The sequence below is a fragment of the Lactuca serriola genome, chromosome 8 (genome assembly GCF_051521515.1).
Source record: "Lactuca serriola cultivar US96UC23 chromosome 8, Lser_US96UC23_V15, whole genome shotgun sequence".
NCBI lineage: Eukaryota > Viridiplantae > Streptophyta > Magnoliopsida > Asterales > Asteraceae > Lactuca > Lactuca serriola.
This window is the reverse complement of record NC_136415.1, coordinates 51,703,586-51,847,764: the sequence shown is the minus strand read 5'-3', so window position 1 is coordinate 51,847,764 and position 144,179 is coordinate 51,703,586.

The following is a 144,179-nucleotide window of genomic DNA, read 5'->3' as shown; positions in this document are numbered from 1 at the left end:
ATAATATACAATATTATTATTATTTTTATATATTAAAATAAAAATAAATACTTGAGGAATTAGTGATGTAGGGTATTAGTAAACGAGCTTTTTAACAAGCTTGAACCGAGCCTAAACTCATTTCGGCTCATGATCATACTAAAAACAAGCCGATCTCGAGCCCGAGCTGAGTCTGTACAACTCTTCACGAGCTCGAGCCGAGAACTTGGTGTAATAAAGCTCAAATCGAGCCGAACTCGAGCTCGAGTCTGTCATAACTTAAATGAGCCCGAACCTAGCGTGGCCAGGCTTGGCTCGTTCACACCTCTATCATTTATTCCTACAGTACTCAAGTACTCGAGAAAAATGTCACAAAATATTCCGTGTGATTAAAATCATCTAGTTCACTTAAATTACCATTATCCAATTTATTTGAGAAATTCCCAGAATTGACAAAATTAGGTCAGTAAACACAATGTCTTGATTTAGATTACATCCCATCATCTAGTAATCTTGACTTGCAACCACTAATTTAACATATCTTAAGACTTAAGCAAACTTTACAAATATAACGAACATACCTTGACTAAGTCGGCTCCGTCTTCACTGATTTCTCTTGAATATTACTAAGCATAAATTGACGTGCCATTCAAAAAAAAAAGATGAATACTAATGATCTTCACGAATTCTCCTTCTTCTGTCGTTTAGCTTTAGAGGATGTTGGTTACCACAAAATGACTGTTGGGCAAAATGATTTATTTGAAAAAAATATTTTTTTAATAAGTGTTTATATTAGAATTTATGTTGGTAAAATTAACAAGGCAATAGGTTTTTTAAAAAAGGATGTGAGGGGTCAAAATGCATGATTAGTCATTTAGTTCATAATTTTAAAAATTAACTCGGATCATACTTTATTTGTTAAAAACTTATATATTTCATCCCTCCGGACATAAAAACCCTAATTTGCCCTTCATAATTTCTTTTTAAATTTTTTATTTGTTTATTTGTTTTACATTTAAAAATAATATAAATAAACAAACATCCCCCGTTCATCCCTTGGAGGCCGGAGCCACCCAACACCCCCCACCCAAGTGACCACAAACTTGCATTTATAAACAAATCAATGAAGAATATAACTTGTTGCAATATCGGAAGACTTGGAAGTCAATTAAAAACTTTTAACCTCAAACTTATATTTTTGTGTCCCCATGGCACACACAGTTAAATAACAGCAGAGTATTTGACAAACAAGCATTTCCATTTTCGTAAAATCATAGATAGATTATAATTTTTTGTAAATGATAGTTACAATTATAAACTTGGAATTAGGCTACATACATTTCATTTCCAATAGGTCTAATGGGTAAAATTTAAAACCGTGGGAAAATATAAAACAATTACATGGGTTGAGCAGGTCAAATGAGTGTAAACCTACGTATAGTATGATTTAATGCTTAAGCTTCTAAGTCACAATATTAGAAATCAGATTATCAATTTGATATTCTAAGTCTAAATAAAATCAACGTTCAAGGTAAATATGTTCACACTTTCTGATACATACGAGGTCCATTCGATTTTCTATTATTAGTATTTGACAGTACATTGGCCTGCCTAGATCACATGCAATATTCGTTTTGTTTATTTGTGTTAATTTATTATATGAAACTAATAATTTTAATTTATCACAACAAAATTACAAGTTGCAAACTAAGTAGTAGATCATTCACTAAAGGTGTAAGTGACCCGAGCTACTCGGGATCGACTCGTTAAAAGCTAGACTCGAGATCGAATTAAACGAGCCCGAGCGGAGCTCGAGCCTAAATATGAGGCTCGTTTATTAAACTAGCTCGAGCCGAGCTTCAATCAGTGAACTCGCAGCCTAAATGAGCCTATATATAATATACAATATTATTATTATTTTTATATATTAAAATAAAAAAAATACTTGAGGAATTAGGGATGTAGGGTATTAGTAAACAAGCTTTTTAACAAGCTTGAACCGAGCCTAAACTCATTTAGGCTCATGATCATACTAAAAACAAGCCGATCTCGAGCCCGAGCTGAGTCTGTACAACTCTTCATGAGCTCGAGCCGAGAACTTGGTGTAATAAAGCTCAAATCGAGCCGAACTCGAGCTCGAGTCTCTTATAACTTAAATGAGCCCGAACCGAGTGTGGCCACGCTCAGGCTTGGCTCGTTCACACCTCTATCATTAACTACTACAGTACTCAAGTTCTCGAGAAAAATGTCACAAAATATTCCGTGTGATTAACATCATCTAGTTCACTTAAATTACCATTATCCAATTTATTTGAGAAATTCCCAGAATTGACAAAATTAGGTCAGTAAACACAATGTCTTGATTTAGATTACATCCCATCATCTAGTAATCCTGACTTGCAACCACTAATTTAACACATCTTAAGACTTAAGCAAACTTTACAAATATAACGAACATACCTTGACTAACTCGGCTCCGTCTTCACTGATTTCTCCTCAATATTACTAAGCATAAATTGACGTGCCATTCAAAAAAAAAAGATGCATACTAATGATCTTCACGTATTCACCTTCTTCCGTCATTTAGCTTTAGAGGATGTTGGTTACCACAAAATGACTGTTGGGCAAAATGATTTATTTGAAAAAAATATTTTTTTAATAAGTGTTTATATTAGAATTTATGTTTGTAAAATTAACAAGGCAATAGGTTTTTTAAAAAAGGATGTGAGGCGTCAAAATGCATGATTAGTCATTTAGTTCTTAATTTTAAAAATTAACTCGGATCATACTTTATTTGTTAAAAACTTATATATTTCATCCCTCCGGACATAAAAACCCTAATTTGCCCTTCATAATTTCTTTTTAAATTTTTTATTTGTTTATTTGTTTTACATTTAAAAATAATATAAATAAACAAACATCCCCCGTTCATCCCTTGGAGGCCGGAGCCACCCAACACCCCCCACCCAAGTGACCACAAACTTGCATTTATAAACAAATCAATGAAGAATATAACTTGTTGCAATATTGGAAGACTTGGAAGTCAATTAAAAACTTTTAACCACAAACTTATATTTTTTTGTCCCCATGGCACACACAACTTTATAACAGCAGAGTATTTGACAAACAAGCATTTCCATTTTAATAAATCATAGATAGATTATAAATTTTTGTAAATGATAGTTACAATTATAAACTTGGAATTACGCTACATACATTTCATTTCCAATAGGTCTAATGGGTAAAATTTAAAACCGTGGGAAAATATAAAACAATTACATGGGTTGAGCAGGTCAAATGAGTGGAAACCTACGTATAGTATGATTTAATGCTTAAGCTTCTAAATCACAATATTAGAAAACAGATTATTAATTTGATATTCTAAGTCTAAATAAAATCAACGTTCAAGGTAAATATGTTCACACTTTCTGATACATACGAGGTCCATTCGATTTTCTATTATTAGTATTTGACAGTACATTGGCCTGCCTAGATCACATGCAATATTCGTTTCGTTTATTTGTGTTAATTTTCTATATGAAACTAATAATTTTAATTTATCACAATAAAATTACAAGTTGCAAACTAAGTAGTAGATCATTCACTAGAGGTGTAAGTGACCCGAGCTACTCGGGATCGACTCGTTAAAAGCTAGACTCGAGATCGAATTAAACGAGCCTAAGCGGAGCTCGAGCCTAAATATGAGGCTCGTTTATTAAACTAGCTCGAGCCGAGCTTCAATCAGTGAACTCGCAGCCTAAATGAGCCTATATATAATATACAATATTATTATTATTTTTATATATTAAAATAAAAAAAATACTTGAGGAATTAGGGATGTAGGGTATTAGTAAATGAGCTTTTTAACAAGCTTGACCCGAGCCTAAACTCATTTAGGCTCATGATCATACTATAAACAAGCCGATCTCGAGCCCGAGCTGAGTCTGTACAACTCTTCACGAGCTCGAGTCGAGAGCTTGGTGTAATAAAGCTCAAATCGAGCTGAGCTCGAGCTCGAGTCTCTCATAACTTAAATGAGCCCGAACCGAGCGTGGCCACGCTCAGGCTTGGCTCGTTCACACCACTATCATTAACTACTACAGTACTCAAGTACTCGAGAAAAATGTCACAAAATATTCCGTGTGATTAACATCATCTAGTTCACTTAAATTACCATTATCCAATTTATTTGAGAAATTCCCAGAATTGACAAAATTAAGTCAGTAAACACAATGTCTTGATTTAGATTACATCCCATCATCTAGTAATCCTGACTTGCAACCACTAATTTAACACATCTTAAGACTTAAGCAAACTTTACAAATATAACGAACATACCTTGACTAAGTCGGCTCCGTCTTCACTGATTTCTCCTCAATATTACTAAGCATAAATTGACGTGCCATTCAAAAAAAAAAGATGCATACTAATGATCTTCACGAATTCTCCTTCTTCCGTCGTTTAGCTTTAGAGGATGTTGGTTACCACAAAATGACTGTTGGGCAAAATGATTTATATGAAAAAAATATTTTTTTAATAAGTGTTTATATTAGAATTTATGTTGGTAAAATTAACAAGGCAATAGGTTTTTTAAAAAAGGATGTGAGGCGTCAAAATGCATGATTAGTCATTTAGTTCATAATTTTAAAAATTAACTCGGATCATACTTTATTTGTTAAAGACTTATATATTTCATCCCTCCGGACATAAAAACCCTAATTTGCCCTTCATAATTTCTTTTTAAATTTTTTATTTTTTTATTTGTTTTACATTTAAAAATAATATAAATAAACAAACATCCCCCGTTCATCCCTTGGAGGCCGGAGCCACCCAACACCACCCACCCAAGTGACCACAAACTTACATTTATAAAGAAATCAATGAAGAATATAACTTGTTGCAATATTGGAAGACTTGGAAGTCAATTAAAAATTTGTAACCACAAACTGACATTTTTGTGTCCCCATGGCACACACAGTTAAATAACAGCAGAGTATTTGACAAACAAGCATTTCCATTTTCGTAAAATCATAGATAGATTATAATTTTTTGTAAATGATAGTTACAATTATAAACTTGGAATTAGGCTACATACATTTCATTTCCAATAGGTCTAATGGGTAAAATTTAAAACCGTGGTAAAATATAAAACAATTACATGGGTTGAGCAGGTCCAATGAGTGTAAACCTACGTATAGTATGATTTAATGCTTAAGCTTCTAAGTCACAATATTAGAAATCATATTATCAATTTGATATTCTAAGTCTAAATAAAATCAACGTTCAAGGTAAATATGTTCACACTTTCTGATACATACGAGGTCCATTCGATTTTCTATTATTAGTATTTGACAGTACATTGGCCTGCCTAGATCACATGCAATATTCGTTTTGTTTATTTGTGTTAATTTATTATATGAAACTAATAATATTAATTTATCACAACAAAATTACAAGTTGCAAACTAAGTAGTAGATCATTCACTAGGGGTGTAAGTGAGCCGAGCTATTCGGGATCGACTCGTTAAAAGCTAGACTCGAGATTGAATTAAACGAGCCCGAGCGGAGCTCGAGCCTAAATATGAGGCTCGTTTATTAAACTAGCTCGAGCCGAGCTTCAATAAGTGAACTCGCAGCCTAAATGAGCCTATATATAATATACAATATTATTATTATTTTTATATATTAAAATAAAAAAAATACTTGAGGAATTAGGGATGTAGGGTATTAGTAAACGAGCTTTTTAACAAGCTTGAACCGAGCCTAAACTCATTTAGGCTCATGATCATACTAAAAACAAGCCGATCTCGAGCCCGAGCTGAGTCTGTACAACTCTTCATGAGCTCGAGCCGAGAACTTGGTGTAATAAAGCTCAAATCGAGCCGAACTCGAGCTCGAGTCTCTCATAACTTAAATGAGCCCGAACCGAGCGTGGCCACGCTCAGGCTTGGCTCGTTCACACCTCTATCATTAACTACTACAGTACTCAAGTACTCGAGAAAAATGTCACAAAATATTCCGTGTGATTAACATCATCTAGTTCACTTAAATTACCATTATCCAATTTATTTGAGAAATTCCCAGAATTGACAAAATTAGGTCAGTAAACACAATGTCTTGATTTAGATTACATCCCATCATCTAGTAATCCTGACTTGCAACCACTAATTTAACACATCTTAAGACTTAAGCAAACTTTACAAATATAACGAACATACCTTGACTAAGTCGGCTCCGTCTTCACTGATTTCTCCTCAATATTACTAAGCATAAATTGACGTGCCATTCAAAAAAAAAATATGCATACTAATGATCTTCACGAATTCACCTTCTTCCGTCATTTAGCTTTAGAGGATGTTGGTTACCACAAAATGACTGTTGGGCAAAATGATTTATTTGAAAAAAATATTTTTTTAATAAGTGTTTATATTAGAATTTATGTTGGTAAAATTTACAAGGCAATAGGTTTTTTAAAAAAGGATGTGAGGCGTCAAAATGCATGATTAGTCATTAAGTTCATAATTTTAAAAATTAACTCGGATCATACTTTTTTGTTAAAAACTTATATATTTCATCCCTCCGGACATAAAAACCCTAATTTGCCCTTCATAATTTCTTTTTAAATTTTTTATTTTTTTATTTGTTTTACATTTAAAAATAATATAAATAAACAAACATCCCCCGTTCATCCCTTGGAGACCGGAGCCACCCAACACCACCCACCCAAGTGACCACAAACTTACATTTATAAAGAAATCAATGAAGAATATAACTTGTTGCAATATTGGAAGACTTGGAAGTCAATTAAAAATTTGTAACCACAAACTGACATTTTTGTGTCCCCATGGCACACACAGTTATATAACAGCAAAGTATTTGACAAACAAGCATTTCCATTTTCGTAAAATCATAGATAGATTATAATTTTTTGTAAATGATAGTTACAATTATAAACTTGGAATTAGGCTACATACATTTCATTTCCAATAGGTCTAATGGGTAAAATTTAAAACCGTGGGAAAATATAAAACAATTACATGGGTTGAGCAGGTCAAATGAGTGTAAACCTACGTATAGTATGATTTAATGCTTAAGCTTCTAAGTCACAATATTAGAAATCATATTATCAATTTCATATTCTAAGTCTAAATAAAATCAACGTTCAAGGTAAATATGTTCACACTTTCTGAAACATACGAGGTCCATTCGATTTTCTATTATTAGTATTTGACAGTACATTGGCCTGCCTAGATCACATGCAATATTCGTTTTGTTTATTTGTGTTAATTTATTATATGAAACTAATAATATTAATTTATCACAACAAAATTACAAGTTGCAAACTAAGTAGTAGATCATTCACTAGGGGTGTAAGTGAGCCGAGCTATTCGGGATCGACTCGTTAAAAGCTCGACTCGGGATCAAATTAAACGAGCCCGAGCGGAGCTCGAGCCTAAATATGAGGCTCATTTATTAAACGAGCTCGAGCCGAGCTTCAATCAGTGAACTCGCAGCCTAAATGAGCCTATATATAATATACAATATTATTATTATTTTTATATATTAAAATAAAAATAAATACTTGAGGAATTAGGGATGTAGGGTATTAGTAAACGAGCTTTTTAACAAGCTTGAACCGAGCCTAAACTCATTTACGCTCATGATCATACTAAAAACAAGCCGATCTCGAGCCCGAGCTGATTCTGTACGACTCTTCACGAGCTCGAGCCGAGAACTTGGTGTAATAAAGCTCAAATCGAGCCGAACTCGAGCTCGAGTCTCTCATAACTTAAATGAGCCCGAACCTAGCGTGGCCAGGCTTGGCTCGTTCACACCTCTATCATTTATTCCTACAGTACTCAAGTACTCGAGAAAAATGTCACAAAATATTCCGTGTGATTAAAATCATCTAGTTCACTTAAATTACCATTATCCAATTTATTTGAGAAATTCCCAGAATTGACAAAATTAGGTCGGTAAACACAATGTCTTGATTTAGATTACATCCCATCATCTAGTAATCCTGACTTCCAACCACTAATTTAACACATCTTAAGACTTAAGCAAACTTTACAAATATAACGAACATACCTTGACTAAGTCGGCTCCGTCTTCACTGATTTCTCCTCAATATTACTAAGCATAAATTGACGTGCCATTCAAAAAACAAAGATGCATACTAATGATCTTCACGAATTCTCCTTCTTCCGTCGTTTAGCTTTAGAGGATGTTGGTTACCACAAAATGACTGTTGGGCAAAATGATTTATATGAAAAAAATATTTTTTTAATAAGTGTTTATATTAGAATTTATGTTGGTAAAATTAACAAGGCAATAGGTTTTTTAAAAAAGGATGTGAGGCGTCAAAAGGCATAATTAGTCATTTAGTTCTTAATTATACAAATTAATTCGGATCATCCTTTATTTGTTAAGAACTTATATATTTCATCCCTCCGGACATCAAAAACCTAATTTGCCCTTAATAATTTCTTTTTAAATTTTTTATTTGTTTATTTGTTTTACATTTAAAAATAAAATAAATAAACAAAAATCCCCATTTATCCCTGGGAGGCCAGAGCCGCCCAACACCCCCCCCCCCCACCCACCCAAGTGACCACAAACTTACATTTATAAAGAAATCAATGAAGAATATAACTTGTTGCAATATTGGATGACTTGGATGTCAATTAAAAATTTCTAACGACAAACTGACATTTTTGTGTCCCCATGGCACACACAGTTAAATAACAGCAGAGTATTTGACAAACAAGCATTTCCATTTTCGTAAAATCATAGATATATTATAATTTTTTGTAAATGATAGTGAAAATTATAAACTTGGAATTAGGCTCCATACATTTCATTTCCAATAGGTCTAATGGGTAAAATTTAAACCGTGGGAAAATATAAAACAATTACATGGGTTGAGCAGGTCGATTGAGTGGAAACCTACGTATAGTGTGATTTAATGCTTAAGCTTCTAAGTCACAATATTAGAAATCATATTATTAATTTGATATTCTAAGTCTAAATAAAATCAACGTTCAAGGTAAATATGTTCACACTTTCTGATACATACGAGGTCCATTCGATTTTCTATTATTAGTATTTGACAGTACATTGGCCTGCCTAGATCACATGCAATATTCGTTTCGTTTATTTGTGTTAATCTTCTATATGAAACTAATAATTTTAATTTATCACAACAAAATTACAAGTTGCAAACTAAGTAGTAGATCATTCACTAGAGGTGTAAGTGACCCGAGCTACTCGGGATCGACTCGTTAAAAGCTAGACTCGAGATTGAATTAAACGAGCCCGAGCGGAGCTCGAGCCTAAATATGAGGCACGTTTATTAAACTAGCTCGAGCCGAGCTTCAATCAGTGAACTCGCAGCCTAAATGAGCCTATATATAATATACAATATTATTATTATTTTTATATATTAAAATAAAAAAAATACTTGAGGAATTAGGGATGTAGGGTATTAGTAAACAAGCTTTTTAACAAGCTTGAACCGAGCCTAAACTCATTTAGGCTCATGATCATACTAAAAACAAGCCGATCTCGAGCCCGAGCTGAGTCTGTACAACTCTTCATGAGCTCGAGCCGAGAACTTGGTGTAATAAAGCTCAAATCGAGCCGAACTCGAGCTCGAGTCTCTCATAACTTAAATGAGCCCGAACCGAGCGTGGCCACGCTCAGGCTTGGCTAGTTCACACCTCTATCATTAACTACTACAGTACTCAAGTACTCGAGAAAAATGTCACAAAATATTCCGTGTGATTAACATCATCTAGTTCACTTAAATTACCATTATCCAATTTATTTGAGAAATTCCCAGAATTGACAAAATTAGGTCAGTAAACACAATGTCTTGATTTAGATTACATCCCATCATCTAGTAATCCTGACTTGCAACCACTAATTTAACACATCTTAAGACTTAAGCAAACTTTACAAATATAACGAACATACCTTGACTAACTCGGCTCCGTCTTCACTGATTTCTCCTCAATATTACTATGCATAAATTGACGTGCCATTCAAAAAAAAAAAGATGCATACTAATGATCTTCACGAATTCACCTTCTTCCGTCATTTAGCTTTAGAGGATGTTGGTTACCACAAAATGACTGTTGGGCAAAATGATTTATTTGAAAAAAATATTTTTTTAATAAGTGTTTATATTAGAATTTATGTTGGTAAAATTAACAAGGCAATAGGTTTTTTAAAAAAGGATGTGAGGCGTCAAAATGCATGATTAGTCATTTAGTTCATAATTTTAAAAATTAACTCGGATCATACTTTATTTGTTAAAAACTTATATATTTCATCCCACCGGACATAAAAACCCTAATTTGCCCTTCATAATTTCTTTTTAAATTTTTTATTTGTTTATTTGTTTTACATTTAAAAATAATATAAATAAACAAACATCCCCCGTTCATCCCTTGGAGGCCGGAGCCACCCAACACCCCCCACCCAAGTGACCATAAACTTGCATTTATAAACAAATCAATGAAGAATATAACTTGTTGCAATATTGGAAGACTTGGAAGTCAATTAAAAACTTTTAACCTAAAACTTATATTTTTGTGTCCCCATGGCACACACAATTAAATAACAGCAGAGTATTTGACAAACAAGCATTTCCATTTTCGTAAAATCATAGATAGATTATAATTTTTTGTAAATGATAGTTACAATTATAAACTTGGAATTAGGCTACATACATTTCATTTCCAATAGGTCTAATGGGTAAAATTTAAAACCGTGGGAAAATATAAAACAATTACATGGGTTGAGCAGGTCAAATGAGTGGAAACCTACGTATAGTATGATTTAATGCTTAAGCTTCTAAATCACAATATTAGAAAACATATTATTAATTTGATATTCTAAGTCTAAATAAAATCAACGTTCAAGGTAAATACGTTCACACTTTCTGATACATACGAGGTCCATTCGATTTTCTATTATTAGTATTTGACAGTACATTGGCCTGCCTAGATCACATGCAATATTCGTTTCGTTTATTTGTGTTAATTTTCTATATGAAACTAATAATTTTAATTTATCACAACAAAATTACAAGTTGCAAACTAAGTAGTAGATCATTCACTAGAGGTGTAAGTGACCCGAGCTACTCGGGATCGACTCGTTAAAAGCTAGACTCGAGATTGAATTAAACGAGCCCGAGCGGAGCTCGAGCCTAAATATGAGGCTCGTTTATTAAACTAGCTCGAGCCGAGCTTCAATCAGTGAACTCGCAGCCTAAATGAGCCTATATATAATATACAATATTATTATTATTTTTATATATTAAAATAAAAAAAATACTTGAGGAATTAGGGATGCAGGGTATTAGTAAACAAGCTTTTTAACAAGCTTGAACCGAGCCTAAACTCATTTAGGCTCATGATCATACTAAAAACAAGCCGATCTCGAGCCCGAGCTGAGTCTGTACAACTCTTCATGAGCTCGAGCCGAGAACTTGGTGTAATAAAGCTCAAATCGAGCCGAACTCGAGCTCGAGTCTCTCATAACTTAAATGAGCCCGAACCGAGCCTGGCCACGCTCGGGCTCGGGTCGTTCACACCTCTATCATTCACTACTACAGTACTCAAGTACTCGAGAAAATGTCACTAAATATTCTGTGTGATTCACATCTTCTAGTTCATTTAAATCACCATTACCCAATTTATTCGAGAAATTCCCAGAATTAACAAAATTAATTCAATAAACACAATGTCTTGATTTAGATTACATCCCGTCATCTAGTAATCTTGACTTGCAACCACTAATTTAACACATCTTAAGACTTAAGCAAACTTTACAAATATAACGAACATACCTTGACTAAGTCGGCTCCGACTTCACTGATTTCTCCTCAATATTACTAAGCATAAATTGACGTGCCATTCAAAAAAAAATATGCATACTAATGATCTTCACGAATTCACCTTCTTCCGTCATTTAGCTTTAGAGGATGTTGGTTACCACAAAATGACGGTTGGGCAAAATGATTTATTTGAAAAAAATATTTTTTTAATAAGTGTTTATATTAGAATTTATGCTGGTAAAATTAACAAGGCAATAGGTTTTTTAAAAAAGGATGTGAGGCGTCAAAATGCATGATTAGTCATTTAGTTCATAATTTTAAAAATTAACTCGGATCATACTTTATTTGTTAAAAACTTATATATTTCATCCCTCCGGACATAAAAACCCTAATTTGCCCTTCATAATTTCTTTTTAAATTTTTTATTTGTTTATTTGTTTTACATTTAAAAATAATATAAATAAACAAACATCCCCTGTTCATCCCTTGGAGGCCGGAGCCACCCAACACCCCCCACCCAAGTGACCACAAACTTGCATTTATAAACAAATCAATGAAGAATATAACTTGTTGCAATATTGGAAGACTTGGAAGTCAATTAAAAACTTTTAACCTCAAACTTATATTTTTGTGTCCCCATGGCACACACAACTTTGTAACAACAGAGTATTTGACAAACAAGCATTTCCATTTTAATAAATCATAGATAGATTATAAATTTTTGTAAATGATAGTTACAATTATAAACATGGAATTACGCTACATACATTTCATTTCCAATAGGTCTAATGGGTAAAATTTAAAACCGTGGGAACATATAAAACAATTACATGGGTTGAGCAGGTCAAATGAGTGGAAACCTACCTATGGTATGATTTAATGCTTAAGCTTCTAAATCACAATATTAGAAAACATATTATTAATTTGATATTCTAAGTCGAAATAAAATCAACATTCAAGGTAAATATGTTCACACTTTCTGATACATACGAGGTCCATTCGATTTTCTATTATTAGTATTTGACAGTACATTGGCCTGCCTAGATCACATGCAATATTCGTTTTGTATATTTGTGTTAATTTTCTATATGAATCTAATAATTTTAATTTATCACAACAAAATTACAAGTTGCAAACTAATTAGTAGATCATTCACTAGAGGTGTAAGTGACCCGAGCTACTCGGGATCGACTCGTTAAAAGCTAGACTCGAGATCGAATTAAACGAGCCCGAGCGGAGCTCGAGCCTAAATATGAGGCTCGTTTATTAAACTAGCTCGAGCCGAGCTTCAATCAGTGAACTCGCAGCCTAAATGAGCCTATATATAATATACAATATTATTATTATTTTTATATATTAAAATAAAAAAAATACTTGAGGAATTAGGGATGTAGGGTATTAGTAAACGAGCTTTTTAACAAGCTTGACCCGAGCCTAAACTCATTTAGGCTCATGATCATACTAAAAACAAGCCGATCTCGAGCCAGAGCTAAGTCTGTACAACTCTTCACGAGCTCGAGTCGAGAGCTTGGTGTAATAAAGCTCAAATCGAGCCGAGCTCGAGCTTGAGTCTCTCATAACTTAAATGAGCCCGAACCGAGCCTGGCCACGCTCGGGCTCGGGTCGTTCACACCTCTATCATTCACTACTACAGTACTCAAGTACTCGAGAAAATGTCACTAAATATTCTGTGTGATTAACATCTTCTAGTTCATTTAAATCACCATTACCCAATTTATTCGAGAAATTCCCAGCATTAACAAAATTAATTCAATAAACACAATGTCTTGATTTAGATTACATCCCATCATCTAGTAATCTTGACTTGCAACCACTAATTTAACACATCTTAAGACTTAAGCAAACTTTACAAATATAACGAACATACCTTGACTAAATCGGCTCCGACTTCACTGATTTCCCCTCAATATTACTAAGCATAAATTGACGTGCCATTCAAAAAAAAAAGATGCATACTAATGATCTTCACGAATTCTCCTTCTTCTGTCTTTTAGCTTTAGAGGGTGTTGGTTACCTCAAAATGACTGTCTGACAAAATGATTTATTTGAAAAAAATATTTTTTTAGTAAGTGTTTATATTAGAATTTATGTTAGTAAAATTAACAAGGCAATAGGTTTTTTAAAAAGGGTGTGAGGCGTCAAAAGGCATGATTAGTCATTTAGTTCTTAATTATACAAAATAATTCGGATCATCCTTTATTTGTTAAGAACTTATATATTTCATCCCTCCGAACATCAAAAACCTAATTTGCCCTTAATAATTTCTTTTTAAATTTTTTATTTGTTTATTTGTTTTACATTTAAAAATAAAATAAATAAACAAAAATCCCCATTTATCCCTTGGAGGCCGGAGCCCCCCAACACCCCCCACCCAACCAAGTGACCACAAACTTACATTTAAAAAGAAATCAATGAAGAATATAACTTGTTGCAATATTGGATGACTTGGAAGTCAATTAAAAATTTGTAACCACAAACTGACATTTTTGTGTCCCCATGGCACACACAGTTAAAGCAGAGTATTTGACAAACAAGCATTTCCATTTTCATAAAATCATAGATAGATTATAATTTTTTGTAAATGATAGTTACAATTATAAACATGGAATTAGGCTACATACATTTCATTTCCAATAGGTCTAATGGGTAAAATTAAAAACCGTGGGAAAATATAAAACAATTACATGGGTTGAGCAGGTCAAATGAGTGGAAACCTACGTATAGTGTGATTTAATGCTTAAGCTTTTAAGTCACAATATTAGAAATCATATTATTAATTTGAGATTCTAAGTCTAAATAAAATCAACGTTCAAGGTAAATATGTTCACACTTTCTGATACATACGAGGTCCATTCGATTTTCTATTATTAGTATTTGACAGTACATTGGCCTGCCTAGATCACATGCAATATTCGTTTCGTTTATTTGTGTTAATTTTCTATATGAAACTAATAATTTTAATTTATCACAACAAAATTACAAGTTGCAAACTAAGTAGTAGATCATTCACTAGAGGTGTAAGTGACCCGAGCTACTCGGGATCGACTCGTTAAAAGCTAGACTTGAGATCGAATTAAACGAGCCCGAGCGGAGCTCGAGCCTAAATATGAGGCTCGTTTATTAAACTAGCTCGAGCCGAGCTTCAATCAGTGAACTCGCAGCCTAAATGAGCCTATATATAATATACAATATTATTATTATTTTTATATATTAAAATAAAAAAATACTTGAGGAATCAGGGATGTAGGGTATTAGTAAACGAGCTTTTTAACAAGCTTGAACTGAGCCTAAACTCATTTAGGCTCATGATCATACTAAAAACAAGCCGATCTCGAGCCCGAGCTGAGTCTGTACAACTCTTCACGAGCTCGAGCTGAGAGCTTAGTGTAATAAAGCTCAAATCGAGCCGAGCTCGAGCTCGAGTCTCTCATTTCTTAAATGAGCCCGAACGAAGCGTGGCCACGATCAGGCTCGGGTCGTTCACACCTCTATCATTCACAACTACAGTACTCAAGTACTCGAGAAAAATGTCACAAAATATTCCGTGTGATTAACATCATCTAGTTCACTTGAATTACCATTATCCAATTTATTTGAGAAATTCCCAGAATTAACAAAATTAGGTCAGTAAACACAATGTCTTGATTTAGATTACATCCCATCATCTAGTAATCCTGACTTGCAACCACTAATTTAACACATCTTAAGACTTAAGCAAACTTTACAAATATAACGAACATACCTTGACTAACTCGGCTCCGTCTTCACGGATTTCTCCTCAATATTACTAAGCATAAATTGACGTGTCATTCAAAAAAAAAAAAGATGCATACTAATGATCTTCACGAATTCACCTTCTTCCGTCATTTAGCTTTAGAGGATGTTGGTTACCACAAAATGACTGTTGGGCAAAATGATTTATTTGAAAAAAATATTTTTTTAATAAGTGTTTATATTAGAATTTATGTTGGTAAAATTAACAAGGCAATAGGTTTTTTAAAAAAGGATGTGAGGCGTCAAAATGCATGATTAGTCATTTAGTTCATAATTTTAAAAATTAACTCGGATCATACTTTATTTGTTAAAAACTTATATATTTCATCCCTCCGGACATAAAAACCCTAATTTGCCCTTCATAATTTCTTTTTAAATTTTTTATTTGTTTATTAGTTTTACATTTAAAAATAATATAAATAAACAAATATCCCCCGTTCATCCCTTGGAGGCCGGAGCCACCCAACACCCCCCACCCAAGTGACCACAAACTTGCATTTACAAACAAATCAATGAAGAATATAACTTGTTGCAATATTAGAAGACTTGGAAGTCAATTAAAAACTTTTAACCACAAACTTATATTTTTGTGTCCCCATGGCACACAGAACTTTATAACAGCAGAGTATTTGACAAACAAGCATTTCCATTTTAATAAATCATAGATAGATTATAAATTTTTGTAAATGATAGTTACAATTATAAACATGGAATTACGCTACATACATTTCATTTCCAATAGGTCTAATGGGTAAAATTTAAAATCGTGGGAAAATATAAAACAATTACATGGGTTGAGCAGGTCAAATGAGTGGAAACATATTATTAATTTGATATTCTAAGTCTAAATAAAATCAACGTTCAAGGTAAATATGTTCACACTTTCTGATACATACGAGGTCCATTCGATTTTCTATTATTAGTATTTGACAGTACATTGGCCTGCCTAGATCACATGCAATATTCGTTTCGTTTATTTGTGTTAATTTTCTATATGAAACTAACAATTTTAATTTATCACAACAAAATTACAAGTTGGAAACTAAGTAGTAGATCATTCACTAGAGGTGTAAGTGACCCGAGCTATTCGGGATCGACTCGTTAAAAGCTCGACTCGAGATCGAATTAAACGAGCCCGAGCGGAGTTCGAGCCTAAATATGAGGCTCGTTTATTAAACTAGCTCGACCCGAGCTTCAATCAGTGAACTCGCAGCCTAAATGAGCCTATATATAATATACAATATTATTATTATTTTTATATATTAAAATAAAAAAATACTTGAGGAATCAGGGATGTAGGGTATTAGTAAACGAGCTTTTTAACAAGCTTGAACTGAGCCTAAACTCATTTAGGCTCATGATCATACTAAAAACAAGCCGATCTCGAGCCCGAGCTGAGTCTGTACAACTCTTCACGAGCTCGAGCTGAGAGCTTAGTGTAATAAAGCTCAAATCGAGCCGAGCTCGAGCTCGAGTCTCTCATTTCTTAAATGAGCCCGAACGAAGCGTGGCCACGATCAGGCTCGGGTCGTTCACACCTCTATCATTCACAACTACAGTACTCAAGTACTCGAGAAAAATGTCACAAAATATTCCGTGTGATTAACATCATCTAGTTCACTTGAATTACCATTATCCAATTTATTTGAGAAATTCCCAGAATTAACAAAATTAGGTCAGTAAACACAATGTCTTGATTTAGATTACATCCCATCATCTAGTAATCCTGACTTGCAACCACTAATTTAACACATCTTAAGACTTAAGCAAACTTTACAAATATAACGAACATACCTTGACTAACTCGGCTCCGTCTTCACGGATTTCTCCTCAATATTACTAAGCATAAATTGACGTGCCATTCAAAAAAAAAAAAGATGCATACTAATGATCTTCACGAATTCACCTTCTTCCGTCATTTAGCTTTAGAGGATGTTGGTTACCACAAAATGACTGTTGGGCAAAATGATTTATTTGAAAAAAATATTTTTTTAATAAGTGTTTATATTAGAATTTATGTTGGTAAAATTAACAAGGCAATAGGTTTTTTAAAAAAGGATGTGAGGCGTCAAAATGCATGATTAGTCATTTAGTTCATAATTTTAAAAATTAACTCGGATCATACTTTATTTGTTAAAAACTTATATATTTCATCCCTCCGGACATAAAAACCCTAATTTGCCCTTCATAATTTCTTTTTAAATTTTTTATTTGTTTATTAGTTTTACATTTAAAAATAATATAAATAAACAAATATCCCCCGTTCATCCCTTGGAGGCCGGAGCCACCCAACACCCCCCACCCAAGTGACCACAAACTTGCATTTACAAACAAATCAATGAAGAATATAACTTGTTGCAATATTAGAAGACTTGGAAGTCAATTAAAAACTTTTAACCACAAACTTATATTTTTGTGTCCCCATGGCACACAGAACTTTATAACAGCAGAGTATTTGACAAACAAGCATTTCCATTTTAATAAATCATAGATAGATTATAAATTTTTGTAAATGATAGTTACAATTATAAACATGGAATTACGCTACATACATTTCATTTCCAATAGGTCTAATGGGTAAAATTTAAAATCGTGGGAAAATATAAAACAATTACATGGGTTGAGCAGGTCAAATGAGTGGAAACATATTATTAATTTGATATTCTAAGTCTAAATAAAATCAACGTTCAAGGTAAATATGTTCACACTTTCTGATACATACGAGGTCCATTCGATTTTCTATTATTAGTATTTGACAGTACATTGGCCTGCCTAGATCACATGCAATATTCGTTTCGTTTATTTGTGTTAATTTTCTATATGAAACTAACAATTTTAATTTATCACAACAAAATTACAAGTTGGAAACTAAGTAGTAGATCATTCACTAGAGGTGTAAGTGACCCGAGCTATTCGGGATCGACTCGTTAAAAGCTCGACTCGAGATCGAATTAAACGAGCCCGAGCGGAGTTCGAGCCTAAATATGAGGCTCGTTTATTAAACTAGCTCGACCCGAGCTTCAATCAGTGAACTCGCAGCCTAAATGAGCCTATATATAATATACAATATTATTATTATTTTTATATATTAAAATAAAAAAATACTTGAGGAATCAGGGATGTAGGGTATTAGTAAACGAGCTTTTTAACAAGCTTGAACTGAGCCTAAACTCATTTAGGCTCATGATCATACTAAAAACAAGCCGATCTCGAGCCCGAGCTGAGTCTGTACAACTCTTCACGAGCTCGAGCTGAGAGCTTAGTGTAATAAAGCTCAAATCGAGCCGAGCTCGAGCTCGAGTCTCTCATTTCTTAAATGAGCCCGAACGAAGCGTGGCCACGATCAGGCTCGGGTCGTTCACACCTCTATCATTCACAACTACAGTACTCAAGTACTCGAGAAAAATGTCACAAAATATTCCGTGTGATTAACATCATCTAGTTCACTTGAATTACCATTATCCAATTTATTTGAGAAATTCCCAGAATTAACAAAATTAGGTCAGTAAACACAATGTCTTGATTTAGATTACATCCCATCATCTAGTAATCCTGACTTGCAACCACTAATTTAACACATCTTAAGACTTAAGCAAACTTTACAAATATAACGAACATACCTTGACTAACTCGGCTCCGTCTTCACGGATTTCTCCTCAATATTACTAAGCATAAATTGACGTGCCATTCAAAAAAAAAAAAGATGCATACTAATGATCTTCACGAATTCACCTTCTTCCGTCATTTAGCTTTAGAGGATGTTGGTTACCACAAAATGACTGTTGGGCAAAATGATTTATTTGAAAAAAATATTTTTTTAATAAGTGTTTATATTAGAATTTATGTTGGTAAAATTAACAAGGCAATAGGTTTTTTAAAAAAGGATGTGAGGCGTCAAAATGCATGATTAGTCATTTAGTTCATAATTTTAAAAATTAACTCGGATCATACTTTATTTGTTAAAAACTTATATATTTCATCCCTCCGGACATAAAAACCCTAATTTGCCCTTCATAATTTCTTTTTAAATTTTTTATTTGTTTATTAGTTTTACATTTAAAAATAATATAAATAAACAAATATCCCCCGTTCATCCCTTGGAGGCCGGAGCCACCCAACACCCCCCACCCAAGTGACCACAAACTTGCATTTACAAACAAATCAATGAAGAATATAACTTGTTGCAATATTAGAAGACTTGGAAGTCAATTAAAAACTTTTAACCACAAACTTATATTTTTGTGTCCCCATGGCACACAGAACTTTATAACAGCAGAGTATTTGACAAACAAGCATTTCCATTTTAATAAATCATAGATAGATTATAAATTTTTGTAAATGATAGTTACAATTATAAACATGGAATTACGCTACATACATTTCATTTCCAATAGGTCTAATGGGTAAAATTTAAAATCGTGGGAAAATATAAAACAATTACATGGGTTGAGCAGGTCAAATGAGTGGAAACATATTATTAATTTGATATTCTAAGTCTAAATAAAATCAACGTTCAAGGTAAATATGTTCACACTTTCTGATACATACGAGGTCCATTCGATTTTCTATTATTAGTATTTGACAGTACATTGGCCTGCCTAGATCACATGCAATATTCGTTTCGTTTATTTGTGTTAATTTTCTATATGAAACTAACAATTTTAATTTATCACAACAAAATTACAAGTTGGAAACTAAGTAGTAGATCATTCACTAGAGGTGTAAGTGACCCGAGCTATTCGGGATCGACTCGTTAAAAGCTCGACTCGAGATCGAATTAAACGAGCCCGAGCGGAGTTCGAGCCTAAATATGAGGCTCGTTTATTAAACTAGCTCGACCTGAGCTTCAATCAGTGAACTCGCAGCCTAAATGAGCCTATATATAATATACAATATTATTATTATTTTTATATATTAATATAAAAAAAATACTTGAGGAATTAGGGATGTAGGGTATTAGTAAACGAGCTTTTTAACAAGCTTGACCCGAGCCTAAACTCATTTAGGCTCATGATCATACTAAAAACAAGCCGATCTCGAGCCCGAGCTGAGTCTGTACAACTCTTCACGAGCTCGAGCTGACAGCTTGGTGTAATAAAGCTCAAATCGAGCCGAGCTTGAGCTCGAGTCTCTCATTTCTTAAATGAGCCCGAACCAAGCGTGGCCACGCTCAGGCTTGGCTCGTTCACTCCTCTATCATTAACTACTATAGTACTAAAGTACTCGAGAAAAATGTCACAAAATATTCCGTGTGATTAAAATCATCTAGTTCACTTAAATTACCATTATCCAATTAATTTGAGAAATTCCCAGAATTGACAAAATTAGGTCAGTAAACACAATGTCTTGATTTAGATTACATCCCATCATCTAGTAATCTTGACTTGCAACCACTAATTTAACACATCTTAAGACTTAAGCAAACTTTACAAATATAACGAACATACCTTGACTAAGTCGGCTCCGTCTTCACTGATTTCTCCTGAATATTACTAAGCATAAATTGACGTGCCATTCAAAAAAAAAGATGAATACTAATGATCTTCACGAATTCTCCTTCTTCCGTCGTTTAGCTTTAGAGGATGTTGGTTACCACAAAATGACTGTTGGGCAAAATGATTTATTTGAAAAAAATATTTTTTTAATAAGTGTTTATATTAGAATTTATGTTGGTAAAATTAACAAGGCAATAGGTTTTTTAAAAAAGGTGTGAGGCGTCAAAAGGCATGATTAGTCATTTAGTTCTTAATTATACAAATTAATTCGAATCATCCTTTATTTGTTAAGAACTTATATATTTCATCCGTCCGGACATCAAAAACCTAATTTGCCCTTAATAATTTCTTTTTAATTTTTTTATTTGTTTATTTGTTTTACATTTAAAAATAAAATAAATAAACAAAAATCCCCATTTATCCTTTGGAGGCCGGAGCCCCCCAACACCCCCCACCCACCCAAGTGACCACAAACTTAAATTTATAAAGAAATCAATGAACAATATAACTTGTTGCAATATTGGAAGACTTGGAAGTCAATTAAAAATTTGTAACCACAAACTGACATTTTTGTGTCCCCATGGCACACACAGTTAAATAACAGCAGATTATTGGACAAACAAGCATTTCAATTTTCGTAAAATCATAGATAGATTATAATTTTTTGTAAATGATAGTTGCAATTATAAACATGGAATTACGCTACATACATTTCATTTCCAATAGGTCTAATGGGTAAAATTTAAAACCGTGGGAAAATATAAAACAATTACATGGGTTGAGCAGGTCAAATGAGTGGAAACCTACGTATAGTATGATTTAATGCTTAAGCTTCTAAGTCACAATATTAGCAATCATATTATCAATTTGATATTCTAAGTCTAAATAAAATCAACGTTCAAGGTAAATATGTTCACACTTTCTGATACATACGAGGTCCATTCGATTTTCTATTATTAGTATTTGACAGTACATTGGCCTGCCTAGATCACATGTAATATTCGTTTCGTTTATTTGTGTTAATTTTCTATATGAAACTAATAATTTTAATTTATCACAACAAAATTACAAGTTGCAAACTAAGTAGTAGATCATTCACTAGAGGTGTAAGTGACCCGAGCTACTCGGGATCCACTTGTTAAAAGCTAGACTCAAGATCGAATTAAACGAGCCCGAGCAGAGTTCGAGCCTAAATATGAGGCTCGTTTATTAAACTAGCTCGACCCGAGCTTCGATCAGTGAACTCGCAGCCTAAATGAGCCTATATATAATATACAATATTATTATTATTTTTATATATTAATATAAAAAAATACTTGAGGAATTAAGGATGTAGGGTATTAGTAAACGAGCTTTTTAACAAGTTTGACCCGAGCCTAAACTCATTTAGGCTCATGATCATACTAAAAACAAGCCGATCTCGAGCCCGAGCTGAGTCTGTACAACTCTTCACGAGCTCGAGCTGACAGCTTGGTGTAATAAAGCTCAAATCGAGCCGAGCTCGAGCTCGAGTCTCTCATTTCTTAAATGAGCCCGAACCGAGCCTGGCCACGCTCGGGTTCGGGTCGTTCACACCTCTATCATTCACTACTACAGTACTCAAGTACTCGAGAAAATGTCACTAAATATTCTGTGTGATTAACATCTTCTAGTTCACTTAAATTACCATTATCCAATTTATTTGAGAAATTCCCAGAATTGACAAAATTAGGTCAGTAAACACAATGTCTTGATTTAGATTACATCCCATCATCTAGTAATCTTGACTTGCAACCACTAATTTAACACATCTTAAGACTTAAGCAAACTTTACAAATATAACGAACATACCTTGACTAAGTCGGCTCCGTCTTCACTGATTTCTCCTGAATATTACTAAGCATAAATTGACGTGCCATTCAAAAAAAAAGATGAATACTAATGATCTTCACGAATTCTCCTTCTTCCGTCGTTTAGCTTTAGAGGATGTTGGTTACCACAAAATGACTATTGGGCAAAATGATTTATTTGAAAAAAATATTTTTTTAATAAGTGTTTATATTAGAATTTATGTTGGTAAAATTAACAAGGCAATAGGTTTTTTAAAAAAGGATGTGAGGCGTCAAAATGCATGATTGGTCATTTAGTTCATAATTTTAAAAATTAACTCGGATCATACTTTATTTGTTAAAAACTTATATATTTCATCCCTCCGGACATAAAAACCCTAATTTGCCCTTCATAATTTCTTTTTAAAATTTTTATTTGTTTATTAGTTTTACATTTAAAAATAATATAAATAAACAAACATCCCCCGTTCATCCCTTGGAGGCCGGAGCCACCCAACACCCCCCACCCAAGTGACCACAAACTTGCATTTACAAACAAATCAATGAAGAATATAACTTGTTGCAATATTGGAAGACTTGGAAGTCAATTAAAAACTTTTAACCACAAACTTATATTTTTGTGTCCCCATGGCACACAGAACTTTATAACAGCAGAGTATTTGACAAACAAGCATTTCCATTTTAATAAATCATAGATAGATTATAAATTTTTGTAAATGATAGTTACAATTATAAACATGGAATTATGCTACATACATTTCATTTCCAATAGGTCTAATGGGTAAAATTTAAAATCGTGGGAAAATATAAAACAATTACATGGGTTGAGCAGGTCAAATGAGTGGAAACATATTATTAATTTGATATTCTAAGTCTAAATAAAATCAACGTTCAAGGTAAATATGTTCACACTTTCTGATACATACGAGGTCCATTCGATTTTCTATTATTAGTATTTGACAGTACATTGGCCTGCCTAGATCACATGCAATATTCGTTTCGTTTATTTGTGTTAATTTTCTATATGAAACTAACAATTTTAATTTATCACAACAAAATTACAAGTTGGAAACTAAGTAGTAGATCATTCACTAGAGGTGTAAGTGACCCGAGCTATTCGGGATCGACTCGTTAAAAGCTCGACTCGAGATCGAATTAAACGAGCCCGAGCGGAGTTCGAGCCTAAATATGAGGCTCGTTTATTAAACTAGCTCGACCCGAGCTTCAATCAGTGAACTCGCAGCCTAAATGAGCCTATATATAATATACAATATTATTATTATTTTTATATATTAATATAAAAAAAATACTTGAGGAATTAGGGATGTAGGGTATTAGTAAACGAGCTTTTTAACAAGCTTGACCCGAGCCTAAACTCATTTAGGCTCATGATCATACTAAAAACAAGCCGATCTCGAGCCCGAGCTGAGTCTGTACAACTCTTCACGAGCTCGAGCTGACAGCTTGGTGTAATAAAGCTCAAATCGAGCCGAGCTTGAGCTCGAGTCTCTCATTTCTTAAATGAGCCCGAACCAAGCGTGGCCACGCTCAGGCTTGGCTCGTTCACTCCTCTATCATTAACTACTATAGTACTAAAGTACTCGAGAAAAATGTCACAAAATATTCCGTGTGATTAAAATCATCTAGTTCACTTAAATTACCATTATCCAATTAATTTGAGAAATTCCCAGAATTGACAAAATTAGGTCAGTAAACACAATGTCTTGATTTAGATTACATCCCATCATCTAGTAATCTTGACTTGCAACCACTAATTTAACACATCTTAAGACTTAAGCAAACTTTACAAATATAACGAACATACCTTGACTAAGTCGGCTCCGACTTCACTGATTTCTCCTCGGTATTACTAAGCATAAATTGACGTGCCATTCAAAAAAAAAGATGCATACTAATGATCTTCACGAATTCCCCTTCTTTTGTTCTTTAGCTTTAGAGGGTGTTGGTTACCTCAAAATGACTGTCTGACAAAATGATTTATTTGAAAAAAATATTTTTTTAATAAGTGTTTATATTAGAATTTATGTTGGTAAAATTAACAAGGCAATAGGTTTTTTAAAAAGGGTGTGAGGCGTCAAAAGGCATGATTAGTCATTTAGTTCATAATTATACAAATTAATTCGGATCATCCTTTATTTGTTAAGAACTTATATATTTCATCCGTCCGGACATCAAAAACCTAATTTGCCCTTAATAATTTCTTTTTAATTTTTTTATTTGTTTATTTGTTTTACATTTAAAAATAAAATAAATAAACAAAAATCCCCATTTATCCTTTGGAGGCCGGAGCCCCCCAACACCCCCCACCCACCCAAGTGACCACAAACTTAAATTTATAAAGAAATCAATGAACAATATAACTTGTTGCAATATTGGAAGACTTGGAAGTCAATTAAAAATTTGTAACCACAAACTGACATTTTTGTGTCCCCATGGCACACACAGTTAAATAACAGCAGATTATTGGACAAACAAGCATTTCAATTTTCGTAAAATCATAGATAGATTATAATTTTTTGTAAATGATAGTTACAATTATAAACTTGGAATTAGGCTACATACATTTCATTTCCAATAGGTCTAATGGGTAAAATTTAAAACCGTGGGAAAATATAAAACAATTACATGGGTTGAGCAGGTCAAATGAGTGGAAACCTACGTATAGTATGATTTAATGCTTAAGCTTCTAAGTCACAATATTAGCAATCATATTATCAATTTGATATTCTAAGTCTAAATAAAATCAACGTTCAAGGTAAATATGTTCACACTTTCTGATACATACGAGGTCCATTCGATTTTCTATTATTAGTATTTGACAGTACATTGGCCTGCCTAGATCACATGTAATATTCGTTTCGTTTATTTGTGTTAATTTTCTATATGAAACTAATAATTTTAATTTATCACAACAAAATTACAAGTTGCAAACTAAGTAGTAGATCATTCACTAGAGGTGTAAGTGACCCGAGCTACTCGGGATCCACTTGTTAAAAGCTAGACTCAAGATCGAATTAAACGAGCCCGAGCAGAGTTCGAGCCTAAATATGAGGCTCGTTTATTAAACTAGCTCGACCCGAGCTTCGATCAGTGAACTCGCAGCCTAAATGAGCCTATATATAATATACAATATTATTATTATTTTTATATATTAATATAAAAAAATACTTGAGGAATTAAGGATGTAGGGTATTAGTAAACGAGCTTTTTAACAAGCTTGACCCGAGCCTAAACTCATTTAGGCTCATGATCATACTAAAAACAAGCCGATCTCGAGCCCGAGCTGAGTCTGTACAACTCTTCACGAGCTCGAGCTGACAGCTTGGTGTAATAAAGCTCAAATCGAGCCGAGCTCGAGCTCGAGTCTCTCATTTCTTAAATGAGCCCGAACCGAGCCTGGCCACGCTCGGGTTCGGGTCGTTCACACCTCTATCATTCACTACTACAGTACTCAAGTACTCGAGAAAATGTCACTAAATATTCTGTGTGATTAACATCTTCTAGTTCACTTAAATTACCATTATCCAATTTATTTGAGAAATTCCCAGAATTGACAAAATTAGGTCAGTAAACACAATGTCTTGATTTAGATTACATCCCATCATCTAGTAATCTTGACTTGCAACCACTAATTTAACACATCTTAAGACTTAAGCAAACTTTACAAATATAACGAACATACCTTGACTAAGTCGGCTCCGTCTTCACTGATTTCTCCTGAATATTACTAAGCATAAATTGACGTGCCATTCAAAAAAAAAGATGAATACTAATGATCTTCACGAATTCTCCTTCTTCCGTCGTTTAGCTTTAGAGGATGTTGGTTACCACAAAATGACTGTTGGGCAAAATGATTTATTTGAAAAAAATATTTTTTTAATAAGTGTTTATATTAGAATTTATGTTGGTAAAATTAACAAGGCAATAGGTTTTTTAAAAAAGGATGTGAGGCGTCAAAATGCATGATTAGTCATTTAGTTCATAATTTTAAAAATTAACTCGGATCATACTTTATTTGTTAAAAACTTATATATTTCATCCCTCCGGACATAAAAACCCTAATTTGCCCTTCATAATTTCTTTTTAAATTTTTTATTTGTTTATTAGTTTTACATTTAAAAATAATATAAATAAACAAACATCCCCCGTTCATCCCTTGGAGGCCGGAGCCACCCAACACCCCCCACCCAAGTGACCACAAACTTGCATTTACAAACAAATCAATGAAGAATATAACTTGTTGCAATATTGGAAGACTTGGAAGTCAATTAAAAACTTTTAACCACAAACTTATATTTTTGTGTCCCCATGGCACACAGAACTTTATAACAGCAGAGTATTTGACAAACAAGCATTTCCATTTTAATAAATCATAGATAGATTATAAATTTTTGTAAATGATAGTTACAATTATAAACATGGAATTATGCTACATACATTTCATTTCCAATAGGTCTAATGGGTAAAATTTAAAATCGTGGGAAAATATAAAACAATTACATGGGTTGAGCAGGTCAAATAAAAGTGGAAACATATTATTAATTTGATATTCTAAGTCTAAATAAAATCAACGTTCAAGGTAAATATGTTCACACTTTCTGATACATACGAGGTCCATTCGATTTTCTATTATTAGTATTTGACAGTACATTGGCCTGCCTAGATCACATGCAATATTCGTTTCGTTTATTTGTGTTAATTTTCTATATGAAACTAACAATTTTAATTTATCACAACAAAATTACAAGTTGGAAACTAAGTAGTAGATCATTCACTAGAGGTGTAAGTGACCCGAGCTATTCGGGATCGACTCGTTAAAAGCTCGACTCGAGATCGAATTAAACGAGCCCGAGCGGAGTTCGAGCCTAAATATGAGGCTCGTTTATTAAACTAGCTCGACCCGAGCTTCAATCAGTGAACTCGCAGCCTAAATGAGCCTATATATAATATACAATATTATTATTATTTTTATATATTAAAATAAAAATAAATACATGAGGAATTAGGGATGTAGGGTATTAGTAAACGAGCTTTTTAACAAGCTTGAACCGAGCCTAAACTCATTTAGGCTCATGATCATACTAAAAACAAGTCGATCTCGAGCCCGAGCTGATTCTGTACAACTCTTCACGAGCTCGAGCCGAGAACTTGGTGTAATAAAGCTCAAATCGAGCCGAACTCGAGCTCGAGTCTCTCATAACTTAAATGAGCCCGAACCTAGCGTGGCCAGGCTTGGCTCGTTCACACCTCTATCATTTATTCCTACAGTACTCAAGTACTCGAGAAAAATGTCACAAAATATTCCGTGTGATTAAAATCATCTAGTTCACTTAATTTACCATTATCCAATTTATTTGAGAAATTCCCAGAATTGACAAAATTAGGTCAGTAAACACAATGTCTTGATTTAGATTACATCCCATCATCTAGTAATCATGACTTGCAACCACTAATTTAACATATCTTAAGACTTAAGCAAACTTTACAAATATAACGAACATACCTTGACTAAGTCGGCTCCGTCTTCACTGATTTCTCCTGAATATTACTAAGCATAAATTGACGTGCCATTCAAAAAAAAAAGATGAATACTAATGATCTTCACGAATTCTCCTTCTTCCGTCGTTTAGCTTTAGAGGATGTTGGTTACCACAAAATGACTGTTGGGCAAAATGATTTATTTGAAAAAAATATTTTTTTAATAAGTGTTTATATTAGAATTTATGTTGGTAAAATTAACAAGGCAATAGGTTTTTTAAAAAAGGTGTGAGGCGTCAAAAGGCATAATTAGTCATTTAGTTCTTAATTATACAAATTAATTCGAATCATCCTTTATTTGTTAAGAACTTATATATTTCATCCGTCCGGACATCAAAAACCTAATTTGCCCTTAATAATTTCTTTTTAATTTTTTTATTTGTTTATTTGTTTTACATTTAAAAATAAAATAAATAAACAAAAATCCCCATTTATCCTTTGGAGGCCGGAGCCCCCCAACACCCCCCACCCACCCAAGTGACCATAAACTTACATTTATAAAGAAATCAATGAACAATATAACTTGTTGCAATATTGGAAGACTTGGAAGTCAATTAAAAATTTGTAACCACAAACTGACATTTTTGTGTCCCCATGGCACACACAGTTAAATAACAGCAGATTATTGGACAAACAAGCATTTCAATTTTCGTAAAATCATAGATAGATTATAATTTTTTGTAAATGATAGTTGCAATTATAAACATGGAATTACGCTACATACATTTCATTTCCAATAGGTCTAATGGGTAAAATTTAAAACCGTGGGAAAATATAAAACAATTACATGGGTTGAGCAGGTCAAATGAGTGGAAACCTACGTATAGTATGATTTAATGCTTAAGCTTCTAAGTCACAATATTAGCAATCATATTATCAATTTGATATTCTAAGTCTAAATAAAATCAACGTTCAAGGTAAATATGTTCACACTTTCTGATACATACGAGGTCCATTCGATTTTCTATTATTAGTATTTGACAGTACATTGGCCTGCCTAGATCACATGTAATATTCGTTTCGTTTATTTGTGTTAATTTTCTATATGAAACTAATAATTTTAATTTATCACAACAAAATTACAAGTTGCAAACTAAGTAGTAGATCATTCACTAGAGGTGTAAGTGACCCGAGCTACTCGGGATCCACTCGTTAAAAGCTAGACTCAAGATCGAATTAAACGAGCCCGAGCAGAGTTCGAGCCTAAATATGAGGCTCGTTTATTAAACTAGCTCGACCCGAGCTTCGATCAGTGAACTCGCAGCCTAAATGAGCCTATATATAATATACAATATTATTATTATTTTTATATATTAATATAAAAAAAATACTTGAGGAATTAAGGATGTAGGGTATTAGTAAACGAGCTTTTTAACAAGCTTGACCCGAGCCTAAACTCATTTAGGCTCATGATCATACTAAAAACAAGCCGATCTCGAGCCCGAGCTGAGTCTGTACAACTCTTCACGAGCTCGAGCTGACAGCTTGGTGTAATAAAGCTCAAATCGAGCCGAGCTCGAGCTCGAGTCTCTCATTTCTTAAATGAGCCCGAACCGAGCCTGGCCACGCTCGGGTTCGGGTCGTTCACACCTCTATCATTCACTACTACAGTACTCAAGTACTCGAGAAAATGTCACTAAATATTCTGTGTGATTAACATCTTCTAGTTCACTTAAATTACCATTATCCAATTTATTTGAGAAATTCCCAGAATTGACAAAATTAGGTCAGTAAACACAATGTCTTGATTTAGATTACATCCCATCATCTAGTAATCTTGACTTGCAACCACTAATTTAACACATCTTAAGACTTAAGCAAACCTTACAAATATAACGAACATACCTTGACTAAGTCGGCTCCGTCTTCACTGATTTCTCCTCAATATTACTAAGCATAAATTGACGTGCCATTCAAAAAAAAAAGATGCATACTAATGATCTTCACGAATTCTCCTTCTTCCGTCGTTTAGCTTTAGAGGATGTTGGTTACCACAAAATGACTGTTGGGCAAAATGATTTATTTGAAAAAAATATTTTTTTAATAAGAGTTTATATTAGAATTTATGTTGGTAAAATTAACAAGGCAATAGGTTTTTTAAAAAGGGTGTGAGGCGTCAAAAGGCATGATTAGTCATTTAGTTCTTAATTATACAAATTAATTCGGATCATCCTTTATTTGTTTAGAACTTATATATTTCATCCCTCCAGACATCAAAAACCTAATTTGCCCTTAATAATTTCTTTTTAAAATTTTTATTTGTTTATTTGTTTTACATTTAAAAATAAAATAAATAAACAAAAATCCCCATTTATCCCTTGGAGGCCGGAGCCCCCCAACACCCCCCACCCACCCAAGTGACCACAAACTTACATTTATAAAGAAATCAATGAAGAATAGAACTTGTTGCAATATTGGATGACTTGGAAGTCAATTAAAAATTTGTAACCACAAACTGACATTTTTGTGTCCCCAAGGCACACACAGTTAAATAACAGCAGAGTATTTGACAAACAAGCATTTCCATTTTCGTAAAATCATAGATAGATTATAATTTTTTGTAAATGATAGTTACAATTATAAACTTGGAATTAGGCTACATACATTTCATTTCTAATAGGTCTAATGGGTAAAATTTAAAACCGTGGGAAAATATAAAACAATTACATTGGTTGAGCAGGTCAAATGAGTGGAAACCTACGTATAGTGTGATTTAATGCTTAAGCTTCTAAGTCACAATATTAGAAATCATATTATTAATTTGATATTCTAAGTCTAAATAAAATCAACGTTCAAGGTAAATATGTTCACACTTTCTGATACATACGAGGTCCATTCGATTTTCTATTATTAGTATTTGACAGTACATTGGCCTGCCTAGATCACATGTAATATTCGTTACGTTTATTTGTGTTAATTTTCTATATGAAACTAATAATTTTAATTTATCACAACAAAATTACAAGTTGCAAACTAAGTAGTAGATCATTCACTAGAGGTGTAAGTGACCCGAGCTACTCGGGATCCACTCGTTAAAAGCTAGACTCAAGATCGAATTAAACGAGCCCGAGCGGAGTTCGAGCCTAAATATGAGGCTCGTTTATTAAACTAGCTCGACCCGAGCTTCGATCAGTGAACTCGCAGCCTAAATGAGCCTATATATAATATACAATATTATTATTATTTTTATATATTAATATAAAAAAAATACTTGAGGAATTAGGGATGTAGGGTATTAGTAAACGAGCTTTTTAACAAGCTTGACCCGAGCCTAAACTCATTTAGGCTCATGATCATACTAAAAACAAGCCGATCTCGAGCCCGAGCTGAGTCTGTACAACTCTTCACGAGCTCGAGCTGACAGCTTGGTGTAATAAAGCTCAAATCGAGCCGAGCTCGAGCTCGAGTCTCTCATTTCTTAAATGAGCCCGAACCGAGCCTGGCCACGCTCGGGCTCGGGTCGTTCACACCTCTATCATTCACTACTACAATACTCAAGTACTCGAGAAAATGTCACTAAATATTCTGTGTGATTAACATCTTCTAGTTCATTTAAATCACCATCACCCAATTTATTCGAGAAATTCCCAGAATTGACAAAATTAAGTCAATAAACACAATGTCTTGATTTAGATTACATCCCATCATCTAGTAATCTTGACATGCAACCACTAATTTAACACATCTTAAGACTTAAGCAAACTTTACAAATATAACGAACATACCTTGACTAAGTCGGCTCCGACTTCACTGATTTCTCTCAATATTACTAAGCATAAATTGACGTGTCATTCAAAAAAAAAGATGCATACTAATGATCTTCACGAATTCTCCTTCTTCTGCCTTTTAGCTTTAGAGGGTGTTGGTTACCTCAAAATGACTGTCTGACAAAATGATTTATTTGAAAAAAATATTTTTTTAATAAGTGTTTATATTAGAATTTATATTAGTAAAATTAACAAGGCAATAGGTTTTTTAAAAAGGGTGTGAGGCGTCAAAAGGCATGATTAGTCATTTAGTTCATAATTATACAAATTAATTCGGATCATCCTTTATTTGTTAAGAACTTATATATTTCATCCCTCCGGACATCAAAAACCTAATTTGCCCTTAATAATTTCTTTTTAAATTTTTTATTTGTTTATTTGTTTTACATTTAAAGATAAAATAAATAAACAAAAATCCCCATTTATCCCTTGGAGGCCGGAGCCCCCCAACACCCCCCACCCACCCTAGTGACCACAAACTTACATTTATAAAGAAATCAATGAAGAATATAACTTGTTGCAATATTGGAAGACTTGGAAGTCAATTAAAAATTTGTAACCACAAACTGACATTTTTGTGTCCCCATGGCACACACAGTTAAATAACAGCAGAGTATTTGACAAACAAGCATTTCCATTTTCGTAAAATCATAGATAGATTATAATTTTTTGTAAATGATAGTTACAATTATAAACTTGGAATTAGGCTACATACATTTCATTTCCAATAGGTCTAATGGGTAAAATTTAAAACCGTGGGAAAATATAAAACAATTACATGGGTTGAGCAGGTCAAATGAGTGGAAACCTACGTATAGTATGATTTAATGCTTACGCTTCTAAGTCACAATATTAGAAATCATATTATCAATTTGATATTCTAAGTCTAAATAAAATCAACGTTCAAGGTAAATATGTTCATACTTTCTGATGCATACGAGGTCCATTCGATTTTCTATTATTAGTATTTGACAGTACATTGGCCTGCCTAGATCACATGCAATATTCGTTTCGTTTATTTGTGTTAATTTTCTATATGAAACTAATAATTTTAATTTATCACAACAAAATTACAAGTTGCAAACTAAGTAGTAGATCATTCACTAGAGGTGTAAGTGACCTGAGCTACTCGGGATCGACTCGTTAAAAGCTAGACTCGAGATCGAATTAAACGAGCCCGAGCGGAGCTCGAGCCTAAATATGAGGCTCGTTTATTAAACTAGCTCGAGCCGAGCTTCAATTAGTGAACTCGCAGCCTAAATGAGCCTATATATAATATACAATATTATTATTATTTTTATATATTAAAATAAAAAAATACTTGAGGAATTAGGGATGTAGGGTATTAGTAAACGAGCTTTTTAACAAGCTTGACCCGAGCCTAAACTCATTTAGGCTCATGATCATATAAAAACAAGCCGATCTCGAGCCCGAGCTGAGTTTATACAACTCTTCACGAGCTCGAGTCGAGAGCTTGGTGTAATAAAGCTCAAATCGAGCCGAGCTCGAGCTCGAGTCTCTCATAACTTAAATGAGCCCGAACCGAGCCTGGCCACGCTCGGGCTCGGGTCGTTCACACCTCTATCATTCACTACTACAGTACTCAAGTATTCGAGAAAATGTCACTAAATATTCTGTGTGATTAACATCTTCTAGTTCATTTAAATCACCATTACCCAATTTATTCGAGAAATTCCCAGAATTGACAAAATTAATTCAATAAACACAATGTCTTGATTTAGATTACATCCCATCATCTAGTAATCTTGACTTGCAACCACTAATTTAACACATATTAAGACTTAAGCAAACTTTACAAATATAACGAACATACCTTGACTAAGTCGGCTCCGACTTCACTGATTTCTCCTCAATATTACTAAGCATAAATTGACGTGCCATTCAAAAAAAAAGATGCATACTAATGATCTTCACGAATTCTCCTTCTTCTGTCTTTTAGCTTTAGAGGGTGTTGGTTACCTGAAAATGAGTGTCTGACAAAATGATTTATTTGAAAAAAATATTTTTTAATAAGTGTTTATATTACAATTTATGTTAGTAAAATTAACAAGGCAATAGGTTTTTTAAAAAGGGTGTGAGGCGTCAAAAGGCATGATTAGTCATTTAGTTCATAATTATACAAATTTATAACAAACAAGCATTTCCATTTTAATAAATCATAGATAGATTATAAATTTTTGTAAATGATAATTACAATTATAAACTTGGAATTACGCTACATACATTTCATTTCAAATAGGTCTAATGGGTAAAATTTAAAAACGTGGGAAAATATAAAACAATTACATGGGTTGAGCAGGTCAAATGAGTGGAAACCTACGTATAGTATGATTTAATGCTTAAGCTTCTAAGTCACAATATTAGCAATCATATTATCAATTTGATATTCTAAGTCTAAATAAAATCAACGTTCAAGGTAAATATGTTCACACTTTCTGATACATACGAGGTCCATTCCATTTTCTATTATTAGTATTTGACAGTACATTGGCTTGCCTAGATCACATGTAATATTCGTTTCGTTTATTTGTGTTAATTTTCTATATGAAACTAATAATTTTAATTTATCACAACAAAATTACAAGTTGCAAACTAAGTAGTAGATCATTCACTAGAGGTGTAAGTGACCCGAGCTACTCGGGATCCACTCGTTAAAAGCTAGACTCAAGATCGAATTAAACGAGCCCGAGCAGAGTTCGAGCCTAAATATGAGGCTCGTTTATTAAACTAGCTCGACCCGAGCTTCGATCAGTGAACTCGCAGCCTAAATGAGCCTATATATAATATACAATATTATTATTATTTTTATATATTAATATAAAAAAAATACTTGAGGAATTAAGGATGTAGGGTATTAGTAAACGAGCTTTTTAACAAGCTTGACCCGAGCCTAAACTCATTTAGGCTCATGATCATACTAAAAACAAGCCGATCTCGAGCCCGAGCTGAGTCTGTACAACTCTTCACGAGCTCGAGCTGAGAGCTTGGTGTAATAAAGCTCAAATCGAGCCGAGCTCGAGCTCGAGTCTCTCATTTCTTAAATGAGCCCGAACCGAGCCTGGCCACGCTCGGGCTCGGGTCGTTCACACCTCTATCATTCACTACTACAGTACTCAAGTACTCGAGAAAATGTCACTAAATATTCTGTGTGATTAACATCTTCTAGTTCACTTAAATTACCATTATCCAATTTATTTGAGAAATTCCCAGAATTGACAAAATTAGGTCAGTAAACACAATGTCTTGATTTAGATTACATCCCATCATCTAGTAATCTTGACTTGCAACCACTAATTTAACACATCTTAAGACTTAAGCAAACTTTACAAATATAACGAACATACCTTGACTAAGTCGGCTCCGACTTCACTGATTTCTCCCAATATTACTAAGCATAAATTGACGTGCCATTCAAAAAAAAAAAGATGCATACTAATGATCTTCACGAATTCTCCTTCTTCTGTCCTTTAGCTTTAGAGGGTGTTGGTTACCTCAAAATGACTGTCCGACAAAATGATTTATTTTAAAAAAATATTTTTTTAATAAGTGTTTATATTAGAATTTATGTTAGTAAAATTAACAAGGCAATAGGTTTTTTAAAAAGGGTGTGAGGCGTCAAAAGGCATGATTAGTCATTTAGTTCATAATTATACAAATTAATTCGGATCATCCTTTATCTTTTAAGAACTTATATATTTCATCCCTCCGGACATCAAAAACCTAATTTGCCCTTAATAACTTCTTTTTAAATTTTTTATTTGTTTATTTGTCTTACATTTAAAAATCAAATAAATAAACAAAAATCCCCATTTATCCCTTGGCGGCCGGAGCCCCCCCAACACCCCCACCCACCCAAGTGACCACAAACTTACATTTATAAAGAAATCAATGAAGAATATAACTTGTTGCAATATTGGAAGACTTGGAAGTCAATTAAAAATTTGTAACCACAAACTGACATTTTTGTGTCCCCATGGCACACACAGTTAAATAACAGCAGAGTATTTGACAAACAAGCATTTCCATTTTCGTAAAATCATAGATAGATTATAATTTTTTGTAAATGATAGTTACAATTATAAACATGGAATTAGGCTACACACATTTCATTTCCAATAGGTCTAATGGGTAAAATTTAAAACCGTGGGAAAATATAAAACAATTACATGGGTTGAGCAGGTCAAATGAGAGGAAACCTACGTATAGTATGATTTAATGCTGAAGCTTCTAAGTCACAATTTTAGAAATCATATTATCAATTTGATATTCTAAGTCTAAATAAAATCAACGTTCAAGGTAAATATGTTCACACTTTCTGATACATACGAGGTCCATTCGATTTTCTATTATTAGTATTTGACAGTACATTGGCCTGCCTAGATCACATGCAATATTCGTTTTGTTTATTTGTGTTAATTTATTATAAGAAACTAATAATTTTAATTTATCACAACAAAATTACAAGTTGCAAACTATGTAGTAGATCATTCACTAGGGGTGTAAGTGAGCCGAGCTATTCGGGATCGACTCGTTAAAAGCTCGACTCGAGATCGAATTAAACGAGCCCGAGCGGAGCTCGAGCCTAAATATGAGGCTCATTTATTAAACGAGCTCGAGCCGAGCTTCAATCAGTGAACTCGCAGCCTAAATGAGCCTATATATAATAAACAATATTATTATTATTTTTATATATTAAAACAAAAAAAAATACTTGAGGAATTAGGGATGTAGGGTATTAGTAAACGAGCTTTTTAACAAGCGTGAACCGAGCCTAAACTTATTTAGGCTCATGATCATACTAAAAACAAGCCGATCTCGAGCCCGAGCTGAGTCTGTACAACTCTTCACGAGCTCGAGCCGAGAACTTGGTGTAATAAAGCACAAATCGAGTCGAACTCGAGCTCGAGTCTCTCATAACTTAAATGAGCCCGAACCGAGCGTGGCCACGCTCAGGCTTGGCTCGTTCACACCTCTATCATTCACTACTACAGTACTCAAGTACTCGAGAAAAATGTCACAAAATATTCCGTGTGATTAACATCATCTAGTTCACTTAAATTACCATTATCCAATTTATTTGAGAAATTCCCAGAATTGACAAAATTAGGTCAGTAAACACAATGTCTTGATTTAGATTACATCCCATCATCTAGTAATCTTGACTTGCAACCACTAATTTAACACATCTTAAGACTTAAGCAAACTTTACAAATATAACGAACATACCTTGACTAAGTCGGCTCCGACTTCACTGATTTCTCCCAATATTACTAAGCATTAATTGACGTGCCATTCAAAAAAAAAAAGATGCATACTAATGATCTTCACGAATTCTCCTTCTTCTGTCTTTTAGCTTTAGAGGGTGTTGGTTACCTCAAAATGACTGTCCGACAAAATGATTTATTTTAAAAAAATATTTTTTTAATAAGTGTTTATATTAGAATTTATGTTAGTAAAATTAACAAGGCAATAGGTTTTTTAAAAAGGGTGTGAGGCGTCAAAAGGCATGATTAGTCATTTAGTTCATAATTATACAAATTAATTCGGATCATCCTTTATCTTTTAAGAACTTATATATTTCATCCCTCCGGACATCAAAAACCTAATTTGCCCTTAATAACTTCTTTTTAAATTTTTTATTTGTTTATTTGTTTTACATTTAAAAATAAAATAAATAAACAAAAATCCCCATTTATCCCTTGGCGGCCGGAGCCCCCCCAACACCCCCACCCACCCAAGTGACCACAAACTTACATTTATAAAGAAATCAAGGAAGAATATAACTTGTTGCAATATTGGAAGACTTGGAAGTCAATTAAAAATTTGTAACCACAAACTGACATTTTTGTGTCCCCATGGCACACACAGTTAAATAACAGCAGAGTATTTGACAAACAAGCATTTCCATTTTCGTAAAATCATAGATAGATTATAATTTTTTGTAAATGATAGTTACAATTATAAACATGGAATTAGGCTACACACATTTCATTTCCAATAGGTCTAATGGGTAAAATTTAAAACCGTGGGAAAATATAAAACAATTACATGGGTTGAGCAGGTCAAATGAGAGGAAACCTACGTATAGTATGATTTAATGCTGAAGCTTCTAAGTCACAATTTTAGAAATCATATTATCAATTTGATATTCTAAGTCTAAATAAAATCAACGTTCAAGGTAAATATGTTCACACTTTCTGATACATACGAGGTCCATTCGATTTTCTATTATTAGTATTTGACAGTACATTGGCCTGCCTAGATCACATGCAATATTCGTTTTGTTTATTTGTGTTAATTTATTATAAGAAACTAATAATTTTAATTTATCACAACAAAATTACAAGTTGCAAACTATGTAGTAGATCATTCACTAGGGGTGTAAGTGAGCCGAGCTATTCGGGATCGACTCGTTAAAAGCTCGACTCGAGATCGAATTAAACGAGCCCGAGCGGAGCTCGAGCCTAAATATGAGGCTCATTTATTAAACGAGCTCGAGCCGAGCTTCAATCAGTGAACTCGCAGCCTAAATGAGCCTATATATAATAAACAATATTATTATTATTTTTATATATTAAAACAAAAAAAAATACTTGAGGAATTAGGGATGTAGGGTATTAGTAAACGAGCTTTTTAACAAGCGTGAACCGAGCCTAAACTTATTTAGGCTCATGATCATACTAAAAACAAGCCGATCTCGAGCCCGAGCTGAGTCTGTACAACTCTTCACGAGCTCGAGCCGAGAACTTGGTGTAATAAAGCACAAATCGAGTCGAACTCGAGCTCGAGTCTCTCATAACTTAAATGAGCCCGAACCGAGCGTGGCCACGCTCAGGCTTGGCTCGTTCACACCTCTATCATTCACTACTACAGTACTCAAGTACTCGAGAAAAATGTCACAAAATATTCCGTGTGATTAACATCATCTAGTTCACTTAAATTACCATTATCCAATTTATTTGAGAAATTCCCAGAATTGACAAAATTAGGTCAGTAAACACAATGTCTTGATTTAGATTACATCCCATCATCTAGTAATCTTGACTTGCAACCACTAATTTAACACATCTTAAGACTTAAGCAAACTTTACAAATATAACGAACATACCTTGACTAAGTCGGCTCCGACTTCACTGATTTCTCCCAATATTACTAAGCATAAATTGACGTGCCATTCAAAAAAAAAAGATGCATACTAATGATCTTCACGAATTCTCCTTCTTCTGTCTTTTAGCTTTAGAGGGTGTTGGTTACCTCAAAATGACTGTCCGACAAAATGATTTATTTTAAAAAAATATTTTTTTAATAAGTGTTTATATTAGAATTTATGTTAGTAAAATTAACAAGGCAATAGGTTTTTTAAAAAGGGTGTGAGGCGTCAAAAGGCATGATTAGTCATTTAGTTCATAATTATACAAATTAATTCGGATCATCCTTTATCTTTTAAGAACTTATATATTTCATCCCTCCGGACATCAAAAACCTAATTTGCCCTTAATAACTTCTTTTTAAATTTTTTATTTGTTTATTTGTTTTACATTTAAAAATAAAATAAATAAACAAAAATCCCCATTTATCCCTTGGCGGCCGGAGCCCCCCCAACACCCCCACCCACCCAAGTGACCACAAACTTACATTTATAAAGAAATCAATGAAGAATATAACTTGTTGCAATATTGGAAGACTTGGAAGTCAATTAAAAATTTGTAACCACAAACTGACATTTTTGTGTCCCCATGGCACACACAGTTAAATAACAGCAGAGTATTTGACAAACAAGCATTTCCATTTTCGTAAAATCATAGATAGATTATAATTTTTTGTAAATGATAGTTACAATTATAAACATGGAATTAGGCTACACACATTTCATTTCCAATAGGTCTAATGGGTAAAATTTAAAACCGTGGGAAAATATAAAACAATTACATGGGTTGAGCAGGTCAAATGAGAGGAAACCTACGTATAGTATGATTTAATGCTTAAGCTTCTAAGTCACAATTTTAGAAATCATATTATCAATTTGATATTCTAAGTCTAAATAAAATCAACGTTCAAGGTAAATATGTTCACACTTTCTGATACATACGAGGTCCATTCGATTTTCTATTATTAGTATTTGACAGTACATTGGCCTGCCTAGATCACATGCAATATTCGTTTTGTTTATTTGTGTTAATTTATTATAAGAAACTAATAATTTTAATTTATCACAACAAAATTACAAGTTGCAAACTATGTAGTAGATCATTCACTAGGGGTGTAAGTGAGCCGAGCTATTCGGGATCGACTCGTTAAAAGCTCGACTCGAGATCGAATTAAACGAGCCCGAGCGGAGCTCGAGCCTAAATATGAGGCTCATTTATTAAACGAGCTCGAGCCGAGCTTCAATCAGTGAACTCGCAGCCTAAATGAGCCTATATATAATATACAATATTATTATTATTTTTATATATTAAAATAAAAAAAAATACTTGAGGAATTAGGGATGTAGGGTATTAGTAAACGAGCTTTTTAACAAGCGTGAACCGAGCCTAAACTTATTTAGGCTCATGATCATACTAAAAACAAGCCGATCTCGAGCCCGAGCTGAGTCTGTACAACTCTTCACGAGCTCGAGCCGAGAACTTGGTGTAATAAAGCACAAATCGAGTCGAACTCGAGCTCGAGTCTCTCATAACTTAAATGAGCCCGAACCGAGCGTGGCCACGCTCAGGCTTGGCTCGTTCACACCTCTATCATTCACTACTACAGTACTCAAGTACTCGAGAAAAATGTCACAAAATATTCCGTGTGATTAACATCATCTAGTTCACTTAAATTACCATTATCCAATTTATTTGAGAAATTCCCAGAATTGACAAAATTAGGTCAGTAAACACAATGTCTTGATTTAGATTACATCCCATCATCTAGTAATCTTGACTTGCAACCACTAATTTAACACATCTTAAGACTTAAGCAAACTTTACAAATATAACGAACATACCTTGACTAAGTCGGCTCCGACTTCACTGATTTCTCCCAATATTACTAAGCATAAATTGACGTGCCATTCAAAAAAAAAAAAGATGCATACTAATGATCTTCACGAATTCTCCTTCTTCTGACTTTTAGCTTTAGAGGGTGTTGGTTACCTCAAAATGATTGTCCGACAAAATGATTTATTTTAAAATTTTTTTTTTAATAAGTGTTTATATTAGAATTTATGTTAGTAAAATTAACAAGGCAATAGGTTTTTAAAAAAGGGTGTGAGGCGTCAAAAGGCATGATTAGTCATTTAGTTCATAATTATACAAATTAATTCGGATCATCCTTTATCTTTTAAGAACTTATATATTTCATCCCTCCGGACATCAAAAACCTAATTTGCCCTTAATAACTTCTTTTTAAATTTTTTATTTGTTTATTTGTTTTACATTTAAAAATAAAATAAATAAACAAAAATCCCCATTTATCCCTTGGCGGCCGGAGCCCCCCCAACACCCCCACCCACCCAAGTGACCACAAACTTACATTTATAAAGAAATCAATGAAGAATATAACTTGTTGCAATATTGGAAGACTTGGAAGTCAATTAAAAATTTGTAACCACAAACTGACATTTTTGTGTCCCCATGGCACACACAGTTAAATAACAGCAGAGTATTTGACAAACAAGCATTTCCATTTTCGTAAAATCATAGATAGATTATAATTTTTTGTAAATGATAGTTACAATTATAAACATGGAATTAGGCTACACACATTTCATTTCCAATAGGTCTAATGGGTAAAATTTAAAACCGTGGGAAAATATAAAACAATTACATGGGTTGAGCAGGTCAAATGAGAGGAAACCTACGTATAGTATGATTTAATGCTTAAGCTTCTAAGTCACAATTTTAGAAATCATATTATCAATTTGATATTCTAAGTCTAAATAAAATCAACGTTCAAGGTAAATATGTTCACACTTTCTGATACATACGAGGTCCATTCGATTTTCTATTATTAGTATTTGACAGTACATTGGCCTGCCTAGATCACATGCAATATTCGTTTTGTTTATTTGTGTTAATTTATTATAAGAAACTAATAATTTTAATTTATCACAACAAAATTACAAGTTGCAAACTATGTAGTAGATCATTCACTAGGGGTGTAAGTGAGCCGAGCTATTCGGGATCGACTCGTTAAAAGCTCGACTCGAGATCGAATTAAACGAGCCCGAGCGGAGCTCGAGCCTAAATATGAGGCTCATTTATTAAACGAGCTCGAGCCGAGCTTCAATCAGTGAACTCGCAGCCTAAATGAGCCTATATATAATATACAATATTATTATTATTTTTATATATTAAAATAAAAAAAAATACTTGAGGAATTAGGGATGTAGGGTATTAGTAAACGAGCTTTTTAACAAGCGTGAACCGAGCCTAAACTTATTTAGGCTCATGATCATACTAAAAACAAGCCGATCTCGAGCCCGAGCTGAGTCTGTACAACTCTTCACGAGCTCGAGCCGAGAACTTGGTGTAATAAAGCACAAATCGAGTCGAACTCGAGCTCGAGTCTCTCATAACTTAAATGAGCCCGAACCGAGCGTGGCCACGCTCAGGCTTGGCTCGTTCACACCTCTATCATTCACTACTACAGTACTCAAGTACTCGAGAAAAATGTCACAAAATATTCCGTGTGATTAACATCATCTAGTTCACTTAAATTACCATTATCCAATTTATTTGAGAAATTCCCAGAATTGACAAAATTAGGTCAGTAAACACAATGTCTTGATTTAGATTACATCCCATCATCTAGTAATCTTGACTTGCAACCACTAATTTAACACATCTTAAGACTTAAGCAAACTTTACAAATATAACGAACATACCTTGACTAAGTCGGCTCCTGCTTCACTGATTTCTCCCAATATTACTAAGCATAAATTGACGTGCCATTCAAAAAAAAAAAAGATGCATTCTAATGATCTTCACGAATTCTCCTTCTTCTGTCTTTTAGCTTTAGAGGGTGTTGGTTACCTCAAAATGACTGTCTGACAAAATGATTAATTTTAAAAAAATATTTTTTTAATAAGTGTTTATATTAGAATTTATGTTAGTAAAATTAACAAGGCAATAGGTTTTTTAAAAAGGGTGTGAGGCGTCAAAAGGCATGATTAGTCATTTAGTTCATAATTATACAAATTAATTCGGATCATCCTTTATCTTTTAAGAACTTATATATTTCATCCCTCCGGACATCAAAAACCTAATTTGCCCTTAATAACTTCTTTTTAAATTTTTTATTTGTTTATTTGTTTTACATTTAAAAATAAAATAAATAAACAAAAATCCCCATTTATCCCTTGGCGGCCGGAGCCCCCCCAACACCCCCACCCACCCAAGTGACCACAAACTTACATTTATAAAGAAATCAATGAAGAATATAACTTGTTGCAATATTGGAAGACTTGGAAGTCAATTAAAAATTTGTAACCACAAACTGACATTTTTGTGTCCCCATGGCACACACAGTTAAATAACAGCAGAGTATTTGACAAACAAGCATTTCCATTTTCGTAAAATCATAGATAGATTATAATTTTTTGTAAATGATAGTTACAATTATAAACATGGAATTAGGCTACACACATTTCATTTCCAATAGGTCTAATGGGTAAAATTTAAAACCGTGGGAAAATATAAAACAATTACATGGGTTGAGCAGGTCAAATGAGAGGAAACCTACGTATAGTATGATTTAATGCTTAAGCTTCTAAGTCACAATTTTAGAAATCATATTATCAATTTGATATTCTAAGTCTAAATAAAATCAACGTTCAAGGTAAATATGTTCACACTTTCTGATACATACGAGGTCCATTCGATTTTCTATTATTAGTATTTGACAGTACATTGGCCTGCCTAGATCACATGCAATATTCGTTTTGTTTATTTGTGTTAATTTATTATAAGAAACTAATAATTTTAATTTATCACAACAAAATTACAAGTTGCAAACTATGTAGTAGATCATTCACTAGGGGTGTAAGTGAGCCGAGCTATTCGGGATCGACTCGTTAAAAGCTCGACTCGAGATCGAATTAAACGAGCCCGAGCGGAGCTCGAGCCTAAATATGAGGCTCATTTATTAAACGAGCTCGAGCCGAGCTTCAATCAGTGAACTCGCAGCCTAAATGAGCCTATATATAATATACAATATTATTATTATTTTTATATATTAAAATAAAAAAAAATACTTGAGGAATTAGGGATGTAGGGTATTAGTAAACGAGCTTTTTAACAAGCGTGAACCGAGCCTAAACTTATTTAGGCTCATGATCATACTAAAAACAAGCCGATCTCGAGCCCGAGCTGAGTCTGTACAACTCTTCACGAGCTCGAGCCGAGAACTTGGTGTAATAAAGCACAAATCGAGTCGAACTCGAGCTCGAGTCTCTCATAACTTAAATGAGCCCGAACCGAGCGAGGCCACGCTCAGGCTTGGCTCGTTCACACCTCTATCATTCACTACTACAGTACTCAAGTACTCGAGAAAAATGTCACAAAATATTCCGTGTGATTAACATCATCTAGTTCACTTAAATTACCATTATCCAATTTATTTGAGAAATTCCCAGAATTGACAAAATTAGGTCAGTAAACACAATGTCTTGATTTAGATTACATCCCATCATCTAGTAATCTTGACTTGCAACCACTAATTTAACACATCTTAAGACTTAAGCAAACGTTACAAATATAACGAACATACCTTGACTAAGTCGGCTCCTGCTTCACTGATTTCTCCCAATATTACTAAGCATAAATTGACGTGCCATTCAAAAAAAAAAAGATGCATTCTAATGATCTTCACAAATTCTCCTTCTTCTGTCTTTTAGCTTTAGAGGGTGTTGGTTACCTCAAAATGACTGTCTGACAAAATGATTTATTTTAAAAAAATAGTTTTTTAATAAGTGTTTATATTAGAATTTATGTTAGTAAAATTAACAAGGCAATAGGTTTTTTAAAAAGGGTGTGAGGCGTCAAAAGGCATGATTAGTCATTTAGTTCATAATTATACAAATTAATTCGGATCATCCTTTATCTTTTAAGAACTTATATATTTCATCCCTCCGGACATCAAAAACCTAATTTGCCCTTAATAACTTCTTTTTAAATTTTTTATTTGTTTATTTGTTTTACATTTAAAAATAAAATAAATAAACAAAAATCCCCATTTATCCCTTGGCGGCCGGAGCCCCCCCAACACCCCCACCCACCCAAGTGACCACAAACTTACATTTATAAAGAAATCAATGAAGAATATAACTTGTTGCAATATTGGAAGACTTGGAAGTCAATTAAAAATTTGTAACCACAAACTGACATTTTTGTGTCCCCATGGCACACACAGTTAAATAACAGCAGAGTATTTGACAAACAAGCATTTCCATTTTCGTAAAATCATAGATAGATTATAATTTTTTGTAAATGATAGTTACAATTATAAACATGGAATTAGGCTACACACATTTCATTTCCAATAGGTCTAATGGGTAAAATTTAAAACCGTGGGAAAATATAAAACAATTACATGGGTTGAGCAGGTCAAATGAGAGGAAACCTACGTATAGTATGATTTAATGCTTAAGCTTCTAAGTCACAATTTTAGAAATCATATTATCAATTTGATATTCTAAGTCTAAATAAAATCAACGTTCAAGGTAAATATGTTCACACTTTCTGATACATACGAGGTCCATTCGATTTTCTATTATTAGTATTTGACAGTACATTGGCCTGCCTAGATCACATGCAATATTCGTTTTGTTTATTTGTGTTAATTTATTATAAGAAACTAATAATTTTAATTTATCACAACAAAATTACAAGTTGCAAACTATGTAGTAGATCATTCACTAGGGGTGTAAGTGAGCCGAGCTATTCGGGATCGACTCGTTAAAAGCTCGACTCGAGATCGAATTAAACGAGCCCGAGCGGAGCTCGAGCCTAAATATGAGGCTCATTTATTAAACGAGCTCGAGCCGAGCTTCAATCAGTGAACTCGCAGCCTAAATGAGCCTATATATAATATACAATATTATTATTATTTTTATATATTAAAATAAAAAAAAATACTTGAGGAATTAGGGATGTAGGGTATTAGTAAACGAGCTTTTTAACAAGCGTGAACCGAGCCTAAACTTATTTAGGCTCATGATCATACTAAAAACAAGCCGATCTCGAGCCCGAGCTGAGTCTGTACAACTCTTCACGAGCTCGAGCCGAGAACTTGGTGTAATAAAGCACAAATCGAGTCGAACTCGAGCTCGAGTCTCTCATAACTTAAATGAGCCCGAACCGAGCGAGGCCACGCTCAGGCTTGGCTCGTTCACACCTCTATCATTCACTACTACAGTACTCAAGTACTCGAGAAAAATGTCACAAAATATTCCGTGTGATTAACATCATCTAGTTCACTTAAATTACCATTATCCAATTTATTTGAGAAATTCCCAGAATTGACAAAATTAGGTCAGTAAACACAATGTCTTGATTTAGATTACATCCCATCATCTAGTAATCTTGACTTGCAACCACTAATTTAACACATCTTAAGACTTAAGCAAACGTTACAAATATAACGAACATACCTTGACTAAGTCGGCTCCTGCTTCACTGATTTCTCCCAATATTACTAAGCATAAATTGACGTGCCATTCAAAAAAAAAAAGATGCATTCTAATGATCTTCACAAATTCTCCTTCTTCTGTCTTTTAGCTTTAGAGGGTGTTGGTTACCTCAAAATGACTGTCTGACAAAATGATTTATTTTAAAAAAATAGTTTTTTAATAAGTGTTTATATTAGAATTTATGTTAGTAAAATTAACAAGGCAATAGGTTTTTTAAAAAGGGTGTGAGGCGTCAAAAGGCATGATTAGTCATTTAGTTCATAATTATACAAATTAATTCGGATCATCCTTTATCTTTTAAGAACTTATATATTTCATCCCTCCGGACATCAAAAACCTAATTTGCCCTTAATAACTTCTTTTTAAATTTTTTATTTGTTTATTTGTTTTACATTTAAAAATAAAATAAATAAACAAAAATCCCCATTTATCCCTTGGCGGCCGGAGCCCCCCCAACACCCCCACCCACCCAAGTGACCACAAACTTACATTTATAAAGAAATCAATGAAGAATATAACTTGTTGCAATATTGGAAGACTTGGAAGTCAATTAAAAATTTGTAACCACAAACTGACATTTTTGTGTCCCCATGGCACACACAGTTAAATAACAGCAGAGTATTTGACAAACAAGCATTTCCATTTTCGTAAAATCATAGATAGATTATAATTTTTTGTAAATGATAGTTACAATTATAAACATGGAATTAGGCTACACACATTTCATTTCCAATAGGTCTAATGGGTAAAATTTAAAACCGTGGGAAAATATAAAACAATTACATGGGTTGAGCAGGTCAAATGAGAGGAAACCTACGTATAGTATGATTTAATGCTTAAGCTTCTAAGTCACAATTTTAGAAATCATATTATCAATTTGATATTCTAAGTCTAAATAAAATCAACGTTCAAGGTAAATATGTTCACACTTTCTGATACATACGAGGTCCATTCGATTTTCTATTATTAGTATTTGACAGTACATTGGCCTGCCTAGATCACATGCAATATTCGTTTTGTTTATTTGTGTTAATTTATTATAAGAAACTAATAATTTTAATTTATCACAACAAAATTACAAGTTGCAAACTATGTAGTAGATCATTCACTAGGGGTGTAAGTGAGCCGAGCTATTCGGGATCGACTCGTTAAAAGCTCGACTCGAGATCGAATTAAACGAGCCCGAGCGGAGCTCGAGCCTAAATATGAGGCTCATTTATTAAACGAGCTCGAGCCGAGCTTCAATCAGTGAACTCGCAGCCTAAATGAGCCTATATATAATATACAATATTATTATTATTTTTATATATTAAAATAAAAAAAAATACTTGAGGAATTAGGGATGTAGGGTATTAGTAAACGAGCTTTTTAACAAGCGTGAACCGAGCCTAAACTTATTTAGGCTCATGATCATACTAAAAACAAGCCGATCTCGAGCCCGAGCTGAGTCTGTACAACTCTCCACGAGCTCGAGCCGAGAACTTGGTGTAATAAAGCACAAATCGAGTCGAACTCGAGCTCGAGTCTCTCATAACTTAAATGAGCCCGAACCGAGCGAGGCCACGCTCAGGCTTGGCTCGTTCACACCTCTATCATTCACTACTACAGTACTCAAGTACTCGAGAAAAATGTCACAAAATATTCCGTGTGATTAACATCATCTAGTTCACTTAAATTACCATTATCCAATTTATTTGAGAAATTCCCAGAATTGACAAAATTAGGTCAGTAAACACAATGTCTTGATTTAGATTACATCCCATCATCTAGTAATCTTGACTTGCAACCACTAATTTAACACATCTTAAGACTTAAGCAAACGTTACAAATATAACGAACATACCTTGACTAAGTCGGCTCCTGCTTCACTGATTTCTCCCAATATTACTAAGCATAAATTGACGTGCCATTCAAAAAAAAAAAGATGCATTCTAATGATCTTCACAAATTCTCCTTCTTCTGTCTTTTAGCTTTAGAGGGTGTTGGTTACCTCAAAATGACTGTCTGACAAAATGATTTATTTTAAAAAAATATTTTTTTAATAAGTGTTTATATTAGAATTTATGTTAGTAAAATTAACAAGGCAATAGGTTTTTTTAAAAAGGGTGTGAGGCGTCAAAAGGCATGATTAGTCATTTAGTTCATAATTATACAAATTAATTCGGATCATCCTTTATCTTTTAAGAACTTATATATTTCATCCCTCCGGACATCAAAAACCTAATTTGCCCTTAATAACTTCTTTTTAAATTTTTTATTTGTTTATTTGTTTTACATTTAAAAATAAAATAAATAAACAAAAATCCCCATTTATCCCTTGGCGGCCGGAGCCCCCCCAACACCCCCACCCACCCAAGTGACCACAAACTTACATTTATAAAGAAATCAATGAAGAATATAACTTGTTGCAATATTGGAAGACTTGGAAGTCAATTAAAAATTTGTAACCACAAACTGACATTTTTGTGTCCCCATGGCACACACAGTTAAATAACAGCAGAGTATTTGACAAACAAGCATTTCCATTTTCGTAAAATCATAGATAGATTATAATTTTTTGTAAATGATAGTTACAATTATAAACATGGAATTAGGCTACACACATTTCATTTCCAATAGGTCTAATGGGTAAAATTTAAAACCGTGGGAAAATATAAAACAATTACATGGGTTGAGCAGGTCAAATGAGAGGAAACCTACGTATAGTATGATTTAATGCTTAAGCTTCTAAGTCACAATTTTAGAAATCATATTATCAATTTGATATTCTAAGTCTAAATAAAATCAACGTTCAAGGTAAATATGTTCACACTTTCTGATACATACGAGGTCCATTCGATTTTCTATTATTAGTATTTGACAGTACATTGGCCTGCCTAGATCACATGCAATATTCGTTTTGTTTATTTGTGTTAATTTATTATAAGAAACTAATAATTTTAATTTATCACAACAAAATTACAAGTTGCAAACTATGTAGTAGATCATTCACTAGGGGTGTAAGTGAGCCGAGCTATTCGGGATCGACTCGTTAAAAGCTCGACTCGAGATCGAATTAAACGAGCCCGAGCGGAGCTCGAGCCTAAATATGAGGCTCATTTATTAAACGAGCTCGAGCCGAGCTTCAATCAGTGAACTCGCAGCCTAAATGAGCCTATATATAATATACAATATTATTATTATTTTTATATATTAAAATAAAAAAAAATACTTGAGGAATTAGGGATGTAGGGTATTAGTAAACGAGCTTTTTAACAAGCGTGAACCGAGCCTAAACTTATTTAGGCTCATGATCATACTAAAAACAAGCCGATCTCGAGCCCGAGCTGAGTCTGTACAACTCTTCACGAGCTCGAGCCGAGAACTTGGTGTAATAAAGCACAAATCAAGTCGAACTCGAGCTCGAGTCTCTCATAACTTAAATGAGCCCGAACCGAGCGTGGCCACGCTCAGGCTTGGCTCGTTCACACCTCTATCATTCACTACTACAGTACTCAAGTACTCGAGAAAAATGTCACAAAATATTCCGTGTGATTAACATCATCTAGTTCACTTAAATTACCATTATCCAATTTATTTGAGAAATTCCCAGAATTGACAAAATTAGGTCAGTAAACACAATGTCTTGATTTAGATTACATCCCAGCATCTAGTAATCTTGACTTGCAACCACTAATTTAACACATCTTAAGACTTAAGCAAACGTTACAAATATAACGAACATACCTTGACTAAGTCGGCTCCGGCTTCACTGATTTCTCCCAATATTACTAAGCATAAATTGACGTGCCATTCAAAAAAAAAAAAAGATGCATACTAATGATCTTCACGAATTCTCCTTCTTCTGTCTTTTAGCTTTAGAGGGTGTTGGTTACCTCAAAATGACTGTCTGACAAAATGATTTATTTTAAAAAAATATTTTTTTAATAAGTGTTTATATTAGAATTTATGTTAGTAAAATTAACAAGGCAATAGGTTTTTTAAAAAGGGTGTGAGGCGTCAAAAGGCATGATTAGTCATTTAGTTCATAATTATACAAATTAATTCGGATCATCCTTTATCTTTTAAGAACTTATATATTTCATCCCTCCGGACATCAAAAACCTAATTTGCCCTTAATAACTTCTTTTTAAATTTTTTATTTGTTTATTTGTTTTACATTTAAAAATAAAATAAATAAACAAAAATCCCCATTTATCCCTTGGCGGCCGGAGCCCCCCAACACCCCCACCCACCCAAGTGACCACAAACTTACATTTATAAAGAAATCAATGAAGAATATAACTTGTTGCAATATTGGAAGACTTGGAAGTCAATTAAAAATTTGTAACCACAAACTGACATTTTTGTGTCCCCATGGCACACACAGTTAAATAACAGCAGAGTATTTGACAAACAAGCATTTCCATTTTCGTAAAATCATAGATAGATTATAATTTTTTGTAAATGATAGTTACAATTATAAACATGGAATTAGGCTACACACATTTCATTTCCAATAGGTCTAATGGGTAAAATTTAAAACCGTGGGAAAATATAAAACAATTACATGGGTTGAGCAGGTCAAATGAGAGGAAACCTACGTATAGTATGATTTAATGCTTAAGCTTCTAAGTCACAATTTTAGAAATCATATTATCAATTTGATATTCTAAGTCTAAATAAAATCAACGTTCAAGGTAAATATGTTCACACTTTCTGATACATACGAGGTCCATTCGATTTTCTATTATTAGTATTTGACAGTACATTGGCCTGCCTAGATCACATGCAATATTCGTTTTGTTTATTTGTGTTAATTTATTATAAGAAACTAATAATTTTAATTTATCACAACAAAATTACAAGTTGCAAACTATGTAGTAGATCATTCACTAGGGGTGTAAGTGAGCCGAGCTATTCGGGATCGACTCGTTAAAAGCTCGACTCGAGATCGAATTAAACGAGCCCGAGCGGAGCTCGAGCCTAAATATGAGGCTCATTTATTAAACGAGCTCGAGCCGAGCTTCAATCAGTGAACTCGCAGCCTAAATGAGCCTATATATAATATACAATATTATTATTATTTTTATATATTAAAATAAAAAAAAATACTTGAGGAATTAGGGATGTAGGGTATTAGTAAACGAGCTTTTTAACAAGCGTGAACCGAGCCTAAACTTATTTAGGCTCATGATCATACTAAAAACAAGCCGATCTCGAGCCCGAGCTGAGTCTGTACAACTCTTCACGAGCTCGAGCCGAGAACTTGGTGTAATAAAGCACCAATCGAGTCGAACTCGAGCTCGAGTCTCTCATAACTTAAATGAGCCCGAACCGAGCGTGGCCACGCTCAGGCTTGGCTCGTTCACACCTCTATCATTCACTACTACAGTACTCAAGTACTCGAGAAAAATGTCACAAAATATTCCGTGTGATTAACATCATCTAGTTCACTTAAATTACCATTATCCAATTTATTTGAGAAATTCCCAGAATTGACAAAATTAGGTCAGTAAACACAATGTCTTGATTTAGATTACATCCCATCATCTAGTAATCTTGACTTGCAACCACTAATTTAACACATCTTAAGACTTAAGCAAACGTTACAAATATAACGAACATACCTTGACTAAGTCGGCTCCTGCTTCACTGATTTCTCCCAATATTACTAAGCATAAATTGACGTGCCATTCAAAAAAAAAAGATGCATTCTAATGATCTTCACAAATTCTCCTTCTTCTGTCTTTTAGCTTTAGAGGGTGTTGGTTACCTCAAAATGACTGTCTGACAAAATGATTTATTTTAAAAAAATATTTTTTTAATAAGTGTTTATATTAGAATTTATGTTAGTAAAATTAACAAGGCAATAGGTTTTTTAAAAAGGGTGTGAGGCGTCAAAAGGCATGATTAGTCATTTAGTTCATAATTATACAAATTAATTCGGATCATCCTTTATCTTTTAAGAACTTATATATTTCATCCCTCCGGACATCAAAAACCTAATTTGCCCTTAATAACTTCTTTTTAAATTTTTTATTTGTTTATTTGTTTTACATTTAAAAATAAAATAAATAAACAAAAATCCCCATTTATCCCTTGGCGGCCGGAGCCCCCCCAACACCCCCACCCACCCAAGTGACCACAAACTTACATTTATAAAGAAATCAATGAAGAATATAACTTGTTGCAATATTGGAAGACTTGGAAGTCAATTAAAAATTTGTAACCACAAACTGACATTTTTGTGTCCCCATGGCACACACAGTTAAATAACAGCAGAGTATTTGACAAACAAGCATTTCCATTTTCGTAAAATCATAGATAGATTATAATTTTTTGTAAATGATAGTTACAATTATAAACATGGAATTAGGCTACACACATTTCATTTCCAATAGGTCTAATGGGTAAAATTTAAAACCGTGGGAAAATATAAAACAATTACATGGGTTGAGCAGGTCAAATGAGAGGAAACCTACGTATAGTATGATTTAATGCTTAAGCTTCTAAGTCACAATTTTAGAAATCATATTATCAATTTGATATTCTAAGTCTAAATAAAATCAACGTTCAAGGTAAATATGTTCACACTTTCTGATACATACGAGGTCCATTCGATTTTCTATTATTAGTATTTGACAGCACATTGGCCTGCCTAGATCACATGCAATATTCGTTTTGTTTATTTGTGTTAATTTATTATAAGAAACTAATAATTTTAATTTATCACAACAAAATTACAAGTTGCAAACTATGTAGTAGATCATTCACTAGGGGTGTAAGTGAGCCGAGCTATTCGGGATCGACTCGTTAAAAGCTCGACTCGAGATCGAATTAAACGAGCCCGAGCGGAGCTCGAGCCTAAATATGAGGCTCATTTATTAAACGAGCTCGAGCCGAGCTTCAATCAGTGAACTCGCAGCCTAAATGAGCCTATATATAATATACAATATTATTATTATTTTTATATATTAAAATAAAAAAAAATACTTGAGGAATTAGGGATGTAGGGTATTAGTAAACGAGCTTTTTAACAAGCGTGAACCGAGCCTAAACTTATTTAGGCTCATGATCATACTAAAAACAAGCCGATCTCGAGCCCGAGCTGAGTCTGTACAACTCTCCACGAGCTCGAGCCGAGAACTTGGTGTAATAAAGCACCAATCGAGTCGAACTCGAGCTCGAGTCTCTCATAACTTAAATGAGCCCGAACCGAGCGTGGCCACGCTCAGGCTTGGCTCGTTCACACCTCTATCATTCACTACTACAGTACTCAAGTACTCGAGAAAAATGTCACAAAATATTCCGTGTGATTAACATCATCTAGTTCACTTAAATTACCATTATCCAATTTATTTGAGAAATTCCCAGAATTGACAAAATTAGGTCAGTAAACACAATGTCTTGATTTAGATTACATCCCATCATCTAGTAATCTTGACTTGCAACCACTAATTTAACACATCTTAAGACTTAAGCAAACTTTACAAATATAACGAACATACCTTGACTAAGTCGGCTCCGGCTTCACTGATTTCTCCCAATATTACTAAGCATAAATTGACGTTCCATTCAAAAAAAAAAAAAAGATGCATACTAATGATCTTCACGAATTCTCCTTCTTCTGTCTTTTAGCTTTAGAGGGTGTTGGTTACCTCAAAATGACTGTCTGACAAAATGATTTATTTTAAAAAAATATTTTTTTAATAAGTGTTTATATTAGAATTTATGTTAGTAAAATTAACAAGGCAATAGGTTTTTTAAAAAGGGTGTGAGGCGTCAAAAGGCATGATTAGTCATTTAGTTCATAATTATACAAATTAATTCGGATCATCCTTTATCTTTTAAGAACTTATATATTTCATCCCTCCGGACATCAAAAACCTAATTTGCCCTTAATAACTTCTTTTTAAATTTTTTATTTGTTTATTTGTTTTACATTTAAAAATAAAATAAATAAACAAAAATCCCCATTTATCCCTTGGCGGCCGGAGCCCCCCCAACACCCCCACCCACCCAAGTGACCACAAACTTACATTTATAAAGAAATCAATGAAGAATATAACTTGTTGCAATATTGGAAGACTTGGAAGTCAATTAAAAATTTGTAACCACAAACTGACATTTTTGTGTCCCCATGGCACACACAGTTAAATAACAGCAGAGTATTTGACAAACAAGCATTTCCATTTTCGTAAAATCATAGATAGATTATAATTTTTTGTAAATGATAGTTACAATTATAAACATGGAATTAGGCTACACACATTTCATTTCCAATAGGTCTAATGGGTAAAATTTAAAACCGTGGGAAAATATAAAACAATTACATGGGTTGAGCAGGTCAAATGAGAGGAAACCTACGTATAGTATGATTTAATGCTTAAGCTTCTAAGTCACAATTTTAGAAATCATATTATCAATTTGATATTCTAAGTCTAAATAAAATCAACGTTCAAGGTAAATATGTTCACACTTTCTGATACATACGAGGTCCATTCGATTTTCTATTATTAGTATTTGACAGCACATTGGCCTGCCTAGATCACATGCAATATTCGTTTTGTTTATTTGTGTTAATTTATTATAAGAAACTAATAATTTTAATTTATCACAACAAAATTACAAGTTGCAAACTATGTAGTAGATCATTCACTAGGGGTGTAAGTGAGCCGAGCTATTCGGGATCGACTCGTTAAAAGCTCGACTCGAGATCGAATTAAACGAGCCCGAGCGGAGCTCGAGCCTAAATATGAGGCTCATTTATTAAACGAGCTCGAGCCGAGCTTCAATCAGTGAACTCGCAGCCTAAATGAGCCTATATATAATATACAATATTATTATTATTTTTATATATTAAAATAAAAAAAAATACTTGAGGAATTAGGGATGTAGGGTATTAGTAAACGAGCTTTTTAACAAGCGTGAACCGAGCCTAAACTTATTTAGGCTCATGATCATACTAAAAACAAGCCGATCTCGAGCCCGAGCTGAGTCTGTACAACTCTCCACGAGCTCGAGCCGAGAACTTGGTGTAATAAAGCACCAATCGAGTCGAACTCGAGCTCGAGTCTCTCATAACTTAAATGAGCCCGAACCGAGCGTGGCCACGCTCAGGCTTGGCTCGTTCACACCTCTATCATTCACTACTACAGTACTCAAGTACTCGAGAAAAATGTCACAAAATATTCCGTGTGATTAACATCATCTAGTTCACTTAAATTACCATTATCCAATTTATTTGAGAAATTCCCAGAATTGACAAAATTAGGTCAGTAAACACAATGTCTTGATTTAGATTACATCCCATCATCTAGTAATCTTGACTTGCAACCACTAATTTAACACATCTTAAGACTTAAGCAAACTTTACAAATATAACGAACATACCTTGACTAAGTCGGCTCCGGCTTCACTGATTTCTCCCAATATTACTAAGCATAAATTGACGTTCCATTCAAAAAAAAAAAAAAGATGCATACTAATGATCTTCACGAATTCTCCTTCTTCTGTCTTTTAGCTTTAGAGGGTGTTGGTTACCTCAAAATGACTGTCTGACAAAATGATTTATTTTAAAAAAATATTTTTTTAATAAGTGTTTATATTAGAATTTATGTTAGTAAAATTAACAAGGCAATAGGTTTTTTAAAAAGGGTGTGAGGCGTCAAAAGGCATGATTAGTCATTTAGTTCATAATTATACAAATTAATTCGGATCATCCTTTATCTTTTAAGAACTTATATATTTCATCCCTCCGGACATCAAAAACCTAATTTGCCCTTAATAACTTCTTTTTAAATTTTTTATTTGTTTATTTGTTTTACATTTAAAAATAAAATAAATAAACAAAAATCCCCATTTATCCCTTGGCGGCCGGAGCCCCCCCAACACCCCCACCCACCCAAGTGACCACAAACTTACATTTATAAAGAAATCAATGAAGAATATAACTTGTTGCAATATTGGAAGACTTGGAAGTCAATTAAAAATTTGTAACCACAAACTGACATTTTTGTGTCCCCATGGCACACACAGTTAAATAACAGCAGAGTATTTGACAAACAAGCATTTCCATTTTCGTAAAATCATAGATAGATTATAATTTTTTGTAAATGATAGTTACAATTATAAACATGGAATTAGGCTACACACATTTCATTTCCAATAGGTCTAATGGGTAAAATTTAAAACCGTGGGAAAATATAAAACAATTACATGGGTTGAGCAGGTCAAATGAGAGGAAACCTACGTATAGTATGATTTAATGCTTAAGCTTCTAAGTCACAATTTTAGAAATCATATTATCAATTTGATATTCTAAGTCTAAATAAAATCAACGTTCAAGGTAAATATGTTCACACTTTCTGATACATACGAGGTCCATTCGATTTTCTATTATTAGTATTTGACAGCACATTGGCCTGCCTAGATCACATGCAATATTCGTTTTGTTTATTTGTGTTAATTTATTATAAGAAACTAATAATTTTAATTTATCACAACAAAATTACAAGTTGCAAACTATGTAGTAGATCATTCACTAGGGGTGTAAGTGAGCCGAGCTATTCGGGATCGACTCGTTAAAAGCTCGACTCGAGATCGAATTAAACGAGCCCGAGCGGAGCTCGAGCCTAAATATGAGGCTCATTTATTAAACGAGCTCGAGCCGAGCTTCAATCAGTGAACTCGCAGCCTAAATGAGCCTATATATAATATACAATATTATTATTATTTTTATATATTAAAATAAAAAAAAATACTTGAGGAATTAGGGATGTAGGGTATTAGTAAACGAGCTTTTTAACAAGCGTGAACCGAGCCTAAACTTATTTAGGCTCATGATCATACTAAAAACAAGCCGATCTCGAGCCCGAGCTGAGTCTGTACAACTCTCCACGAGCTCGAGCCGAGAACTTGGTGTAATAAAGCACCAATCGAGTCGAACTCGAGCTCGAGTCTCTCATAACTTAAATGAGCCCGAACCGAGCGTGGCCACGCTCAGGCTTGGCTCGTTCACACCTCTATCATTCACTACTACAGTACTCAAGTACTCGAGAAAAATGTCACAAAATATTCCGTGTGATTAACATCATCTAGTTCACTTAAATTACCATTATCCAATTTATTTGAGAAATTCCCAGAATTGACAAAATTAGGTCAGTAAACACAATGTCTTGATTTAGATTACATCCCATCATCTAGTAATCTTGACTTGCAACCACTAATTTAACACATCTTAAGACTTAAGCAAACTTTACAAATATAACGAACATACCTTGACTAAGTCGGCTCCGGCTTCACTGATTTCTCCCAATATTACTAAGCATAAATTGACGTTCCATTCAAAAAAAAAAAAAAGATGCATACTAATGATCTTCACGAATTCTCCTTCTTCTGTCTTTTAGCTTTAGAGGGTGTTGGTTACCTCAAAATGACTGTCTGACAAAATGATTTATTTTAAAAAAATATTTTTTTAATAAGTGTTTATATTAGAATTTATGTTAGTAAAATTAACAAGGCAATAGGTTTTTTAAAAAGGGTGTGAGGCGTCAAAAGGCATGATTAGTCATTTAGTTCATAATTATACAAATTAATTCGGATCATCCTTTATCTTTTAAGAACTTATATATTTCATCCCTCCGGACATCAAAAACCTAATTTGCCCTTAATAACTTCTTTTTAAATTTTTTATTTGTTTATTTGTTTTACATTTAAAAATAAAATAAATAAACAAAAATCCCCATTTATCCCTTGGCGGCCGGAGCCCCCCCAACACCCCCACCCACCCAAGTGACCACAAACTTACATTTATAAAGAAATCAATGAAGAATATAACTTGTTGCAATATTGGAAGACTTGGAAGTCAATTAAAAATTTGTAACCACAAACTGACATTTTTGTGTCCCCATGGCACACACAGTTAAATAACAGCAGAGTATTTGACAAACAAGCATTTCCATTTTCGTAAAATCATAGATAGATTATAATTTTTTGTAAATGATAGTTACAATTATAAACATGGAATTAGGCTACACACATTTCATTTCCAATAGGTCTAATGGGTAAAATTTAAAACCGTGGGAAAATATAAAACAATTACATGGGTTGAGCAGGTCAAATGAGAGGAAACCTACGTATAGTATGATTTAATGCTTAAGCTTCTAAGTCACAATTTTAGAAATCATATTATCAATTTGATATTCTAAGTCTAAATAAAATCAACGTTCAAGGTAAATATGTTCACACTTTCTGATACATACGAGGTCCATTCGATTTTCTATTATTAGTATTTGACAGTACATTGGCCTGCCTAGATCACATGCAATATTCGTTTTGTTTATTTGTGTTAATTTATTATAAGAAACTAATAATTTTAATTTATCACAACAAAATTACAAGTTGCAAACTATGTAGTAGATCATTCACTAGGGGTGTAAGTGAGCCGAGCTATTCGGGATCGACTCGTTAAAAGCTCGACTCGAGATCGAATTAAACGAGCCCGAGCGGAGCTCGAGCCTAAATATGAGGCTCATTTATTAAACGAGCTCGAGCCGAGCTTCAATCAGTGAACTCGCAGCCTAAATGAGCCTATATATAATATACAATATTATTATTATTTTTATATATTAAAATAAAAAAAAATACTTGAGGAATTAGGGATGTAGGGTATTAGTAAACGAGCTTTTTAACAAGCGTGAACCGAGCCTAAACTTATTTAGGCTCATGATCATACTAAAAACAAGCCGATCTCGAGCCCGAGCTGAGTCTGTACAACTCTTCACGAGCTCGAGCCGAGAACTTGGTGTAATAAAGCACAAATCGAGTCGAACTCGAGCTCGAGTCTCTCATAACTTAAATGAGCCCGAACCGAGCGTGGCCACGCTCAGGCTTGGCTCGTTCACACCTCTATCATTCACTACTACAGTACTCAAGTACTCGAGAAAAATGTCACAAAATATTCCGTGTGATTAACATCATCTAGTTCACTTAAATTACCATTATCCAATTTATTTGAGAAATTCCCAGAATTGACAAAATTAGGTCAGTAAACACAATGTCTTGATTTAGATTACATCCCATCATCTAGTAATCTTGACTTGCAACCACTAATTTAACACATCTTAAGACTTAAGCAAACGTTACAAATATAACGAACATACCTTGACTAAGTCGGCTCCTGCTTCACTGATTTCTCCCAATATTACTAAGCATAAATTGACGTGCCATTCAAAAAAAAAAAGATGCATTCTAATGATCTTCACAAATTCTCCTTCTTCTGTCTTTTAGCTTTAGAGGGTGTTGGTTACCTCAAAATGACTGTCTGACAAAATGATTTATTTTAAAAAAATATTTTTTTAATAAGTGTTTATATTAGAATTTATGTTAGTAAAATTAACAAGGCAATAGGTTTTTTAAAAAGGGTGTGAGGCGTCAAAAGGCATGATTAGTCATTTAGTTCATAATTATACAAATTAATTCGGATCATCCTTTATCTTTTAAGAACTTATATATTTCATCCCTCCGGACATCAAAAACCTAATTTGCCCTTAATAACTTCTTTTTAAATTTTTTATTTGTTTATTTGTTTTACATTTAAAAATAAAATAAATAAACAAAAATCCCCATTTATCCCTTGGCGGCCGGAGCCCCCCCAACACCCCCACCCACCCAAGTGACCACAAACTTACATTTATAAAGAAATCAATGAAGAATATAACTTGTTGCAATATTGGAAGACTTGGAAGTCAATTAAAAATTTGTAACCACAAACTGACATTTTTGTGTCCCCATGGCACACACAGTTAAATAACAGCAGAGTATTTGACAAACAAGCATTTCCATTTTCGTAAAATCATAGATAGATTATAATTTTTTGTAAATGATAGTTACAATTATAAACATGGAATTAGGCTACACACATTTCATTTCCAATAGGTCTAATGGGTAAAATTTAAAACCGTGGGAAAATATAAAACAATTACATGGGTTGAGCAGGTCAAATGAGAGGAAACCTACGTATAGTATGATTTAATGCTTAAGCTTCTAAGTCACAATTTTAGAAATCATATTATCAATTTGATATTCTAAGTCTAAATAAAATCAACGTTCAAGGTAAATATGTTCACACTTTCTGATACATACGAGGTCCATTCGATTTTCTATTATTAGTATTTGACAGTACATTGGCCTGCCTAGATCACATGCAATATTCGTTTTGTTTATTTGTGTTAATTTATTATAAGAAACTAATAATTTTAATTTATCACAACAAAATTACAAGTTGCAAACTATGTAGTAGATCATTCACTAGGGGTGTAAGTGAGCCGAGCTATTCGGGATCGACTCGTTAAAAGCTCGACTCGAGATCGAATTAAACGAGCCCGAGCGGAGCTCGAGCCTAAATATGAGGCTCATTTATTAAACGAGCTCGAGCCGAGCTTCAATCAGTGAACTCGCAGCCTAAATGAGCCTATATATAATATACAATATTATTATTATTTTTATATATTAAAATAAAAAAAAATACTTGAGGAATTAGGGATGTAGGGTATTAGTAAACGAGCTTTTTAACAAGCGTGAACCGAGCCTAAACTTATTTAGGCTCATGATCATACTAAAAACAAGCCGATCTCGAGCCCGAGCTGAGTCTGTACAACTCTTCACGAGCTCGAGCCGAGAACTTGGTGTAATAAAGCACAAATCGAGTCGAACTCGAGCTCGAGTCTCTCATAACTTAAATGAGCCCGAACCGAGCGTGGCCACGCTCAGGCTTGGCTCGTTCACACCTCTATCATTCACTACTACAGTACTCAAGTACTCGAGAAAAATGTCACAAAATATTCCGTGTGATTAACATCATCTAGTTCACTTAAATTACCATTATCCAATTTATTTGAGAAATTCCCAGAATTGACAAAATTAGGTCAGTAAACACAATGTCTTGATTTAGATTACATCCCATCATCTAGTAATCTTGACTTGCAACCACTAATTTAACACATCTTAAGACTTAAGCAAACGTTACAAATATAACGAACATACCTTGACTAAGTCGGCTCCTGCTTCACTGATTTCTCCCAATATTACTAAGCATAAATTGACGTGCCATTCAAAAAAAAAAAGATGCATTCTAATGATCTTCACAAATTCTCCTTCTTCTGTCTTTTAGCTTTAGAGGGTGTTGGTTACCTCAAAATGACTGTCTGACAAAATGATTTATTTTAAAAAAATATTTTTTTAATAAGTGTTTATATTAGAATTTATGTTAGTAAAATTAACAAGGCAATAGGTTTTTTAAAAAGGGTGTGAGGCGTCAAAAGGCATGATTAGTCATTTAGTTCATAATTATACAAATTAATTCGGATCATCCTTTATCTTTTAAGAACTTATATATTTCATCCCTCCGGACATCAAAAACCTAATTTGCCCTTAATAACTTCTTTTTAAATTTTTTATTTGTTTATTTGTTTTACATTTAAAAATAAAATAAATAAACAAAAATCCCCATTTATCCCTTGGCGGCCGGAGCCCCCCCAACACCCCCACCCACCCAAGTGACCACAAACTTACATTTATAAAGAAATCAATGAAGAATATAACTTGTTGCAATATTGGAAGACTTGGAAGTCAATTAAAAATTTGTAACCACAAACTGACATTTTTGTGTCCCCATGGCACACACAGTTAAATAACAGCAGAGTATTTGACAAACAAGCATTTCCATTTTCGTAAAATCATAGATAGATTATAATTTTTTGTAAATGATAGTTACAATTATAAACATGGAATTAGGCTACACACATTTCATTTCCAATAGGTCTAATGGGTAAAATTTAAAACCGTGGGAAAATATAAAACAATTACATGGGTTGAGCAGGTCAAATGAGAGGAAACCTACGTATAGTATGATTTAATGCTTAAGCTTCTAAGTCACAATTTTAGAAATCATATTATCAATTTGATATTCTAAGTCTAAATAAAATCAACGTTCAAGGTAAATATGTTCACACTTTCTGATACATACGAGGTCCATTCGATTTTCTATTATTAGTATTTGACAGTACATTGGCCTGCCTAGATCACATGCAATATTCGTTTTGTTTATTTGTGTTAATTTATTATAAGAAACTAATAATTTTAATTTATCACAACAAAATTACAAGTTGCAAACTATGTAGTAGATCATTCACTAGGGGTGTAAGTGAGCCGAGCTATTCGGGATCGACTCGTTAAAAGCTCGACTCGAGATCGAATTAAACGAGCCCGAGCGGAGCTCGAGCCTAAATATGAGGCTCATTTATTAAACGAGCTCGAGCCGAGCTTCAATCAGTGAACTCGCAGCCTAAATGAGCCTATATATAATATACAATATTATTATTATTTTTATATATTAAAATAAAAAAAAATACTTGAGGAATTAGGGATGTAGGGTATTAGTAAACGAGCTTTTTAACAAGCGTGAACCGAGCCTAAACTTATTTAGGCTCATGATCATACTAAAAACAAGCCGATCTCGAGCCCGAGCTGAGTCTGTACAACTCTTCACGAGCTCGAGCCGAGAACTTGGTGTAATAAAGCACAAATCGAGTCGAACTCGAGCTCGAGTCTCTCATAACTTAAATGAGCCCGAACCGAGCGTGGCCACGCTCAGGCTTGGCTCGTTCACACCTCTATCATTCACTACTACAGTACTCAAGTACTCGAGAAAAATGTCACAAAATATTCCGTGTGATTAACATCATCTAGTTCACTTAAATTACCATTATCCAATTTATTTGAGAAATTCCCAGAATTGACAAAATTAGGTCAGTAAACACAATGTCTTGATTTAGATTACATCCCAGCATCTAGTAATCTTGACTTGCAACCACTAATTTAACACATCTTAAGACTTAAGCAAACGTTACAAATATAACGAACATACCTTGACTAAGTCGGCTCCGGCTTCACTGATTTCTCCCAATATTACTAAGCATAAATTGACGTGCCATTCAAAAAAAAAAAAAGATGCATACTAATGATCTTCACGAATTCTCCTTCTTCTGTCTTTTAGCTTTAGAGGGTGTTGGTTACCTCAAAATGACTGTCTGACAAAATGATTTATTTTAAAAAAATATTTTTTTAATAAGTGTTTATATTAGAATTTATGTTAGTAAAATTAACAAGGCAATAGGTTTTTTAAAAAGGGTGTGAGGCGTCAAAAGGCATGATTAGTCATTTAGTTCATAATTATACAAATTAATTCGGATCATCCTTTATCTTTTAAGAACTTATATATTTCATCCCTCCGGACATCAAAAACCTAATTTGCCCTTAATAACTTCTTTTTAAATTTTTTATTTGTTTATTTGTTTTACATTTAAAAATAAAATAAATAAACAAAAATCCCCATTTATCCCTTGGCGGCCGGAGCCCCCCCAACACCCCCACCCACCCAAGTGACCACAAACTTACATTTATAAAGAAATCAATGAAGAATATAACTTGTTGCAATATTGGAAGACTTGGAAGTCAATTAAAAATTTGTAACCACAAACTGACATTTTTGTGTCCCCATGGCACACACAGTTAAATAACAGCAGAGTATTTGACAAACAAGCATTTCCATTTTCGTAAAATCATAGATAGATTATAATTTTTTGTAAATGATAGTTACAATTATAAACATGGAATTAGGCTACACACATTTCATTTCCAATAGGTCTAATGGGTAAAATTTAAAACCGTGGGAAAATATAAAACAATTACATGGGTTGAGCAGGTCAAATGAGAGGAAACCTACGTATAGTATGATTTAATGCTTAAGCTTCTAAGTCACAATTTTAGAAATCATATTATCAATTTGATATTCTAAGTCTAAATAAAATCAACGTTCAAGGTAAATATGTTCACACTTTCTGATACATACGAGGTCCATTCGATTTTCTATTATTAGTATTTGACAGTACATTGGCCTGCCTAGATCACATGCAATATTCGTTTTGTTTATTTGTGTTAATTTATTATAAGAAACTAATAATTTTAATTTATCACAACAAAATTACAAGTTGCAAACTATGTAGTAGATCATTCACTAGGGGTGTAAGTGAGCCGAGCTATTCGGGATCGACTCGTTAAAAGCTCGACTCGAGATCGAATTAAACGAGCCCGAGCGGAGCTCGAGCCTAAATATGAGGCTCATTTATTAAACGAGCTCGAGCCGAGCTTCAATCAGTGAACTCGCAGCCTAAATGAGCCTATATATAATATACAATATTATTATTATTTTTATATATTAAAATAAAAAAAAATACTTGAGGAATTAGGGATGTAGGGTATTAGTAAACGAGCTTTTTAACAAGCGTGAACCGAGCCTAAACTTATTTAGGCTCATGATCATACTAAAAACAAGCCGATCTCGAGCCCGAGCTGAGTCTGTACAACTCTTCACGAGCTCGAGCCGAGAACTTGGTGTAATAAAGCACAAATCGAGTCGAACTCGAGCTCGAGTCTCTCATAACTTAAATGAGCCCGAACCGAGCGTGGCCACGCTCAGGCTTGGCTCGTTCACACCTCTATCATTCACTACTACAGTACTCAAGTACTCGAGAAAAATGTCACAAAATATTCCGTGTGATTAACATCATCTAGTTCACTTAAATTACCATTATCCAATTTATTTGAGAAATTCCCAGAATTGACAAAATTAGGTCAGTAAACACAATGTCTTGATTTAGATTACATCCCAGCATCTAGTAATCTTGACTTGCAACCACTAATTTAACACATCTTAAGACTTAAGCAAACGTTACAAATATAACGAACATACCTTGACTAAGTCGGCTCCGGCTTCACTGATTTCTCCCAATATTACTAAGCATAAATTGACGTGCCATTCAAAAAAAAAAAAAGATGCATACTAATGATCTTCACGAATTCTCCTTCTTCTGTCTTTTAGCTTTAGAGGGTGTTGGTTACCTCAAAATGACTGTCTGACAAAATGATTTATTTTAAAAAAATATTTTTTTAATAAGTGTTTATATTAGAATTTATGTTAGTAAAATTAACAAGGCAATAGGTTTTTTAAAAAGGGTGTGAGGCGTCAAAAGGCATGATTAGTCATTTAGTTCATAATTATACAAATTAATTCGGATCATCCTTTATCTTTTAAGAACTTATATATTTCATCCCTCCGGACATCAAAAACCTAATTTGCCCTTAATAACTTCTTTTTAAATTTTTTATTTGTTTATTTGTTTTACATTTAAAAATAAAATAAATAAACAAAAATCCCCATTTATCCCTTGGCGGCCGGAGCCCCCCCAACACCCCCACCCACCCAAGTGACCACAAACTTACATTTATAAAGAAATCAATGAAGAATATAACTTGTTGCAATATTGGAAGACTTGGAAGTCAATTAAAAATTTGTAACCACAAACTGACATTTTTGTGTCCCCATGGCACACACAGTTAAATAACAGCAGAGTATTTGACAAACAAGCATTTCCATTTTCGTAAAATCATAGATAGATTATAATTTTTTGTAAATGATAGTTACAATTATAAACATGGAATTAGGCTACACACATTTCATTTCCAATAGGTCTAATGGGTAAAATTTAAAACCGTGGGAAAATATAAAACAATTACATGGGTTGAGCAGGTCAAATGAGAGGAAACCTACGTATAGTATGATTTAATGCTTAAGCTTCTAAGTCACAATTTTAGAAATCATATTATCAATTTGATATTCTAAGTCTAAATAAAATCAACGTTCAAGGTAAATATGTTCACACTTTCTGATACATACGAGGTCCATTCGATTTTCTATTATTAGTATTTGACAGTACATTGGCCTGCCTAGATCACATGCAATATTCGTTTTGTTTATTTGTGTTAATTTATTATAAGAAACTAATAATTTTAATTTATCACAACAAAATTACAAGTTGCAAACTATGTAGTAGATCATTCACTAGGGGTGTAAGTGAGCCGAGCTATTCGGGATCGACTCGTTAAAAGCTCGACTCGAGATCGAATTAAACGAGCCCGAGCGGAGCTCGAGCCTAAATATGAGGCTCATTTATTAAACGAGCTCGAGCCGAGCTTCAATCAGTGAACTCGCAGCCTAAATGAGCCTATATATAATATACAATATTATTATTATTTTTATATATTAAAATAAAAAAAAATACTTGAGGAATTAGGGATGTAGGGTATTAGTAAACGAGCTTTTTAACAAGCGTGAACCGAGCCTAAACTTATTTAGGCTCATGATCATACTAAAAACAAGCCGATCTCGAGCCCGAGCTGAGTCTGTACAACTCTTCACGAGCTCGAGCCGAGAACTTGGTGTAATAAAGCACAAATCGAGTCGAACTCGAGCTCGAGTCTCTCATAACTTAAATGAGCCCGAACCGAGCGTGGCCACGCTCAGGCTTGGCTCGTTCACACCTCTATCATTCACTACTACAGTACTCAAGTACTCGAGAAAAATGTCACAAAATATTCCGTGTGATTAACATCATCTAGTTCACTTAAATTACCATTATCCAATTTATTTGAGAAATTCCCAGAATTGACAAAATTAGGTCAGTAAACACAATGTCTTGATTTAGATTACATCCCATCATCTAGTAATCTTGACTTGCAACCACTAATTTAACACATCTTAAGACTTAAGCAAACTTTACAAATATAACGAACATACCTTGACTAAGTCGGCTCCGGCTTCACTGATTTCTCCCAATATTACTAAGCATAAATTGACGTGCCATTCAAAAAAAAAAAAAGATGCATACTAATGATCTTCACGAATTCTCCTTCTTCTGTCTTTTAGCTTTAGAGGGTGTTGGTTACCTCAAAATGACTGTCTGACAAAATGATTTATTTTAAAAAAATATTTTTTTAATAAGTGTTTATATTAGAATTTATGTTAGTAAAATTAACAAGGCAATAGGTTTTTTAAAAAGGGTGTGAGGCGTCAAAAGGCATGATTAGTCATTTAGTTCATAATTATACAAATTAATTCGGATCATCCTTTATCTTTTAAGAACTTATATATTTCATCCCTCCGGACATCAAAAACCTAATTTGCCCTTAATAACTTCTTTTTAAATTTTTTATTTGTTTATTTGTTTTACATTTAAAAATAAAATAAATAAACAAAAATCCCCATTTATCCCTTGGCGGCCGGAGGCCCCCCAACACCCCCACCCACCCAAGTGACCACAAACTTACATTTATAAAGAAATCAATGAAGAATATAACTTGTTGCAATATTGGAAGACTTGGAAGTCAATTAAAAATTTGTAACCACAAACTGACATTTTTGTGTCCCCATGGCACACACAGTTAAATAACAGCAGAGTATTTGACAAACAAGCATTTCCATTTTCGTAAAATCATAGATAGATTATAATTTTTTGTAAATGATAGTTACAATTATAAACATGGAATTAGGCTACACACATTTCATTTCCAATAGGTCTAATGGGTAAAATTTAAAACCGTGGGAAAATATAAAACAATTACATGGGTTGAGCAGGTCAAATGAGAGGAAACCTACGTATAGTATGATTTAATGCTTAAGCTTCTAAGTCACAATTTTAGAAATCATATTATCAATTTGATATTCTAAGTCTAAATAAAATCAACGTTCAAGGTAAATATGTTCACACTTTCTGATACATACGAGGTCCATTCGATTTTCTATTATTAGTATTTGACAGTACATTGGCCTGCCTAGATCACATGCAATATTCGTTTTGTTTATTTGTGTTAATTTATTATAAGAAACTAATAATTTTAATTTATCACAACAAAATTACAAGTTGCAAACTATGTAGTAGATCATTCACTAGGGGTGTAAGTGAGCCGAGCTATTCGGGATCGACTCGTTAAAAGCTCGACTCGAGATCGAATTAAACGAGCCCGAGCGGAGCTCGAGCCTAAATATGAGGCTCATTTATTAAACGAGCTCGAGCCGAGCTTCAATCAGTGAACTCGCAGCCTAAATGAGCCTATATATAATATACAATATTATTATTATTTTTATATATTAAAATAAAAAAAAAATACTTGAGGAATTAGGGATGTAGGGTATTAGTAAACGAGCTTTTTAACAAGCGTGAACCGAGCCTAAACTTATTTAGGTTCATGATCATACTAAAAACAAGCCGATCTCGAGCCCGAGCTGAGTCTGTACAACTCTTCACGAGCTCGAGCCGAGAACTTGGTGTAATAAAGCACAAATCGAGTCGAACTCGAGCTCGAGTCTCTCATAACTTAAATGAGCCCGAACCGAGCGTGGCCACGCTCAGGCTTGGCTCGTTCACACCTCTATCATTCACTACTACAGTACTCAAGTACTCGAGAAAAATGTCACAAAATATTCCGTGTGATTAACATCATCTAGTTCACTTAAATTACCATTATCCAATTTATTTGAGAAATTCCCAGAATTGACAAAATTAGGTCAGTAAACACAATGTCTTGATTTAGATTACATCCCATCATCTAGTAATCTTGACTTGCAACCACTAATTTAACACATCTTAAGACTTAAGCAAACTTTACAAATATAACGAACATACCTTGACTAAGTCGGCTCCGGCTTCACTGATTTCTCCCAATATTACTAAGCATAAATTGACGTGCCATTCAAAAAAAAAAAAAGATGCATACTAATGATCTTCACGAATTCTCCTTCTTCTGTCTTTTAGCTTTAGAGGGTGTTGGTTACCTCAAAATGACTGTCTGACAAAATGATTTATTTTAAAAAAATATTTTTTTAATAAGTGTTTATATTAGAATTTATGTTAGTAAAATTAACAAGGCAATAGGTTTTTTAAAAAGGGTGTGAGGCGTCAAAAGGCATGATTAGTCATTTAGTTCATAATTATACAAATTAATTCGGATTATCCTTTATCTTTTAAGAACTTATATATTTCATCCCTCCGGACATCAAAAACCTAATTTGCCCTTAATAACTTCTTTTTAAATTTTTTATTTGTTTATTTGTTTTACATTTAAAAATAAAATAAATAAACAAAAATCCCCATTTATCCCTTGGCGGCCGGAGGCCCCCCAACACCCCCACCCACCCAAGTGACCACAAACTTACATTTATAAAGAAATCAATGAAGAATATAACTTGTTGCAATATTGGAAGACTTGGAAGTCAATTAAAAATTTGTAACCACAAACTGACATTTTTGTGTCCCCATGGCACACACAGTTAAATAACAGCAGAGTATTTGACAAACAAGCATTTCCATTTTCGTAAAATCATAGATAGATTATAATTTTTTGTAAATGATAGTTACAATTATAAACATGGAATTAGGCTACACACATTTCATTTCCAATAGGTCTAATGGGTAAAATTTAAAACCGTGGGAAAATATAAAACAATTACATGGGTTGAGCAGGTCAAATGAGAGGAAACCTACGTATAGTATGATTTAATGCTTAAGCTTCTAAGTCACAATTTTAGAAATCATATTATCAATTTGATATTCTAAGTCTAAATAAAATCAACGTTCAAGGTAAATATGTTCACACTTTCTGATACATACGAGGTCCATTCGATTTTCTATTATTAGTATTTGACAGTACATTGGCCTGCCTAGATCACATGCAATATTCGTTTTGTTTATTTGTGTTAATTTATTATAAGAAACTAATAATTTTAATTTATCACAACAAAATTACAAGTTGCAAACTATGTAGTAGATCATTCACTAGGGGTGTAAGTGAGCCGAGCTATTCGGGATCGACTCGTTAAAAGCTCGACTCGAGATCGAATTAAACGAGCCCGAGCGGAGCTCGAGCCTAAATATGAGGCTCATTTATTAAACGAGCTCGAGCCGAGCTTCAATCAGTGAACTCGCAGCCTAAATGAGCCTATATATAATATACAATATTATTATTATTTTTATATATTAAAATAAAAAAAAATACTTGAGGAATTAGGGATGTAGGGTATTAGTAAACGAGCTTTTTAACAAGCGTGAACCGAGCCTAAACTTATTTAGGCTCATGATCATACTAAAAACAAGCCGATCTCGAGCCCGAGCTGAGTCTGTACAACTCTTCACGAGCTCGAGCCGAGAACTTGGTGTAATAAAGCACAAATCGAGTCGAACTCGAGCTCGAGTCTCTCATAACTTAAATGAGCCCGAACCGAGCGTGGCCACGCTCAGGCTTGGCTCGTTCACACCTCTATCATTCACTACTACAGTACTCAAGTACTCGAGAAAAATGTCACAAAATATTCCGTGTGATTAACATCATCTAGTTCACTTAAATTACCATTATCCAATTTATTTGAGAAATTCCCAGAATTGACAAAATTAGGTCAGTAAACACAATGTCTTGATTTAGATTACATCCCAGCATCTAGTAATCTTGACTTGCAACCACTAATTTAACACATCTTAAGACTTAAGCAAACGTTACAAATATAACGAACATACCTTGACTAAGTCGGCTCCGGCTTCACTGATTTCTCCCAATATTACTAAGCATAAATTGACGTGCCATTCAAAAAAAAAAAAAGATGCATACTAATGATCTTCACGAATTCTCCTTCTTCTGTCTTTTAGCTTTAGAGGGTGTTGGTTACCTCAAAATGACTGTCTGACAAAATGATTTATTTTAAAAAAATATTTTTTTAATAAGTGTTTATATTAGAATTTATGTTAGTAAAATTAACAAGGCAATAGGTTTTTTAAAAAGGGTGTGAGGCGTCAAAAGGCATGATTAGTCATTTAGTTCATAATTATACAAATTAATTCGGATCATCCTTTATCTTTTAAGAACTTATATATTTCATCCCTCCGGACATCAAAAACCTAATTTGCCCTTAATAACTTCTTTTTAAATTTTTTATTTGTTTATTTGTTTTACATTTAAAAATAAAATAAATAAACAAAAATCCCCATTTATCCCTTGGCGGCCGGAGCCCCCCCAACACCCCCACCCACCCAAGTGACCACAAACTTACATTTATAAAGAAATCAATGAAGAATATAACTTGTTGCAATATTGGAAGACTTGGAAGTCAATTAAAAATTTGTAACCACAAACTGACATTTTTGTGTCCCCATGGCACACACAGTTAAATAACAGCAGAGTATTTGACAAACAAGCATTTCCATTTTCGTAAAATCATAGATAGATTATAATTTTTTGTAAATGATAGTTACAATTATAAACATGGAATTAGGCTACACACATTTCATTTCCAATAGGTCTAATGGGTAAAATTTAAAACCGTGGGAAAATATAAAACAATTACATGGGTTGAGCAGGTCAAATGAGAGGAAACCTACGTATAGTATGATTTAATGCTTAAGCTTCTAAGTCACAATTTTAGAAATCATATTATCAATTTGATATTCTAAGTCTAAATAAAATCAACGTTCAAGGTAAATATGTTCACACTTTCTGATACATACGAGGTCCATTCGATTTTCTATTATTAGTATTTGACAGTACATTGGCCTGCCTAGATCACATGCAATATTCGTTTTGTTTATTTGTGTTAATTTATTATAAGAAACTAATAATTTTAATTTATCACAACAAAATTACAAGTTGCAAACTATGTAGTAGATCATTCACTAGGGGTGTAAGTGAGCCGAGCTATTCGGGATCGACTCGTTAAAAGCTCGACTCGAGATCGAATTAAACGAGCCCGAGCGGAGCTCGAGCCTAAATATGAGGCTCATTTATTAAACGAGCTCGAGCCGAGCTTCAATCAGTGAACTCGCAGCCTAAATGAGCCTATATATAATATACAATATTATTATTATTTTTATATATTAAAATAAAAAAAAATACTTGAGGAATTAGGGATGTAGGGTATTAGTAAACGAGCTTTTTAACAAGCGTGAACCGAGCCTAAACTTATTTAGGCTCATGATCATACTAAAAACAAGCCGATCTCGAGCCCGAGCTGAGTCTGTACAACTCTTCACGAGCTCGAGCCGAGAACTTGGTGTAATAAAGCACAAATCGAGTCGAACTCGAGCTCGAGTCTCTCATAACTTAAATGAGCCCGAACCGAGCGTGGCCACGCTCAGGCTTGGCTCGTTCACACCTCTATCATTCACTACTACAGTACTCAAGTACTCGAGAAAAATGTCACAAAATATTCCGTGTGATTAACATCATCTAGTTCACTTAAATTACCATTATCCAATTTATTTGAGAAATTCCCAGAATTGACAAAATTAGGTCAGTAAACACAATGTCTTGATTTAGATTACATCCCATCATCTAGTAATCTTGACTTGCAACCACTAATTTAACACATCTTAAGACTTAAGCAAACTTTACAAATATAACGAACATACCTTGACTAAGTCGGCTCCGGCTTCACTGATTTCTCCCAATATTACTAAGCATAAATTGACGTGCCATTCAAAAAAAAAAAAAGATGCATACTAATGATCTTCACGAATTCTCCTTCTTCTGTCTTTTAGCTTTAGAGGGTGTTGGTTACCTCAAAATGACTGTCTGACAAAATGATTTATTTTAAAAAAATATTTTTTTAATAAGTGTTTATATTAGAATTTATGTTAGTAAAATTAACAAGGCAATAGGTTTTTTAAAAAGGGTGTGAGGCGTCAAAAGGCATGATTAGTCATTTAGTTCATAATTATACAAATTAATTCGGATCATCCTTTATCTTTTAAGAACTTATATATTTCATCCCTCCGGACATCAAAAACCTAATTTGCCCTTAATAACTTCTTTTTAAATTTTTTATTTGTTTATTTGTTTTACATTTAAAAATAAAATAAATAAACAAAAATCCCCATTTATCCCTTGGCGGCCGGAGGCCCCCCAACACCCCCACCCACCCAAGTGACCACAAACTTACATTTATAAAGAAATCAATGAAGAATATAACTTGTTGCAATATTGGAAGACTTGGAAGTCAATTAAAAATTTGTAACCACAAACTGACATTTTTGTGTCCCCATGGCACACACAGTTAAATAACAGCAGAGTATTTGACAAACAAGCATTTCCATTTTCGTAAAATCATAGATAGATTATAATTTTTTGTAAATGATAGTTACAATTATAAACATGGAATTAGGCTACACACATTTCATTTCCAATAGGTCTAATGGGTAAAATTTAAAACCGTGGGAAAATATAAAACAATTACATGGGTTGAGCAGGTCAAATGAGAGGAAACCTACGTATAGTATGATTTAATGCTTAAGCTTCTAAGTCACAATTTTAGAAATCATATTATCAATTTGATATTCTAAGTCTAAATAAAATCAACGTTCAAGGTAAATATGTTCACACTTTCTGATACATACGAGGTCCATTCGATTTTCTATTATTAGTATTTGACAGTACATTGGCCTGCCTAGATCACATGCAATATTCGTTTTGTTTATTTGTGTTAATTTATTATAAGAAACTAATAATTTTAATTTATCACAACAAAATTACAAGTTGCAAACTATGTAGTAGATCATTCACTAGGGGTGTAAGTGAGCCGAGCTATTCGGGATCGACTCGTTAAAAGCTCGACTCGAGATCGAATTAAACGAGCCCGAGCGGAGCTCGAGCCTAAATATGAGGCTCATTTATTAAACGAGCTCGAGCCGAGCTTCAATCAGTGAACTCGCAGCCTAAATGAGCCTATATATAATATACAATATTATTATTATTTTTATATATTAAAATAAAAAAAAAATACTTGAGGAATTAGGGATGTAGGGTATTAGTAAACGAGCTTTTTAACAAGCGTGAACCGAGCCTAAACTTATTTAGGTTCATGATCATACTAAAAACAAGCCGATCTCGAGCCCGAGCTGAGTCTGTACAACTCTTCACGAGCTCGAGCCGAGAACTTGGTGTAATAAAGCACAAATCGAGTCGAACTCGAGCTCGAGTCTCTCATAACTTAAATGAGCCCGAACCGAGCGTGGCCACGCTCAGGCTTGGCTCGTTCACACCTCTATCATTCACTACTACAGTACTCAAGTACTCGAGAAAAATGTCACAAAATATTCCGTGTGATTAATATCATCTAGTTCACTTAAATTACCATTATCCAATTTATTTGAGAAATTCCCAGAATTGACAAAATTAGGTCAGTAAACACAATGTCTTGATTTAGATTACATCCCATCATCTAGTAATCTTGACTTGCAACCACTAATTTAACACATCTTAAGACTTAAGCAAACTTTACAAATATAACGAACATACCTTGACTAAGTCGGCTCCGGCTTCACTGATTTCTCCCAATATTACTAAGCATAAATTGACGTGCCATTCAAAAAAAAAAAGATGCATACTAATGATCTTCACGAATTCTCCTTCTTCTGTCTTTTAGCTTTAGAGGGTGTTGGTTACCTCAAAATGACTGTCTGACAAAATGATTTATTTTAAAAAAATATTTTTTTAATAAGTGTTTATATTAGAATTTATGTTAGTAAAATTAACAAGGCAATAGGTTTTTTAAAAAGGGTGTGAGGCGTCAAAAGGCATGATTAGTCATTTAGTTCATAATTATACAAATTAATTCGGATCATCCTTTATCTTTTAAGAACTTATATATTTCATCCCTCCGGACATCAAAAACCTAATTTGCCCTTAATAACTTCTTTTTAAATTTTTTATTTGTTTATTTGTTTTACATTTAAAAATAAAATAAATAAACAAAAATCCCCATTTATCCCTTGGCGGCCGGAGCCCCCCCAACACCCCCACCCACCCAAGTGACCACAAACTTACATTTATAAAGAAATCAATGAAGAATATAACTTGTTGCAATATTGGAAGACTTGGAAGTCAATTAAAAATTTGTAACCACAAACTGACATTTTTGTGTCCCCATGGCACACACAGTTAAATAACAGCAGAGTATTTGACAAACAAGCATTTCCATTTTCGTAAAATCATAGATAGATTATAATTTTTTGGAAATGATAGTTACAATTATAAACATGGAATTAGGCTACACACATTTCATTTCCAATAGGTCTAATGGGTAAAATTTAAAACCGTGGGAAAATATAAAACAATTACATGGGTTGAGCAGGTCAAATGAGAGGAAACCTACGTATAGTATGATTTAATGCTTAAGCTTCTAAGTCACAATTTTAGAAATCATATTATCAATTTGATATTCTAAGTCTAAATAAAATCAACGTTCAAGGTAAATATGTTCACACTTTCTGATACATACGAGGTCCATTCGATTTTCTATTATTAGTATTTGACAGTACATTGGCCTGCCTAGATCACATGCAATATTCGTTTTGTTTATTTGTGTTAATTTATTATAAGAAACTAATAATTTTAATTTATCACAACAAAATTACAAGTTGCAAACTATGTAGTAGATCATTCACTACGGGTGTAAGTGAGCCGAGCTATTCGGGATCGACTCGTTAAAAGCTCGACTCGAGATCGAATTAAACGAGCCCGAGCGGAGCTCGAGCCTAAATATGAGGCTCATTTATTAAACGAGCTCGAGCCGAGCTTCAATCAGTGAACTCGCAGCCTAAATGAGCCTATATATAATATACAATATTATTATTATTTTTATATATTAAAATAAAAAAAAAAAATACTTGAGGAATTAGGGATGTAGGGTATTAGTAAACGAGCTTTTTAACAAGCGTGAACCGAGCCTAAACTTATTTAGGCTCATGATCATACTAAAAACAAGCCGATCTCGAGCCCGAGCTGAGTCTGTACAACTCTTCACGAGCTCGAGCCGAGAACTTGGTGTAATAAAGCACAAATCGAGTCGAACTCGAGCTCGAGTCTCTCATAACTTAAATGAGCCCGAACCGAGCGTGGCCACGCTCAGGCTTGGCTCGTTCACACCTCTATCATTCACTACTACAGTACTCAAGTACTCGAGAAAAATGTCACAAAATATTCCGTGTGATTAACATCATCTAGTTCACTTAAATTACCATTATCCAATTTATTTGAGAAATTCCCAGAATTGACAAAATTAGGTCAGTAAACACAATGTCTTGATTTAGATTACATCCCATCATCTAGTAATCTTGACTTGCAACCACTAATTTAACACATCTTAAGACTTAAGCAAACTTTACAAATATAACGAACATACCTTGACTAAGTCGGCTCCGGCTTCACTGATTTCTCCCATTATTACTAAGCATAAATTGACGTGCCATTCAAAAAAAAAAAAAGATGCATACTAATGATCTTCACGAATTCTCCTTCTTCTGTCTTTTAGCTTTAGAGGGTGTTGGTTACCTCAAAATGACTGTCTGACAAAATGATTTATTTTAAAAAAATATTTTTTTAATAAGTGTTTATATTAGAATTTATGTTAGTAAAATTAACAAGGCAATAGGTTTTTTAAAAAGGGTGTGAGGCGTCAAAAGGCATGATTAGTCATTTAGTTCATAATTATACAAATTAATTCGGATCATCCTTTATCTTTTAAGAACTTATATATTTCATCCCTCCGGACATCAAAAACCTAATTTGCCCTTAATAACTTCTTTTTAAATTTTTTATTTGTTTATTTGTTTTACATTTAAAAATAAAATAAATAAACAAAAATCCCCATTTATCCCTTGGCGGCCGGAGCCCCCCCAACACCCCCACCCACCCAAGTGACCACAAACTTACATTTATAAAGAAATCAATGAAGAATATAACTTGTTGCAATATTGGAAGACTTGGAAGTCAATTAAAAATTTGTAACCACAAACTGACATTTTTGTGTCCCCATGGCACACACAGTTAAATAACAGCAGAGTATTTGACAAACAAGCATTTCCATTTTCGTAAAATCATAGATAGATTATAATTTTTTGGAAATGATAGTTACAATTATAAACATGGAATTAGGCTACACACATTTCATTTCCAATAGGTCTAATGGGTAAAATTTAAAACCGTGGGAAAATATAAAACAATTACATGGGTTGAGCAGGTCAAATGAGAGGAAACCTACGTATAGTATGATTTAATGCTTAAGCTTCTAAGTCACAATTTTAGAAATCATATTATCAATTTGATATTCTAAGTCTAAATAAAATCAACGTTCAAGGTAAATATGTTCACACTTTCTGATACATACGAGGTCCATTCGATTTTCTATTATTAGTATTTGACAGTACATTGGCCTGCCTAGATCACATGCAATATTCGTTTTGTTTATGTGTGTTAATTTATTATAAGGAACTAATAATTTTAATTTATCACAACAAAATTACAAGTTGCAAACTATGTAGTAGATCATTCACCAGGGGTGTAAGTGAGCCGAGCTATTCGGGATCGACTCGTTAAAAGCTCGACTCGAGATCGAATTAAACGAGCCCGAGCGGAGCTCGAGCCTAAATATGAGGCTCATTTATTAAACAAGCTCGAGCCGAGCTTCAATCAGTGAACTCGCAGCCTAAATGAGCCTATATATAATATACAATATTATTATTATTTTTATATATTAAAATAAAAAAAATACTTGAGGAATTAGGGATGTAGGGTATTAGTAAACGAGCTTTTTAACAAGCGTGAACCGAGCCTAAACTTATTTAGGCTCATGATCATACTAAAAACAAGCCGATCTCGAGCCCGAGCTGAGTCTGTACAACTCTTCACGAGCTCGAGCCGAGAACTTGGTGTAATAAAGCACAAATCGAGTCGAACTCGAGCTCGAGTCTCTCATAACTTAAATGAGCCCGAACCGAGCGTGGCCACGCTCAGGCTTGGCTCGTTCACACCTCTATCATTCACTACTACAGTACTCAAGTACTCGAGAAAAATGTCACAAAATATTCCGTGTGATTAACATCATCTAGTTCACTTAAATTACCATTATCCAATTTATTTGAGAAATTCCCAGAATTGACAAAATTAGGTCAGTAAACACAATGTCTTGGTTTAGATTACATCCCATCATCTAGTAATCTTGACTTGCAACCACTAATTTAACACATCTTAAGACTTAAGCAAACTTTACAAATATAACGAACATACCTTGACTAAGTCGGCTCCGGCTTCACTGATTTCTCCCAATATTACTAAGCATAAATTGACGTGCCATTCAAAAAAAAAAAAAAGATGCATACTAATGATCTTCACGAATTCTCCTTCTTCTGTCTTTTAGCTTTAGAGGGTGTTGGTTACCTCAAAATGACTGTCTGACAAAATGATTTATTTTAAAAAAATATTTTTTTAATAAGTGTTTATATTAGAATTTATGTTAGTAAAATTAACAAGGCAATAGGTTTTTTAAAAAGGGTGTGAGGCGTCAAAAGGCATGATTAGTCATTTAGTTCATAATTATACAAATTAATTCGGATCATCCTTTATCTTTTAAGAACTTATATATTTCATCCCTCCGGACATCAAAAACCTAATTTTCCCTTAATAACTTCTTTTTAAATTTTTTATTTGTTTATTTGTTTTACATTTAAAAATAAAATAAATAAACAAAAATCCCCATTTATCCCTTGGCGGCCGGAGCCCCCCCAACACCCCCACCCACCCAAGTGACCACAAACTTACATTTATAAAGAAATCAATGAAGAATATAACTTGTTGCAATATTGGAAGACTTGGAAGTCAATTAAAAATTTGTAACCACAAACTGACATTTTTGTGTCCCCATGGCACACACAGTTAAATAACAGCAGAGTATTTGACAAACAAGCATTTCCATTTTCGTAAAATCATAGATAGATTATAATTTTTTGGAAATGATAGTTACAATTATAAACATGGAATTAGGCTACACACATTTCATTTCCAATAGGTCTAATGGGTAAAATTTAAAACCGTGGGAAAATATAAAACAATTACATGGGTTGAGCAGGTCAAATGAGAGGAAACCTACGTATAGTATGATTTAATGCTTAAGCTTCTAAGTCACAATTTTAGAAATCATATTATCAATTTGATATTCTAAGTCTAAATAAAATCAACGTTCAAGGTAAATATGTTCACACTTTCTGATACATACGAGGTCCATTCGATTTTCTATTATTAGTATTTGACAGTACATTGGCCTGCCTAGATCACATGCAATATTCGTTTTGTTTATTTGTGTTAATTTATTATAAGAAACTAATAATTTTAATTTATCACAACAAAATTACAAGTTGCAAACTATGTAGTAGATCATTCACTAGGGGTGTAAGTGAGCCGAGCTATTCGGGATCGACTCGTTAAAAGCTCGACTCGAGATCGAATTAAACGAGCCCGAGCGGAGCTCGAGCCTAAATATGAGGCTCATTTATTAAACGAGCTCGAGCCGAGCTTCAATCAGTGAACTCGCAGCCTAAATGAGCCTATATATAATATACAATATTATTATTATTTTTATATATTAAAATAAAAAAAAATACTTGAGGAATTAGGGATGTAGGGTATTAGTAAACGAGCTTTTTAACAAGCGTGAACCGAGCCTAAACTTATTTAGGCTCATGATCATACTAAAAACAAGCCGATCTCGAGCCCGAGCTGAGTCTGTACAACTCTTCACGAGCTCGAGCCGAGAACTTGGTGTAATAAAGCACAAATCGAGTCGAACTCGAGCTCGAGTCTCTCATAACTTAAATGAGCCCGAACCGAGCGTGGCCACGCTCAGGCTTGGCTCGTTCACACCTCTATCATTCACTACTACAGTACTCAAGTACTCGAGAAAAATGTCACAAAATATTCCGTGTGATTAACATCATCTAGTTCACTTAAATTACCATTATCCAATTTATTTGAGAAATTCCCAGAATTGACAAAATTAGGTCAGTAAACACAATGTCTTGATTTAGATTACATCCCATCATCTAGTAATCTTGACTTGCAACCACTAATTTAACACATCTTAAGACTTAAGCAAACTTTACAAATATAACGAACATACCTTGACTAAGTCGGCTCCGGCTTCACTGATTTCTCCCAATATTACTAAGCATAAATTGACGTGCCATTCAAAAAAAAAAAAGATGCATACTAATGATCTTCACGAATTCTCCTTCTTCTGTCTTTTAGCTTTAGAGGGTGTTGGTTACCTCAAAATGACTGTCTGACAAAATGATTTATTTTAAAAAAATATTTTTTTAATAAGTGTTTATATTAGAATTTATGTTAGTAAAATTAACAAGGCAATAGGTTTTTTAAAAAGGGTGTGAGGCGTCAAAAGGCATGATTAGTCATTTAGTTCATAATTATACAAATTAATTCGGATCATCCTTTATCTTTTAAGAACTTATATATTTCATCCCTCCGGACATCAAAAACCTAATTTGCCCTTAATAACTTCTTTTTAAATTTTTTATTTGTTTATTTGTTTTACATTTAAAAATAAAATAAATAAACAAAAATCCCCATTTATCCCTTGGCGGCCGGAGCCCCCCCAACACCCCCACCCACCCAAGTGACCACAAACTTACATTTATAAAGAAATCAATGAAGAATATAACTTGTTGCAATATTGGAAGACTTGGAAGTCAATTAAAAATTTGTAACCACAAACTGACATTTTTGTGTCCCCATGGCACACACAGTTAAATAACAGCAGAGTATTTGACAAACAAGCATTTCCATTTTCGTAAAATCATAGATAGATTATAATTTTTTGTAAATGATAGTTACAATTATAAACATGGAATTAGGCTACACACATTTCATTTCCAATAGGTCTAATGGGTAAAATTTAAAACCGTGGGAAAATATAAAACAATTACATGGGTTGAGCAGGTCAAATGAGAGGAAACCTACGTATAGTATGATTTAATGCTTAAGCTTCTAAGTCACAATTTTAGAAATCATATTATCAATTTGATATTCTAAGTCTAAATAAAATCAACGTTCAAGGTAAATATGTTCACACTTTCTGATACATACGAGGTCCATTCGATTTTCTATTATTAGTATTTGACAGTACATTGGCCTGCCTAGATCACATGCAATATTCGTTTTGTTTATTTGTGTTAATTTATTATAAGAAACTAATAATTTTAATTTATCACAACAAAATTACAAGTTGCAAACTATGTAGTAGATCATTCACTAGGGGTGTAAGTGAGCCGAGCTATTCGGGATCGACTCGTTAAAAGCTCGACTCGAGATCGAATTAAACGAGCCCGAGCGGAGCTCGAGCCTAAATATGAGGCTCATTTATTAAACAAGCTCGAGCCGAGCTTCAATCAGTGAACTCGCAGCCTAAATGAGCCTATATATAATATACAATATTATTATTATTTTTATATATTAAAATAAAAAAAAAATACTTGAGGAATTAGGGATGTAGGGTATTAGTAAACGAGCTTTTTAACAAGCGTGAACCGAGCCTAAACTTATTTAGGCTCATGATCATACTAAAAACAAGCCGATCTCGAGCCCGAGCTGAGTCTGTACAACTCTTCACGAGCTCGAGCCGAGAACTTGGTGTAATAAAGCACAAATCGAGTCGAACTCGAGCTCGAGTCTCTCATAACTTAAATGAGCCCGAACCGAGCGTGGCCACGCTCAGGCTTGGCTCGTTCACACCTCTATCATTCACTACTACAGTACTCAAGTACTCGAGAAAAATGTCACAAAATATTCCGTGTGATTAACATCATCTAGTTCACTTAAATTACCATTATCCAATTTATTTGAGAAATTCCCAGAATTGACAAAATTAGGTCAGTAAACACAATGTCTTGATTTAGATTACATCCCATCATCTAGTAATCTTGACTTGCAACCACTAATTTAACACATCTTAAGACTTAAGCAAACTTTACAAATATAACGAACATACCTTGACTAAGTCGGCTCCGGCTTCACTGATTTCTCCCAATATTACTAAGCATAAATTGACGTGCCATTCAAAAAAAAAAAAGATGCATACTAATGATCTTCACGAATTCTCCTTCTTCTGTCTTTTAGCTTTAGAGGGTGTTGGTTACCTCAAAATGACTGTCTGACAAAATGATTTATTTTAAAAAAATATTTTTTTAATAAGTGTTTATATTAGAATTTATGTTAGTAAAATTAACAAGGCAATAGGTTTTTTAAAAAGGGTGTGAGGCGTCAAAAGGCATGATTAGTCATTTAGTTCATAATTATACAAATTAATTCGGATCATCCTTTATCTTTTAAGAACTTATATATTTCATCCCTCCGGACATCAAAAACCTAATTTGCCCTTAATAACTTCTTTTTAAATTTTTTATTTGTTTATTTGTTTTACATTTAAAAATAAAATAAATAAACAAAAATCCCCATTTATCCCTTGGCGGCCGGAGCCCCCCCAACACCCCCACCCACCCAAGTGACCACAAACTTACATTTATAAAGAAATCAATGAAGAATATAACTTGTTGCAATATTGGAAGACTTGGAAGTCAATTAAAAATTTGTAACCACAAACTGACATTTTTGTGTCCCCATGGCACACACAGTTAAATAACAGCAGAGTATTTGACAAACAAGCATTTCCATTTTCGTAAAATCATAGATAGATTATAATTTTTTGTAAATGATAGTTACAATTATAAACATGGAATTAGGCTACACACATTTCATTTCCAATAGGTCTAATGGGTAAAATTTAAAACCGTGGGAAAATATAAAACAATTACATGGGTTGAGCAGGTCAAATGAGAGGAAACCTACGTATAGTATGATTTAATGCTTAAGCTTCTAAGTCACAATTTTAGAAATCATATTATCAATTTGATATTCTAAGTCTAAATAAAATCAACGTTCAAGGTAAATATGTTCACACTTTCTGATACATACGAGGTCCATTCGATTTTCTATTATTAGTATTTGACAGTACATTGGCCTGCCTAGATCACATGCAATATTCGTTTTGTTTATTTGTGTTAATTTATTATAAGAAACTAATAATTTTAATTTATCACAACAAAATTACAAGTTGCAAACTATGTAGTAGATCATTCACTACGGGTGTAAGTGAGCCGAGCTATTCGGGATCGACTCGTTAAAAGCTCGACTCGAGATCGAATTAAACGAGCCCGAGCGGAGCTCGAGCCTAAATATGAGGCTCATTTATTAAACGAGCTCGAGCCGAGCTTCAATCAGTGAACTCGCAGCCTAAATGAGCCTATATATAATATACAATATTATTATTATTTTTATATATTAAAATAAAAAAAAAATACTTGAGGAATTAGGGATGTAGGGTATTAGTAAACGAGCTTTTTAACAAGCGTGAACCGAGCCTAAACTTATTTAGGCTCATGATCATACTAAAAACAAGCCGATCTCGAGCCCGAGCTGAGTCTGTACAACTCTTCACGAGCTCGAGCCGAGAACTTGGTGTAATAAAGCACAAATCGAGTCGAACTCGAGCTCGAGTCTCTCATAACTTAAATGAGCCCGAACCGAGCGTGGCCACGCTCAGGCTTGGCTCGTTCACACCTCTATCATTCACTACTACAGTACTCAAGTACTCGAGAAAAATGTCACAAAATATTCCGTGTGATTAACATCATCTAGTTCACTTAAATTACCATTATCCAATTTATTTGAGAAATTCCCAGAATTGACAAAATTAGGTCAGTAAACACAATGTCTTGATTTAGATTACATCCCATCATCTAGTAATCTTGACTTGCAACCACTAATTTAACACATCTTAAGACTTAAGCAAACTTTACAAATATAACGAACATACCTTGACTAAGTCGGCTCCGGCTTCACTGATTTCTCCCAATATTACTAAGCATAAATTGACGTGCCATTCAAAAAAAAAAAAGATGCATACTAATGATCTTCACGAATTCTCCTTCTTCTGTCTTTTAGCTTTAGAGGGTGTTGGTTACCTCAAAATGACTGTCTGACAAAATGATTTATTTTAAAAAAATATTTTTTTAATAAGTGTTTATATTAGAATTTATGTTAGTAAAATTAACAAGGCAATAGGTTTTTTAAAAAGGGTGTGAGGCGTCAAAAGGCATGATTAGTCATTTAGTTCATAATTATACAAATTAATTCGGATCATCCTTTATCTTTTAAGAACTTATATATTTCATCCCTCCGGACATCAAAAACCTAATTTGCCCTTAATAACTTCTTTTTAAATTTTTTATTTGTTTATTTGTTTTACATTTAAAAATAAAATAAATAAACAAAAATCCCCATTTATCCCTTGGCGGCCGGAGCCCCCCCAACACCCCCACCCACCCAAGTGACCACAAACTTACATTTATAAAGAAATCAATGAAGAATATAACTTGTTGCAATATTGGAAGACTTGGAAGTCAATTAAAAATTTGTAACCACAAACTGACATTTTTGTGTCCCCATGGCACACACAGTTAAATAACAGCAGAGTATTTGACAAACAAGCATTTCCATTTTCGTAAAATCATAGATAGATTATAATTTTTTGGAAATGATAGTTACAATTATAAACATGGAATTAGGCTACACACATTTCATTTCCAATAGGTCTAATGGGTAAAATTTAAAACCGTGGGAAAATATAAAACAATTACATGGGTTGAGCAGGTCAAATGAGAGGAAACCTACGTATAGTATGATTTAATGCTTAAGCTTCTAAGTCACAATTTTAGAAATCATATTATCAATTTGATATTCTAAGTCTAAATAAAATCAACGTTCAAGGTAAATATGTTCACACTTTCTGATACATACGAGGTCCATTCGATTTTCTATTATTAGTATTTGACAGTACATTGGCCTGCCTAGATCACATGCAATATTCGTTTTGTTTATGTGTGTTAATTTATTATAAGGAACTAATAATTTTAATTTATCACAACAAAATTACAAGTTGCAAACTATGTAGTAGATCATTCACCAGGGGTGTAAGTGAGCCGAGCTATTCGGGATCGACTCGTTAAAAGCTCGACTCGAGATCGAATTAAACGAGCCCGAGCGGAGCTCGAGCCTAAATATGAGGCTCATTTATTAAACAAGCTCGAGCCGAGCTTCAATCAGTGAACTCGCAGCCTAAATGAGCCTATATATAATATACAATATTATTATTATTTTTATATATTAAAATAAAAAAAATACTTGAGGAATTAGGGATGTAGGGTATTAGTAAACGAGCTTTTTAACAAGCGTGAACCGAGCCTAAACTTATTTAGGCTCATGATCATACTAAAAACAAGCCGATCTCGAGCCCGAGCTGAGTCTGTACAACTCTTCACGAGCTCGAGCCGAGAACTTGGTGTAATAAAGCACAAATCGAGTCGAACTCGAGCTCGAGTCTCTCATAACTTAAATGAGCCCGAACCGAGCGTGGCCACGCTCAGGCTTGGCTCGTTCACACCTCTATCATTCACTACTACAGTACTCAAGTACTCGAGAAAAATGTCACAAAATATTCCGTGTGATTAACATCATCTAGTTCACTTAAATTACCATTATCCAATTTATTTGAGAAATTCCCAGAATTGACAAAATTAGGTCAGTAAACACAATGTCTTGATTTAGATTACATCCCATCATCTAGTAATCTTGACTTGCAACCACTAATTTAACACATCTTAAGACTTAAGCAAACTTTACAAATATAACGAACATACCTTGACTAAGTCGGCTCCGGCTTCACTGATTTCTCCCAATATTACTAAGCATAAATTGACGTGCCATTCAAAAAAAAAAAAAAAGATGCATACTAATGATCTTCACGAATTCTCCTTCTTCTGTCTTTTAGCTTTAGAGGGTGTTGGTTACCTCAAAATGACTGTCTGACAAAATGATTTATTTTAAAAAAATAATTTTTTAATAAGTGTTTATATTAGAATTTATGTTAGTAAAATTAACAAGGCAATAGGTTTTTTAAAAAGGGTGTGAGGCGTCAAAAGGCATGATTAGTCATTTAGTTCATAATTATACAAATTAATTCGGATCATCCTTTATCTTTTAAGAACTTATATATTTCATCCCTCCGGACATCAAAAACCTAATTTGCCCTTAATAACTTCTTTTTAAATTTTTTATTTGTTTATTTGTTTTACATTTAAAAATAAAATAAATAAACAAAAATCCCCATTTATCCCTTGGCGGCCGGAGCCCCCCCAACACCCCCACCCACCCAAGTGACCACAAACTTACATTTATAAAGAAATCAATGAAGAATATAACTTGTTGCAATATTGGAAGACTTGGAAGTCAATTAAAAATTTGTAACCACAAACTGACATTTTTGTGTCCCCATGGCACACACAGTTAAATAACAGCAGAGTATTTGACAAACAAGCATTTCCATTTTCGTAAAATCATAGATAGATTATAATTTTTTGTAAATGATAGTTACAATTATAAACATGGAATTAGGCTACACACATTTCATTTCCAATAGGTCTAATGGGTAAAATTTAAAACCGTGGGAAAATATAAAACAATTACATGGGTTGAGCAGGTCAAATGAGAGGAAACCTACGTATAGTATGATTTAATGCTTAAGCTTCTAAGTCACAATTTTAGAAATCATATTATCAATTTGATATTCTAAGTCTAAATAAAATCAACGTTCAAGGTAAATATGTTCACACTTTCTGATACATACGAGGTCCATTCGATTTTCTATTATTAGTATTTGACAGTACATTGGCCTGCCTAGATCACATGCAATATTCGTTTTGTTTATTTGTGTTAATTTATTATAAGAAACTAATAATTTTAATTTATCACAACAAAATTACAAGTTGCAAACTATGTAGTAGATCATTCACTAGGGGTGTAAGTGAGCCGAGCTATTCGGGATCGACTCGTTAAAAGCTCGACTCGAGATCGAATTAAACGAGCCCGAGCGGAGCTCGAGCCTAAATATGAGGCTCATTTATTAAACGAGCTCGAGCCGAGCTTCAATCAGTGAACTCGCAGCCTAAATGAGCCTATATATAATATACAATATTATTATTATTTTTATATATTAAAATAAAAAAAAAAATACTTGAGGAATTAGGGATGTAGGGTATTTGTAAACGAGCTTTTTAACAAGCGTGAACCGAGCCTAAACTTATTTAGGCTCATGATCATACTAAAAACAAGCCGATCTCGAGCCCGAGCTGAGTCTGTACAACTCTTCACGAGCTCGAGCCGAGAACTTGGTGTAATAAAGCACAAATCGAGTCGAACTCGAGCTCGAGTCTCTCATAACTTAAATGAGCCCGAACCGAGCGTGGCCACGCTCAGGCTTGGCTCGTTCACACCTCTATCATTCACTACTACAGTACTCAAGTACTCGAGAAAAATGTCACAAAATATTCCGTGTGATTAACATCATCTAGTTCACTTAAATTACCATTATCCAATTTATTTGAGAAATTCCCAGAATTGACAAAATTAGGTCAGTAAACACAATGTCTTGATTTAGATTACATCCCATCATCTAGTAATCTTGACTTGCAACCACTAATTTAACACATCTTAAGACTTAAGCAAACTTTACAAATATAACGAACATACCTTGACTAAGTCGGCTCCGGCTTCACTGATTTCTCCCAATATTACTAAGCATAAATTGACGTGCCATTCAAAAAAAAAAAAAAAGATGCATACTAATGATCTTCACGAATTCTCCTTCTTCTGTCTTTTAGCTTTAGAGGGTGTTGGTTACCTCAAAATGACTGTCTGACAAAATGATTTATTTTAAAAAAATATTTTTTTAATAAGTGTTTATATTAGAATTTATGTTAGTAAAATTAACAAGGCAATAGGTTTTTTAAAAAGGGTGTGAGGCGTCAAAAGGCATGATTAGTCATTTAGTTCATAATTATACAAATTAATTCGGATCATCCTTTATCTTTTAAGAACTTATATATTTCATCCCTCCGGACATCAAAAACCTAATTTGCCCTTAATAACTTCTTTTTAAATTTTTTATTTGTTTATTTGTTTTACATTTAAAAATAAAATAAATAAACAAAAATCCCCATTTATCCCTTGGCGGCCGGAGCCCCCCCAACACCCCCACCCACCCAAGTGACCACAAACTTACATTTATAAAGAAATCAATGAAGAATATAACTTGTTGCAATATTGGAAGACTTGGAAGTCAATTAAAAATTTGTAACCACAAACTGACATTTTTGTGTCCCCATGGCACACACAGTTAAATAACAGCAGAGTATTTGACAAACAAGCATTTCCATTTTCGTAAAATCATAGATAGATTATAATTTTTTGTAAATGATAGTTACAATTATAAACATGGAATTAGGCTACACACATTTCATTTCCAATAGGTCTAATGGGTAAAATTTAAAACCGTGGGAAAATATAAAACAATTACATGGGTTGAGCAGGTCAAATGAGAGGAAACCTACGTATAGTATGATTTAATGCTTAAGCTTCTAAGTCACAATTTTAGAAATCATATTATCAATTTGATATTCTAAGTCTAAATAAAATCAACGTTCAAGGTAAATATGTTCACACTTTCTGATACATACGAGGTCCATTCGATTTTCTATTATTAGTATTTGACAGTACATTGGCCTGCCTAGATCACATGCAATATTCGTTTTGTTTATTTGTGTTAATTTATTATAAGAAACTAATAATTTTAATTTATCACAACAAAATTACAAGTTGCAAACTATGTAGTAGATCATTCACTAGGGGTGTAAGTGAGCCGAGCTATTCGGGATCGACTCGTTAAAAGCTCGACTCGAGATCGAATTAAACGAGCCCGAGCGGAGCTCGAGCCTAAATATGAGGCTCATTTATTAAACGAGCTCGAGCCGAGCTTCAATCAGTGAACTCGCAGCCTAAATGAGCCTATATATAATATACAATATTATTATTATTTTTATATATTAAAATAAAAAAAAAAATACTTGAGGAATTAGGGATGTAGGGTATTAGTAAACGAGCTTTTTAACAAGCGTGAACCGAGCCTAAACTTATTTAGGTTCATGATCATACTAAAAACAAGCCGATCTCGAGCCCGAGCTGAGTCTGTACAACTCTTCACGAGCTCGAGCCGAGAACTTGGTGTAATAAAGCACAAATCGAGTCGAACTCGAGCTCGAGTCTCTCATAACTTAAATGAGCCCGAACCGAGCGTGGCCACGCTCAGGCTTGGCTCGTTCACACCTCTATCATTCACTACTACAGTACTCAAGTACTCGAGAAAAATGTCACAAAATATTCCGTGTGATTAACATCATCTAGTTCACTTAAATTACCATTATCCAATTTATTTGAGAAATTCCCAGAATTGACAAAATTAGGTCAGTAAACACAATGTCTTGATTTAGATTACATCCCATCATCTAGTAATCTTGACTTGCAACCACTAATTTAACACATCTTAAGACTTAAGCAAACTTTACAAATATAACGAACATACCTTGACTAAGTCGGCTCCGGCTTCACTGATTTCTCCCAATATTACTAAGCATAAATTGACGTGCCATTCAAAAAAAAAAAAAAGATGCATACTAATGATCTTCACGAATTCTCCTTCTTCTGTCTTTTAGCTTTAGAGGGTGTTGGTTACCTCAAAATGACTGTCTGACAAAATGATTTATTTTAAAAAAATATTTTTTTAATAAGTGTTTATATTAGAATTTATGTTAGTAAAATTAACAAGGCAATAGGTTTTTTAAAAAGGGTGTGAGGCGTCAAAAGGCATGATTAGTCATTTAGTTCATAATTATACAAATTAATTCGGATCATCCTTTATCTTTTAAGAACTTATATATTTCATCCCTCCGGACATCAAAAACCTAATTTGCCCTTAATAACTTCTTTTTAAATTTTTTATTTGTTTATTTGTTTTACATTTAAAAATAAAATAAATAAACAAAAATCCCCATTTATCCCTTGGCGGCCGGAGCCCCCCCAACACCCCCACCCACCCAAGTGACCACAAACTTACATTTATAAAGAAATCAATGAAGAATATAACTTGTTGCAATATTGGAAGACTTGGAAGTCAATTAAAAATTTGTAACCACAAACTGACATTTTTGTGTCCCCATGGCACACACAGTTAAATAACAGCAGAGTATTTGACAAACAAGCATTTCCATTTTCGTAAAATCATAGATAGATTATAATTTTTTGTAAATGATAGTTACAATTATAAACATGGAATTAGGCTACACACATTTCATTTCCAATAGGTCTAATGGGTAAAATTTAAAACCGTGGGAAAATATAAAACAATTACATGGGTTGAGCAGGTCAAATGAGAGGAAACCTACGTATAGTATGATTTAATGCTTAAGCTTCTAAGTCACAATTTTAGAAATCATATTATCAATTTGATATTCTAAGTCTAAATAAAATCAACGTTCAAGGTAAATATGTTCACACTTTCTGATACATACGAGGTCCATTCGATTTTCTATTATTAGTATTTGACAGTACATTGGCCTGCCTAGATCACATGCAATATTCGTTTTGTTTATTTGTGTTAATTTATTATAAGAAACTAATAATTTTAATTTATCACAACAAAATTACAAGTTGCAAACTATGTAGTAGATCATTCACTAGGGGTGTAAGTGAGCCGAGCTATTCGGGATCGACTCGTTAAAAGCTCGACTCGAGATCGAATTAAACGAGCCCGAGCGGAGCTCGAGCCTAAATATGAGGCTCATTTATTAAACAAGCTCGAGCCGAGCTTCAATCAGTGAACTCGCAGCCTAAATGAGCCTATATATAATATACAATATTATTATTATTTTTATATATTAAAATAAAAAAAAAATACTTGAGGAATTAGGGATGTAGGGTATTAGTAAACGAGCTTTTTAACAAGCGTGAACCGAGCCTAAACTTATTTAGGCTCATGATCATACTAAAAACAAGCCGATCTCGAGCCCGAGCTGAGTCTGTACAACTCTTCACGAGCTCGAGCCGAGAACTTGGTGTAATAAAGCACAAATCGAGTCGAACTCGAGCTCGAGTCTCTCATAACTTAAATGAGCCCGAACCGAGCGTGGCCACGCTCAGGCTTGGCTCGTTCACACCTCTATCATTCACTACTACAGTACTCAAGTACTCGAGAAAAATGTCACAAAATATTCCGTGTGATTAACATCATCTAGTTCACTTAAATTACCATTATCCAATTTATTTGAGAAATTCCCAGAATTGACAAAATTAGGTCAGTAAACACAATGTCTTGATTTAGATTACATCCCATCATCTAGTAATCTTGACTTGCAACCACTAATTTAACACATCTTAAGACTTAAGCAAACTTTACAAATATAACGAACATACCTTGACTAAGTCGGCTCCGGCTTCACTGATTTCTCCCAATATTACTAAGCATAAATTGACGTGCCATTCAAAAAAAAAAAAGATGCATACTAATGATCTTCACGAATTCTCCTTCTTCTGTCTTTTAGCTTTAGAGGGTGTTGGTTACCTCAAAATGACTGTCTGACAAAATGATTTATTTTAAAAAAATATTTTTTTAATAAGTGTTTATATTAGAATTTATGTTAGTAAAATTAACAAGGCAATAGGTTTTTTAAAAAGGGTGTGAGGCGTCAAAAGGCATGATTAGTCATTTAGTTCATAATTATACAAATTAATTCGGATCATCCTTTATCTTTTAAGAACTTATATATTTCATCCCTCCGGACATCAAAAACCTAATTTGCCCTTAATAACTTCTTTTTAAATTTTTTATTTGTTTATTTGTTTTACATTTAAAAATAAAATAAATAAACAAAAATCCCCATTTATCCCTTGGCGGCCGGAGCCCCCCCAACACCCCCACCCACCCAAGTGACCACAAACTTACATTTATAAAGAAATCAATGAAGAATATAACTTGTTGCAATATTGGAAGACTTGGAAGTCAATTAAAAATTTGTAACCACAAACTGACATTTTTGTGTCCCCATGGCACACACAGTTAAATAACAGCAGAGTATTTGACAAACAAGCATTTCCATTTTCGTAAAATCATAGATAGATTATAATTTTTTGGAAATGATAGTTACAATTATAAACATGGAATTAGGCTACACACATTTCATTTCCAATAGGTCTAATGGGTAAAATTTAAAACCGTGGGAAAATATAAAACAATTACATGGGTTGAGCAGGTCAAATGAGAGGAAACCTACGTATAGTATGATTTAATGCTTAAGCTTCTAAGTCACAATTTTAGAAATCATATTATCAATTTGATATTCTAAGTCTAAATAAAATCAACGTTCAAGGTAAATATGTTCACACTTTCTGATACATACGAGGTCCATTCGATTTTCTATTATTAGTATTTGACAGTACATTGGCCTGCCTAGATCACATGCAATATTCGTTTTGTTTATTTGTGTTAATTTATTATAAGAAACTAATAATTTTAATTTATCACAACAAAATTACAAGTTGCAAACTATGTAGTAGATCATTCACTAGGGGTGTAAGTGAGCCGAGCTATTCGGGATCGACTCGTTAAAAGCTCGACTCGAGATCGAATTAAACGAGCCCGAGCGGAGCTCGAGCCTAAATATGAGGCTCATTTATTAAACGAGCTCGAGCCGAGCTTCAATCAGTGAACTCGCAGCCTAAATGAGCCTATATATAATATACAATATTATTATTATTTTTATATATTAAAATAAAAAAAAATACTTGAGGAATTAGGGATGTAGGGTATTAGTAAACGAGCTTTTTAACAAGCGTGAACCGAGCCTAAACTTATTTAGGCTCATGATCATACTAAAAACAAGCCGATCTCGAGCCCGAGCTGAGTCTGTACAACTCTTCACGAGCTCGAGCCGAGAACTTGGTGTAATAAAGCACAAATCGAGTCGAACTCGAGCTCGAGTCTCTCATAACTTAAATGAGCCCGAACCGAGCGTGGCCACGCTCAGGCTTGGCTCGTTCACACCTCTATCATTCACTACTACAGTACTCAAGTACTCGAGAAAAATGTCACAAAATATTCCGTGTGATTAACATCATCTAGTTCACTTAAATTACCATTATCCAATTTATTTGAGAAATTCCCAGAATTGACAAAATTAGGTCAGTAAACACAATGTCTTGATTTAGATTACATCCCATCATCTAGTAATCTTGACTTGCAACCACTAATTTAACACATCTTAAGACTTAAGCAAACTTTACAAATATAACGAACATACCTTGACTAAGTCGGCTCCGGCTTCACTGATTTCTCCCAATATTACTAAGCATAAATTGACGTGCCATTCAAAAAAAAAAAAAAAAGATGCATACTAATGATCTTCACGAATTCTCCTTCTTCTGTCTTTTAGCTTTAGAGGGTGTTGGTTACCTCAAAATGACTGTCTGACAAAATGATTTATTTTAAAAAAATAATTTTTTAATAAGTGTTTATATTAGAATTTATGTTAGTAAAATTAACAAGGCAATAGGTTTTTTAAAAAGGGTGTGAGGCGTCAAAAGGCATGATTAGTCATTTAGTTCATAATTATACAAATTAATTCGGATCATCCTTTATCTTTTAAGAACTTATATATTTCATCCCTCCGGACATCAAAAACCTAATTTGCCCTTAATAACTTCTTTTTAAATTTTTTATTTGTTTATTTGTTTTACATTTAAAAATAAAATAAATAAACAAAAATCCCCATTTATCCCTTGGCGGCCGGAGCCCCCCCAACACCCCCACCCACCCAAGTGACCACAAACTTACATTTATAAAGAAATCAATGAAGAATATAACTTGTTGCAATATTGGAAGACTTGGAAGTCAATTAAAAATTTGTAACCACAAACTGACATTTTTGTGTCCCCATGGCACACACAGTTAAATAACAGCAGAGTATTTGACAAACAAGCATTTCCATTTTCGTAAAATCATAGATAGATTATAATTTTTTGTAAATGATAGTTACAATTATAAACATGGAATTAGGCTACACACATTTCATTTCCAATAGGTCTAATGGGTAAAATTTAAAACCGTGGGAAAATATAAAACAATTACATGGGTTGAGCAGGTCAAATGAGAGGAAACCTACGTATAGTATGATTTAATGCTTAAGCTTCTAAGTCACAATTTTAGAAATCATATTATCAATTTGATATTCTAAGTCTAAATAAAATCAACGTTCAAGGTAAATATGTTCACACTTTCTGATACATACGAGGTCCATTCGATTTTCTATTATTAGTATTTGACAGTACATTGGCCTGCCTAGATCACATGAAATATTCGTTTTGTTTATTTGTGTTAATTTATTATAAGAAACTAATAATTTTAATTTATCACAACAAAATTACAAGTTGCAAACTATGTAGTAGATCATTCACTAGGGGTGTAAGTGAGCCGAGCTATTCGGGATCGACTCGTTAAAAGCTCGACTCGAGATCGAATTAAACGAGCCCGAGCGGAGCTCGAGCCTAAATATGAGGCTCATTTATTAAACGAGCTCGAGCCGAGCTTCAATCAGTGAACTCGCAGCCTAAATGAGCCTATATATAATATACAATATTATTATTATTTTTATATATTAAAATATAAAAAAAATACTTGAGGAATTAGGGATGTAGGGTATTAGTAAACGAGCTTTTTAACAAGCGTGAACCGAGCCTAAACTTATTTAGGCTCATGATCATACTAAAAACAAGCCGATCTCGAGCCCGAGCTGAGTCTGTACAACTCTTCACGAGCTCGAGCCGAGAACTTGGTGTAATAAAGCACAAATCGAGTCGAACTCGAGCTCGAGTCTCTCATAACTTAAATGAGCCCGAACCGAGCGTGGCCACGCTCAGGCTTGGCTCGTTCACACCTCTATCATTCACTACTACAGTACTCAAGTACTCGAGAAAAATGTCACAAAATATTCCGTGTGATTAACATCATCTAGTTCACTTAAATTACCATTATCCAATTTATTTGAGAAATTCCCAGAATTGACAAAATTAGGTCAGTAAACACAATGTCTTGATTTAGATTACATCCCATCATCTAGTAATCTTGACTTGCAACCACTAATTTAACACATCTTAAGACTTAAGCAAACTTTACAAATATAACGAACATACCTTGACTAAGTCGGCTCCGGCTTCACTGATTTCTCCCAATATTACTAAGCATAAATTGACGTGCCATTCAAAAAAAAAAAAAAAAGATGCATACTAATGATCTTCACGAATTCTCCTTCTTCTGTCTTTTAGCTTTAGAGGGTGTTGGTTACCTCAAAATGACTGTCTGACAAAATGATTTATTTTAAAAAAATAATTTTTTAATAAGTGTTTATATTAGAATTTATGTTAGTAAAATTAACAAGGCAATAGGTTTTTTAAAAAGGGTGTGAGGCGTCAAAAGGCATGATTAGTCATTTAGTTCATAATTATACAAATTAATTCGGATCATCCTTTATCTTTTAAGAACTTATATATTTCATCCCTCCGGACATCAAAAACCTAATTTGCCCTTAATAACTTCTTTTTAAATTTTTTATTTGTTTATTTGTTTTACATTTAAAAATAAAATAAATAAACAAAAATCCCCATTTATCCCTTGGCGGCCGGAGCCCCCCCAACACCCCCACCCACCCAAGTGACCACAAACTTACATTTATAAAGAAATCAATGAAGAATATAACTTGTTGCAATATTGGAAGACTTGGAAGTCAATTAAAAATTTGTAACCACAAACTGACATTTTTGTGTCCCCATGGCACACACAGTTAAATAACAGCAGAGTATTTGACAAACAAGCATTTCCATTTTCGTAAAATCATAGATAGATTATAATTTTTTGTAAATGATAGTTACAATTATAAACATGGAATTAGGCTACACACATTTCATTTCCAATAGGTCTAATGGGTAAAATTTAAAACCGTGGGAAAATATAAAACAATTACATGGGTTGAGCAGGTCAAATGAGAGGAAACCTACGTATAGTATGATTTAATGCTTAAGCTTCTAAGTCACAATTTTAGAAATCATATTATCAATTTGATATTCTAAGTCTAAATAAAATCAACGTTCAAGGTAAATATGTTCACACTTTCTGATACATACGAGGTCCATTCGATTTTCTATTATTAGTATTTGACAGTACATTGGCCTGCCTAGATCACATGAAATATTCGTTTTGTTTATTTGTGTTAATTTATTATAAGAAACTAATAATTTTAATTTATCACAACAAAATTACAAGTTGCAAACTATGTAGTAGATCATTCACCAGGGGTGTAAGTGAGCCGAGCTATTCGGGATCGACTCGTTAAAAGCTCGACTCGAGATCGAATTAAACGAGCCCGAGCGGAGCTCGAGCCTAAGTATGAGGCTCATTTATTAAACGAGCTCGAGCCGAGCTTCAATCAGTGAACTCGCAGCCTAAATGAGCCTATATATAATATACAATATTATTATTATTTTTATATATTAAAATAAAAAAAATACTTGAGGAATTAGGGATGTAGGGTATTAGTAAACGAGCTTTTTAACAAGCGTGAACCGAGCCTAAACTTATTTAGGCTCATGATCATACTAAAAACAAGCCGATCTCGAGCCCGAGCTGAGTCTGTACAACTCTTCACGAGCTCGAGCCGAGAACTTGGTGTAATAAAGCACAAATCGAGTCGAACTCGAGCTCGAGTCTCTCATAACTTAAATGAGCCCGAACCGAGCGTGGCCACGCTCAGGCTTGGCTCGTTCACACCTCTATCATTCACTACTACAGTACTCAAGTACTCGAGAAAAATGTCACAAAATATTCTGTGTGATTAACATCATCTAGTTCACTTAAATTACCATTATCCAATTTATTTGAGAAATTCCCAGAATTGACAAAATTAGGTCAGTAAACACAATGTCTTGATTTAGATTACATCCCATCATCTAGTAATCTTGACTTGCAACCACTAATTTAACACATCTTAAGACTTAAGCAAACTTTACAAATATAACGAACATACCTTGACTAAGTCGGCTCCGGCTTCACTGATTTCTCCCAATATTACTAAGCATAAATTGACGTGCCATTCAAAAAAAAAAAAGATGCATACTAATGATCTTCACGAATTCTCCTTCTTCTGTCTTTTAGCTTTAGAGGGTGTTGGTTACCTCAAAATGACTGTCTGACAAAATGATTTATTTTAAAAAAATAATTTTTTAATAAGTGTTTATATTAGAATTTATGTTAGTAAAATTAACAAGGCAATAGGTTTTTTAAAAAGGGTGTGAGGCGTCAAAAGGCATGATTAGTCATTTAGTTCATAATTATACAAATTAATTCGGATCATCCTTTATCTTTTAAGAACTTATATATTTCATCCCTCCGGACATCAAAAACCTAATTTGCCCTTAATAACTTCTTTTTAAATTTTTTATTTGTTTATTTGTTTTACATTTAAAAATAAAATAAATAAACAAAAATCCCCATTTATCCCTTGGCGGCCGGAGCCCCCCCAACACCCCCACCCACCCAAGTGACCACAAACTTACATTTATAAAGAAATCAATGAAGAATATAACTTGTTGCAATATTGGAAGACTTGGAAGTCAATTAAAAATTTGTAACCACAAACTGACATTTTTGTGTCCCCATGGCACACACAGTTAAATAACAGCAGAGTATTTGACAAACAAGCATTTCCATTTTCGTAAAATCATAGATAGATTATAATTTTTTGTAAATGATAGTTACAATTATAAACATGGAATTAGGCTACACACATTTCATTTCCAATAGGTCTAATGGGTAAAATTTAAAACCGTGGGAAAATATAAAACAATTACATGGGTTGAGCAGGTCAAATGAGAGGAAACCTACGTATAGTATGATTTAATGCTTAAGCTTCTAAGTCACAATTTTAGAAATCATATTATCAATTTGATATTCTAAGTCTAAATAAAATCAACGTTCAAGGTAAATATGTTCACACTTTCTGATACATACGAGGTCCATTCGATTTTCTATTATTAGTATTTGACAGTACATTGGCCTGCCTAGATCACATGCAATATTCGTTTTGTTTATGTGTGTTAATTTATTATAAGAAACTAATAATTTTAATTTATCACAACAAAATTACAAGTTGCAAACTATGTAGTAGATCATTCACCAGGGGTGTAAGTGAGCCGAGCTATTCGGGATCGACTCGTTAAAAGCTCGACTCGAGATCGAATTAAACGAGCCCGAGCGGAGCTCGAGCCTAAGTATGAGGCTCATTTATTAAACGAGCTCGAGCCGAGCTTCAATCAGTGAACTCGCAGCCTAAATGAGCCTATATATAATATACAATATTATTATTATTTTTATATATTAAAATAAAAAAAATACTTGAGGAATTAGGGATGTAGGGTATTAGTAAACGAGCTTTTTAACAAGCGTGAACCGAGCCTAAACTTATTTAGGCTCATGATCATACTAAAAACAAGCCGATCTCGAGCCCGAGCTGAGTCTGTACAACTCTTCACGAGCTCGAGCCGAGAACTTGGTGTAATAAAGCACAAATCGAGTCGAACTCGAGCTCGAGTCTCTCATAACTTAAATGAGCCCGAACCGAGCGTGGCCACGCTCAGGCTTGGCTCGTTCACACCTCTATCATTCACTACTACAGTACTCAAGTACTCGAGAAAAATGTCACAAAATATTCCGTGTGATTAACATCATCTAGTTCACTTAAATTACCATTATCCAATTTATTTGAGAAATTCCCAGAATTGACAAAATTAGGTCAGTAAACACAATGTCTTGATTTAGATTACATCCCATCATCTAGTAATCTTGACTTGCAACCACTAATTTAACACATCTTAAGACTTAAGCAAACTTTACAAATATAACGAACATACCTTGACTAAGTCGGCTCCGGCTTCACTGATTTCTCCCAATATTACTAAGCATAAATTGACGTGCCATTCAAAAAAAAAAGATGCATACTAATGATCTTCACGAATTCTCCTTCTTCTGTCTTTTAGCTTTAGAGGGTGTTGGTTACCTCAAAATGACTGTCTGACAAAATGATTTATTTTAAAAAAATATTTTTTTAATAAGTGTTTATATTAGAATTTATGTTAGTAAAATTAACAAGGCAATAGGTTTTTTAAAAAGGGTGTGAGGCGTCAAAAGGCATGATTAGTCATTTAGTTCATAATTATACAAATTAATTCGGATCATCCTTTATCTTTTAAGGACTTATATATTTCATCCCTCCGGACATCAAAAACCTAATTTGCCCTTAATAACTTCTTTTTAAATTTTTTATTCGTTTATTTGTTTTACATTTAAAAATAAAATAAATAAACAAAAATCCCCATTTATCCCTTGGCGGCCGGAGCCCCCCCAACACCCCCACCCACCCAAGTGACCACAAACTTACATTTATAAAGAAATCAATGAAGAATATAACTTGTTGCAATATTGGAAGACTTGGAAGTCAATTAAAAATTTGTAACCACAAACTGACATTTTTGTGTCCCCATGGCACACACAGTTAAATAACAGTAGAGTATTTGACAAACAAGCATTTCCATTTTCGTAAAATCATAGATAGATTATAATTTTTTGTAACTGATAGTTACAATTATAAACATGGAATTAGGCTACACACATTTCATTTCCAATAGGTCTAATGGGTAAAATTTAAAACCGTGGGAAAATATAAAACAATTACATGGGTTGAGCAGGTCAAATGAGAGGAAACCTACGTATAGTATGATTTAATGCTTAAGCTTCTAAGTCACAATTTTAGAAATCATATTATCAATTTGATATTCTATGTCTAAATAAAATCAACGTTCAAGGTAAATATGTTCACACTTTCTGATACATACGAGGTCCATTCGATTTTCTATTATTAGTATTTGACAGTACATTGGCCTGTCTAGATCACATGCAATATTCGTTTTGTTTATGTGTGTTAATTTATTATAAGAAACTAATAATTTTAATTTATCACAACAAAATTACAAGTTGCAAACTATGTAGTAGATCATTCACCAGGGGTGTAAGTGAGCCGAGCTATTCGGGATCGACTCGTTAAAAGCTCGACTCGAGATCGAATTAAACGAGCCCGAGCGGAGCTCGAGCGTAAGTATGAGGCTCATTTATTAAACGAGCTCGAGCCGAGCTTCAATCAGTGAACTCGCAGCCTAAATGAGCCTATATATAATATACAATATTATTATTATTTTTATATATTAAAATAAAAAAAATACTTGAGGAATTAGGGATGTAGGGTATTAGTAAACGAGCTTTTTAACAAGCGTGAACCGAGCCTAAACTTATTTAGGCTCATGATCATACTAAAAACAAGCCGATCTCGAGCCCGAGCTGAGTCTGTACAACTCTTCACGAGCTCGAGCCGAGAACTTGGTGTAATAAAGCACAAATCGAGTCGAACTCGAGCTCGAGTCTCTCATAACTTAAATGAGCCCGAACCGAGCGTGGCCACGCTCAGGCTTGGCTCGTTCACACCTCTATCATTCACTACTACAGTACTCAAGTACTCGAGAAAAATGTCACAAAATATTCTGTGTGATTAACATCATCTAGTTCACTTAAATTACCATTATCCAATTTATTTGAGAAATTCCCAGAATTGACAAAATTAGGTCAGTAAACACAATGTCTTGATTTAGATTACATCCCATCATCTAGTAATCTTGACTTGCAACCACTAATTTAACACATCTTAAGACTTAAGCAAACTTTACAAATATAACGAACATACCTTGACTAAGTCGGCTCCGGCTTCACTGATTTCTCCCAATATTACTAAGCATAAATTGACGTGCCATTCAAAAAAAAAAAAGATGCATACTAATGATCTTCACGAATTCTCCTTCTTCTGTCTTTTAGCTTTAGAGGGTGTTGGTTACCTCAAAATGACTGTCTGACAAAATGATTTATTTTAAAAAAATATTTTTTTAATAAGTGTTTATATTAGAATTTATGTTAGTAAAATTAACAAGGCAATAGGTTTTTTAAAAAGGGTGTGAGGCGTCAAAAGGCATGATTAGTCATTTAGTTCATAATTATACAAATTAATTCGGATCATCCTTTATCTTTTAAGAACTTATATATTTCATCCCTCCGGACATCAAAAACCTAATTTGCCCTTAATAACTTCTTTTTAAATTTTTTATTTGTTTATTTGTTTTACATTTAAAAATAAAATAAATAAACAAAAATCCCCATTTATCCCTTGGCGGCCGGAGCCCCCCAACACCCCCACCCACCCAAGTGACCACAAACTTACATTTATAAAGAAATCAATGAAGAATATAACTTGTTGCAATATTGGAAGACTTGGAAGTCAATTAAAAATTTGTAACCACAAACTGACATTTTTGTGTCCCCATGGCACACACAGTTAAATAACAGCAGAGTATTTGACAAACAAGCATTTCCATTTTCGTAAAATCATAGATAGATTATAATTTTTTGTAAATGATAGTTACAATTATAAACATGGAATTAGGCTACACACATTTCATTTCCAATAGGTCTAATGGGTAAAATTTAAAACCGTGGGAAAATATAAAACAATTACATGGGTTGAGCAGGTCAAATGAGAGGAAACCTACGTATAGTATGATTTAATGCTTAAGCTTCTAAGTCACAATTTTAGAAATCATATTATCAATTTGATATTCTAAGTCTAAATAAAATCAACGTTCAAGGTAAATATGTTCACACTTTCTGATACATACGAGGTCCATTCGATTTTCTATTATTAGTATTTGACAGTACATTGGCCTGCCTAGATCACATGCAATATTCGTTTTGTTTATTTGTGTTAATTTATTATAAGAAACTAATAATTTTAATTTATCACAACAAAATTACAAGTTGCAAACTATGTAGTAGATCATTCACCAGGGGTGTAAGTGAGCCGAGCTATTCGGGATCGACTCGTTAAAAGCTCGACTCGAGATCGAATTAAACGAGCCCGAGCGGAGCTCGAGCCTAAGTATGAGGCTCATTTATTAAACGAGCTCGAGCCGAGCTTCAATCAGTGAACTCGCAGCCTAAATGAGCCTATATATAATATACAATATTATTATTATTTTTATATATTAAAATAAAAAAAATACTTGAGGAATTAGGGATGTAGGGTATTAGTAAACGAGCTTTTTAACAAGCGTGAACCGAGCCTAAACTTATTTAGGCTCATGATCATACTAAAAACAAGCCGATCTCGAGCCCGAGCTGAGTCTGTACAACTCTTCACGAGCTCGAGCCGAGAACTTGGTGTAATAAAGCACAAATCGAGTCGAACTCGAGCTCGAGTCTCTCATAACTTAAATGAGCCCGAACCGAGCGTGGCCACGCTCAGGCTTGGCTCGTTCACACCTCTATCATTCACTACTACAGTACTCAAGTACTCGAGAAAAATGTCACAAAATATTCCGTGTGATTAACATCATCTAGTTCACTTAAATTACCATTATCCAATTTATTTGAGAAATTCCCAGAATTGACAAAATTAGGTCAGTAAACACAATGTCTTGATTTAGATTACATCCCATCATCTAGTAATCTTGACTTGCAACCACTAATTTAACACATCTTAAGACTTAAGCAAACTTTACAAATATAACGAACATACCTTGACTAAGTCGGCTCCGGCTTCACTGATTTCTCCCAATATTACTAAGCATAAATTGACGTGCCATTCAAAAAAAAAAAAAAGATGCATACTAATGATCTTCACGAATTCTCCTTCTTCTGTCTTTTAGCTTTAGAGGGTGTTGGTTACCTCAAAATGACTGTCTAACAAAATGATTTATTTTAAAAAAATATTTTTTTAATAAGTGTTTATATTAGAATTTATGTTAGTAAAATTAACAAGGCAATAGGTTTTTTAAAAAGGGTGTGAGGCGTCAAAAGGCATGATTAGTCATTTAGTTCATAATTATACAAATTAATTCGGATCATCCTTTATCTTTTAAGAACTTATATATTTCATCCCTCCGGGCATCAAAAACCTAATTTGCCCTTAATAACTTCTTTTTAAATTTTTTATTTGTTTATTTGTTTTACATTTAAAAATAAAATAAATAAACAAAAATCCCCATTTATCCCTTGGCGGCCGGAGCCCCCCCAACACCCCCACCCACCCAAGTGACCACAAACTTACATTTATAAAGAAATCAATGAAGAATATAACTTGTTGCAATATTGGAAGACTTGGAAGTCAATTAAAAATTTGTAACCACAAACTGACATTTTTGTGTCCCCATGGCACACACAGTTAAATAACAGCAGAGTATTTGACAAACAAGCATTTCCATTTTCGTAAAATCATAGATAGATTATAATTTTTTGCAAATGATAGTTACAATTATAAACATGGAATTAGGCTACACACATTTCATTTCCAATAGGTCTAATGGGTAAAATTTAAAACCGTGGGAAATTATAAAACAATTACATGGGTTGAGCAGGTCAAATGAGAGGAAACCTACGTATAGTATGATTTAATGCTTAAGCTTCTAAGTCACAATTTTAGAAATCATATTATCAATTTGATATTCTAAGTCTAAATAAAATCAACGTTCAAGGTAAATATGTTCACACTTTCTGATACATACGAGGTCCATTCGATTTTCTATTATTAGTATTTGACAGTACATTGGCCTGCCTAGATCACATGCAATATTCGTTTTGTTTATTTGTGTTAATTTATTATAAGAAACTAATAATTTTAATTTATCACAACAAAATTACAAGTTGCAAACTATGTAGTAGATCATTCACCAGGGGTATAAGTGAGCCGAGCTATTCGGGATCGACTCGTTAAAAGCTCGACTCGAGATCGAATTAAACGAGCCCGAGCGGAGCTCGAGCCTAAGTATGAGGCTCATTTATTAAACGAGCTCGAGCCGAGCTTCAATCAGTGAACTCGCAGCCTAAATGAGCCTATATATAATATACAATATTATTATTATTTTTATATATTAAAATAAAAAAAATACTTGAGGAATTAGGGATGTAGGGTATTAGTAAACGAGCTTTTTAACAAGCGTGAACCGAGCCTAAACTTATTTAGGCTCATGATCATACTAAAAACAAGCCGATCTCGAGCCCGAGCTGAGTCTGTACAACTCTTCACGAGCTCGAGCCGAGAACTTGGTGTAATAAAGCACAAATCGAGTCGAACTCGAGCTCGAGTCTCTCATAACTTAAATGAGCCCGAACCGAGCGTGGCCACGCTCAGGCTTGGCTCGTTCACACCTCTATCATTCACTACTACAGTACTCAAGTACTCGAGAAAAATGTCACAAAATATTCCGTGTGATTAACATCATCTAGTTCACTTAAATTACCATTATCCAATTTATTTGAGAAATTCCCAGAATTGACAAAATTAGGTCAGTAAACACAATGTCTTGATTTAGATTACATCCCATCATCTAGTAATCTTGACTTGCAACCACTAATTTAACACATCTTAAGACTTAAGCAAACTTTACAAATATAACGAACATACCTTGACTAAGTCGGCTCCGGCTTCACTGATTTCTCCCAATATTACTAAGCATAAATTGACGTGCCATTCAAAAAAAAAAAAAAAGATGCATACTAATGATCTTCACGAATTCTCCTTCTTCTGTCTTTTAGCTTTAGAGGGTGTTGGTTACCTCAAAATGACTGTCTGACAAAATGATTTATTTTAAAAAAATATTTTTTTAATAAGTGTTTATATTAGAATTTATGTTAGTAAAATTAACAAGGCAATAGGTTTTTTAAAAAGGGTGTGAGGCGTCAAAAGGCATGATTAGTCATTTGGTTCATAATTATACAAATTAATTCGGATCATCCTTTATCTTTTAAGAACTTATATATTTCATCCCTCCGGACATCAAAAACCTAATTTGCCCTTAATAACTTCTTTTTAAATTTTTTATTTGTTTATTTGTTTTACATTTAAAAATAAAATAAATAAACAAAAATCCCCATTTATCCCTTGGCGGCCGGAGCCCCCCCAACACCCCCACCCACCCAAGTGACCACAAACTTACATTTATAAAGAAATCAATGAAGAATATAACTTGTTGCAATATTGGAAGACTTGGAAGTCAATTAAAAATTTGTAACCACAAACTGACATTTTTGTGTCCCCATGGCACACACAGTTAAATAACAGCAGAGTATTTGACAAACAAGCATTTCCATTTTCGTAAAATCATAGATAGATTATAATTTTTTGTAAATGATAGTTACAATTATAAACATGGAATTAGGCTACACACATTTCATTTCCAATAGGTCTAATGGGTAAAATTTAAAACCGTGGGAAAATATAAAACAATTACATGGGTTGAGCAGGTCAAATGAGAGGAAACCTACGTATAGTATGATTTAATGCTTAAGCTTCTAAGTCACAATTTTAGAAATCATATTATCAATTTGATATTCTAAGTCTAAATAAAATCAACGTTCAAGGTAAATATGTTCACACTTTCTGATACATACGAGGTCCATTCGATTTTCTATTATTAGTATTTGACAGTACATTGGCCTGCCTAGATCACATGCAATATTCGTTTTGTTTATTTGTGTTAATTTATTATAAGAAACTAATAATTTTAATTTATCACAACAAAATTACAAGTTGCAAACTATGTAGTAGATCATTCACTAGGGGTGTAAGTGAGCCGAGCTATTCGGGATCGACTCGTTAAAAGCTCGACTCGAGATCGAATTAAACGAGCCCGAGCGGAGCTCGAGCCTAAATATGAGGCTCATTTATTAAACGAGCTCGAGCCGAGCTTCAATCAGTGAACTCGCAGCCTAAATGAGCCTATATGTAATATACAATATTATTATTATTTTTATATATTAAAATAAATAAAAAATACTTGAGGAATTAGGGATGTAGGGTATTAGTAAACGAGCTTTTTAACAAGCGTGAACCGAGCCTAAACTTATTTAGGCTCATGATCATACTAAAAACAAGCCGATCTCGAGCCCGAGCTGAGTCTGTACAACTCTTCACGAGCTCGAGCCGAGAACTTGGTGTAATAAAGCACAAATCGAGTCGAACTCGAGCTCGAGTCTCTCATAACTTAAATGAGCCCGAACCGAGCGTGGCCACGCTCAGGCTTGGCTCGTTCACACCTCTATCATTCACTACTACAGTACTCAAGTACTCGAGAAAAATGTCACAAAATATTCCGTGTGATTAACATCATCTAGTTCACTTAAATTACCATTATCCAATTTATTTGAGAAATTCCCAGAATTGACAAAATTAGGTCAGTAAACACAATGTCTTGATTTAGATTACATCCCATCATCTAGTAATCTTGACTTGCAACCACTAATTTAACACATCTTAAGACTTAAGCAAACTTTACAAATATAACGAACATACCTTGACTAAGTCGGCTCCGGCTTCACTGATTTCTCCCAATATTACTAAGCATAAATTGACGTGCCATTCAAAAAAAAAAAGATGCATACTAATGATCTTCACGAATTCTCCTTCTTCTGTCTTTTAGCTTTAGAGGGTGTTGGTTACCTCAAAATGACTGTCTGACAAAATGATTTATTTTAAAAAAATATTTTTTTAATAAGTGTTTATATTAGAATTTATGTTAGTAAAATTAACAAGGCAATAGGTTTTTTAAAAAGGGTGTGAGGCGTCAAAAGGCATGATTAGTCATTTAGTTCATAATTATACAAATTAATTCGGATCATCCTTTATCTTTTAAGAACTTATATATTTCATCCCTCCGGACATCAAAAACCTAATTTGCCCTTAATAACTTCTTTTTAAATTTTTTATTTGTTTATTTGTTTTACATTTAAAAATAAAATAAATAAACAAAAATCCCCATTTATCCCTTGGCGGCCGGAGCCCCCCCAACACCCCCACCCACCCAAGTGACCACAAACTTACATTTATAAAGAAATCAATGAAGAATATAACTTGTTGCAATATTGGAAGACTTGGAAGTCAATTAAAAATTTGTAACCACAAACTGACATTTTTGTGTCCCCATGGCACACACAGTTAAATAACAGCAGAGTATTTGACAAACAAGCATTTCCATTTTCGTAAAATCATAGATAGATTATAATTTTTTGCAAATGATAGTTACAATTATAAACATGGAATTAGGCTACAGACATTTCATTTCCAATAGGTCTAATGGGTAAAATTTAAAACCGTGGGAAAATATAAAACAATTACATGGGTTGAGCAGGTCAAATGAGAGGAAACCTACGTATAGTATGATTTAATGCTTAAGCTTCTAAGTCACAATTTTAGAAATCATATTATCAATTTGATATTCTAAGTCTAAATAAAATCAACGTTCAAGGTAAATATGTTCACACTTTCTGATACATACGAGGTCCATTCGATTTTCTATTATTAGTATTTGACAGTACATTGGCCTGCCTAGATCACATGCAATATTCGTTTTGTTTATTTGTGTTAATTTATTATAAGAAACTAATAATTTTAATTTATCACAACAAAATTACAAGTTGCAAACTATGTAGTAGATCATTCACTAGGGGTGTAAGTGAGCCGAGCTATTCGGGATCGACTCGTTAAAAGATCGACTCGAGATCGAATTAAACGAGCCCGAGCGGAGCTCGAGCCTAAATATGAGGCTCATTTATTAAACGAGCTCGAGCCGAGCTTCAATCAGTGAACTCGCAGCCTAAATGAGCCTATATATAATATACAATATTATTATTATTTTTATATATTAAAATAAAAAAAAATACTTGAGGAATTAGGGATGTAGGGTATTAGTAAACGAGCTTTTTAACAAGCGTGAACCGAGCCTAAACTTATTTAGGCTCATGATCATACTAAAAACAAGCCGATCTCGAGCCCGAGCTGAGTCTGTACAACTCTTCACGAGCTCGAGCCGAGAACTTGGTGTAATAAAGCACAAATCGAGTCGAACTCGAGCTCGAGTCTCTCATAACTTAAATGAGCCCGAACCGAGCGTGGCCACGCTCAGGCTTGGCTCGTTCACACCTCTATCATTCACTACTACAGTACTCAAGTACTCGAGAAAAATGTCACAAAATATTCCGTGTGATTAACATCATCTAGTTCACTTAAATTACCATTATCCAATTTATTTGAGAAATTCCCAGAATTGACAAAATTAGGTCAGTAAACACAATGTCTTGATTTAGATTACATCCCATCATCTAGTAATCTTGACTTGCAACCACTAATTTAACACATCTTAAGACTTAAGCAAACTTTACAAATATAACGAACATACCTTGACTAAGTCGGCTCCGGCTTCACTGATTTCTCCCAATATTACTAAGCATAAATTGACGTGCCATTCAAAAAAAAAAAGATGCATACTAATGATCTTCACGAATTCTCCTTCTTCTGTCTTTTAGCTTTAGAGGGTGTTGGTTACCTCAAAATGACTGTCTGACAAAATGATTTATTTTAAAAAAATATTTTTTTAATAAGTGTTTATATTAGAATTTATGTTAGTAAAATTAACAAGGCAATAGGTTTTTTAAAAAGGGTGTGAGGCGTCAAAAGGCATGATTAGTCATTTAGTTCATAATTATACAAATTAATTCGGATCATCCTTTATCTTTTAAGAACTTATATATTTCATCCCTCCGGACATCAAAAACCTAATTTGCCCTTAATAACTTCTTTTTAAATTTTTTATTTGTTTATTTGTTTTACATTTAAAAATAAAATAAATAAACAAAAATCCCCATTTATCCCTTGGCGGCCGGAGCCCCCCCAACACCCCCACCCACCCAAGTGACCACAAACTTACATTTATAAAGAAATCAATGAAGAATATAACTTGTTGCAATATTGGAAGACTTGGAAGTCAATTAAAAATTTGTAACCACAAACTGACATTTTTGTGTCCCCATGGCACACACAGTTAAATAACAGCAGAGTATTTGACAAACAAGCATTTCCATTTTCGTAAAATCATAGATAGATTATAATTTTTTGTAAATGATAGTTACAATTATAAACATGGAATTAGGCTACACACATTTCATTTCCAATAGGTCTAATGGGTAAAATTTAAAACCGTGGGAAAATATAAAACAATTACATGGGTTGAGCAGGTCAAATGAGAGGAAACCTACGTATAGTATGATTTAATGCTTAAGCTTCTAAGTCACAATTTTAGAAATCATATTATCAATTTGATATTCTAAGTCTAAATAAAATCAACGTTCAAGGTAAATATGTTCACACTTTCTGATACATACGAGGTCCATTCGATTTTCTATTATTAGTATTTGACAGTACATTGGCCTGCCTAGATCACATGCAATATTCGTTTTGTTTATTTGTGTTAATTTATTATAAGAAACTAATAATTTTAATTTATCACAACAAAATTACAAGTTGCAAACTATGTAGTAGATCATTCACTAGGGGTGTAAGTGAGCCGAGCTATTCGGGATCGACTCGTTAAAAGATCGACTCGAGATCGAATTAAACGAGCCCGAGCGGAGCTCGAGCCTAAATATGAGGCTCATTTATTAAACGAGCTCGAGCCGAGCTTCAATCAGTGAACTCGCAGCCTAAATGAGCCTATATATAATATACAATATTATTATTATTTTTATATATTAAAATAAAAAAAAATACTTGAGGAATTAGGGATGTAGGGTATTAGTAAACGAGCTTTTTAACAAGCGTGAACCGAGCCTAAACTTATTTAGGCTCATGATCATACTAAAAACAAGCCGATCTCGAGCCCGAGCTGAGTCTGTACAACTCTTCACGAGCTCGAGCCGAGAACTTGGTGTAATAAAGCACAAATCGAGTCGAACTCGAGCTCGAGTCTCTCATAACTTAAATGAGCCCGAACCGAGCGTGGCCACGCTCAGGCTTGGCTCGTTCACACCTCTATCATTCACTACTACAGTACTCAAGTACTCGAGAAAAATGTCACAAAATATTCCGTGTGATTAACATCATCTAGTTCACTTAAATTACCATTATCCAATTTATTTGAGAAATTCCCAGAATTGACAAAATTAGGTCAGTAAACACAATGTCTTGATTTAGATTACATCCCATCATCTAGTAATCTTGACTTGCAACCACTAATTTAACACATCTTAAGACTTAAGCAAACTTTACAAATATAACGAACATACCTTGACTAAGTCGGCTCCGGCTTCACTGATTTCTCCCAATATTACTAAGCATAAATTGACGTGCCATTCAAAAAAAAAAAGATGCATACTAATGATCTTCACGAATTCTCCTTCTTCTGTCTTTTAGCTTTAGAGGGTGTTGGTTACCTCAAAATGACTGTCTGACAAAATGATTTATTTTAAAAAAATATTTTTTTAATAAGTGTTTATATTAGAATTTATGTTAGTAAAATTAACAAGGCAATAGGTTTTTTAAAAAGGGTGTGAGGCGTCAAAAGGCATGATTAGTCATTTAGTTCATAATTATACAAATTAATTCGGATCATCCTTTATCTTTTAAGAACTTATATATTTCATCCCTCCGGACATCAAAAACCTAATTTGCCCTTAATAACTTCTTTTTAAATTTTTTATTTGTTTATTTGTTTTACATTTAAAAATAAAATAAATAAACAAAAATCCCCATTTATCCCTTGGCGGCCGGAGCCCCCCCAACACCCCCACCCACCCAAGTGACCACAAACTTACATTTATAAAGAAATCAATGAAGAATATAACTTGTTGCAATTTTGGAAGACTTGGAAGTCAATTAAAAATTTGTAACCACAAACTGACATTTTTGTGTCCCCATGGCACACACAGTTAAATAACAGCAGAGTATTTGACAAACAAGCATTTCCATTTTCGTAAAATCATAGATAGATTATAATTTTTTGCAAATGATAGTTACAATTATAAACATGGAATTAGGCTACACACATTTCATTTCCAATAGGTCTAATGGGTAAAATTTAAAACCGTGGGAAAATATAAAACAATTACATGGGTTGAGCAGGTCAAATGAGAGGAAACCTACGTATAGTATGATTTAATGCTTAAGCTTCTAAGTCACAATTTTAGAAATCATATTATCAATTTGATATTCTAAGTCTAAATAAAATCAACGTTCAAGGTAAATATGTTCACACTTTCTGATACATACGAGGTCCATTCGATTTTCTATTATTAGTATTTGACAGTACATTCGCCTGCCTAGATCACATGCAATATTCGTTTTGTTTATTTGTGTTAATTTATTATAAGAAACTAATAATTTTAATTTATCACAACAAAATTACAAGTTGCAAACTATGTAGTAGATCATTCACTAGGGGTGTAAGTGAGCCGAGCTATTCGGGATCGACTCGTTAAAAGCTCGACTCGAGATCGAATTAAACGAGCCCGAGCGGAGCTCGAGCCTAAATATGAGGCTCATTTATTAAACGAGCTCGAGTCGAGCTTCAATCAGTGAACTCGCAGCCTAAATGAGCCTATATGTAATATACAATATTATTATTATTTTTATATATTAAAATAAAAAAAAATACTTGAGGAATTAGGGATGTAGGGTATTAGTAAACGAGCTTTTTAACAAGCGTGAACCGAGCCTAAACTTATTTAGGCTCATGATCATACTAAAAACAAGCCGATCTCGAGCCCGAGCTGAGTCTGTACAACTCTTCACGAGCTCGAGCCGAGAACTTGGTGTAATAAAGCACAAATCGAGTCGAACTCGAGCTCGAGTCTCTCATAACTTAAATGAGCCCGAACCGAGCGTGGCCACGCTCAGGCTTGGCTCGTTCACACCTCTATCATTCACTACTACAGTACTCAAGTACTCGAGAAAAATGTCACAAAATATTCCGTGTGATTAACATCATCTAGTTCACTTAAATTACCATTATCCAATTTATTTGAGAAATTCCCAGAATTGACAAAATTAGGTCAGTAAACACAATGTCTTGATTTAGATTACATCCCATCATCTAGTAATCTTGACTTGCAACCACTAATTTAACACATCTTAAGACTTAAGCAAACTTTACAAATATAACGAACATACCTTGACTAAGTCGGCTCCGGCTTCACTGATTTCTCCCAATATTACTAAGCATAAATTGACGTGCCATTCAAAAAAAAAAAAGATGCATACTAATGATCTTCACGAATTCTCCTTCTTCTGTCTTTTAGCTTTAGAGGGTGTTGGTTACCTCAAAATGACTGTCTGACAAAATGATTTATTTTAAAAAAATATTTTTTTAATAAGTGTTTATATTAGAATTTATGTTAGTAAAATTAACAAGGCAATAGGTTTTTTAAAAAGGGTGTGAGGCGTCAAAAGGCATGATTAGTCATTTAGTTCATAATTATACAAATTAATTCGGATCATCCTTTATCTTTTAAGAACTTATATATTTCATCCCTCCGGACATCAAAAACCTAATTTTCCCTTAATAACTTCTTTTTAAATTTTTTATTTGTTTATTTGTTTTACATTTAAAAATAAAATAAATAAACAAAAATCCCCATTTATCCCTTGGCGGCCGGATCCCCCCCAACACCCCCACCCACCCAAGTGACCACAAACTTACATTTATAAAGAAATCAATGAAGAATATAACTTGTTGCAATATTGGAAGACTTGGAAGTCAATTAAAAATTTGTAACCACAAACTGACATTTTTGTGTCCCCATGGCACACACAGTTAAATAACAGCAGAATATTTGACAAACAAGCATTTCCATTTTCGTAAAATCATAGATAGATTATAATTTTTTGCAAATGATAGTTACAATTATAAACATGGAATTAGGCTACACACATTTCATTTCCAATAGGTCTAATGGGTAAAATTTAAAACCGTGGGAAAATATAAAACAATTACATGGGTTGAGCAGGTCAAATGAGAGGAAACCTACGTATAGTATGATTTAATGCTTAAGCTTCTAAGTCACAATTTTAGAAATCATATTATCAATTTGATATTCTAAGTCTAAATAAAATCAACGTTCAAGGTAAATATGTTCACACTTTCTGATACATACGAGGTCCATTCGATTTTCTATTATTAGTATTTGACAGTACATTGGCCTGCCTAGATCACATGCAATATTCGTTTTGTTTATTTGTGTTAATTTATTATAAGAAACTAATAATTTTAATTTATCACAACAAAATTACAAGTTGCAAACTATGTAGTAGATCATTCACTAGGGGTGTAAGTGAGCCGAGCTATTCGGGATCGACTCGTTAAAAGCTCGACTCGAGATCGAATTAAACGAGCCCGAGCGGAGCTCGAGCCTAAATATGAGGCTCATTTATTAAACGAGCTCGAGCCGAGCTTCAATCAGTGAACTCGCAGCCTAAATGAGCCTATATATAATATACAATATTATTATTATTTTTATATATTAAAATAAAAAAAAATACTTGAGGAATTAGGGATGTAGGGTATTAGTAAACGAGCTTTTTAACAAGCGTGAACCGAGCCTAAACTTATTTAGGCTCATGATCATACTAAAAACAAGCCGATCTCGAGCCCGAGCTGAGTCTGTACAACTCTTCACGAGCTCGAGCCGAGAACTTGGTGTAATAAAGCACAAATCGAGTCGAACTCGAGCTCGAGTCTCTCATAACTTAAATGAGCCCGAACCGAGCGTGGCCACGCTCAGGCTTGGCTCGTTCACACCTCTATCATTCACTACTACAGTACTCAAGTACTCGAGAAAAATGTCACAAAATATTCCGTGTGATTAACATCATCTAGTTCACTTAAATTACCATTATCCAATTTATTTGAGAAATTCCAAGAATTGACAAAATTAGGTCGGTAAACACAATGTCTTGATTTAGATTACATCCCATCATCTAGTAATCTTGACTTGCAACCACTAATTTAACACATCTTAAGACTTAAGCAAACTTTACAAATATAACGAACATACCTTGACTAAGTCGGCTCCGGCTTCACTGATTTCTCCCAATATTACTAAGCATAAATTGACGTGCCATTCAAAAAAAAAAAGATGCATACTAATGATCTTCACGAATTCTCCTTCTTCTGTCTTTTAGCTTTAGAGGGTGTTGGTTACCTCAAAATGACTGTCTGACAAAATGATTTATTTTAAAAAAATATTTTTTTAATAAGTGTTTATATTAGAATTTATGTTAGTAAAATTAACAAGGCAATAGGTTTTTTAAAAAGGGTGTGAGGCGTCAAAAGGCATGATTAGTCATTTAGTTCATAATTATACAAATTAATTCGGATCATCCTTTATCTTTTAAGAACTTATATATTTCATCCCTCCGGACATCAAAAACCTAATTTGCCCTTAATAACTTCTTTTTAAATTTTTTATTTGTTTATTTGTTTTACATTTAAAAATAAAATAAATAAACAAAAATCCCCATTTATCCCTTGGCGGCCGGAGCCCCCCCAACACCCCCACCCACCCAAGTGACCACAAACTTACATTTATAAAGAAATCAATGAAGAATATAACTTGTTGCAATATTGGAAGACTTGGAAGTCAATTAAAAATTTGTAACCACAAACTGACATTTTTGTGTCCCCATGGCACACACAGTTAAATAACAGCAGAGTATTTGACAAACAAGCATTTCCATTTTCGTAAAATCATAGATAGATTATAATTTTTTGCAAATGATAGTTACAATTATAAACATGGAATTAGGCTACACACATTTCATTTCCAATAGGTCTAATGGGTAAAATTTAAAACCGTGGGAAAATATAAAACAATTACATGGGTTGAGCAGGTCAAATGAGAGGAAACCTACGTATAGTATGATTTAATGCTTAAGCTTCTAAGTCACAATTTTAGAAATCATATTATCAATTTGATATTCTAAGTCTAAATAAAATCAACGTTCAAGGTAAATATGTTCACACTTTCTGATACATACGAGGTCCATTCGATTTTCTATTATTAGTATTTGACAGTACATTCGCCTGCCTAGATCACATGCAATATTCGTTTTGTTTATTTGTGTTAATTTATTATAAGAAACTAATAATTTTAATTTATCACAACAAAATTACAAGTTGCAAACTATGTAGTAGATCATTCACTAGGGGTGTAAGTGAGCCGAGCTATTCGGGATCGACTCGTTAAAAGCTCGACTCGAGATCGAATTAAACGAGCCCGAGCGGAGCTCGAGCCTAAATATGAGGCTCATTTATTAAACGAGCTCGAGTCGAGCTTCAATCAGTGAACTCGCAGCCTAAATGAGCCTATATGTAATATACAATATTATTATTATTTTTATATATTAAAATAAAAAAAAATACTTGAGGAATTAGGGATGTAGGGTATTAGTAAACGAGCTTTTTAACAAGCGTGAACCGAGCCTAAACTTATTTAGGCTCATGATCATACTAAAAACAAGCCGATCTCGAGCCCGAGATGAGTCTGTACAACTCTTCATGAGCTCGAGCCGAGAACTTGGTGTAATAAAGCACAAATCGAGTCGAACTCGAGCTCGAGTCTCTCATAACTTAAATGAGCCCGAACCGAGCGTGGCCACGCTCAGGCTTGGCTCGTTCACACCTCTATCATTCACTACTACAGTACTCAAGTACTCGAGAAAAATGTCACAAAATATTCCGTGTGATTAACATCATCTAGTTCACTTAAATTACCATTATCCAATTTATTTGAGAAATTCCCAGAATTGACAAAATTAGGTCAGTAAACACAATGTCTTGATTTAGATTACATCCCATCATCTAGTAATCTTGACTTGCAACCACTAATTTAACACATCTTAAGACTTAAGCAAACTTTACAAATATAACGAACATACCTTGACTAAGTCGGCTCCGGCTTCACTGATTTCTCCCAATATTACTAAGCATAAATTGACGTGCCATTCAAAAAAAAAAGATGCATACTAATGATCTTCACGAATTCTCCTTCTTCTGTCTTTTAGCTTTAGAGGGTGTTGGTTACCTCAAAATGACTGTCTGACAAAATGATTTATTTTAAAAAAATATTTTTTTAATAAGTGTTTATATTAGAATTTATGTTAGTAAAATTAACAAGGCAATAGGTTTTTTAAAAAGGGTGTGAGGCGTCAAAAGGCATGATTAGTCATTTAGTTCATAATTATACAAATTAATTCGGATCATCCTTTATCTTTTAAGAACTTATATATTTCATCCCTCCGGACATCAAAAACCTAATTTGCCCTTAATAACTTCTTTTTAAATTTTTTATTTGTTTATTTGTTTTACATTTAAAAATAAAATAAATAAACAAAAATCCCCATTTATCCCTTGGCGGTCGGAGCCTCCCCAACACCCCCACCCACCCAAGTGACCACAAACTTACATTTATAAAGAAATCAATGAAGAATATAACTTGTTGCAATATTGGAAGACTTGGAAGTCAATTAAAAATTTGTAACCACAAACTGACATTTTTGTGTCCCCATGGCACACACAGTTAAATAACAGCAGAGTATTTGACAAACAAGCATTTCCATTTTCGTAAAATCATAGATAGATTATAATTTTTTGGAAATGATAGTTACAATTATAAACATGGAATTAGGCTACACACATTTCATTTCCAATAGGTCTAATGGGTAAAATTTAAAACCGTGGGAAAATATAAAACAATTACATGGGTTGAGCAGGTCAAATGAGAGGAAACCTACGTATAGTATGATTTAATGCTTAAGCTTCTAAGTCACAATTTTAGAAATCATATTATCAATTTGATATTCTAAGTCTAAATAAAATCAACGTTCAAGGTAAATATGTTCACACTTTCTGATACATACGAGGTCCATTCGATTTTCTATTATTAGTATTTGACAGTACATTGGCCTGCCTAGATCACATGCAATATTCGTTTTGTTTATTTGTGTTAATTTATTATAAGAAACTAATAATTTTAATTTATCACAACAAAATTACAAGTTGCAAACTATGTAGTAGATCATTCACTAGGGGTGTAAGTGAGCCGAGCTATTCGGGATCGACTCGTTAAAAGCTCGACTCGAGATCGAATTAAACGAGCCCGAGCGGAGCTCGAGCCTAAATATGAGGCTCATTTATTAAACGAGCTCGAGCCGAGCTTCAATCAGTGAACTCGCAGCCTAAATGAGCCTATATGTAATATACAATATTATTATTATTTTTATATATTAAAATAAATAAAAAATACTTGAGGAATTAGGGATGTAGGGTATTAGTAAACGAGCTTTTTAACAAGCGTGAACCGAGCCTAAACTTATTTAGGCTCATGATCATACTAAAAACAAGCCGATCTCGAGCCCGAGCTGAGTCTGTACAACTCTTCACGAGCTCGAGCCGAGAACTTGGTGTAATAAAGCACAAATCGAGTCGAACTCGAGCTCGAGTCTCTCATAACTTAAATGAGCCCGAACCGAGCGTGGCCACGCTCAGGCTTGGCTCGTTCACACCTCTATCATTCACTACTACAGTACTCAAGTACTCGAGAAAAATGTCACAAAATATTCCGTGTGATTAACATCATCTAGTTCACTTAAATTACCATTATCCAATTTATTTGAGAAATTCCCAGAATTGACAAAATTAGGTCAGTAAACACAATGTCTTGATTTAGATTACATCCCATCATCTAGTAATCTTGACTTGCAACCACTAATTTAACACATCTTAAGACTTAAGCAAACTTTACAAATATAACGAACATACCTTGACTAAGTCGGCTCCGGCTTCACTGATTTCTCCCAATATTACTAAGCATAAATTGACGTGCCATTCAAAAAAAAAAAGATGCATACTAATGATCTTCACGAATTCTCCTTCTTCTGTCTTTTAGCTTTAGAGGGTGTTGGTTACCTCAAAATGACTGTCTGACAAAATGATTTATTTAAAAAAAATATTTTTTTAATAAGTGTTTATATTAGAATTTATGTTAGTAAAATTAACAAGGCAATAGGTTTTTTAAAAAGGGTGTGAGGCGTCAAAAGGCATGATTAGTCATTTAGTTCATAATTATACAAATTAATTCGGATCATCCTTTATCTTTTAAGAACTTATATATTTCATCCCTCCGGACATCAAAAACCTAATTTTCCCTTAATAACTTCTTTTTAAATTTTTTATTTGTTTATTTGTTTTACATTTAAAAATAAAATAAATAAACAAAAATCCCCATTTATCCCTTGGCGGCCGGAGCCCCCCCAACACCCCCACCCACCCAAGTGACCACAAACTTACATTTATAAAGAAATCAATGAAGAATATAACTTGTTGCAATATTGGAAGACTTGGAAGTCAATTAAAAATTTGTAACCACAAACTGACATTTTTGTGTCCCCATGGCACACACAGTTAAATAACAGCAGAGTATTTGACAAACAAGCATTTCCATTTTCGTAAAATCATAGATAGATTATAATTTTTTGCAAATGATAGTTACAATTATAAACATGGAATTAGGCTACACACATTTCATTTCCAATAGGTCTAATGGGTAAAATTTAAAACCGTGGGAAAATATAAAATAATTACATGGGTTGAGCAGGTCAAATGAGAGGAAACCTACGTATAGTATGATTTAATGCTTAAGCTTCTAAGTCACAATTTTAGAAATCATATTATCAATTTGATATTCTAAGTCTAAATAAAATCAACGTTCAAGGTAAATATGTTCACACTTTCTGATACATACGAGGTCCATTCGATTTTCTATTATTAGTATTTGACAGTACATTGGCCTGCCTAGATCACATGCAATATTCGTTTTGTTTATTTGTGTTAATTTATTATAAGAAACTAATAATTTTAATTTATCACAACAAAATTACAAGTTGCAAACTATGTAGTAGATCATTCACTAGGGGTGTAAGTGAGCCGAGCTATTCGGGATCGACTCGTTAAAAGCTCGACTCGAGATCGAATTAAACGAGCCCGAGCGGAGCTCGAGCCTAAATATGAGGCTCATTTATTAAACGAGCTCGAGCCGAGCTTCAATCAGTGAACTCGCAGCCTAAATGAGCCTATATGTAATATACAATATTATTATTATTTTTATATATTAAAATAAAAAAAAAATACTTGAGGAATTAGGGATGTAGGGTATTAGTAAACGAGCTTTTTAACAAGCGTGAACCGAGCCTAAACTTATTTAGGCTCATGATCATACTAAAAACAAGCCGATCTCGAGCCCGAGCTGAGTCTGTACAACTCTTCACGAGCTCGAGCCGAGAACTTGGTGTAATAAAGCACAAATCGAGTCGAACTCGAGCTCGAGTCTCTCATAACTTAAATGAGCCCGAACCGAGCGTGGCCACGCTCAGGCTTGGCTCGTTCACACCTCTATCATTCACTACTACAGTACTCAAGTACTCGAGAAAAATGTCACAAAATATTCCGTGTGATTAACATCATCTAGTTCACTTAAATTACCATTATCCAATTTATTTGAGAAATTCCCAGAATTGACAAAATTAGGTCAGTAAACACAATGTCTTGATTTAGATTACATCCCATCATCTAGTAATCTTGACTTGCAACCACTAATTTAACACATCTTAAGACTTAAGCAAACTTTACAAATATAACGAACATACCTTGACTAAGTCGGCTCCGGCTTCACTGATTTCTCCCAATATTACTAAGCATAAATTGACGTGCCATTCAAAAAAAAAAGATGCATACTAATGATCTTCACGAATTCTCCTTCTTCTGTCTTTTAGCTTTAGAGGGTGTTGGTTACCTCAAAATGACTGTCTGACAAAATGATTTATTTTAAAAAAATATTTTTTTAATAAGTGTTTATATTAGAATTTATGTTAGTAAAATTAACAAGGCAATAGGTTTTTTAAAAAGGGTGTGAGGCGTCAAAAGGCATGATTAGTCATTTGGTTCATAATTATACAAATTAATTCGGATCATCCTTTATCTTTTAAGAACTTATATATTTCATCCCTCCGGACATCAAAAACCTAATTTGCCCTTAATAACTTCTTTTTAAATTTTTTATTTGTTTATTTGTTTTACATTTAAAAATAAAATAAATAAACAAAAATCCCCATTTATCCCTTGGCGGCCGGAGCCCCCCCAACACCCCCACCCACCCAAGTGACCACAAACTTACATTTATAAAGAAATCAATGAAGAATATAACTTGTTGCAATATTGGAAGACTTGGAAGTCAATTAAAAATTTGTAACCACAAACTGACATTTTTGTGTCCCCATGGCACACACAGTTAAATAACAGCAGAGTATTTGACAAACAAGCATTTCCATTTTCGTAAAATCATAGATAGATTATAATTTTTTGTAAATGATAGTTACAATTATAAACATGGAATTAGGCTACACACATTTCATTTCCAATAGGTCTAATGGGTAAAATTTAAAACCGTGGGAAAATATAAAATAATTACATGGGTTGAGCAGGTCAAATGAGAGGAAACCTACGTATAGTATGATTTAATGCTTAAGCTTCTAAGTCACAATTTTAGAAATCATATTATCAATTTGATATTCTAAGTCTAAATAAAATCAACGTTCAAGGTAAATATGTTCACACTTTCTGATACATACGAGGTCCATTCGATTTTCTATTATTAGTATTTGACAGTACATTGGCCTGCCTAGATCACATGCAATATTCGTTTTGTTTATTTGTGTTAATTTATTATAAGAAACTAATAATTTTAATTTATCACAACAAAATTACAAGTTGCAAACTATGTAGTAGATCATTCACTAGGGGTGTAAGTGAGCCGAGCTATTCGGGATCGACTCGTTAAAAGCTCGACTCGAGATCGAATTAAACGAGCCCGAGCGGAGCTCGAGCCTAAATATGAGGCTCATTTATTAAACGAGCTCGAGCCGAGCTTCAATCAGTGAACTCGCAGCCTAAATGAGCCTATATATAATATACAATATTATTATTATTTTTATATATTAAAATAAAAAAAAATACTTGAGGAATTAGGGATGTAGGGTATTAGTAAACGAGCTTTTTAACAAGCGTGAACCGAGCCTAAACTTATTTAGGCTCATGATCATACTAAAAACAAGCCGATCTCGAGCCCGAGCTGAGTCTGTACAACTCTTCACGAGCTCGAGCCGAGAACTTGGTGTAATAAAGCACAAATCGAGTCGAACTCGAGCTCGAGTCTCTCATAACTTAAATGAGCCCGAACCGAGCGTGGCCACGCTCAGGCTTGGCTCGTTCACACCTCTATCATTCACTACTACAGTACTCAAGTACTCGAGAAAAATGTCACAAAATATTCCGTGTGATTAACATCATCTAGTTCACTTAAATTACCATTATCCAATTTATTTGAGAAATTCCCAGAATTGACAAAATTAGGTCAGTAAACACAATGTCTTGATTTAGATTACATCCCATCATCTAGTAATCTTGACTTGCAACCACTAATTTAACACATCTTAAGACTTAAGCAAACTTTACAAATATAACGAACATACCTTGACTAAGTCGGCTCCGGCTTCACTGATTTCTCCCAATATTACTAAGCATAAATTGACGTGCCATTCAAAAAAAAAAAAAAGATGCACACTAATGATCTTCACGAATTCTCCTTCTTCTGTCTTTTAGCTTTAGAGGGTGTTGGTTACCTCAAAATGACTGTCTGACAAAATGATTTATTTTAAAAAAATATTTTTTTAATAAGTGTTTATATTAGAATTTATGTTAGTAAAATTAACAAGGCAATAGGTTTTTTAAAAAGGGTGTGAGGCGTCAAAAGGCATGATTAGTCATTTGGTTCATAATTATACAAATTAATTCGGATCATCCTTTATCTTTTAAGAACTTATATATTTCATCCCTCCGGACATCAAAAACCTAATTTGCCCTTAATAACTTCTTTTTAAATTTTTTATTTGTTTATTTGTTTTACATTTAAAAATAAAATAAATAAACAAAAATCCCCATTTATCCCTTGGCGGCCGGAGCCCCCCCAACACCCCCACCCACCCAAGTGACCACAAACTTACATTTATAAAGAAATCAATGAAGAATATAACTTGTTGCAATATTGGAAGACTTGGAAGTCAATTAAAAATTTGTAACCACAAACTGACATTTTTGTGTCCCCATGGCACACACAGTTAAATAACAGCAGAGTATTTGACAAACAAGCATTTCCATTTTCGTAAAATCATAGATAGATTATAATTTTTTGTAAATGATAGTTACAATTATAAACATGGAATTAGGCTACACACATTTCATTTCCAATAGGTCTAATGGGTAAAATTTAAAACCGTGGGAAAATATAAAATAATTACATGGGTTGAGCAGGTCAAATGAGAGGAAACCTACGTATAGTATGATTTAATGCTTAAGCTTCTAAGTCACAATTTTAGAAATCATATTATCAATTTGATATTCTAAGTCTAAATAAAATCAACGTTCAAGGTAAATATGTTCACACTTTCTGATACATACGAGGTCCATTCGATTTTCTATTATTAGTATTTGACAGTACATTGGCCTGCCTAGATCACATGCAATATTCGTTTTGTTTATTTGTGTTAATTTATTATAAGAAACTAATAATTTTAATTTATCACAACAAAATTACAAGTTGCAAACTATGTAGTAGATCATTCACTAGGGGTGTAAGTGAGCCGAGCTATTCGGGATCGACTCGTTAAAAGCTCGACTCGAGATCGAATTAAACGAGCCCGAGCGGAGCTCGAGCCTAAATATGAGGCTCATTTATTAAACGAGCTCGAGCCGAGCTTCAATCAGTGAACTCGCAGCCTAAATGAGCCTATATATAATATACAATATTATTATTATTTTTATATATTAAAATAAAAAAAAATACTTGAGGAATTAGGGATGTAGGGTATTAGTAAACGAGCTTTTTAACAAGCGTGAACCGAGCCTAAACTTATTTAGGCTCATGATCATACTAAAAACAAGCCGATCTCGAGCCCGAGCTGAGTCTGTACAACTCTTCACGAGCTCGAGCCGAGAACTTGGTGTAATAAAGCACAAATCGAGTCGAACTCGAGCTCGAGTCTCTCATAACTTAAATGAGCCCGAACCGAGCGTGGCCACGCTCAGGCTTGGCTCGTTCACACCTCTATCATTCACTACTACAGTACTCAAGTACTCGAGAAAAATGTCACAAAATATTCCGTGTGATTAACATCATCTAGTTCACTTAAATTACCATTATCCAATTTATTTGAGAAATTCCCAGAATTGACAAAATTAGGTCAGTAAACACAATGTCTTGATTTAGATTACATCCCATCATCTAGTAATCTTGACTTGCAACCACTAATTTAACACATCTTAAGACTTAAGCAAACTTTACAAATATAACGAACATACCTTGACTAAGTCGGCTCCGGCTTCACTGATTTCTCCCAATATTACTAAGCATAAATTGACGTGCCATTCAAAAAAAAAAAAAAAAGATGCATACTAATGATCTTCACGAATTCTCCTTCTTCTGTCTTTTAGCTTTAGAGGGTGTTGGTTACCTCAAAATGACTGTCTGACAAAATGATTTATTTTAAAAAAATATTTTTTTAATAAGTGTTTATATTAGAATTTATGTTAGTAAAATTAACAAGGCAATAGGTTTTTTAAAAAGGGTGTGAGGCGTCAAAAGGCATGATTAGTCATTTGGTTCATAATTATACAAATTAATTCGGATCATCCTTTATCTTTTAAGAACTTATATATTTCATCCCTCCGGACATCAAAAACCTAATTTGCCCTTAATAACTTCTTTTTAAATTTTTTATTTGTTTATTTGTTTTACATTTAAAAATAAAATAAATAAACAAAAATCCCCATTTATCCCTTGGCGGCCGGAGCCCCCCCAACACCCCCACCCACCCAAGTGACCACAAACTTACATTTATAAAGAAATCAATGAAGAATATAACTTGTTGCAATATTGGAAGACTTGGAAGTCAATTAAAAATTTGTAACCACAAACTGACATTTTTGTGTCCCCATGGCACACACAGTTAAATAACAGCAGAGTATTTGACAAACAAGCATTTCCATTTTCGTAAAATCATAGATAGATTATAATTTTTTGTAAATGATAGTTACAATTATAAACATGGAATTAGGCTACACACATTTCATTTCCAATAGGTCTAATGGGTAAAATTTAAAACCGTGGGAAAATATAAAATAATTACATGGGTTGAGCAGGTCAAATGAGAGGAAACCTACGTATAGTATGATTTAATGCTTAAGCTTCTAAGTCACAATTTTAGAAATCATATTATCAATTTGATATTCTAAGTCTAAATAAAATCAACGTTCAAGGTAAATATGTTCACACTTTCTGATACATACGAGGTCCATTCGATTTTCTATTATTAGTATTTGACAGTACATTGGCCTGCCTAGATCACATGCAATATTCGTTTTGTTTATTTGTGTTAATTTATTATAAGAAACTAATAATTTTAATTTATCACAACAAAATTACAAGTTGCAAACTATGTAGTAGATCATTCACTAGGGGTGTAAGTGAGCCGAGCTATTCGGGATCGACTCGTTAAAAGCTCGACTCGAGATCGAATTAAACGAGCCCGAGCGGAGCTCGAGCCTAAATATGAGGCTCATTTATTAAACGAGCTCGAGCCGAGCTTCAATCAGTGAACTCGCAGCCTAAATGAGCCTATATATAATATACAATATTATTATTATTTTTATATATTAAAATAAAAAAAAATACTTGAGGAATTAGGGATGTAGGGTATTAGTAAACGAGCTTTTTAACAAGCGTGAACCGAGCCTAAACTTATTTAGGCTCATGATCATACTAAAAACAAGCCGATCTCGAGCCCGAGCTGAGTCTGTACAACTCTTCACGAGCTCGAGCCGAGAACTTGGTGTAATAAAGCACAAATCGAGTCGAACTCGAGCTCGAGTCTCTCATAACTTAAATGAGCCCGAACCGAGCGTGGCCACGCTCAGGCTTGGCTCGTTCACACCTCTATCATTCACTACTACAGTACTCAAGTACTCGAGAAAAATGTCACAAAATATTCCGTGTGATTAACATCATCTAGTTCACTTAAATTACCATTATCCAATTTATTTGAGAAATTCCCAGAATTGACAAAATTAGGTCAGTAAACACAATGTCTTGATTTAGATTACATCCCATCATCTAGTAATCTTGACTTGCAACCACTAATTTAACACATCTTAAGACTTAAGCAAACTTTACAAATATAACGAACATACCTTGACTAAGTCGGCTCCGGCTTCACTGATTTCTCCCAATATTACTAAGCATAAATTGACGTGCCATTCAAAAAAAAAAAAAAAGATGCATACTAATGATCTTCACGAATTCTCCTTCTTCTGTCTTTTAGCTTTAGAGGGTGTTGGTTACCTCAAAATGACTGTCTGACAAAATGATTTATTTTAAAAAAATATTTTTTTAATAAGTGTTTATATTAGAATTTATGTTAGTAAAATTAACAAGGCAATAGGTTTTTTAAAAAGGGTGTGAGGCGTCAAAAGGCATGATTAGTCATTTGGTTCATAATTATACAAATTAATTCGGATCATCCTTTATCTTTTAAGAACTTATATATTTCATCCCTCCGGACATCAAAAACCTAATTTGCCCTTAATAACTTCTTTTTAAATTTTTTATTTGTTTATTTGTTTTACATTTAAAAATAAAATAAATAAACAAAAATCCCCATTTATCCCTTGGCGGCCGGAGCCCCCCCAACACCCCCACCCACCCAAGTGACCACAAACTTACATTTATAAAGAAATCAATGAAGAATATAACTTGTTGCAATATTGGAAGACTTGGAAGTCAATTAAAAATTTGTAACCACAAACTGACATTTTTGTGTCCCCATGGCACACACAGTTAAATAACAGCAGAGTATTTGACAAACAAGCATTTCCATTTTCGTAAAATCATAGATAGATTATAATTTTTTGTAAATGATAGTTACAATTATAAACATGGAATTAGGCTACACACATTTCATTTCCAATAGGTCTAATGGGTAAAATTTAAAACCGTGGGAAAATATAAAACAATTACATGGGTTGAGCAGGTCAAATGAGAGGAAACCTACGTATAGTATGATTTAATGCTTAAGCTTCTAAGTCACAATTTTAGAAATCATATTATCAATTTGATATTCTAAGTCTAAATAAAATCAACGTTCAAGGTAAATATGTTCACACTTTCTGATACATACGAGGTCCATTCGATTTTCTATTATTAGTATTTGACAGTACATTGGCCTGCCTAGATCACATGCAATATTCGTTTTGTTTATTTGTGTTAATTTATTATAAGAAACTAATAATTTTAATTTATCACAACAAAATTACAAGTTGCAAACTATGTAGTAGATCATTCACCAGGGGTGTAAGTGAGCCGAGCTATTCGGGATCGACTCGTTAAAAGCTCGACTCGAGATCGAATTAAACGAGCCCGAGCGGAGCTCGAGCCTAAATATGAGGCTCATTTATTAAACGAGCTCGAGCCGAGCTTCAATCAGTGAACTCGCAGCCTAAATGAGCCTATATATAATATACAATATTATTATTATTTTTATATATTAAAATAAAAAAAATACTTGAGGAATTAGGGATGTAGGGTATTAGTAAACGAGCTTTTTAACAAGCGTGAACCGAGCCTAAACTTATTTAGGCTCATGATCATACTAAAAACAAGCCGATCTCGAGCCCGAGCTGAGTCTGTACAACTCTTCACGAGCTCGAGCCGAGAACTTGGTGTAATAAAGCACAAATCGAGTCGAACTCGAGCTCGAGTCTCTCATAACTTAAATGAGCCCGAACCGAGCGTGGCCACGCTCAGGCTTGGCTCGTTCACACCTCTATCATTCTCTACTACAGTACTCAAGTACTCGAGAAAAATGTCACAAAATATTCCGTGTGATTAACATCATCTAGTTCACTTAAATTACCATTATCCAATTTATTTGAGAAATTCCCAGAATTGACAAAATTAGGTCAGTAAACACAATGTCTTGATTTAGATTACATCCCATCATCTAGTAATCTTGACTTGCAACCACTAATTTAACACATCTTAAGACTTAAGCAAACTTTACAAATATAACGAACATACCTTGACTAAGTCGGCTCCGGCTTCACTGATTTCTCCCAATATTACTAAGCATAAATTGACGTGCCATTCAAAAAAAAAAAAAAAGATGCATACTAATGATCTTCACGAATTCTCCTTCTTCTGTCTTTTAGCTTTAGAGGGTGTTGGTTACCTCAAAATGACTGTCTGACAAAATGATTTATTTTAAAAAAATATTTTTTTAATAAGTGTTTATATTAGAATTTATGTTAGTAAAATTAACAAGGCAATAGGTTTTTTAAAAAGGGTGTGAGGCGTCAAAAGGCATGATTAGTCATTTAGTTCATAATTATACAAATTAATTCGGATCATCCTTTATCTTTTAAGAACTTATATATTTCATCCCTCCGGACATCAAAAACCTAATTTGCCCTTAATAACTTCTTTTTAAATTTTTTATTTGTTTATTTGTTTTACATTTAAAAATAAAATAAATAAACAAAAATCCCCATTTATCCCTTGGCGGCCGGAGCCCCCCCAACACCCCCACCCACTCAAGTGACCACAAACTTACATTTATAAAGAAATCAATGAAGAATATAACTTGTTGCAATATTGGAAGACTTGGAAGTCAATTAAAAATTTGTAACCACAAACTGACATTTTTGTGTCCCCATGGCACACACAGTTAAATAACAGCAGAGTATTTGACAAACAAGCATTTCCATTTTCGTAAAATCATAGATAGATTATAATTTTTTGTAAATGATAGTTACAATTATAAACATGGAATTAGGCTACACACATTTCATTTCCAATAGGTCTAATGGGTAAAATTTAAAACCGTGGGAAAATATAAAACAATTACATGGGTTGAGCAGGTCAAATGAGAGGAAACCTACGTATAGTATGATTTAATGCTTAAGCTTCTAAGTCACAATTTTAGAAATCATATTATCAATTTGATATTCTAAGTCTAAATAAAATCAACGTTCAAGGTAAATATGTTCACACTTTCTGATACATACGAGGTCCATTCGATTTTCTATTATTAGTATTTGACAGTACATTGGCCTGCCTAGATCACATGCAATATTCGTTTTGTTTATTTGTGTTAATTTATTATAAGAAACTAATAATTTTAATTTATCACAACAAAATTACAAGTTGCAAACTATGTAGTAGATCATTCACCAGGGGTGTAAGTGAGCCGAGCTATTCGGGATCGACTCGTTAAAAGCTCGACTCGAGATCGAATTAAACGAGCCCGAGCGGAGCTCGAGCCTAAATATGAGGCTCATTTATTAAACGAGCTCGAGCCGAGCTTCAATCAGTGAACTCGCAGCCTAAATGAGCCTATATATAATATACAATATTATTATTATTTTTATATATTAAAATAAAAAAAATACTTGAGGAATTAGGGATGTAGGGTATTAGTAAACGAGCTTTTTAACAAGCGTGAACCGAGCCTAAACTTATTTAGGCTCATGATCATACTAAAAACAAGCCGATCTCGAGCCCGAGCTGAGTCTGTACAACTCTTCACGAGCTCGAGCCGAGAACTTGGTGTAATAAAGCACAAATCGAGTCGAACTCGAGCTCGAGTCTCTCATAACTTAAATGAGCCCGAACCGAGCGTGGCCACGCTCAGGCTTGGCTCGTTCACACCTCTATCATTCACTACTACAGTACTCAAGTACTCGAGAAAAATGTCACAAAATATTCCGTGTGATTAACATCATCTAGTTCACTTAAATTACCATTATCCAATTTATTTGAGAAATTCCCAGAATTGACAAAATTAGGTCAGTAAACACAATGTCTTGATTTAGATTACATCCCATCATCTAGTAATCTTGACTTGCAACCACTAATTTAACACATCTTAAGACTTAAGCAAACTTTACAAATATAACGGACATACCTTGACTAAGTCGGCTCCGGCTTCACTGATTTCTCCCAATATTACTAAGCATAAATTGACGTGCCATTCAAAAAAAAAAAAGATGCATACTAATGATCTTCACGAATTCTCCTTCTTCTGTCTTTTAGCTTTAGAGGGTGTTGGTTACCTCAAAATGACTGTCTGACAAAATGATTTATTTTAAAAAAATATTTTTTTAATAAGTGTTTATATTAGAATTTATGTTAGTAAAATTAACAAGGCAATAGGTTTTTTAAAAAGGGTGTGAGGCGTCAAAAGGCATGATTAGTCATTTAGTTCATAATTATACAAATTAATTCGGATCATCCTTTATCTTTTAAGAACTTATATATTTCATCCCTCCGGACATCAAAAACCTAATTTGCCCTTAATAACTTCTTTTTAAATTTTTTATTTGTTTATTTGTTTTACATTTAAAAATAAAATAAATAAACAAAAATCCCCATTTATCCCTTGGCGGCCGGAGCCCCCCCAACACCCCCACCCACCCAAGTGACCACAAACTTACATTTATAAAGAAATCAATGAAGAATATAACTTGTTGCAATATTGGAAGACTTGGAAGTCAATTAAAAATTTGTAACCACAAACTGACATTTTTGTGTCCCCATGGCACACACAGTTAAATAACAGCAGAGTATTTGACAAACAAGCATTTCCATTTTCGTAAAATCATAGATAGATTATAATTTTTTGTAAATGATAGTTACAATTATAAACATGGAATTAGGCTACACACATTTCATTTCCAATAGGTCTAATGGGTAAAATTTAAAACCGTGGGAAAATATAAAATAATTACATGGGTTGAGCAGGTCAAATGAGAGGAAACCTACGTATAGTATGATTTAATGCTTAAGCTTCTAAGTCACAATTTTAGAAATCATATTATCAATTTGATATTCTAAGTCTAAATAAAATCAACGTTCAAGGTAAATATGTTCACACTTTCTGATACATACGAGGTCCATTCGATTTTCTATTATTAGTATTTGACAGTACATTGGCCTGCCTAGATCACATGCAATATTCGTTTTGTTTATTTGTGTTAATTTATTATAAGAAACTAATAATTTTAATTTATCACAACAAAATTACAAGTTGCAAACTATGTAGTAGATCATTCACCAGGGGTGTAAGTGAGCCGAGCTATTCGGGATCGACTCGTTAAAAGCTCGACTCGAGATCGAATTAAACGAGCCCGAGCGGAGCTCGAGCCTAAATATGAGGCTCATTTATTAAACGAGCTCGAGCCGAGCTTCAATCAGTGAACTCGCAGCCTAAATGAGCCTATATATAATATACAATATTATTATTATTTTTATATATTAAAATAAAAAAAATACTTGAGGAATTAGGGATGTAGGGTATTAGTAAACGAGCTTTTTAACAAGCGTGAACCGAGCCTAAACTTATTTAGGCTCATGATCATACTAAAAACAAGCCGATCTCGAGCCCGAGCTGAGTCTGTACAACTCTTCACGAGCTCGAGCCGAGAACTTGGTGTAATAAAGCACAAATCGAGTCGAACTCGAGCTCGAGTCTCTCATAACTTAAATGAGCCCGAACCGAGCGTGGCCACGCTCAGGCTTGGCTCGTTCACACCTCTATCATTCACTACTACAGTACTCAAGTACTCGAGAAAAATGTCACAAAATATTCCGTGTGATTAACATCATCTAGTTCACTTAAATTACCATTATCCAATTTATTTGAGAAATTCCCAGAATTGACAAAATTAGGTCAGTAAACACAATGTCTTGATTTAGATTACATCCCATCATCTAGTAATCTTGACTTGCAACCACTAATTTAACACATCTTAAGACTTAAGCAAACTTTACAAATATAACGGACATACCTTGACTAAGTCGGCTCCGGCTTCACTGATTTCTCCCAATATTACTAAGCATAAATTGACGTGCCATTCAAAAAAAAAAAAGATGCATACTAATGATCTTCACGAATTCTCCTTCTTCTGTCTTTTAGCTTTAGAGGGTGTTGGTTACCTCAAAATGACTGTCTGACAAAATGATTTATTTTAAAAAAATATTTTTTTAATAAGTGTTTATATTAGAATTTATGTTAGTAAAATTAACAAGGCAATAGGTTTTTTAAAAAGGGTGTGAGGCGTCAAAAGGCATGATTAGTCATTTAGTTCATAATTATAGAAATTAATTCGGATCATCCTTTATCTTTTAAGAACTTATATATTTCATCCCTCCGGACATCAAAAACCTAATTTGCCCTTAATAACTTCTTTTTAAATTTTTTATTTGTTTATTTGTTTTACATTTAAAAATAAAATAAATAAACAAAAATCCCCATTTATCCCTTGGCGGCCGGAGCCCCCCCAACACCCCCACCCACCCAAGTGACCACAAACTTACATTTATAAAGAAATCAATGAAGAATATAACTTGTTGCAATATTGGAAGACTTGGAAGTCAATTAAAAATTTGTAACCACAAACTGACATTTTTGTGTCCCCATGGCACACACAGTTAAATAACAGCAGAGTATTTGACAAACAAGCATTTCCATTTTCGTAAAATCATAGATAGATTATAATTTTTTGTAAATGATAGTTACAATTATAAACATGGAATTAGGCTACACACATTTCATTTCCAATAGGTCTAATGGGTAAAATTTAAAACCGTGGGAAAATATAAAACAATTACATGGGTTGAGCAGGTCAAATGAGAGGAAACCTACGTATAGTATGATTTAATGCTTAAGCTTCTAAGTCACAATTTTAGAAATCATATTATCAATTTGATATTCTAAGTCTAAATAAAATCAACGTTCAAGGTAAATATGTTCACACTTTCTGATACATACGAGGTCCATTCGATTTTCTATTATTAGTATTTGACAGTACATTGGCCTGCCTAGATCACATGCAATATTCGTTTTGTTTATTTGTGTTAATTTATTATAAGAAACTAATAATTTTAATTTATCACAACAAAATTACAAGTTGCAAACTATGTAGTAGATCATTCACCAGGGGTGTAAGTGAGCCGAGCTATTCGGGATCGACTCGTTAAAAGCTCGACTCGAGATCGAATTAAACGAGCCCGAGCGGAGCTCGAGCCTAAATATGAGGCTCATTTATTAAACGAGCTCGAGCCGAGCTTCAATCAGTGAACTCGCAGCCTAAATGAGCCTATATATAATATACAATATTATTATTATTTTTATATATTAAAATAAAAAAAATACTTGAGGAATTAGGGATGTAGGGTATTAGTAAACGAGCTTTTTAACAAGCGTGAACCGAGCCTAAACTTATTTAGGCTCATGATCATACTAAAAACAAGCCGATCTCGAGCCCGAGCTGAGTCTGTACAACTCTTCACGAGCTCGAGCCGAGAACTTGGTGTAATAAAGCACAAATCGAGTCGAACTCGAGCTCGAGTCTCTCATAACTTAAATGAGCCCGAACCGAGCGTGGCCACGCTCAGGCTTGGCTCGTTCACACCTCTATCATTCACTACTACAGTACTCAAGTACTCGAGAAAAATGTCACAAAATATTCCGTGTGATTAACATCATCTAGTTCACTTAAATTACCATTATCCAATTTATTTGAGAAATTCCCAGAATTGACAAAATTAGGTCAGTAAACACAATGTCTTGATTTAGATTACATCCCATCATCTAGTAATCTTGACTTGCAACCACTAATTTAACACATCTTAAGACTTAAGCAAACTTTACAAATATAACGGACATACCTTGACTAAGTCGGCTCCGGCTTCACTGATTTCTCCCAATATTACTAAGCATAAATTGACGTGCCATTCAAAAAAAAAAAAAGATGCATACTAATGATCTTCACGAATTCTCCTTCTTCTGTCTTTTAGCTTTAGAGGGTGTTGGTTACCTCAAAATGACTGTCTGACAAAATGATTTATTTTAAAAAAATATTTTTTTAATAAGTGTTTATATTAGAATTTATGTTAGTAAAATTAACAAGGCAATAGGTTTTTTAAAAAGGGTGTGAGGCGTCAAAAGGCATGATTAGTCATTTAGTTCATAATTATACAAATTAATTCGGATCATCCTTTATCTTTTAAGAACTTATATATTTCATCCCTCCGGACATCAAAAACCTAATTTGCCCTTAATAACTTCTTTTTAAATTTTTTATTTGTTTATTTGTTTTACATTTAAAAATAAAATAAATAAACAAAAATCCCCATTTATCCCTTGGCGGCCGGAGCCCCCCCAACACCCCCACCCACCCAAGTGACCACAAACTTACATTTATAAAGAAATCAATGAAGAATATAACTTGTTGCAATATTGGAAGACTTGGAAGTCAATTAAAAATTTGTAACCACAAACTGACATTTTTGTGTCCCCATGGCACACACAGTTAAATAACAGCAGAGTATTTGACAAACAAGCATTTCCATTTTCGTAAAATCATAGATAGATTATAATTTTTTGTAAATGATAGTTACAATTATAAACATGGAATTAGGCTACACACATTTCATTTCCAATAGGTCTAATGGGTAAAATTTAAAACCGTGGGAAAATATAAAACAATTACATGGGTTGAGCAGGTCAAATGAGAGGAAACCTACGTATAGTATGATTTAATGCTTAAGCTTCTAAGTCACAATTTTAGAAATCATATTATCAATTTGATATTCTAAGTCTAAATAAAATCAACGTTCAAGGTAAATATGTTCACACTTTCTGATACATACGAGGTCCATTCGATTTTCTATTATTAGTATTTGACAGTACATTGGCCTGCCTAGATCACATGCAATATTCGTTTTGTTTATTTGTGTTAATTTATTATAAGAAACTAATAATTTTAATTTATCACAACAAAATTACAAGTTGCAAACTATGTAGTAGATCATTCACCAGGGGTGTAAGTGAGCCGAGCTATTCGGGATCGACTCGTTAAAAGCTCGACTCGAGATCGAATTAAACGAGCCCGAGCGGAGCTCGAGCCTAAATATGAGGCTCATTTATTAAACGAGCTCGAGCCGAGCTTCAATCAGTGAACTCGCAGCCTAAATGAGCCTATATATAATATACAATATTATTATTATTTTTATATATTAAAATAAAAAAAATACTTGAGGAATTAGGGATGTAGGGTATTAGTAAACGAGCTTTTTAACAAGCGTGAACCGAGCCTAAACTTATTTAGGCTCATGATCATACTAAAAACAAGCCGATCTCGAGCCCGAGCTGAGTCTGTACAACTCTTCACGAGCTCGAGCCGAGAACTTGGTGTAATAAAGCACAAATCGAGTCGAACTCGAGCTCGAGTCTCTCATAACTTAAATGAGCCCGAACCGAGCGTGGCCACGCTCAGGCTTGGCTCGTTCACACCTCTATCATTCACTACTACAGTACTCAAGTACTCGAGAAAAATGTCACAAAATATTCCGTGTGATTAACATCATCTAGTTCACTTAAATTACCATTATCCAATTTATTTGAGAAATTCCCAGAATTGACAAAATTAGGTCAGTAAACACAATGTCTTGATTTAGATTACATCCCATCATCTAGTAATCTTGACTTGCAACCACTAATTTAACACATCTTAAGACTTAAGCAAACTTTACAAATATAACGGACATACCTTGACTAAGTCGGCTCCGGCTTCACTGATTTCTCCCAATATTACTAAGCATAAATTGACGTGCCATTCAAAAAAAAAAAAAAAGATGCATACTAATGATCTTCACGAATTCTCCTTCTTCTGTCTTTTAGCTTTAGAGGGTGTTGGTTACCTCAAAATGACTGTCTGACAAAATGATTTATTTTAAAAAAATATTTTTTTAATAAGTGTTTATATTAGAATTTATGTTAGTAAAATTAACAAGGCAATAGGTTTTTTAAAAAGGGTGTGAGGCGTCAAAAGGCATGATTAGTCATTTAGTTCATAATTATACAAATTAATTCGGATCATCCTTTATCTTTTAAGAACTTATATATTTCATCCCTCCGGACATCAAAAACCTAATTTGCCCTTAATAACTTCTTTTTAAATTTTTTATTTGTTTATTTGTTTTACATTAAAAATAAAATAAATAAACAAAAATCCCCATTTATCCCTTGGCGGCCGGAGCCCCCCCAACACCCCCACCCACCCAAGTGACCACAAACTTACATTTATAAAGAAATCAATGAAGAATATAACTTGTTGCAATATTGGAAGACTTGGAAGTCAATTAAAAATTTGTAACCACAAACTGACATTTTTGTGTCCCCATGGCACACACAGTTAAATAACAGCAGAGTATTTGACAAACAAGCATTTCCATTTTCGTAAAATCATAGATAGATTATAATTTTTTGTAAATGATAGTTACAATTATAAACATGGAATTAGGCTACACACATTTCATTTCCAATAGGTCTAATGGGTAAAATTTAAAACCGTGGGAAAATATAAAACAATTACATGGGTTGAGCAGGTCAAATGAGAGGAAACCTACGTATAGTATGATTTAATGCTTAAGCTTCTAAGTCACAATTTTAGAAATCATATTATCAATTTGATATTCTAAGTCTAAATAAAATCAACGTTCAAGGTAAATATGTTCACACTTTCTGATACATACGAGGTCCATTCGATTTTCTATTATTAGTATTTGACAGTACATTGGCCTGCCTAGATCACATGCAATATTCGTTTTGTTTATTTGTGTTAATTTATTATAAGAAACTAATAATTTTAATTTATCACAACAAAATTACAAGTTGCAAACTATGTAGTAGATCATTCACCAGGGGTGTAAGTGAGCCGAGCTATTCGGGATCGACTCGTTAAAAGCTCGACTCGAGATCGAATTAAACGAGCCCGAGCGGAGCTCGAGCCTAAATATGAGGCTCATTTATTAAACGAGCTCGAGCCGAGCTTCAATCAGTGAACTCGCAGCCTAAATGAGCCTATATATAATATACAATATTATTATTATTTTTATATATTAAAATAAAAAAAATACTTGAGGAATTAGGGATATAGGGTATTAGTAAACGAGCTTTTTAACAAGCGTGAACCGAGCCTAAACTTATTTAGGCTCATGATCATACTAAAAACAAGCCGATCTCGAGCCCGAGCTGAGTCTGTACAACTCTTCACGAGCTCGAGCCGAGAACTTGGTGTAATAAAGCACAAATCGAGTCGAACTCGAGCTCGAGTCTCTCATAACTTAAATGAGCCCGAACCGAGCGTGGCCACGCTCAGGCTTGGCTCGTTCACACCTCTATCATTCACTACTACAGTACTCAAGTACTCGAGAAAAATGTCACAAAATATTCCGTGTGATTAACATCATCTAGTTCACTTAAATTACCATTATCCAATTTATTTGAGAAATTCCCAGAATTGACAAAATTAGGTCAGTAAACACAATGTCTTGATTTAGATTACATCCCATCATCTAGTAATCTTGACTTGCAACCACTAATTTAACACATCTTAAGACTTAAGCAAACTTTACAAATATAACGGACATACCTTGACTAAGTCGGCTCCGGCTTCACTGATTTCTCCCAATATTACTAAGCATAAATTGACGTGCCATTCAAAAAAAAAAAAAAGATGCATACTAATGATCTTCACGAATTCTCCTTCTTCTGTCTTTTAGCTTTAGAGGGTGTTGGTTACCTCAAAATGACTGTCTGACAAAATGATTTATTTTAAAAAAATATTTTTTTAATAAGTGTTTATATTAGAATTTATGTTAGTAAAATTAACAAGGCAATAGGTTTTTTAAAAAGGGTGTGAGGCGTCAAAAGGCATGATTAGTCATTTAGTTCATAATTATACAAATTAATTCGGATCATCCTTTATCTTTTAAGAACTTATATATTTCATCCCTCCAGACATCAAAAACCTAATTTGCCCTTAATAACTTCTTTTTAAATTTTTTATTTGTTTATTTGTTTTACATTAAAAATAAAATAAATAAACAAAAATCCCCATTTATCCCTTGGCGGCCGGAGCCCCCCCAACACCCCCACCCACCCAAGTGACCACAAACTTACATTTATAAAGAAATCAATGAAGAATATAACTTGTTGCAATATTGGAAGACTTGGAAGTCAATTAAAAATTTGTAACCACAAACTGACATTTTTGTGTCCCCATGGCACACACAGTTAAATAACAGCAGAGTATTTGACAAACAAGCATTTCCATTTTCGTAAAATCATAGATAGATTATAATTTTTTGTAAATGATAGTTACAATTATAAACATGGAATTAGGCTACACACATTTCATTTCCAATAGGTCTAATGGGTAAAATTTAAAACCGTGGGAAAATATAAAACAATTACATGGGTTGAGCAGGTCAAATGAGAGGAAACCTACGTATAGTATGATTTAATGCTTAAGCTTCTAAGTCACAATTTTAGAAATCATATTATCAATTTGATATTCTAAGTCTAAATAAAATCAACGTTCAAGGTAAATATGTTCACACTTTCTGATACATACGAGGTCCATTCGATTTTCTATTATTAGTATTTGACAGTACATTGGCCTGCCTAGATCACATGCAATATTCGTTTTGTTTATTTGTGTTAATTTATTATAAGAAACTAATAATTTTAATTTATCACAACAAAATTACAAGTTGCAAACTATGTAGTAGATCATTCACTAGGGGTGTAAGTGAGCCGAGCTATTCGGGATCGACTCGTTAAAAGCTCGACTCGAGATCGAATTAAACGAGCCCGAGCGGAGCTCGAGCCTAAATATGAGGCTCATTTATTAAACGAGCTCGAGCCGAGCTTCAATCAGTGAACTCGCAGCCTAAATGAGCCTATATATAATATACAATATTATTATTATTTTTATATATTAAAATAAAAAAAAATACTTGAGGAATTAGGGATGTAGGGTATTAGTAAACGAGCTTTTTAACAAGCGTGAACCGAGCCTAAACTTATTTAGGCTCATGATCATACTAAAAACAAGCCGATCTCGAGCCCGAGCTGAGTCTGTACAACTCTTCACGAGCTCGAGCCGAGAACTTGGTGTAATAAAGCACAAATCGAGTCGAACTCGAGCTCGAGTCTCTCATAACTTAAATGAGCCCGAACCGAGCGTGGCCACGCTCAGGCTTGGCTCGTTCACACCTCTATCATTCACTACTACAGTACTCAAGTACTCGAGAAAAATGTCACAAAATATTCCGTGTGATTAACATCATCTAGTTCACTTAAATTACCATTATCCAATTTATTTGAGAAATTCCCAGAATTGACAAAATTAGGTCAGTAAACACAATGTCTTGATTTAGATTACATCCCATCATCTAGTAATCTTGACTTGCAACCACTAATTTAACACATCTTAAGACTTAAGCAAACTTTACAAATATAACGGACATACCTTGACTAAGTCGGCTCCGGCTTCACTGATTTCTCCCAATATTACTAAGCATAAATTGACGTGCCATTCAAAAAAAAAAAAAAAGATGCATACTAATGATCTTCACGAATTCTCCTTCTTCTGTCTTTTAGCTTTAGAGGGTGTTGGTTACCTCAAAATGACTGTCTGACAAAATGATTTATTTTAAAAAAATATTTTTTTAATAAGTGTTTATATTAGATTTTGTGTTAGTAAAATTAACAAGGCAATAGGTTTTTTAAAAAGGGTGTGAGGCGTCAAAAGGCATGATTAGTCATTTAGTTCATAATTATACAAATTAATTCGGATCATCCTTTATCTTTTAAGAACTTATATATTTCATCCCTCCGGACATCAAAAACCTAATTTGCTCTTAATAACTTCTTTTTAAATTTTTTATTTGTTTATTTGTTTTACATTAAAAATAAAATAAATAAACAAAAATCCCCATTTATCCCTTGGCGGCCGGAGCCCCCCCAACACCCCCACCCACCCAAGTGACCACAAACTTACATTTATAAAGAAATCAATGAAGAATATAACTTGTTGCAATATTGGAAGACTTGGAAGTCAATTAAAAATTTGTAACCACAAACTGACATTTTTGTGTCCCCATGGCACACACAGTTAAATAACAGCAGAGTATTTGACAAACAAGCATTTCCATTTTCGTAAAATCATAGATAGATTATAATTTTTTGTAAATGATAGTTACAATTATAAACATGGAATTAGGCTACACACATTTCATTTCCAATAGGTCTAATGGGTAAAATTTAAAACCGTGGGAAAATATAAAACAATTACATGGGTTGAGCAGGTCAAATGAGAGGAAACCTACGTATAGTATGATTTAATGCTTAAGCTTCTAAGTCACAATTTTAGAAATCATATTATCAATTTGATATTCTAAGTCTAAATAAAATCAACGTTCAAGGTAAATATGTTCACACTTTCTGATACATACGAGGTCCATTCGATTTTCTATTATTAGTATTTGACAGTACATTGGCCTGCCTAGATCACATGCAATATTCGTTTTGTTTATTTGTGTTAATTTATTATAAGAAACTAATAATTTTAATTTATCACAACAAAATTACAAGTTGCAAACTATGTAGTAGATCATTCACCAGGGGTGTAAGTGAGCCGAGCTATTCGGGATCGACTCGTTAAAAGCTCGACTCGAGATCGAATTAAACGAGCCCGAGCGGAGCTCGAGCCTAAATATGAGGCTCATTTATTAAACGAGCTCGAGCCGAGCTTCAATCAGTGAACTCGCAGCCTAAATGAGCCTATATATAATATACAATATTATTATTATTTTTATATATTAAAATAAAAAAAATACTTGAGGAATTAGGGATGTAGGGTATTAGTAAACGAGCTTTTTAACAAGCGTGAACCGAGCCTAAACTTATTTAGGCTCATGATCATACTAAAAACAAGCCGATCTCGAGCCCGAGCTGAGTCTGTACAACTCTTCACGAGCTCGAGCCGAGAACTTGGTGTAATAAAGCACAAATCGAGTCGAACTCGAGCTCGAGTCTCTCATAACTTAAATGAGCCCGAACCGAGCGTGGCCACGCTCAGGCTTGGCTCGTTCACACCTCTATCATTCACTACTACAGTACTCAAGTACTCGAGAAAAATGTCACAAAATATTCCGTGTGATTAACATCATCTAGTTCACTTAAATTACCATTATCCAATTTATTTGAGAAATTCCCAGAATTGACAAAATTAGGTCAGTAAACACAATGTCTTGATTTAGATTACATCCCATCATCTAGTAATCTTGACTTGCAACCACTAATTTAACACATCTTAAGACTTAAGCAAACTTTACAAATATAACGGACATACCTTGACTAAGTCGGCTCCGGCTTCACTGATTTCTCCCAATATTACTAAGCATAAATTGACGTGCCATTCAAAAAAAAAAAAAAAGATGCATACTAATGATCTTCACGAATTCTCCTTCTTCTGTCTTTTAGCTTTAGAGGGTGTTGGTTACCTCAAAATGACTGTCTGACAAAATGATTTATTTTAAAAAAATATTTTTTTAATAAGTGTTTATATTAGATTTTGTGTTAGTAAAATTAACAAGGCAATAGGTTTTTTAAAAAGGGTGTGAGGCGTCAAAAGGCATGATTAGTCATTTAGTTCATAATTATACAAATTAATTCGGATCATCCTTTATCTTTTAAGAACTTATATATTTCATCCCTCCGGACATCAAAAACCTAATTTGCCCTTAATAACTTCTTTTTAAATTTTTTATTTGTTTATTTGTTTTACATTAAAAATAAAATAAATAAACAAAAATCCCCATTTATCCCTTGGCGGCCGGAGCCCCCCCAACACCCCCACCCACCCAAGTGACCACAAACTTACATTTATAAAGAAATCAATGAAGAATATAACTTGTTGCAATATTGGAAGACTTGGAAGTCAATTAAAAATTTGTAACCACAAACTGACATTTTTGTGTCCCCATGGCACACACAGTTAAATAACAGCAGAGTATTTGACAAACAAGCATTTCCATTTTCGTAAAATCATAGATAGATTATAATTTTTTGTAAATGATAGTTACAATTATAAACATGGAATTAGGCTACACACATTTCATTTCCAATAGGTCTAATGGGTAAAATTTAAAACCGTGGGAAAATATAAAACAATTACATGGGTTGAGCAGGTCAAATGAGAGGAAACCTACGTATAGTATGATTTAATGCTTAAGCTTCTAAGTCACAATTTTAGAAATCATATTATCAATTTGATATTCTAAGTCTAAATAAAATCAACGTTCAAGGTAAATATGTTCACACTTTCTGATACATACGAGGTCCATTCGATTTTCTATTATTAGTATTTGACAGTACATTGGCCTGCCTAGATCACATGCAATATTCGTTTTGTTTATTTGTGTTAATTTATTATAAGAAACTAATAATTTTAATTTATCACAACAAAATTACAAGTTGCAAACTATGTAGTAGATCATTCACCAGGGGTGTAAGTGAGCCGAGCTATTCGGGATCGACTCGTTAAAAGCTCGACTCGAGATCGAATTAAACGAGCCCGAGCGGAGCTCGAGCCTAAATATGAGGCTCATTTATTAAACGAGCTCGAGCCGAGCTTCAATCAGTGAACTCGCAGCCTAAATGAGCCTATATATAATATACAATATTATTATTATTTTTATATATTAAAATAAAAAAAATACTTGAGGAATTAGGGATGTAGGGTATTAGTAAACGAGCTTTTTAACAAGCGTGAACCGAGCCTAAACTTATTTAGGCTCATGATCATACTAAAAACAAGCCGATCTCGAGCCCGAGCTGAGTCTGTACAACTCTTCACGAGCTCGAGCCGAGAACTTGGTGTAATAAAGCACAAATCGAGTCGAACTCGAGCTCGAGTCTCTCATAACTTAAATGAGCCCGAACCGAGCGTGGCCACGCTCAGGCTTGGCTCGTTCACACCTCTATCATTCACTACTACAGTACTCAAGTACTCGAGAAAAATGTCACAAAATATTCCGTGTGATTAACATCATCTAGTTCACTTAAATTACCATTATCCAATTTATTTGAGAAATTCCCAGAATTGACAAAATTAGGTCAGTAAACACAATGTCTTGATTTAGATTACATCCCATCATCTAGTAATCTTGACTTGCAACCACTAATTTAACACATCTTAAGACTTAAGCAAACTTTACAAATATAACGGACATACCTTGACTAAGTCGGCTCCGGCTTCACTGATTTCTCCCAATATTACTAAGCATAAATTGACGTGCCATTCAAAAAAAAAAAAAAAGATGCATACTAATGATCTTCACGAATTCTCCTTCTTCTGTCTTTTAGCTTTAGAGGGTGTTGGTTACCTCAAAATGACTGTCTGACAAAATGATTTATTTTAAAAAAATATTTTTTTAATAAGTGTTTATATTAGATTTTGTGTTAGTAAAATTAACAAGGCAATAGGTTTTTTAAAAAGGGTGTGAGGCGTCAAAAGGCATGATTAGTCATTTAGTTCATAATTATACAAATTAATTCGGATCATCCTTTATCTTTTAAGAACTTATATATTTCATCCCTCCGGACATCAAAAACCTAATTTGCCCTTAATAACTTCTTTTTAAATTTTTTATTTGTTTATTTGTTTTACATTTAAAAATAAAATAAATAAACAAAAATCCCCATTTATCCCTTGGCGGCCGGAGCCCCCCCAACACCCCCACCCACCCAAGTGACCACAAACTTACATTTATAAAGAAATCAATGAAGAATATAACTTGTTGCAATATTGGAAGACTTGGAAGTCAATTAAAAATTTGTAACCACAAACTGACATTTTTGTGTCCCCATGGCACACACAGTTAAATAACAGCAGAGTATTTGACAAACAAGCATTTCCATTTTCGTAAAATCATAGATAGATTATAATTTTTTGTAAATGATAGTTACAATTATAAACATGGAATTAGGCTACACACATTTCATTTCCAATAGGTCTAATGGGTAAAATTTAAAACCGTGGGAAAATATAAAACAATTACATGGGTTGAGCAGGTCAAATGAGAGGAAACCTACGTATAGTATGATTTAATGCTTAAGCTTCTAAGTCACAATTTTAGAAATCATATTATCAATTTGATATTCTAAGTCTAAATAAAATCAACGTTCAAGGTAAATATGTTCACACTTTCTGATACATACGAGGTCCATTCGATTTTCTATTATTAGTATTTGACAGTACATTGGCCTGCCTAGATCACATGCAATATTCGTTTTGTTTATTTGTGTTAATTTATTATAAGAAACTAATAATTTTAATTTATCACAACAAAATTACAAGTTGCAAACTATGTAGTAGATCATTCACTAGGGGTGTAAGTGAGCCGAGCTATTCGGGA